Genomic DNA, 138,047 nt, shown 5'->3' with positions numbered 1-138,047 from the left:
TGAGCAGACACTGCTCCAAGCTCCCACCTGCATTTCCTCCTCTTACTAGACGGCAGAGAGAGGCCTGGTCTCCATGTTGGGCTAACCCAGCCAGGGGTTGGTTGGTGGTAAAGCTGCAGTCACATGACCCTCGTGGACACTGGCTGGCAGCCTAGTCTGTGGGCCTGTTGCTACTGGTGAGATCTGGAGGCCAACCCACTCTGGTTCTCAAGAGCTGGGGAATGGTGACTCTGGACCAGAAGCAAGAGGGGAATCCTGGCTGCACACAGGCACTCAGGAGGCACACAAAACCATGTCCCTTACCTACAAGTACATTGAATCAAGACACACACACACACACACACAGAAACACAGATATAACTTATTCTTGACACCCGGTGCAGTGTGTACAGGGAGGGGATTCAAGGAGGGAGACCTCGATGCCTGTAATCCAGTGCCTCGGGAGGCTGAGGCAGGAGAGTTGCAAGTTTAAAGTCAGCCTCAGTAACTTAGCTAGGCCCTAAGCATCTTAGCAAGACCCTGTTTCAAAAAAATATATAGAATAGGACTGGGGCTGGGCATGGTGGTGCCTGCCTGTAATCCCAGCAACTCAGGAGGCTGAAGCAGGAGGATCATACATTCAAGGCCAGCCTCAGCAATTTCGTGAGGCCATAAGCAACTCAAGGAGACCCTGTCTCAAAGTAGAAAATAAAGCGGGCTGGGGATATGGCTCAGTGGTTGAGGGCCCTTGGGTTCCATCCCTGGTACCAAAAAAAGGGGGATGGCTGGGAATGTGGCTCAGAGGTTAAGCACCCCTGACTTCCATCCCTAGTCCTGGGAAAACAAAAATAAAAACAAAAAAATACTTACCCTCATACCAGCCACCCTCAACCGCCTGCCTTACACGGAAAAAGTACATCCTCACACAGATGCAGGGGGAGAGGAGGTGGGGGTGTCTGTGCTCATGGAGGTGCTGGAGCAGGACTCCCAGCCCTACTTTGCCCTCTGCCTACTGCTGACACTCAGAGGCACCCCCGAAAGGGGCCACCCAGGCCTGGGGTGGGTGTTGGGCCGTCAGGACAGGCGCTACTGCCTCAGCCCTCCTGCTCCTCACTCCTTGCGGTGGGGTGGGGGAGCTGGCTGCAGGTGCACCCCTTGTCCTGTGGAGTCAGAAGCGCATCTCTGACACTGTGGTGGGGAGTCGCTGCCTTCCTTTGGTGTTTGTGGTCTCCCATCTGGCTCTCCTCCTCACTGGGTCTTCCTCCCTCCCCTACGGTGCCCATGTCCCTCTGCCCTGTTTATGCTCTAGAATAAAGATGACATTTTCAATTACCCCTAGATAACACGGGCTGTTCCTGGAGACTCCGACCAGAGTGGGACTGTGTGCGTTTGTGTGACTGTGCGCAAGTGGACACTTGTTTGTGCGTGCGCCCAGGGGTGGGGGCGGGGCTCACCCCCCTCCCAATGCCCTTTGTTTGTGGTTTCTCTTCTGGAGCCTTCATTTCTTCCCGGGAGATTAGAAGTACGTATCCCTTCAGGGGAGGAAGGGAGACAAAAGAGAGAAATAAAAAACTGTCATCGCTGTCTTGTAAACACAGTGTGCAGTGCAGAGCAGGCTCGGCAGGAGAGAGGGACCGAGGGAAGCAGGGGCGGTGGGGGGGCCGCGAGACAGCGGGTGGGAATCAGAGAGCACTGGGTGGGGGAGAAAGGTGAGCAGGAGCCACTATCACAAGGCCCAGGCTGCCCAGGGAGGGAGGAGACCCTGATGCGGAGTGTGAGAGTAAGATAGACGCGTCTCTGCTCTCGTGGAGTGTCGCATCTACCAGAACAAAGCGGTGGCTCCCTGCGTTCAGCACTTGCCATATACCACGCACAGGCACGAGGGTGGTGACCTGCCGGATAACAAAGCCAGAGGGCGGGACCCCGGGTTTTAGCCCAGGTCTGTCTGAGTGGAGCTCTCCTTTCACACAGCCTCTGCTATGGACTCAGGGACTGGGAAAGAGACCTGGGGGCTTGGCTCCCACACCAGTTTTTGTGACCTCGTACAAGTCCTCCCTTCTCTGGGCCGTCACTTTCCCCATTTGAAAAGGGGGAAAATGTGAGCTGCTCTTCAGGGCTGCGGGGAAGATCAAATGTCTTAATGTGACAGTCCCTCAGCTCCGGTTTTCTGGAGAGCTGGGGGAAGGCTGGTGAGGCATAGACCACCCAGGGCTGAAGGAGGGACTGACCAGGAGGGCAGCAGCGGCCTCAGCGGTTGGAAGGAGGCGGGGCCTCAGCGGTTGAAAGGAGGCGGAGCTCCAGCTTCACTCCCTGCTGCCGCCCAGTGGCAAGCATTGGAACTTCAGGGGATGGATCTGGACGGGCTTTCTGGAAGGGGTCTTCTAGGAATTGTTGTCTGGTCCTCCCTGGTCCTATCTCACAAATGGACAGAGAGGGGAGGGACTTGTCCCCAGGTCATCCAGGGCAGAAGCTTGGGCTTCTCTTTGGCCCCATGTCACTCAAGAAGCCCCCAAGTGACCTTGAAGCAAGAAAGGTGGAGTTCCACATCTCTGCTTCAAGCCACCTCCTTCAGGAAAGCCCTCTGTACTTCCTCTGGTAGAAAGTGGCCTCATTCCTGCTCTGTAGCCCCACAGATGACCTCTCACTTGCTCCTCTTGCTCTACCTGCCTGAACTGTCCCTTCTCCAGCAAAGCAGGCAGCAGACCTCAGAGTATCAGGAGTGATCAAGGGCCTTCTTCACCACTTGGTGGTGGTGCAGCACATACCAGGCCCAGCTCCATCCTGGGACTTTACCTGGCTTATCCCACTTGAATCTCATATCAGCCTCGGGAGGTTGAGATTGATTTGAACCCCATTTTCCTGGCGAGGAAACAGGTACAAGAAGGTTGTGACTTTTAGCTACAGAGTGGTAGAACAGAGAGTCAAACCCTGGCCCATCTATTCTCTGGAGAGGAACCCTCATGTGGAGACAAAAACTACCCCCCTGGCCATGTGACAATCATCTGTGGCGAGACACTGAAATTACTGGTTTGAGGGTCTTGTGGGCTCAGGGCTCAGTCTCATCGCTCTGTTGCCGTGTGGCTCGGGGCAGGTCCATTCTCTGGATCTTGGCTCCTCATCTGTGAAATGGGTGTGTGCTCTGGACGACCTCAGACTCATTCTGGCTCCGTCTCGGCAGGTCTTGGGGGCCTGGGCCCTGGGGTGGGTCAGTTTCGAAGGGCAGGTCTGGGGGGCAGAGCATTGAGCACTGCTTGTGTGTCAATGTATGGGGCTGGGGGGGGACTTGGGGAGGCGAGGACCGTGAGAGCAGGAGGAGTGGGATCTGGGACAGGAGGGGGTGATGCGTAGGCCCTTGGGCCTGGGAGCCTTTCCCTCTGCTGCCTACCATAGAGGGGAGTTTTTCTTGGCAGAAAACAGCCTCATCAATCAGTGGCAATGGGGGGCTGACAGGTGGCCACTCCCTGCCGGCCCAGGCTGGAGGCAGACTCATAAATCCCACTCCAGGCTAGGCTGTAAATTCCCGTGATTCACACCCGGCCTCTTGGAGGACAGAGACATTTGGGGCTGTGGGACAGGTTGTTCTCTCCTGGGTTGAATAGGGAGTACCCTGGAGGGGCCTATTCAGGGAATCGGGGTCTCAAATAGCCCCTTCCCTAGGAGATGTGGTGCCGAGACCCCAGGAGGTCTCAGCCCCGCCTGAGCCACCTCTGCCCAGATCCAGCCTACCTGTGCTCTCAGTTGGGCCACTCAATGCTCTGATCTGAATCACCCAATCGTGGGGGGGCCCATGGCCAAGAGGGGTGTCCCTACCTACCCCTTGCCACCTGCCCCTGCCAGTCCACACCACATTCCAGCTCGGTGGTTATAAAGTCCAGGTTTGTGCATTTCTCATTCCTGGGGGCTAGGGTCCTGAATTCACTGCCCTAAAGTAGAGAAGGACCTCAGAGACCCTCTGGCCAATGACTGCAATCACCTGTCAACCTCTTAGGACTTTGGTTACACTCAGGTGCTCAATGAATTCTTATTTACTTAACATTTTTCTGCAATTGGCTTACTTTTAAAATTTAAATTTGTCTTTTAGTCTTATCTTAAGCAATATTTGTAAAATTCAGGGTCTGATATACTAGTTAAAATCAAACACACACACACACACACACACACACACACACACACACACACATACACACAAGAAAATATGTACGGTCAACCCTCCCCAGTTCTGCATCTACAGATTGAACCAACCCCAGATGGAAGATATATATATATTTTTTTTAAATGCATTGGTACTAAACATAGACAGACTTTTTTGTCATTATTCCCTAAATAATACAAAACAACTGTGTACCTACCATTTATATTTCATTAGGTATTATAAATAATCTGGAGAGAATTTAAAGTATATGGGAAGAGTTACATTGGTTGTATGCAAATTTTGTATAAAGGATCTGAGCATCCTTGGATTTTGGTATCCACAGGGGGTCCTGGAATCAATTTTCCGAAAATATCAAGGGGCAACCATACATGAAATATATACATGAAAATAAATGCAGAGTTAAATAGCAGATGCTCACCCTGTGTGTTATCTGAAACTTTAGTGTCTCAGTCATGATGCATGCACACACTGTCTTTGAGAAGAGTGACTCTAGTCTTCCCCCATTCTACAGACCAGGAAACCAAGGCCCAGAGAGGTGTAGAGACTTGCCCAAAGTCACACAGTGCTAGGAATAGTGACCAGTCCATCTGATTGCTGGTCCAGTGCTCCTTTTACAGAAGCAGGCTCCTGGTTTGCTTAGGTGTGTGGGTTTCCTTCCCCCAGAGCACATTTGGATTCAGAGAGGCCTTTGGGAGACTCTGACCCATTGCAGAGGAACACCTTGAAAAGCGGGCCCCTCCTCCCCCCGGCAGCAGACTGACAGGCAGGTGTGTCAGCCTCCTGTGTCTCCCTGTGCTCCTGATGCGCCTGCCCTTTTTGTGGTGTCCATGGCTCCTGCAGCACCTCAGGACTGGGAGGAAGTGGAACCACGGGGCCTCCCGGGAGGGGAGAGCAGGGCTCTGCGGCAGCCTTCCCCCAGGGAGCTGCTTACTGAGGCAATAATTAGTGGCACCAGCTTTCAGGCTGGCAAGGAAGGTGGCCTCATTAGCGAGCGCCTTCCCCTGCACCACTCCTCCTGCCACCGCCACCACCACCCCAGAGATGAGGAGCGGTGCCGTTCTCATTGGGGACGAAGGTCCCAGCTCTAGGGAGCCAGGAAGGAGTTGTGTATGCAGGGCAGCCAGGGGCGCGTGGACGCTGCCCACACAGCCGGTGCCACCCAGACACAGGCAGGTAGATACACATGTCACGCAGGCTGTGTTGCTAGATGTGCACACAGAGGTGTATGCAAAACACAGAAGCTTACGCAGGAATACACGTATTCCCCAGACACACTGCACAGGCACATGATTCAACATGGAGTCGTGTACACGCAGAGGAGGACCCAGCGTGAAGCCCGACAGAGCACTGAGACCCACCTGGAGAGCAGACACGTGTGCATGCCAAGACACATGTGGGCCTCATACAGCCTCCCAGACCTGCCTCCAGGCTCAGGAGTGCACAGACTGTCCACAGCATGTGCAGACCAGACCTGCAGAGCCGTGCAGAAGCCCGTGGCATGCCCCAGGGCTCTGAAGCACACCTTTGTGTTAGGGACCCCTGCACGCACACATACGTGCACACAGAACACACGCGTCATATTTTTCTTGGAATCTAACAAGGCCCAAGGGGCAGGGACTGGTTAGTTCCCTGGGGGAAGCGAGGAGACGGGAGATGAGGACACATTTAATTAATTCTTATCATTCTTGGCAGCGGGAGGAAGGGAGGTGAGGAGAGAGAGAGGAATGGAAGAGAGGAGGGACATAGGGGCAGCTGAAGGTGTGAACGGGAAGTGGGTGGGAGCAGAGAAGAGGCTGGGGTACCCGCAGGCCTGCCTCTGTTCTGTGACTTTGTTGGCTTAGGGGCCATGGGAGACAAAGAGGGCCCTCCTGGACTGTAGGACATCATCTCACCCTGCCCTCAGCTAAACCCAAAGACAAAGTCAGGGAGTTGGGTCCATGGGACAGGGACTCTGAGGGAGGGAGGGGATGTGAGGTGGGGTGGGGGTGGGACAGATACAGAAACCAGAGATGAGAGAGATGAAGTAACACTGACAAAGGAATAGAGAAAGTTGAGACAGACACTGAGCCTGGGAATCAGGCAGACCCAGAGATACGGGGAGGAACCACACTCAGAGGTGGAAGGAGACAATCTAGGGCAGAGTGAAGACATGTGAAGGAAGATCTAGAGATCGGGAGAGAGAGCCAGGCTCTGCCATTTTCTCTGATCAAGAGGACAGGAGGAAGAATCCTGACTGGGAGAGGGTGCTGTGTGGTCCCACCTAGGCTATCCAACTTGTCTGAGCCTAAACTGCTGGTCCTGCCTCTTAGTGACTCCGAGGGAGGCTGGCTGGGTCGAATGAGCCTGCAAATGGGGTGGGTATCTCAGCAAGGGCTTGGGAGACCCAGGCCTGCCTTGGAGCCCCTTGAGTTTGTAAACCAGGTGGAAGAGGGAAGTCTCTGCGGGGCTGCTGTAATGTGCTGCAGCCACGCAGCTCTGAGTGATGGAGCGTTTGCCCTGAATATTGAAAATGCATAAATATCCATTTTCAGGCACCAAGGTGGATATAAATACAGCGGAGGGGGTGCTACTCTCAGTAGTAATTTACCGGTTCTGCTCCCCACGGTGGCACGGGCACTTACACTTGGCCATCAGGAGGCTTTTCGACATGGCTTTATGACTGCCAACTGCCACCTGAGTCCCTTCTCCTGGAGAAGTGGCTCCCTCGGGATCAGCTGCCTGGGGAAGGGATGGGGCAAGGCCCGGGGTGGTCATTCCTGGGCCTGCTCTGTCCCAGGCCTTCGGGGCCTCTCCCACTTTCACCTCCTGCAGCATCTCCTTGCTGGGGAGGGAAAACCATGCTGGGTCAGGTTTGGCATGTGCCTGCTCTGGTGCACCTGGGCAGAGTCAGGGGAGCGCCAATTCTGCCTGTAGGAACTTCCTTGACTGGGAAACAGAGATGCCATCATAAGTTCTAGCCTGGGGAGTTCATATGAAACTGAGGGCCAGAGAAGAGAATCGCGTGGCCAATGCACCCTGCCTCACTGGCACGTTCGTAGCCCTCTGCCTGAGGGGTAAAGCAGGGACTAGCAGGTGGAGGCCACGACTTGCTGGCAGGCAGCTCTCTGGTATCCTCTGGAGAGAACAAGGTTATCTAGATTCTCCCGCCAGCCTGAGGAATGTGTCCATTCTTCGGGACAGAAAAGTTGAGGCCCTAAAGCAACTTCTGGTGTCTGCCCCCCAGAGGTGGAGCTGGAACGTGGACTTGTAACTTCCACACACTTACGGGACCTTCTCCTTTGGGCGGGGACAGTGTTCCCCAGCACAAAGACTCACCCTTCGGAGGGCACAGAGAGTTCTCTGGCCCTTCCAGGGTCTCTGAGCCTCCTTTACCCAGGAGGGTGAAGTGGGCTTCCCTTCCCTGAGTGGGAGCCCACCCTGTGAGGAAGCAGGTCAGCCAAGGCACAGGGGGAACCTGTATGTGGGGAGGCAGGCATTGAATGAGACATATGCCAGGCAGAGCGGCCCAGAGCCTGGGCACAGAGCAGGCCTAGGGGAAGGGGCAGGTGGGGTGGGTGGGTGGCAGAGGATCTGGAGGGAGGGCCAAGGCTGAGCCTGGATGGCAGAACAGTTCCTTCTATTCCTTGTGTCCTCCTCTTCTTTTTTAATCATTGTCAACCACGCCCTCTCCAAGGCTGTCATAATCACGCAGGGCCCAGACCCATCCCTCCAGGTTCATCCTTCCAGAAACATCCACAGACCTGGCTGATGTTAACCGTGGCTGGCTACTCTCCTACTGATGCAGAAAGGGAGAAGTGCAGCTGTGCTGGTGGCGCACCCCTGCCTGTCATCCCAGCTACTCAGGAGGCTGAAACAGGAGGATTATAAGGTCAAGGCTGGCCTGGGCAATTTCGGGAGAGCCCGTATTAAAAAGAGTTAAACCACAAGAAGAAAGAAGGGAGAAATGCTGAAAAGACCAGTCTCTACTGTCACCAAGCGCTCTCTCTCTCTCTCTTTTTTTTCACTTTTAAAAACCAGAACATTTGTTGGGTGGCTAGCTGTTGGAATTCTCAAGATGAACTGGAGGCTGCAACAGCTGCCCTCTTGGGTTTAGGAGTTGTTCCTTCACGGAATCCATGCCTGAATCTGTGGTATACAATTTTGAGGTGCCTCCTTCGACCAGACCCGGTGGTATTTCGTCTTTTAGCTGTGGCACTCCAGTTATACTTTCTCTTGCACTTAGCAGGGTGGCCACATTGGCCACAGTCGACTTCTGAAGATGGTAGACCTTAGAGCCACAGCGGCGGCACAATTACAATGCTTTCCAAATGATGTTCCCTTCGTCATCTGCCTTCTGCCACAGAGACCAAAGGGGCCGGAAGTACCAAGCTCTCTTGTCTGTCCAAGTTCATGCTTTGAGCACAGGGCACCAACCAGCGCAGACTCTCTCGGTTTGTTTCTGGGAGGTTTCTCTGTTGGCTCTTAGCCCACACTCGCCCTTCTCTGTGCTGTTCTGTGCCACCAGGATGGAAGCCTGCAGAACACACTCTCTGTGTTGCCTTGCTTGCTGGCTCTCATGCCAGGTTTCCTAACAGGAGGTGCTGGCAGGTTCCCGTACCTGTGTGACAGGAGCCACATGGTGGTTCCAGCATCAACCACAGTGAGTGCAGGTTTGCAGGATCCATCTCTTCAAGTCTCCTCTCTGGATCTACCTCCTCTTCATAGCTCTTCCTACCACCTTGGACAACCTGATTGTGCCCAGGCTCTGGGACTCCACTGCCTTTGTTTCTCACTTCCTCCAGGACAAGAGCCCCACCTTGGCCCTTGAAGGCAGGCAAATGCTCTTGCCTCTAACTGGAGGGGAGATCTTGCCTTGCCCATTGCCTGGGATGGTCTCCCCTGCATCCGATGCTTCTGGGTAACGTGGAGACAGCCCAGCCTCCAGCGCCAGCTGCCACAGAGGCTGCAGCAGATCTCCAATGCTTCCTCTATTCTCTCCTCCCTTCTCAAGGACTTCCTCAGTTTCTTTGCGGTTCTACTCCCCAGCAACCCCTGGCCCCGCTGTGGCCCCTACTCTGGAGGCGGGCTCTTTGATCCTGCCTCTGGGTGAGCTAACGACATTTCTCTTTGGGTTTGTTTCTGGGAGGTCCTGGTTCAAGTCCCTAGTGGGTCGGTCTGGCCTGAGTCATGTTCCACCTGGCTAGAGACTGGTGAAGGGTACATGGCTTGGTCTTGGAGGTCCGGCATGCATACCTGCTCCAGGGCAGCCTGAAAGGAGCCATGGGTCTGAGATGGGGCAGTCTCCCTTAGAACAGGGTCACAACCACAGGGCAAATTAGTGACTGAGCTGGGATTGGCAGCCCTGTCCCTCTCAGGGGTCCTACTTACTCCTGCTCCCCCATACTCCCTGAACCCCAGCAGTGCCTACTGAATGCCCAGGAGCACCATGCTGGGCTTCCAGGGAAACAGCCAAACAAGATGCAGCCCTTGCTCTGGAGAAGCTTAGTGTCTCATGTGGAAGATGGCGAATCCACAAACAACCAAATACAAGGAAGAAGAAAAGTTTTGAATTTGTATTGTTTCATCCCATATACAAAACTTTTTTCCCTACAAATAGATTTTTGTTTTGTTTGTTTTGTTTGCATTGGGGAGTGTAAAGGAAAGCAGAATGTTTTATGAGTTTTGCTTCAGTGACTTTAAGACAAATTAAAAGTCCTAAACTCTGAAAAAAAAATAAATAAAAAGGAATAGGAATTGTGCACAGGAAAGAGAGAATTTAAATGGCACATCTGTAATCCCAGCAGCTTCGGAGGCTAAGGCAGGAGGATTGCAAGTTCAAATCCAGCCTCAGCAACTTAGTGAGGCCCTAAGTAACTTAGCAAGACCCTGTCGCTAAATAAAATACAAAAAAGGGCTGGGGATGTGGTTCAGTGACTTAGCACCCCTGAGTTCAATTCCCAGTATCAAAATAAAAAAAAGAAAAAGAAAAGAAAAGTGAGGGGCTGGGGTTGTGGCTCAGCGGTAGAGCACTTGCCTAGCATGTGTGAGGCACTGAGTTTGATCCTCAGCACCACGTAAAAATAAATAAGTAAAATAAAAGTATTGTGTCCATCTACAACTAAAAAAACATATTAAATTTTTTTTTAAAAAAAGAGAATTTAGTTCTGTCTGCGGAGTGGGTCAGGGGTGGTGCCTCACAGAGAGCGATATTCGATCTGTACCACAGGGTGGGATGGTAACGTTGGTTGGTTCCATTCTGAGTAGAACAGTTGGTATAAAATGAACAATGGCTTGGTAGGCAGTGTGGTTAGTGAAGGAACCCAGCATGGTGGGAATTAACCAAAACACAGGCAGGGGCAGCTCCTGGAGGGCCTTGAGGGCCCTCGGCCTGGGGGTGCGGCTGCTCTTTGGTGGCAGTGGGAGCCCTGAAAGGTGCTGGGCAGGAAGCAGGGACCCAAAGGGAGGCGAGGGTGGGGTGTCAGAGAGACTGTGGGCTGAGAGGCTCTGCTTGTCTGGGGTGGGGACAGTTATCCATCTGGGCCTCCTGCTGGGCTCCCAGGGTCTGCATTTATCCCTGGGCAGCCACACAGTCCTCTCCAGCCCAACACCTGGGCTGCAGCCTGATGTCAGGGCTAAAATTAGTCTTGAGAATGTGGGGGCAGCAGGAGAGACAGTCATGGGAATCGCCCCCACATTTCCTCTCAGAAGTAGTGACAAGGACTGCCGGACACAGGCTTGGAACCAGAGTGGTTTTGGGGTTCACTGTGACAGAGAGAACCTAGACCCTCAAGTGACCTAGCTCTGGGAGGGTAGAGGTAGGAGGGAGCTGCCTCTCGCTCTTGGCCACCCACTCCTTGTACACTGCCATATTCCCAGTGGACCGGGGCCAGATTGGGAGCACTGGTAAGGCCAGAAGGGCCCTTCCCCTGACCCACTTCTCTGCCTCTGCTTGCCCAGGTGCTTGGCTGCTTCTCTCCCTTGGTTGCCATGGGAACCCCAGGTGGTTGAAGTTTGTGCAAGTGGGCTACCTAAGGAGAAGGGCTGTGGGTCAGGAGACAGAGGGGACTGATCCCCGCCTAGGCTCTGAGCCCTGCCCTCTCCCTGGGCCCAGGCCTCTGTCTGGGCTCTGCCCGCTTAGCCCACAAATGGTCTTCTACCTCTCCCTCCTCCTACTCCCCACAGCCTGGCAATCCTCAGGTCCTGACTGGTTGTTTCACTTGCAGGATGTCTCGGAGATCCATCCCGTGGGCACCAGATTCCCCACCACAGCCCTGCTCAGTCTCCCACCTCTTGCTAGATGACTGCGATAACCTCCTAACTGGTCTCCCTCCTTCAGTCTGCCCACCTGGCGGTCATGTCTAGCCTTCAGTCCACCATGTCCCTCCTGGCCTACCTCCCTTCAGTGGCTCCTCCTGTCTTCAGGACAAAGGGTTTTTCCTGACCAGCACCAGCCAGTCAGGCTCCTCCTTCACCCTACTCCTGGGCTCCTGCCACCCTTGGGTGGTTGGGTCTGTGAAATGGGTGGTGTGCTGAAACCCACTTCCAGAGCCACAGTCCATGGAACTGTAGTGTTTTTCTCAAGTTAATGGGTTATGCCCTGAATATGGGCTCCTTGTGGAACATGTTTGAGAAGCACTGGTATGTCTCCACCTTCTGGTGTTCTGTTACAATTTGGGGGCACCAAGAGGTCCTGCAGTAAGGAAATCTTTTTTTCTATATTTAATCCAGAGATTGCCAGGGGGCGGGGGTGTGGGCCTAAAAAAGGAATGTCTAAGATTCTCTGGACCTCCCTTGAGAACCTGATGGATGGTGTCCTGTGTTTTGGGATCTGGGGGGTCCTGAAATCAGCTCTCCCTCGTCTGGCGTTGGGGGTTGGTAGCTCCTGTGGGGTATATTTTGGTAAGGGGCAGAAGAGGTACTAGAAAAGTAGGCCCCACCATTATTGCCTGTCTTCAGCCTCCTGGCGCATAGTGTGGTTCCCGGATGTGTTTTGTCTAAACTACACAACGTTCTTTTAAAACTTGACCTGGTTGCCAACATTTAAAACCTGGGAGATTTCACACAAATTCTGAATTTTAAACTTCTCTTAAAACAGGAGAAGACCTATCAACACAGTGTGGAATATTCCTCTGTGGAATTGAAGAATGGCATGAACCATTTACATGCAAAGCATCAGATCTGCAAGCAGTTCAGTTTGTTCCTGGGGCCTGCTGAGCCCCCTGAAAACATTTGAGCTTCTGACCCCTGTCAAGGGGAGTGTGGGGCTCTTCTCAAGGAAATCTGCTTTATTGGGGTGACTTATGCCTGGCCCACCCTTCTCCAGGGGTCCTTCTGCAAAGTGCTTAGGCAGGTGGGGCTTTGTTGGCTCTGGGAATGTTCCTTACCTTCTCTGAAGCACCAGGTACATTATGCAGATCAAGTCAATGAGTGAGGTCCACTGGTCTACCCCCGCCTCTAACCCTGGTTCTTGAGATGGGCACAGAGTGGCCAGCAGGCGGCAGGGCTGTGAGAGGTGGAGGGAGAGCCCGCCTGCAGCTTTCTCTCCTGTCATCTGCCTTGGGCTCAGCCGAGGAGGAGACTGGCGGCAGCTGCTCAGGTCACCCTGGTAATCGGAGCGTGCTGGGTGCGAGAATCATTCCCTGCAAGAGCTAAAAGCCAAAAACAGTGTGGGACCAACCACGCTGGCACTTCTGAGCCAGCTTGCTGCTGCAGAAAGCCCTCTAAAAATAGCCTGCTCAGGGCTGATGGCTGCTATCCACTGGAACCCAGGAAAATCCGCTTCAGAAGGGGTGGCCTGGCGGCCTTTTCTGTGTCCTGCTGCTTACTGACCCAGAGACAGGTTGGGGACTGGTGAGAATGGAGAACTGTGGAGAGAGAGCCCTGACTTGAGGCCAGCCTGAGCTGGGAGAAGCCAAGGAATTCTGCCCGTCACTGAGTCCTGGCACCGGGGTGTGGTTCTGCCTTGGTTGGGCCACTGGAGGCTGATGGTGAATTCTTGGCTTAGCTGGGCATTCAAAGTCTCAGGGTTCTGTCCCAAAGCTCCCTACAGAGACCCCTGGCAGGAGGTCTGACTCCAGACATCTGCTTTACCAGACTCATCCTGTCCCCGGCCCCTCCCCTTCTCAGCCTACCCAACCCTCCTGAGCTCAGAAGTGTCTAGCTTCTTCCAGGAGGACCCTCTGGTGGCTCAGAGCATCGGCCCTTCTCGGAGTTCCAGCCTGCCCTGGGACCCCCTCCTGCAGCCATCGGGAGCTCAGCTTTCCTCCCCAGTGCGATGCCAGATGCTGTGGCGTCTCGAGCAAGTCTGTCCCTGTCTGGGCATCCGTGGGATCAAGGCCCAGACATCCGGCTCGGAGGCCCATCTGGTTGAAGCCTGTTCTCACACCCGGTTGTGATGTTCTGTAACTGTCACCACACTCCATATGCAGTCCTGGATAGAAGAATCTGAGACTTGGGCGTGATCACCAATCCAGCCCCCTCTCAAGAGTCTGGGGGTCCAGTTTCTGCTCACATGCCTCTTGGGATGGGGTGCTCACCACTCCCAAGGCAGCCAGCCTCTTCCTCCTCTCTGGGATCCTGCCTCTGCCCACAGTTCACTGGAAGTGGGCTCCACCCTGGCTAAGGGGTTCACACATTCCTGAAAGGAGGACCTGGCATCGTAGGACAAATCTCACCATAACAGGGACTAATGCTTGCTGGGACAGGACTACACGAAGAAGAAACATGTACACTTGGGCCAGAGTCGCTGGGCCCCACCCAACGCCACCAACTGCCTGCATTTTCTCAACCTGATGGAGCTGAGGGTAGAGGCCTGGAGGAGAGCCCAGTGGGGCAATAGGGCTTGATTACTGAGGACAGTAACCAAGGGGGGTCAGCCAGGCTGGGGTGGACCACTCCAAGTAGTACTTGGAGTGCTGGTGGATGGGAACTCTCCCCTCTTCCACACTTGGCTCCTGACATGTCCCTAGCACAAAACCACCTTCCATGCTATGGGCAGGCAGGAGGGTGAGGGAGCAGGATTTCCTATTGCTCTTGAAATTAGGGGCCCAACAAGGGCTTGGAGCACAAGTCCGGACTGGCCAGCACTCTGCTGGACCTGGGGTGGAACCTGCTATGTCTTGGGCTTCAAACATCTACCTGGGCAAGTTCAGTTATTAGAACAGATCGGGCCCCTGGAGTGGTAGTGGTTGAGACTATGCACTTAAATCTCACTAACTGAGCAGGTTTCAGCAAGCTGCTCAAACTCCCTGTCTCAGTTCCTATGCTGTAAACTAGGATGACAATACAATGTCCCTGAAGCATAGCCTTATATAAATGTTAACTATTATCATTGTTACCTGGTTATAGACCCTTTTGAGTTTTTTTTTTGTTTTTTTTTTTTTTTTTTTGGTCCCTGGGATTGAACCCAGGAACACTTAACCACTGAGCCACATCTGCAGCCCTTTTAAAATTTTATTTAGAGACAGGGTCTCACTGAGTTGCTTAGGGCCTCACTAAATTGCAGAGTCTGGCTTTGAAATCGAGATCCTCCTGCCTCAGCCTCCTGAGCTCCTGGGATTACAGGCATGTGCCACCATACCTGGTCCCTTTTGAGATTTCAATAAAATATATAGATCGCTGTTCAGGAAAACCTGCATGTACATGCCCAACTTGTTATACAGATTTTAGGGGTCATGAATTTCCCCTGAAGCTAACCTGTGCTGTGGTTAAGGACCAGTAACTAGGCATTCTGATTCTAATGTGCTCCTTAAAATTTTTTTTGTCAAATACATGCAAATGTTTTCAAAATCCCCAAGATGAAGAGCTATTTATTCCCTCCCACTCCCACCTCAGTGACCCTTACCACCTGCCCCATTTCCCCTGATGATCCCCCTGTTTCCCCTCTCCCACTCTGGCACCCCACCTTCCAATCTGGCTGCAGCTTTAGCTATGCTCCGTGATGTCTGGTATCCAGGTAGCAAGGCTGCTTCTATTTCCTCTCAGTAACTGTTGAGGACCATCTTTGCCCCTGTGACTCACCAGCCAAGCTCTGTGACTCCACCTTCTGAGATATGCTTCTCCTTAATCCAGAGGTCCTTTCCCTCTTGCCTTGGGGGTCTCCCTGCCTCCACCCTTGTCTCTCAGAGGCAGCTGGAGTGAATTTTTGCATTGCAAATTGCACCACATCCTCTTTGGCTTAAAACTCCTCAATGGTTCCCCAGTGAGCACAATGATTTTAGCATTAAGATTGAAGGAGAAAAAGTTGTGTAAGACTCATGATGCTCAGAGTACAGAAAACGCAAAATTCTTCCTGAGAAATATGACATCATTAAAGGGAGCCTGGGATTGGTCCTGGAACCTGTGAGGTCACTGCACAGGAGCAGGGCCTGCAAGCACCCCTGGGGGTGGGGGTAGGGAGGAGGATGTGGCTGGGATGAAGGCTTCTCATGCAAATGAATTGAAATGAGGCTCTGTGTCAGGTTTGATAAGCTGCCAGGAACAAAGGCTCTGTGATCCTCTGCTCCTACCTCCCTAACCAGCTGGCTGGAGTGAGAGGTTCCCTGGGGGCCCAGAGGAGGGGCTGGGGGGAATGCAATCTCAGGCCTTGGACCACAGGGAATCAGGAGAGAAAACACACATCTGAGCTCATCCCTTGACCTCCCTGGCACCCTTTGGCCGCTGCCCATACCTATAAAGTGAGATGCATGCTCTTCTTGGGCAGGTCCAGCCATAGGGCTTCCAGGGGTTTCTGAGCAGCACTCTCTCTTCTTCCTCTTTTTCCAAAAATTTAAAATTCGGATACACAGAGTTGGGCTAATCACGCTCCTGGTTATGACGTACTCTCAATTATTACCCCATGCAGGGCCACTTGATTAATCTGTTTGCTTACACTAACATAATGAATGCCTTTAAACTGAGATCTCGACCCAAGAAGATCTAGAACCTTAATAATATTTGCACTTGCCTTTTTGTTCCTCCTCCATTTCATTTTAACCTCCCCCTCAGAGGTAACCATGAGGCTGAATTTTATGCTTATCATTCTCTTGGATTTTAAACTATAATTTTATTACTTTATCAGTCAGGATAAACTAGCTTGCGTGCTATAACAAATAACCCCCAGTTTCATTGGCTTAATCTGACAAAGATTTATTTCTCTACTGATGCAGATTGGCAGAAGGCTTGCTCATTGCAGACACTCAGGGATCAGGCATGTGGCAAAGCCACAATTTAATAATATTGCCATTTGCACTCTGAGCTTTGGGGTGTGTTTTGGCAGTGGAGGAGAATAAGAACTATGTAAGAGATGTACCATCTCTTACATGTTTCTGCAAAAGCAACACTGGGCTGGCAGTGTTGCTTTGGCTGACATTTCATTGGCCCCATCAGTTCCCAAGGCGTCCCCTAATTTCAACAGGGCCTGTATCTAGAATGAAGGAGGAACCAGAAGTCTTGTTGACCACAGGCAATGTTACCTAACCACAGATCTGTGGACATATTAACAATATGTAGTGCATTTTAGCTGTTCGTGAACTTTAATAAAAAGAGCATCATGCTATATATGATTGTCTGAGCTTTACTTTTTTATTCATTATATTAGGAATATAATACCATGGTTGGTAGCTATAGTTTTTAACATTTCATTGTCGTTCACTTTTCCCTCTTGTATTCATTTTCCTTTCAAAGTACATTTGGGTCATTCCAGGTTTAATGGACACTGCTTCTGTGAATAGTCTCTTTTGAAAACTTCACTTTGATTTCGTCATTCAAGCTGCAGATGTTGAGCTGAGTGCAAGTTTTGTGCAGCTCCTGCCTCAGGCCCCAGAATAGGAGGCCACCTCATCCTCCTGCCATCCTCCCTGGCCAGCAGACCAATGAGCAAGGACATAGCAGCTTTCCTTTGTGCAGCAACGTCTGCTCCTGGAAGCTCTCGCCTTTCAACAGGAGGCAGGGCCATAGTACAGTTGAGGACAGTTAAGGGTCAGGTGTTAAATTTGTAATGAATACATACTTGCCGGGTACTGGAGACACAGAGAATCACTCATTTATTTGCAAAGCAGACATTTATTTATTTCCTTTTATGGGTCTAATAATATTAGACCCAGACCCAAAGATAAAGGACCTGCCCTCAAGGAGCATAGTCTAACTGAGGAAACAGGGACATTAGCAGATTGACTAACACATAAATTATGCAGGTGTATAAGTCTCATTGTGATTTTATAAATCTGTTTGGTCATAATATTTCTAGAGCTCTCTCTCATATAATTTTATTTATGTGAATTCAGCACCTCTATACTGGGCTGTAACAGGAATCCAGATTTCGGTTGGTGGATTATCATTTTTATAGATCATAAAGTTCCTCTGTTTTTAAATTCTTCTAGTTGGGTCACTTTAAAATGTCCCTAGAGAGATGAGGTAGCTTTAGCTTTCAGCTGCTCTTTTGATTTTCCCCAAATCCTTATCTTCCTTTTTTTTTTTTTTTTTTCCTCTCAGTTGCTGGTGGACCAAAATAACACCGCTTTCTCTCAGGAAGTTAACCATTAAGCTTGACCCTAATGTTATAGCAAGACCTTTGCTGCTTGGCGCTGTGGCTTACATTAAAATCTAAAATGCTGGGGAAATAACCCAGATTTTACCTCCAATCAGCAATGGGAAGTGATTTGGAATCGTCACTGTGAAGTCTTGGGCTGCCTGGCCCAGCCCCACTTCAAGAGGGTGGGTGGCATCAGTGTGGAAACCCGTAAATTGGGTACCTCAATGCAGAAACCCAGGAGATGTGGGTGTTCAGAGGAGGGTGGCTCTTACTTGCTTGTGTAGGGCACAGAGGGGGTGGGACCTCAGCGTAGTCTTGAAGAACCAGCTGTTGTCAGCCAGGAAGAGAAGGGGAGTCTGAGTTTCAGGCCAAAGGGAGAGCATGTGCAAAGGCACAGAGACCTGACAGGACACAATAGGAGGCAGTGTTTTTCAGTGGCTAGGACAGAGGACCATTGCAGGGCATAAGATATGTGGTTGTTGGGTGTGAGAAATAGAAAGTCCGGTAGACCATTTTCAAAATACAGTATTCAGCTTTAATCGAGTTCAGTTGTAGTAGCCCTTCCCATTTTGCCTGCTCTAATTCTAAAATTAGCCAATCAACAGATTGTTCCCATGAGTCCTCAATTAGGGCAAAGGACTTGGGTATATAAGCAGGTGAACTGGTCACCAGGCAGCTTGCTAGCCAGTTCAGGTAGCACGCCTTTCAGAAGTGAAGGTTTGCCTTGCCCACCCTCTTTTGAGCATGCATTTGGTTTCTTGCGGCGCCTCGTTATTTCTAACACAGGAGGCATTACTCTTACCCAGCAAGACTTTTGTTTCTCCTATCATCCTAGGTGCATGCCTCCTGACAGTGGGATGTGACAGCAGGGGCCTTGGGTAGCATTTTTTTGGGTGGAGGTTACTGGGGATTCAACCCAGGGGTCCTTACTACTCAACTTCATCCCCAGCCCTTTTTTGTTTTTTTGAGACAGAGTCTCACTTATTTGCTGGTTTTGAACTTGTGATCCTCCTGCCTCAGCCTCCAGAGCCTCTGGGATTACAGGGGGTGCTACAGTGCCTGGCGCATATGATAGATTTTTTAAAAACTGTGGACATGTGTGTGTGCATGTCCTGGGCTGCCTGCAACAAGGAACCCACTATGGGTGCATACATTATGGGTGAGCCATCCTCTTGAAGTGGGGCTGGGCTGGGCAGTCCAAGACTTCATAATAAAGATTCTAAATCACTTCCTATAAGCATTCTTAATTAAAGTAGCAAAAAGCAAATTGCTGATCAGAGGGAGAATCAGTTATTTTCCCAGCATTTTGGATTTTAGTGTAATGATTTACCATTTTAATTATTTAAGAATGTACCATTCAGCCAGGCATGATGGCCCATGTCTGTAATCGGCAGTGACTCAGGAGGTTGAGGTAGGAGGATCCTGAGTTCAAAGCCAGCCTCAGTAACCTAGTGAGGCCCCAAGCAACTCAGTGAGACTCTGTCTCAAAAAAACCCACAAAACAACAACAACAAAAGAAACAGCTGGGGATGTGGATCAGTGGTAAAGTGCCCTTGGGTTCAATCTCCAGTACCCCCCCCCCAAAAAAAAAAGAAAGAAAAAAAGAAAGGAAGGAAGGAAGAATGTATAATTCAGTTGCCGTGGCATTAAGCAGATTCACAATGTTGGGTAGCCATCACCACTACCCATTTCCAGAACTTTTTCATCATCCTGAGCAGAAATCCTGTAACTTTGAACACTAACTCTCCACCACCAACCCTCTACAACCCCTGGTAACCTCTGTTTCACTTTCTGTCTCTATGAATCTGCTTATTATAGATCCTGAAATAAGTGGCACCGTACTATTTATCCTTTTGTGTCTGGTTCATTTATTTATTTTTAGTATAACGATTTCAAGTTTCATCCACATTGCAGCCATAGCAGAACTTCCTTTCTGTTTCTGGTTGAATATCGTTATTATGTGATATTTGACTTTTTCTTGGGAGTCTTGGGTTGCGGAGCAGGGTTATCCATTGGGAGGATGAGAGAGGCACCCTAAAGCGTGTTCTCCAATCCTGTGTGGGTATGCAGGGAACAAGGTGGGTCCTTCAGGGGGCTTTGGCAGCAGTTCGCAGAATCACAGCTGACCTTTTGAACCCTGGTATGGTCTCCCCTGCTCCTCCTTCCTGAAACCCCCAGGGCCCTTTCTGTCTTGTGCATATCAATAACTGAAAGGCATAATCTTGGCAAATGAGTTCTGTGCCCCAAGCACTCTGGGATTCCCAGGCCCTGGTTTCTCTCTCTGTCTGTCATGACACAGCCCAATGCATGGCTGAGGCCTCAGTAGACACTGGAGTTGGGGCGCGGGGAGAAGGTGGCCCTTTGTAGACGGCTGCAGCAGGCCCCGCCTGGAGGAGCGAGCATCTCCCACCCCTGCCTCTCCTGTCCCAGTCTTGTCACATCAGGCTGTACCCCACCAGTCAGTACCCTGCTCCATGATGCTCCCAGCAAGTTTCATCTGCGGAGCTGGGGCTGAAGGAGACAGAACAAGCCCCAGGGGTGTCGATAACAGGGTTATAATCCAGCGGGATGAGACTGAGCTCTCTGGAGTCTCATAGCATTTTTCCAGCCCCGGCCACTTTATTACCATATCGCTGAGTGATGGGGCTCGGGGGAGCTGTGGTTCCAGCAGCCGCGCCCGCTGCTGTGCTCCCTGCTTGCGATTGATCAAGCTACAATTGGGCAGAGCAAATCTGTGTCGCTTCCTGCCACCCTGCGCTCTGCTCTCTGTTCTCTGTTCTCTCCATTCTCTTCTGATCCTTAGGCTTCCCCTGCGGGCCAGGGAGGTGCGGTGCCCGTGGCCACGTGGGTTTCAGGCGTAAACGATGCGCAGCTGCTATTGACTCTGAAAGCTGTGGACTTGGGCTTTGGACTCAAGACTTCCCCATGTGTGACCTTGGGCAGGTGGCTCACCCTCTCTGGGCTTTGCTTTCCTTCCCGGAGGATTAGGGGGTTGGGCCAGTTGTACTCTGAGGCTCCTTGCAGTCCTGACTACTCTGGGTCATTAAGACTTCAAAATGAACTGTACAGTGTTTTCTCCCAAGATGGAGACAGTGTGAAGGAATTGGGCAGAACAGAGGTGCCCACAATAGGCTGCTCCTGCCTTTCCTCCACTCCACAGGAGGAAGGCCATCATTCTTTCCCCTCCTGAGAAGCACTAGCTCCAGGCCTGTGGGTCAGTAACTCTTTGAAGCAGCCTTAGAGTTCAACCCACTGGGTCAGAGCTTGAAGGGGAATCAGAAGCCACCTTGGCTTAGTACACAGGGCACCATCCACCGAGGCACAGAGGTGGCAAAGCAAGCCTGCAGAAGACCCAGAACTGCTCCCCATTCCCTCCTCTAATGTGCTCCTGGCAGATCACAGGAAGTCTCTACTGACTGAGCTATCTCCCCAGCCCCAGAAGATTTTTCTTAACGAGAGCTTTTCTTCTGTCCACCTCGAACACTCATCTCTGGTCTTGTAACACAAACCTCCTGGTGTCCGTTTTGAGCTCCAGGTGAAGGAAGAGGAGCTCTGGCAATCACACAGCTCTACCTGGTTCTAAGATCTAGCAGACTTCACAAGGGAGAGAAAGGGAGTCTGGGCTGGTAGGCAGAGTCCCTGGGGGCACAGGCACAATGGGATCACATTCTTAAAATGGTCTCAAGAAGGAGTCTTCAAGGAAGATACTTTTTAGGCCTCCTGAAGGTGGTCTGGGGATATGTGGGAAACACTGGAGAGGTGGGTTCTGTTTTTAGCTGGCCCCACTATCGACAAAGTGCCCTGCTCTCCCTTCACTGGGCCTTGAGAGGATAACCACCAGGTAAGTAGTTTAGCAGAGATTTCTCCTCATGCCCTGGTCAAAACATTCATGCCTGTTTCTAAAGTCCATCATCAAACCTCCTGAGAAAAGATCAGCTGTGATGGAACTACCTAAGCAAGGTAGAACTTTTCAAAGATAAAATGTTAACTCTGCAGGGATTGTGAAAGTCGAATCACTTGATTTCTGTACCGCTCTGTTGTTTTTGTTTCCTATTATGAAAAAATATACTTTTTCTTCATTGTTTTCTTCCTTCTACTTTATTTGGGCCTATTTTGTTATTGTTGTTGCTCTTTTTCTTTCTTTCTGAGTCAAATAACACAATGTGTTTGATATTTTTTCCCTAGTTTATTATTATTATTTTTGGTATTGCAGATAGAATTCGGTGGCACTTACCACTGAGCGACATCCCCGTCCTCTTTATTTTTTAATTTTGATACAAGGTCCCGCTAAGTTGCTGAGACTGGTCTTGAACCTGCCATCCTCCTGCCTCGGTCTCTTGAGTCATTGGGATTACAGTTGTGCACCACCAAGCCTAGTGATTTTCTATAGTTTAGTAAATTCATTTACAGCTACATATTCACTTTCAAATATTGCTTTAGCTGCAACTCATAAGCTATACAATGTATTCACAATCATCAGTGGCTACTTTTTTTTTCCAAAAAATTTTATTGTGGTAAAATACACCTAACATAAAATTTACCATCTTTTTTTTTTTTTTTTTGGGTGCTGGGGATCGAACCCAGGGTCTTGTGCTTGCAAGGCAAGCACTCTACCAACTGAGCTATCTCCCCAGCCCCAAAATTTACCATCTTAACCATTTTAAATGTATATATTAGTGTACTAAATACATCCATAATGTACAACCACCACCACATTCCATCTCCATAATTCTTTTCATCTTGTAAAACTGAAAGTCTGAACTCATATAATGATTCCCCATTCTCCCTTCCCTGGCCATTGAAAACCGCCATTCTATCTCTATAGACTGAAAACCGCCTGTCTATCTCCATAGACTTGACTACTCTAAGGATCTCATATAAGTAGAACCATACAGTGTTTGTCTTTTTGACTGGCTTATTTTACTTAGCCTAATGTCCATAAGGTTCATCCATACTGTAGATTATTACCAGAATTAAATTCCTTTTTAAGGCTGGATAATTGTCTGTTGTATGTGTATGCCACATTTTGCTTATCCATTCATCGACACTTGGGTTACCTACATGTTTTTGCTATTTCCAATAATGTTACTATGAATGTAGGTATACAAATGTATCTTCAAGATCCTGCTTTCGATTCTTCTTTCTCCAGAAACAGAATTGTTGGATCTTATTGTCATTCTATTCTTTCTTTCTCTTTTTTCTTTTTTGGTACTTGGGATTGAACCCAGGGGCACTGAATCACTGAGCCACATCTCCAGCCCTTTTTACATTTTTTAAAATTTTGAGACAGGGTCTCGCTAAGGTGCTTAGGGCCAGCTGAGGCTGGCTTTGAATTTGTGATCCTCCTGTCTCAGCCTCCGGAGCTGCTGGGATTACAGGGATATGCCACGGTGCCTGGCCCAGTAATGTATTTTGCAGAAATGGAAAACCTTTTCCTAAAATTCCTATGGAATCTCAAGGAACTTTGCGTAGTCCAAGTGGTTTAGAAAAAGAAGGACAAAGCTGGAAGACTCACACTTCTTGGCTTCCATATTTTCTACAAAGTGCAGTAGTAAATTTAAACCATGTAAGACTGGCATAAAGAGACATACAGCTCAGTGGAATGGAATAGAAAGCCCAGTGTTGTTTTAGGGTAGAATGTTCTGTATATGTCTGTTAGATATATTGGATTCATTGTGTTGTCTTCTATTTTCTTATTTATCTTTTGTCTGGTCCTTCAGTTATTATTGAGGATGAATTACTGAAGGCATTTAAAATTTAATATACATATATCTATAAGTTCTTCTAAGTCCAAGGGTTATTCAGACTTTCCATTATACTTCTGGACAATAAAGAATTTAAAAAAATATTTCCTAGAATCTTAGTCCTACCTTTTTTCAAACACAATTATGGCAATTATCATTGTTATTTTATGGTCAATAGTTCAATTTATATATGTGTGTGTGTACATGTATATGTATATATGTATATATATATATATATATATATATATATATATACACACACACAATTTACCAAGTTTTGCACTCATTCTTTTCTTCTTTTTAAAATTTAGTGTGGTGATAATGAGGATGAAACCCAGGGCCTCACACATGCAAGGCAAGTGCTCTTCACTGAGCCACATCCCCAGTCCTTTTTATATTTTATTTTGAGACAGGGTCTCGCGAGATGCTTAGAGCCTCCCTAAGTTGCTGAGGCTGACTTTGAACTCATGATCCTCCTTCCTCAGCCTCCTGACTGCTGAGATTACAGGTGTGCGCCACTGTGACCGGCTTGACTTTATCTTTGATGTTCTTCAGTTGTACTACCGCGTGTCCAGGTGTGGTTTAGTTGTACTTATGATGCCAGGCACTCAGTGTTTGTGGATAATTTACTTCTCTTTAATTCTGGGAAATGCTCTGCTTTTCTCTCTTTGACTAGTACTCCTCTGCCATTCCTTTATTGTCTTCTCTTAGAATTTCCATTAGGTGTTTGTCAAAACCTCTTAATTTACCTTTTGTTCTTCTTAATGGATCTTACATATTTTTCATCTTTTTACTTTTATATGCTGTGTTCTATGCAAATTCCTTTGTACTCCTTTCTAATTTACTAAGTTTCTCTTTGACCATGTCTAATCTAGAATTTATACAATTATTGAATAATAAATATTTATACAATTATTTAATAATAAAAATTATTATTTTTATATCTAATATTTTAATTGGTTCTTTTACATAATTATCTAGTCTTGTTACATTTCTGTCTATTCTTGAATCATATTTCTTATTCCTTTTTACAGATGCTGTTTTTCCCCTCGGTTTTTCAAGTTTTCCAAATAGGCTTTTAATAAGTCATTTTAAGATCAATTATTTACTTTGTCTGTATTAAATATACCTTTGAATTGTTGGTTTTTCTTTAGCATCAATCTTTATGTGTTTTGAAATTTTGCTGTGTAAAAAATTTTCTCTTTCTGGCCCTGGAACTACTGGTTTTGCAGTTGTTTTCCTTAAGTCCTAAGGTAAAACCAGGTCTTAAATCTTTTTCTTGAGGACTAAAATTGTGGTTTCACCCCCTTCTTAATATGCTGTTGTCTTATTGGGCTGCTATAATGATACCACACACTGGGCAGCTTAAGGAATAGACATTACTTTCTCATGGTTCTGGAGACTGGGAGTCCAATATCAAGGAGTTGACAGATTCAGTGCCTGATAAGGGCCCACTTCCTGACTCGTGGACAGCTGCCTTCTCATTGTGTGCTCACGTGGCGGTTACCCTGCACATGTATGTGTGTGGAGAGAGAGATCTCTGACTTCCTCTGATAAGGGCACTAACCCCCTCCATGGGGGTTCTACCCTGTGACCTAATTTAAACCTAAACACTTTCAAAGGTCCCACCTCTTAATGCCATTACCCTGGGGGCTGGTGCTTCAGCTAATAAATCTATTAATACATAATTTTAAAGACATAGATGAATTTATGACTGCCCTGTATTCCACATTACCTCATGAACATGTTCTCATCATTACAAGATCTTTAATATCATTTCAGAGGTCCTTACTAGCAATGATTTAGTGTTGCCCTCAGTACTCTTTCTTTCTTTCTTTTGGTCCCAGGGATTGAACCCAGGGGTGCTTAACAACTGAGCCACATCCCTGCCCTTTTTATATTTTATTTTGAGACAGGGTCTTGCTAAGTTGCTGAGACTCTTGATTCTCCTGCCTAAACCTCCTGAGTCACTGGGATTATAGGCAGTTAATGAGTCTCCCTGGGCATGAGGCTTGTCCATACTTCAGATTATGTCCTTAGGAAAAAAGGGAATTGCAGGGTAAAATTGGAGTCCATGGCTATTGACATCTGTGGAGAGCGGACACCTCCATCCCCATGATACAGTCGTGAGCTCCTAGCAACACTAACCCCATCAGCAGCCCCAGAATGCTATGAGCAGGGGAGGTTTCCCAACAATGCTTCAGATGGAGTGACTTTATTTCCTCCAGTCAAGAGTTCCTTGATTACAAACTCTGGTTCCTTCAAAACCTCCTGCCTTGGTCCTAAATACAGAGAGCAAAGTGCTGGAGGGAGTGGGAAGGCCTGGGGCTCATTCAGTCAAGTTCCTGACATGCTACTGGACCTGACACCAGACAACACAATGGCTCAGGGTAATAACTAGTGAGCATTTGTTCAAGGTTCCTGCTCTACAGTTTGTCAAACTGTATTCTTGTATGACTTTATAATCCATACAAACTACGTTGCAAGGCAGATGTTATTATCCCCATTTTTCAGAGGAGATGACTGAGACTCAGGTGGACTAGGGTAATGTTTTTGAAAAAATAAACTGTGTGAGACTCCCAAGGGATCTTATTAAAACACGAACTTTGGTTCAGGTGATCTGGGTGTAAGACTGCACTCTCCACTGGGGGTGGGGTACCAGGGATTGAACTCAGGGGCACTTGACCACTGAGCCTCATCCTCAGTCCGATTTTGTATTTTGTTTAGAGACAGGGTCTCACTGAGTTACTTAGCACCTCGCTTTTGCTAAGGCTGGCTTTGAACTCACAATCCTCCTGCTTCATTCAGCCTCCTGAGCTGCTGGGATTACAGGTGTGCACCACCATGTCTGGCATAAGACTTTATTTCTAATAGGCTCCCCCTTGTGATGTGGCTGATGACCTCACTTGAATAGGGAGGTGCAAGGGAGCCACACAAGTCCTCTGTCCAGCTCCAAAGCCTGTGACCCACGTTTGCTCTCTACATTTAGAATCCTGCCATTCCACCACTGAGTTTACAGGTGAGGAAGGGGAGAACAGAGTCAAGGCTTTGTTCAGGGAGGGGGCTGCTCTCTCCAGGACCCTCTGCCCTGAGGCTTAAAGGGGAAGCGGGCACGGAGGAGGATTGTCTTCTGAGCCGTGAAATGCCATAGCCGGGCAGCCATCAGCTGGTCTGTAGGAAAATTAATTTTTTAATTAAAAACATCTTTTTTTCCCCTCTGCTTTCCCCTTTGCTTTAATGTCTCGGTCTGGAGTAATTATGAGTCGCTCTGGGGAGACTGAACCTTAGAAAAATTGTTGGTGCAACTGCCGAGGAATTTATCTGATTAACTTGGGCTCAGCCTTTGAAAAGAAGAAAAAGGGAAAAGAAGAGGGGAGGAGGAAAAGCTCCCCATTCTCCTTCTGGCACAAAACTTAATCACAGCATCTGGGAGGCCAGCTGGGCTCTGTGCCCTGAGGTCTTCTGCTGGGCCTGGGGACAAGGTGGGCTCGGAGGACCTGAACTCCCCTTCCTGGCCCATCCCTCTGTCCCCGAAAATCCCCTCCACCCCCTCCACCCCCAGCCCATCTCCAGGCCTTCTCCTGGCTTCTGGATGTGTCGCTGACTGGCCCAACATGGGAGGTGATGGCCTAGGTTGGGAAGCAGAGCCTGACAAGGAGATCTGAGTGCTCTCCAGGGACAAGTGGAGCAGACTAGGACAAAAGAGGCCGCTGGGCAGGGAGGTGGGCTGTACTGAAGTCTGGGCTCAGGCGGACCCCTCGGGGAGCCCTGGAGACTGACTGATTAGAACCACAGAGCTCCCAGGAGGCGAGGCCTGCGTCTGTCAGTCACTGGCTGTGGCTGCCCTGGGGAGTGTGTCACTCCACCCCAGGCATGGCTCCCATAAGCTTTGTGTCCCTTGGCTGAGAAAGACCCTTAGAGAAGGCTGCAGCTGTGAGTCCTTAACAGCCAACTCTCCCAGCAGTGGGGGATAAATGCCTCATCTGGACTAGAGCTCTGTGTGGGACACCGACAGCACCTACTGCAGATGAACAGGAGGGGGCGCCTGTGGGGCTGGAGCCCAGTGGTGGGAAAGATGATGGAGCATGCAGAGTGGACAGGATTTTGGGGGTGGTTGAGTTAGAGTGTGAGGGACAGCGAGGTGACAGGGGTCTCCCACGGTGCTGCTTGAGTGACTGGATGGCTGGGGTTGCCAGGTTCTGAGATCAGCACCCAGAGAAGCGTAGACCTGGGAGGGAGGGAGGATTTGCTTTCTGGTCTGGGGACCTCTGGTGGAAGTGCTGAGCTGCGGCTGGTTGTACCAGGTTGGAGTGGAGTTGTGGGTGTGTGCGGAGATGGGAGAGAGTGCGTGCGGAGGAGGGGAGAGGAGGAGAGCTGGCAGAGGATGGGGTGCCAAGGGCAGCTTGAGAAGGTACAACCAACTCAGCAGGAGGAAACCAGAGAGGGGCGCCTCTTCTCTGCCCTCCCAGATGTGCTGGCCTCAGTGATTACCTGTCCATTCTGTCAGTGGGTCTGTGGATGAAGGAACGATACAGCCATGAGGAACCTCAGAAGACTCTGATCCCTTGAGAGTGGGAACTGTGCCTGTCTTGATTAGCACTGTGGTCCCAGACCCTATCATGCTCCCTGGCACATAGTAGGTGCTCAATGAGTTTTTGCTGAAAAATACACTAGTTAACATTCATATGGCACTTACTGGACACCAGGCCCTGCATGTAAACTCATTTAACTCTAGGAAGGATCCAATACCTTCTGTTTGACCAGACACAGTGAGAGATTTTATGAATATTTTGGCCATTCAAGAGGCTTTTCCTGACACCTTTGCAAATCTTCTAACTGAAGCTATTATTATCCCCCTTGTACAGATGCTCACTCAGAGGCATGGAGAGATTAAGTTACTTGTCCAAGGTCACCCAGATGGTAAGTGGCAGAACTGGGACATGACCCTAAGGCAGCCTGATCCCCCAGGGCCCATGCTCTTAGCTCCTTTGTGGATAAGGGAAAATTGATGCCTGTCTGTTTGGAACCAGGGCATGTGACTGTTTCACGAAGTGCACTCAGAGTCACATGTACATGTGGCACACAGAAGACAGCTCTCATCTGGTGAGAGAAAGGAGAGCCTGCAGCTTTGAAAAGGGGATCATTACGGTACAACTCTCTTTTCACATGGCATTGGCCAAAGCTACTTTAGACAAAATTTATTGCTGCCTTCATTGACCCTGAGGACACAGGGTGACTGAGGTAGTAGGAGAGGGTGGGTAGAAAACTCTTGTGTCAGGTAGGACACCCTCCAGTCCCAGCTCTGCTATGACAGTGTGGCTTGAGCAAGTCTCTGAGCCTCTTTGAACCTTGATCTTCTCGTATGCAAAATGGGACTTATTATACTTCTTTTCCAGGACTTCTGTGAGAATTAGAAGTGATACATGGCCTGGGACACACAGTGGGTGCTCTTTCCATGGTGCCTCTGTATGAAACAGCCCTTTTGTCACATCAGCCACCTCTTTGCCTGACAAACACTGTCCTGCAGCAAATGGGCCTGTGGTGGTTCACTGATGCCTGGCTGCCAGCTGGGGTCCCGTTCAGTTAGATGGACGTGGCTGCCTCCAGCCTGACAGGGGTGAGGATTGAGAGTGGAGGCTGGGAGTGGGAGCGCCCAGTGCCTCCTGGGTAGTGGCATCTCAGCCAGCAGCCTGAAATCACTCCCACCCATGACCACCACTGGGGATAATGCAAAGGGGAGACGAAGGCTCCTGCTGGGGCCACCAGCAGCTTGGTTTCCCTGAATCCCCCAGGGCCACTGTGTTACAATGCTCCAGAGGCTCCGTTCACATTGCAGACTCTGGTGCCGGTGAGTACCACCCACATAGAGTACACCATGAGTGACACTCCCCAGGGCTGTGACGTTGAGGGGAGAGCTTACAACTGGCTGGGAAGATCTGGAGAAGCAACAGCTCCTGCCATGGACCTGCCTGGCTCCCAGGCCAGCGCAAGAGGCAGTCCTTTCCCTGACTAGAGCTACCCACTGGTATCCAGGTCTCTAATGACACTGAATATGCTCTGCCTGAAACTTACTTAACACATCTTTTGACCTGGCTCTGAACTGGGAGCTCTTGAGGGCAGGGCTGGGGCCATTGTCCTTCCCTGTCTTTCCTGCCAAGCACAGGTTGAACACAGAAAATGGGAGTCATGTTGGAGGCAAACTGTGAGATTAAAACACCGAAGTCTTTCATTTCTCTGTTGAAGAGACATTTACTTCCCAACCCCCAGCTGTGCCCTGGGTCCTGCCTTGATGGTGGACAAGTGAGGATGGAGCAGTTTGACCCTGTACTGGAGGGTCAGTAAACAGACAGTAAGAGTCTAGGGTGACCAGGGCTGTGCTAGATGGTTATAGGGGAGCACAGAGAAGGACAGATGGGGCTTGCCTGGTAGTGATGGAGGGAAAGGCACCCCAGGTGCATATGCAAAGGTATAGGGCAGGGAGAAGAGCCTCACCTGAGGCAGGATCTGCAGGTGTGCATGATGCAGAGGGAAGAGTGAGGAACAGCTGGGAGTTAATAGATCTGGGTCCCAATCTCAGGTCTGTGGCTTAGGACTTGAGTCTCAAGAACAAATCCCCCTTTCCTCAATTTCCTCATCTATGTAATGGGCACTAGGCTGCATCATCCCCAAAGCACCTCTCTAACTTGGAAGTTCTTGGCTTGTCTGAGATGTAGCCAGAACCCTTCCCACCTTCCAGGTACTTGCCTGGGGATGTGGGCACTGAACCCTCTGGGAATTGCTTTAAGCTTGTTCTGTAAACCAGTCTTAACCCTCTGAGTGTCAGAACCTAAGAGTGAGTGCCTGCCTTCTGGAAGTGTCAAGGCTGGGATCTGGTGGCCTTAGGGCTGAAAGTGGACCTTTGTGCTGGGAGTTCTCTCCCCTGGCTGACCTGGGCCTGGGGAGTGCTGAGCTGTGGACTGTCCTCCTTCCAGCCAACAGCTCTCCAAGGACGACCAAACCCTATCATATCCTTTTGCATGACTTGCTTCTTCGTGCCCACTAGCTTCTCCATTTTATAAGCAGTGCCAGCCAATCAGCTCAGGGTTTCCCTCCTGCGTGGAACTGACCAATCACACTTGGTCTGGCATCTCCGTTGCTAGGTGCTGGAGGCTGCCTCCTCACTGCTGAGGGGCTTGGGTTTTAAAAGTCCAATCCTGGATCTGGAGATGATCTGGGGGCTCCAGAAAGATGATTTAAAATGCCTTGAGCGAAATTTTCAGTAGATTCTGCCAACTGGCAGGGCTGCGGAACTCAGGAGGGAGAGAGCCCCTGCCTGGGGCAGTCCTGGAGGGCTTCCAGGAGCGCACGCGCTGGGAAGTGTTTTCCCCAGCCCTGTCTGGGTTGACCTTTTACCCTCACAGAGAGACCTCATCACACTCTTGCAGGCAGCCTCAGAACTCCCATCCTGGCCATTTCCAGACACCGTCCTGTCCCTCTGCCAGCCCCAGCACTGCCCTGGTTTCTGGGTTTGATCCGCTTTAGGACTTTCTCCCCCAGTCCAGGTAGATTCAGAAATCATGTAGGGGGTCAGGTGTCTGCATTAATTGCATGTCTGAATCTTGGTCCATATATCTCTCAGAGACCAGGGATTGAGAGGATCCAAGAAACTAAATGGGAATATTCAGAGTAAAAAGGAGGAGTGTGTGTGTGTGTGTGTGTGTGTGTGTGTATAAATACTGATGACAAAGGCTTGGAGTGTGTGTGAGAGTGTATGCGTGTAAATCTGTATATGTGTGTGTGTGTGCTGACTTTCCATGCACATGTGTTGGGTACACATGTGCTGTGTATAAGATACAGAGAAAGGAGGCTGGGGAGATAGCTCAGTTGGTAGAGTGCTTGCCTTGCAAGCACAAGGCCCTGGGTTCAATCCCCAGCACCGCAAAAAAAAAAAAAAAAAAAAAAAAAAAAAAAAAAAAAAAAGAAAAAGGATGTCAGTGCTTCCCTAACATGGACTTGTGGACTTCTTGACTCTCCCCTGAGGTGTCTTGAGTCCTGACCCCAGCTCTTCCCTGTGAGTCTGGGCCCCTGAACCCCCCACCCATCCACCCCTTCTAATAGAGCAATTTCTTGGAGCAATTTCTTGATGGAAAATATCAATGAACCTGGAAACTGTAGAGTCAGCACCACCTCCAAATGCAGAAAATCTGACCCAATTCATCTTCCATTCCCACTACCCAGGCCACAGCAGCCTTCCTACCCCCCTGGTGTTTTCTGGAATTCAGGGGTCTCAAGTGCCTGGACAGAATGTCAATCATTAGAGCCCACCGATGATGAAGTGGTGGTTAAAACTGGGGCTTCTCCTGGTCCCTTGCTCCTTGCAGCAGCCTGGTGTCCTCATCTGTGCTCAGGTCAGTCCTGTTGGGTATAGCCCAGGCTTCCTCTCATCCGAGGGTCTGCCTGTGTTTCCTGAGTTGCAAGGAAGGTGGCTCCCCTGGCCCAATACAGCAGGAGGAGCTTGGGCAGGGGTCAGGCCACCTGCTGAGAATTCTGCTCCCTCTGAGCCCTAGTTTCCATATCTGTACAAAGGGATTCCTGAGGCTCGGATGAGGGGCTCTGTGATCCAGGAAGTGTTGAGCCTACACTGTGCTGGTCCACTGGGACCTTGGTCAGTCAGAGAATCTAAGGGTGGAAGTCAGAGGTGGCAAACAGCTGGCTTACAAGGCACTTTAAAAAGACTGAATTAGTGGCCAAGATTTTAGAAATGGGACGTTTCTGAGCAAAGTCTGGATTTGGGCTTCCTTTGAAGAATGAGAAGGCCTGGCAGCCTGGGACCATGTGCCCACGTGAGGTGAATGGAGCAGGCCCTGTGCTCCCCTGATCCCTCCTCAGCAGGCCCACTTCCCTGCTACCTGCCCAACTCCTGAGTAGGTGGCATTTGTCGCCCTTTCAGACCATCCTGGCACTTCAGAAGGGGTCTTTCTTAGTGGCCCAGTAAGCTGCCTCTCGATCCTCTCAGGACACACCTTCTGTTCCCCACCCTGGCAGTTCTCCCTGGCAGGGAGCAAGGCGGGACTTGTGCCTTGGGTGTGATTGCTTTTTCCTTTTCAGGAAAATTGAGCACCTTGATCATTGTCCACATGGCACGTCCTTCCAAAGCCCAGGGGACCAGCGGTGTGGGTTCTTCCCAAAGCAAGTGTAAGCAGTGCTAGGTCAAAGTGGGGTAAGTGGGAGAATGTGGGGTGGGGTTGAGGACACAGACCTTTTCCCCTGAGCTGAACCCTTTCTTAATTGGGGAGGACCCCTGTCTTCCACAACAACTAGAATCTGGCCGCCTGGTTTCCCCTGGAATGAGGCAGTGGAGGCTCCGAGGAGCAGGGGTGGAGGGAACAGATGGTCTCATAACCAGTTTGTCCTAGAGCCACGTCATGAATCTGCCCCATCAGGATTTGTGAATGGAGACCCTCTCAGATCTTTACCCAGTTTTAACTTGAAAGTATGGGAGGGAAAAGGAGATTCCAGGTCTTTAGGAGAGAGGGGGTCTGAGCAGCCTCTGGAAGGAGGCCCCCTTTCCCCTTCTGCTGAAACACTGCCATCTGGTCATCTTTCAAATGCAGTAATGATCACTGCCTTCTCTGTGGATGGGCTTTCTGGAGTCACAAGCTGAGGATTGACATCTGGGTATGGTTGCTGTCCCAGAGGAATGATGGCAGCTATTGACATGCAGTGACATCTGAGCTCAACACCTCCTGCTGCACTCACCCCAGTTTTGGAACTGCAGACCGCCCATCTCATGGAGGCACATCCTTTGCAAGAAAGTTCCGGGGAGAATGGCCTTACCCACAGGGCAGAGCGAGAGAGGTGCATTCCTTCCCTTAAGACCTTCACAGAGTGGGGTAACCCCATGGGGGTTTAGGGTGATAGCACATGTTCAAAATGTTGATCTGTCTGTCTGGTTTTAAAGAATGTGTCTGTGGGCTGGGGATATAGCTCTGTGGGTAGAGTGCTTGCCTTGCAAGCAGTCAAGGCCCCGGGTTCAATCCTCAGCACCGCAAAAAAAAAAAAAAAAAAAAAAAAAAAAAAGAATGTCTGGAGAACCAGGTGGCCTTTGTGGTCTTCAGACTCCCTGCCCACACCAGGGGAGGTATTTCAGGACTCTGGAGAGCGCCTCAGGCTCCCAGGAGGAGGTGGATTTTTAGAATGTGGCTGGTCTGGAGAAATGATCTTATGGATGAAAACTAGGGCCTGGTCCTTAGAGGAACATGACTTGCCCTACAGGTCCGTGGCTTCATGTTTCTATGTGGCCTGGGTTGTGTCTCCCGGAACAGAGGTAAATATAGGGGCAGCCCATCTTGCCTGTATATGCAGAGTCTGCTAAGACACAGGCATCTCACTTTCTGCACTCTAAAAAGCATGTGCATATAGGAGTGCTGTACCTTGGATCCTATCTTCAATACCATCCTGCATGGCTCTGGCCCTAGGGGCAGCACGATTTGATAGGCAGGATGGTGAATGGTTCAGTCATGACCTCTGCAACTTCTCTGCATGACATTGATTCTGGACTCTGCTACTTTCAGGATGTACAATGCTGGATGCATTATTTAACCACTCTATGCCTCAATTTCTTATTCTGCAAATGGGAATGTTAAAGCACTTACTTCATAGACTGTAAGAATTAAGCATAATATATGTAAAGCAGTTAGAATGGTATAATATTATTATTATTTTTTAATCCTCAACATTCCTATCCCAGCTCTGATGCACAGCCTAGTTCTTTCCATGGTATTCCTGGTCTTGCTCCAAGGGCAAAGGCTGGGAAGGAGCAATGATTCCTGGGCTTGTAAACCACTGAAGCATCAGCACTGCCATCTGAGGAAGCACTGGCTTGGGAGCTGACAGGCCCCACTACCCTAGGCTGGGGCTCTGGGACCTTGAGGAGAGGCTTGACCCTGACACTAGCTTCCCATCTCGTCCTTCTTTTACATAGTGGTTCTAAGCTTGGTCTTTAGATTCAGAAAGATCCAGATTCAAACCTTGGCTTACAAGCAACAACCTTGGACAATCCATTAGTAGCCTCTTGGAGTCTCATCTGTGATGGGCATAACTATATCCTCGACGTGGTTCTTTGGAGGATTGAAATGAGAAGACAGAGGCCAAGGCAGGCTGTAAGTACTTGTAGTGGTAGGTCGTATGGCTGTTTCCTCTGTCTCACTTGGGGTTCTCACCACTTCCCTCTCCCTCGTGGGGGTGAGCCTCTTTCTCCTCCTTGATTTCCAGACTTGATCAACCAGGGGACATGAGAACTTTGGGGCTGTCCCCCAGCCCCAGTCATAAACCTTTGAGAGAAGCTTTTAACCAAGAGCAGGACCTGGTCTCTGATGGCTCGTTTCAGTACCCTCACCTCTTCTCTCTGCCTTGACTCAGCATCATCTCTGAATTTCTAGACAACTCCTTTGTCCCTTGGCCCTCCCACTCATCTCCACCCACAGCTCAGCCCCATTCCAGAAGCAAAAAGGAAAGCATTGACCTTATTCACAGTTTGAATTTGTCAAGCATAAACAGAGTGGTTCCTGGGCCTTATCACTTGAGTTATCTCATTTATAATTAGCATTTAATTAGCATCTACTTTGTTTCTGGTATAATATAGGAAGCACTTTACATACCTTTTCTTATTTAATTACTAGAGAATCTCTAGAAGTGGTTATTATTACTAATTTTATTTTATAGACCCAGAGGGGTTGGGTGATACCAGGCCACATGGAGGGAACTTGGAGCCACAGGGAGGAAGAATTGAACTCAAATTTTTGTGAAGCACTTAGCATGGTGCCCAGCCTGGGGGGAGTGCTCAATAAAAGGCAACTAAGCCCTGGGTTCCCCCCTAGAAATCCCAGCTAGGATGATTCATTTTCATCCTGTCCCCTACCTCCCCTTCACTCTTCCAGTGGTCAGGGAATGCAATAAGTTCCATCAAATACATCCTTTGCATTTGAGCAAGTTGCAATTGTAGCATTTCAGGCGCTGTGGTGTATACAGAGAATGGCTGCTGGCTCCAATCCTGGCTGGCCAAGGTCCCTCCTGTGGCCCTATCCGAGTGAGAGTTACAGAGGCCAGGGCGTTTTCCTCAGCTCTCACTAGTGGAATATTCCTTCTGCCCAGTCCCTCACTCACCTGCAACCTCTCTGGGTCAGGGACATGGGGAGAGGGGTACTGGGGAGAAGGGTACTAGAGTTCCCTTCTTGCCACTCTCACAGGCCCTGGCCCAAGATACCCACTGGGCCCCAGAGGAGGTCTGGCTTCTCCATCTAGTGCCACTCATCATGGGACCCAGGGCAATATCTGCCCCTCTTTGGGTTTCACTGCCATCTGTAGAGTAGAAGGGTAGGACTGGCTGTCCCTGAGTGCTCTCCCGGAACTGTGGTACAATGGAGTCAATGCCAAAGAGCATCCCTCTTCCCACCTCTGCCCACCCCATCGGAGGGTAGGCAGCCGAGGGTGGGGACAGAGGGTCTGGAGAGACCCTGGTCATAAGGCAGAGGGAGGAGTCTTGAACAGCTCCTAACTTCCGGGCTTGAGTTACTGGTGGATTGGGGCTGTTGTCTACTGAGATGAGGAAGAAAAAAGCGCAAGAGTGGCTTTGGGCTGGGGAGTGCGATTTTGGTTTTGTTGGATTATGCTCAAGAGATGGGCCTACTCAGCCAGTGTGGAGCAGAGCTGGGACTTGATCCAGGGACGTGTGCCTCAAATGCCCTGTTCTCTCCAGCACATCCCGTGCAGAATGTGCAGTGCACACAGTCAGGCTACTGAAGGCCAAAGGGGGTCAGAGAGGATAAGTGTTCAGGGCATCCAGTAGTAGGAGAAAAGAGGGCTCATCAGGAAGGGCTTCCTGGAAGAGGCATCGTGAGCTTTGTGTCCTATAGATACTGAGAAAAGGCAAGTCCTGGAGGGGAAAAGGAGAGAAGCACAGTTTGAAGGGTGAGTGAATGCTCAGCAAAATTGTCACTTACCCAAGGTCATAAGGGCAATAAGTGGCAGAGCCAGGATTCCCACCAGGCCGGCCTCACTCCAGGACCCTGGTTCTCAATTTCATGATATTGTTCTCAAAGCCTGGGGCTGGTCAGGGAGAGGAAAGGGCCAGGAGCCTCAGAGTAGGCATAGTCTCTCCCAGTCCAGGCCAGCCTTCCCCATTTGGCACATGGCCAAATTCCAAATAAAGAAATGATGGAGCTCGGGGTCTTGAAGCTGCTGGACACAGGAGTCGAGACTGTTCCAGTTTGTATGGGATTGTCTTTGAAGGCAGATGGATTGGGGAATCAGTTAGCACCTGTGAGCTGGGTGCACTCAGGATCTCTCTTGCCCTTCAAATTGGCCTGTAACCATGTCTGGAAGTCCATTAGTACACCCTGACTTTGGAGCGGACACTGTCTGATTGGGCTCCTCCCCTTCCATTTCACACAGAAGGGACTTTATAGTTATGTGTTCCTGGGCAGAAGAGGTGGAGGGCTCTGATGGGGGACCCTTTGCAGGAGGGCTAACTTTGGAGAAGGTCATGCTATGTGGGGGGACTAGCTCACCTGATGGAAGGGCAGAGAGCTGCTGGCCACACCAGGCTGCAGCGGTGGCAGCGACGGTGAATGCCCGCCACTCGCAGTGAGTATGCAGTGTCAAATGGGGTGCGTTTCTCTCCCTACAAATTAAAAATTAAAATTAATCAAACACTCAAATTGATTTCCTTCCTGTTTGCTCTGCTGTGCCAGTCAGATGTCTGCCTGCCCACTGGGCCCAGGGCATCCCAGCCACTTGCCAGGGCTGGACAGCTCAGGATGCCGCAGGGGTCTATGGGAGGGGGTGGTGGGAGGGGATTGCAGACACCTCACTCCAGCCTTGAGAAATTGGGTAAGTGTCAGCCCAGACAGGAACCTGATCCTGAGACTGTGTGCCAGGCTCTGGAAGGGGGACCTGCAGGAAGAGAAACCTGGTCTGAAGAAAGCTCTTACACTGAGATAGGAGGCAGAATTCAGGAATATTCCTGTGGCCAACAGTAGCAGACACCATGAGCCTGGGCAAGTCTTGTCAAAGGGACCTCAGTTTTTCTGTCTGGGGAATAGGAAGAGAGGGGCAGATGGAAGAAGTCCCTTGCTGGCTCCAGTGCTGGCCTGTGGTCTGAGCTGGCCTCCTGTAGGGACTGACTTCCTTCAGACAGTCAGGGCCCTTATCTCCTTCCCCAGCCAGGCCTTCACTTGCCACTTAGCTGTGCAACCATGACTGAGTCACTTAGCATCTCTGAGCCTCACTTCCCTTATGGGGAATAAGCAGTGGGTGGCAGGCAGGCTCCCTAGATGGACTCTCGGAAGGAGATTAACATGTGGGAGGTTTACTGGGATCAACACCCATGGGTGGGGGTGAGGGAAGCAGCATGGGGCGGAGGGTGGAGGTGGGCTGAAATGCAGTCACTGTCCCTGTAGGGTTGGCCTCTGTTGGGCAAGAGGGTTGCTCGAGCAGTAGTTGGACCCAGCTGCCCGGCAATGACAAGACCCCGCACAAGGAGGCCGAGTCTGGTCAAAAGAGGGGACTCATCTGTACCTGAGCCCTGGCTCTCCCAGTAGCTAGGGATGAGCACTTCAGCCTGAGGGGTCATCTAGGTCGTGCCTCATGGTGTCCCCTGCACACTTGTGTGCGGGGTCCCTGGAAAAGGCTGTGAAGCCTGGTGGCAGTCAGCGCAGGGCAAGAGCAGTTACTTTCTGAAGAAGTCTCGGGGGTCCCCCCTGCCCACGCCACGTGCCAAGTCCCACCCCTTCTGTTCTTACAGGTCTGCCCCCTTCTCTCTCACTGCACCACCCCCAGAGCCCCTCCCCACGCTCACCCCTTCATCCCTCTGAGAGTCACAGGCAGTGCTTAAATTCAGATCTGACCTATGTCCCCTCTGCTTAAGACCTTTCCGAGCTCATTCACTGGTCCCGTGCCCTGCCACACCCCAGCACAGACCCTGCCTGCTGCTCACCTCCCCCAGCGGGGTCGCCTCCTTCTTTCTTTTCTTCCTTCCTCACTTCGTCCTCTTTTTTGCTTGCTTTGCAGTGCTGGGGATGGAACTCTGGGCCTCCTGTGTGCTCTCCCTCTGAGCTAAACTCCCAACCTCTTTTTGCATTTTTGAATTCCCACGGCACCGCCACGGTCAGCGCATACTCCCTGAAGCCCAGCAGGCCTTGGCGGGTGGGTGCTGAGACTCAGTTGTGCCTCCCACCCCACTCGCCAACCCCAGGTCCTTCTCCCTCCTGGTGCCCAGGCCGCTCCTCTCCTGTCCTCAGGACCAGGCTACATGGGATCCCAACTCTCAGCTCTGGGACTCTGCCTGCCTCCAGTGCCCTGTGACCATCGGATCCTGTGCCCAGTGTGAAACTTGGAGTCTTGTCCTTCTGTGGGACACCACTGTCCATGTGTGAATCTGCCCACAGCCTGAGAGTCCTCCAGCAGACAGGCCCCGGGACTCGGACAGAATCTACCCTCAGCAAGTGGGAACCAAGTGGCAAGTCTGTTCCCCACGCTGTGCCCACTCCCAGTCACCAAACCGCCCAGCCCCACTGGCTTCTCTGAGTGCAACTTCAAACATACTACTCAGCAGTAGGCTGGGTCCCCTCTGTCCAGGTCTCTGACATCTACCATTCCTGTGGCCCTGCTGCCCCCGGCCCCACCCTTTCCTGAGTCCATCGTGTGGCTGTGCTGGCCTGCAGGCCCGCATTTTCCATGCCAGCCAATCTCTGCCTCAGTCTCTGTGAATGGAGGACCCCCTGCTTCTCCTTGCCTGGGTGGCAGGGAGCAGGGCCAAGCGACAGGCTTGTAGACAGCAGAGCACTTACTTACTCCCGCATAGTGCGGGTGGGTGTGATTAGTACAGAAAAGCTGCCACCAGAGCCATGGAGTGACCTGGACCTTCCAGCAAGCTGGCCTGGCCCCTGCTCCATGAACTCAAGGTCCCCCTGCTGACCTAGGTCGGCTCCTGTAGAGGCATTCCAGGCACCTTAGGAAGGGCCCTTAAAAAAGACAGGGCCAAGCCAGTCATCAGTCCAGCGTGAGGCTGACACGGTGCAGTGCGGCTGGGACAGAGACCTGCGCAGGACACTGGGGTAGGGGAGATGGCACTCCACAGGGCCACTCCCCGGACAGTTTGGGATGAAATGAGGTAGGTCGGTTTGGTGTGGTGACCTTGGCCAGTTCCTTCTCTCTGACGCCTCAGTTTCCCATCTTTACATGGGGTCCATATGTCTGCCTTCCCATGGGCCCTTGAGGGTCACGCAGTGTTAGTGGGAGATGCAGCTGGCTGAGGTTTCAGGCCATGTTTCATTAGATCAGCTGAAGCATCTGTTGTTGCCTCTGGTGCAGACTTCGGGGTCCCAGGAGGATGCTTGATAGTGAGCAGCACTCCCAATACAGCAGCTGGGGGTTATGACAAGAATTCCAGAGCCCCCTTCATCCTCTCTCCTGTCCAGGGAGACAGCAGGCAGGAGTACAGGATGATACCCTTCACCTGACAAAACTGAAAGTCCAAGGACCCAAAGCAGCTCTTATAGGCCAACAGAGACTCCCAGGCTCTGATGCCATTGCCCAGCTGGTGGGGCAGGAGTGGATGAGGGTGCAGGGGAGGCTCGGCCTGGGGAGAGGAATCGAAAGGAAGAAGTGGAATGCTGGGAAGGGCTGGGAAGGGCAGCTTGAGTGGAGGAGGTACAGGAAGGCATAGGCCACCGGCAGCCCCTCTGCGGGCTCCAGGCCCTGGAATCCCACTCTGGTGGGGTCATTTGGACCCTTGTATCTTCCCCATTCCCTTGTTCTATGGCCCAGGATCGACCAGATATGGCAGATGATCACTCCAAACTTTAGGGGTATGGGGGCCAGGGAGGATCCGGTGAATGCCTTATTTCTTTGAGCCAAACTCTTCTGCTCCCCTTACTGCTGCCACCTTGGCCATCAAGCCTCAGTCTTCAGTATGCCCTTGTGCCAGGGCCTGGGCATCAGAAGTTGTCCCTAGATGCCACATCTGAGCAGTGGGCTGGGAAGTAGTTAAGGAGAAGTGGGGGTACCATTCTCTGCTTTGAACCTCCAGGGTCAACCCAGAGCCTCCGGGTTTAAAACACAACTTTCTGGAGGGGCCACTAGACCTGCGGTCCAGGCCACATGTTACCTATGGTCCTGTTTCCATCTCCCTCTCCTTGTGCTCTGGTCATGTGGACGCTCTCTCCTTCTTCTCACCACAGGACCTTTGCAGGTGTTATATCCTCTCTCGAGTCCCACTTCTCCGAGTTAATGTCTATTCCACCTTTTGATGCGAGATCAAAGGTGCCCTGCAGCAGGAGGTCTCTCCTGACTCCCCAAGCCAGGCCTGGCCCCACAGACCTCTTCGCAGTGCTTGTCCCAGTCGTAATCTTATATTTCTTTGCATGATGGTCTGATTTCTGTCTCCTTCCTCCCCAGCTCAAGGTCTCTGCTGTGTGTACCCCATGCCTGGCACAGTGCCTGGCATGGAGTCAGCCCTCAATACATGTTCACAGAAAGAGTGGAGAACACCGAATCTCAGTTCAAATCTTGGAAACCCAAACCAAGCCTTGCTGTATTTCTTCTCTGAAATGGGAATAACAGATTTAGTGTAAGGATCCATTAGCTGAAAGAACAGCTCCCTTTATATAGTGTGCCAAGAGGAGAGAGGAGAGGGAGACTGGGGTGGGAAGGGGTGGAGGAGGAAGGTTGCTTGGGGAGGGAAGGAGTTAACAGGTGGCAGAGCAGGTAGGAAACCTGGAGACATAGTCTGGTTGGGGGGGACATTTGTTTGAACACTGGTGATCCATTTTTCAGCCTGGCCCAAGAAACCAGGAGAAAGTGGGTGGGAAATGCCCGCTGCCTCCTAGGATTCCACGTAGGCTGCTCTCTTAGCCCCGGCTGGCCCTGGCTTGATGACTGGGTTTGGGATGCTGCCACATTTTCCCCGACTGACCCATGGAGACAGCTGGGAAGAGCAGAGGGGCCCCAGGAGGACATCTGCAGGTATGCTGCTGCAGGTACCAGCCCTCCCTCTGAGGAGGGAGCCAGGGGCTGTCCACATTGGCCTGGCCTCTAGCCCTCAGCTGCTGCTGCTCTGACCATGGAGAGTGGGTCCTGGGAGGCAGAGGTGGCAATAGCCCCTGGCCATCAGCACAGGGGGTCCCAGAGAGGCCTTGGTACCTGCCCCTTGTGCAGAACTCCTGCATGAAGGGCATCAGCTTGGATCTGTTGAGGAAGAAAAAGTAAACTAGACTTAGGTTCATCACCACTGTGGGGCAGACCAGCTGCCCCCATTATTAAGGGAGGAAGATGAGGCTCAGAGAAGGTGCACTAACTCTCTGAGACTGCATCAAAAAAAGCTGGGGGCAATAATTCCCAAGCTTAGACACCAAGGCCACGTGGCTCCCAGGACAAGAAAAGTGAGTGGGAGAATGGATGGAGGTACAGAATGGAACGGTAGCTCTGCTTGGAGCTGGGACTCTGGGGAAAGGCTGTTTGTCTCTGTTTGGCTTCCCTGGGGCCCACCTGGAAGCCCTGGAAGGCTCTTCAGGAGGTGTGTTGAGCCAGAGCAGGCAACGGCCGTGAGCTCATCTCCCCCGAGGGCCCCAGGAAGTCTGGGAGGAAGGCAGAAGGAAAATGGCCGGGAAGTAGGGAAAGGGGATACAATAGGGGACTTTGGGATGGGCCACAAAGCCAAGCTTAGGTATGAGGAAAGAAAAGGACTTTGCCGCAAGCCTACAGGGTCTGGAGCCACTCCTGGGCCAGGAATGAATAGTTCTCCACTCTCAGGAATTCTCCACTGCTCACCTGGCTGGCCAAGTATTCTCATCCCCATTCTACAGAGGACTGAGGCTGGAGTGGCACCGAGTCTGCCTGACGCCAAAGGCCAGGGTCTTTGTGGGCAACTCTGTGATGGGTGCGTGTGGAGCCTGGCCCTTCCTGGACTCACATCACGGCCACTCACAGCCCTGTGCTTCTCCTGCTTCCAGCTCCGGTCAGCAGGGGGAGGCTGTGCTGCATCTGGTTGCAGATGTGGGAACCAAGGTTGGGACTGGGCTGAGGAGAGGAGGAGACAGGGAGGCATCCTGCCAAAGCTGCTGTGTCCGGAGCTTTAGCCTTGTGCATCTGTGTTGGTTGAAAGAGGAGGACAGGGACTTCTCCTTAGAATGGCCAAGTGGCAGCCCTGCTGCTGCCCTGGAACCAAATTGGAACTCAACTCAAGGTTTCCCCAAAACACACCAATCATTCCCTATTTCCTACTTCCAGGTCTCTGCATATGCTCTCCATTCACATGGGATGTCCATTCTCTTCCTTTTTGCTTGGCTAACTCCTATTCATCCTTTAATGCATGGCTTAATGCCACCTCCTCCAGGAAGCTTTCCTGGACTACTCCCAACAGCTCTCATACCTCCTGCTTTTCTCATTTGCTGATGGCAGGAGTCAATCTAAATCACCTGTGTGTTCCCAGTATCTCACACAGGATGTGGTACACAACATATGCTTGTAAACAAATGGGCAAAATGCACCCCTCCATGGGGGTTGGAAGTAAGAGGTTGGGGAGCCATGAATATGAAATGCTCACATGCCAGGCCTGTCCAGGATCAGGCTGACCAGGAGCCTAGGGGGTGTACTTTACTTCCTAGAGTGTCATGAGGGTCCAGGGAGATCTTGGACTTGAAGGAGCTCTGCATACTGTAGAGTGCTGTACTCAGTTGGTTCCTGTACTGCTCAACTTTGCCTCCTTTCTTGGTCTTCTAATGAGGTGGGAGAAGAAAGGTCACAGAACAAGAAAGGGAGCAGATCAGGCCTGAAGTTGGGTGGTGGTGGCAAGAATGCAGCCTGGGTGGTGTTCCAGTTTTCACAGGCAAGGAGGAGGTGGGACTCTGGGTGTTGAGGGTCTGCCTTGGGACTCCAACCTCAAGGCAGACTCTCTGTCTCTAGAATAGCTAATACTGTATCAGAGTTGGGCATGGCCCCAGAGATGTGGAAATCAATGTTCTTCCAAAGAAGGGTAAACTGAGGTGCAGAGAGGTGTGGGCATTTGTCCAAGGTCACATGGTAGGAGGGGTAGGTCACCCTTTGAGTCCTCTCCTCCCAGCAAGACAGGTGTTATCATTTGGGGTTTGGATTCCCGGGAGACAGTTACTTCTCTGATATCCCCTAGCTTCACAGTCCTGGACACCCAGCATACACTGCCCCACACCCCAGCCTGCCTCCAGGTTTGGCCGCCAACAAGCGCTGAGCGCCCCCTGGATGGCGTTGTCTGGACAGTTCTCTACTGTCCCTCTCCTTGACTCACCTCCAGCCCCGGAGGACCGGGCTCAAGCGCCGCGGACAGGGCGCTGCCGGCACGGCTCCGGCTGCGCCACCGCCCCGGCCAGTTCCCGCGCTGCGAGGCTGTCCTCCCTGGCGCCTTCGGGTGGGGCAGGTTCAGCCGGGTGCGCTATGCCTTTAAGCCCGGGCGAGATGAGAGCTGTCAGCAGCAGCCGAGCCTAGCGCGGGACATCGCCACCCGCCAGGCCCGAGCGAGGAGCCGCGGAGCCAGCGGAGAGCGGAGGGGGCGGCGGGGCTGGGGCACGGCGGGTCCCCTTGCCGCCCACTGCGCGCTCAAACCCCGGGCCCCGCGAGCACAGGGCGGCAACGGGTGTAAAGCGGGGAATGTGAGCGGCAGTGCAGGGCTGGAGCAGGAGGGGGAGCGGGAAAGGGCGGTGGCAAGACAGACGGAGAGGCAGCGGGAGAGACCGAGGAAGGGGTCGGGGGCAGGTGGGAGAAAGGAGAGGCGACATAGGAGAGGTAGTGACAGAAAAGGGGGAAAGCTTTGAAGGAGTGAGAGAGCACGCGGCTGCGGGCGGCGGCGCAGGGAGGAGGGGGAGGAGGAGGGAGCGGGAGCCTTTGGGCAGGAGCGCCGGAAGCCGGGGTCCCGGCACCGCGGCCGCGGTTCGGGCTTGGAGCGCGACCACGGCCGGCGGGGCATGGTGGAGGAGCGAGGACGCCCGCGGGGTCCCCTCTGGGAACGGCGGGGGACCTGAGGAGGAATTGGCCCAGGAGAAGATGCAGGGCCGCGCGGCTGGAGCTCGGACCGGCCGGGGTAGTGGGGGCCCTTTGTGAGCGCCCCAGGAGGGTGAGAGTCGGGAGTGCGGAGCCGGGTGTGCGGCGGCGGGGGTGTGTGCGCGCCCAGTGTGCGCGTGTGTGCGCGAGTGTGAGCGGCCAGGCGGGTGTGAGCGCGCGTTAGGGATTCTGCTGGCATCGCAGCGTGGAGAGCAGGAGGCAGGAGCCGGGCGCGCAGGGGAGCGCGGGACCCTCCCGCGCACACGCCGCGCGCTCTCTCACACACACGCATACACACACACGCCCTTCCTGCTTCGCTCCTTGCTGCTGTCACCACCATCTCCGAGCCGAGCCCTGCGGAGCGGGAACCCGAGTCGGAGCAGGGACCGGAACAGAACCGAGGCAGGGGATGCGGGCCCAGAGCGGAGCCGCGCGCGCACCGCGCGCCCAGGACGGTGAGTGTGGCCAGGTCGGGACGCTGCGGCGGGGACGGGGCCGCAGGGGCGCAGGCGGGGTAGCCGGGGTGCCTGCCCGCCGGCAGCGCCGCGTGCGCGGCCTCTGATTGGGCGGGAACCTCGGGGGCAGCGGTGGGGGTGGGGTGTTGAGTGCGCGTCCGTGAAGGCGTGCACGCGCGGAGCTGGAGGGGGAGGTGCGCGCTCGGCACCCCTCGCAGTGGCCGCGCTCGGGTTTGCTGCTCCGCTCCGCCTAACCCTCACCTGCCGCCGGAATCGCAGAGACTTGGAGCAACTTTGTGGAGGCCACCGGGCAGGGCGGGACGAGGGAGGGATGGAGGTGGAGTCGCATTAATGGTGGAACTACGGCCTTTCTTTCCAAAAGGGAGAACGGGAGAGGGAAGTGGGGCGGGGGCGAAGTCTGGGCCTCCTGGTGGACCGAGGGGTCTTCCTTTGCTACCCTGTCAGCGCAGCCGCCGGCTGTCCCCGACACCCCTACCCCAACTTCAGTCCCGAGGTACAGCGCTGGAGCCGCTCCAGGCGCCAGACTCCTGTAACCCCACTAGGGTCTGGTGGGACCGTGCAGCGACTGTCTCCAGTTCCCAGAACCCCAGTTCCGAGGGTATCTATGCTCAAGACACGCGGTTTGAGGTGGAAGAGTGGGTAAACCTGCGGGTGTGTCTCCGCACCTTCTGCGCTGTGGGCCGGACAGCAGGAAGAAGGGAACTACCGGCAAGATGTGCCCCATCAGACTTCTATGCTTAGGAGCTCCGTGAGGTCTCTCCAGGCCCACTGGCCTAGTGTCCCTATCCCTGCTTGTAGCTATGTCCTTGCCTGCTTTACTCTGTGTGCTGAGGTGGTGGCACATTTTGTACCTACCCCCTATGAATCTCCAACCGCTCACCTTAGGGTCCTACCTTGACTGTTCCAAGGACCCCACCCACCCATGTCCCCCAAGTGCCAACCCAACCAGTGCAGTAGAATTTAGGGTGGGGAAATGTGGTCCAGTATGGTGACCCTGGGAGGGAGCAAACCTTTTGTCTCCAGATATGTGAGGCTCAAGAAAGGGTCAGAGATCAGACCCCTCCTGAGGTCTGCCCCCTACCAAAGCCTCCTTGCTTCCAGAGCAGGGTCTTTCTCCTCTAGGAAGCCTCCTCTGACTGCTGCTTGCTCCCCAACCTTTCCAGATTGGGCTTCCTTGGGGATAAGAGTTCACCTGCTCTCTTCCCTGGCATTCAGGACATGAGCCTGTGGTGTCAGAAGCCTTGAACTCATCCTGAATGCTGCCTGGAGGGGTGTGGTGACTGGACCAGTTATGATCTACTTGGGTCTCTGGGGGATGGTGGTATCTGTGTGTGACCAGCTTTTAGTCTTAAACTTGCTTCCAAATCCATTATCTCTCTGGAGTCTCTCAGCCACCTTGGGAGGAGGCAGGATCCATGGGCATGCTTCATGTCCATTTCACAGAGGAGGATGCTGAGGCAAAGGTGGAGCTAGAACACCCATCTCCTAAGTCTCAGGGAAGCCCTTTGGCACTGTGAAGGTCTCTTCCAATCTTGGTCTTTGGTAAGGGTGGGCAGGGGACAGGACCTTCTTTATTGACTTGGCAGCAGGCTTTGGTAACCTGCTGCTGGAGTCACCCCAGAGCAGCTCTCTGACTGTCTGGTACAAACATCTTTCTCAGATGGGGCAGCCAATTCAGCCTGAAGTAAGTCAAGGTGCTTTATTCCCCTGACTTGATCTGTGGGACTTTCTGATCCCAGCCTGGTTGAACTTGCGCTTCCCAGATTTGGGAGCCAGAGAATCTGTGCTCTGCTTGATGGTTTGCAAACCTGGTTCCTGTAATCCTCAACATAGCTCTGGCATGTCAGTATTAACCCACGGATCAGAAGGGTCTTCTCCAAACATCCCCTGCTCCGAACACCCTGGCACTGTAGATCCTGGCATTGTCCTGTTTGGGCCCTGTAGGTGCAAGAGCTTTCCCTTAGGTAAATGGGTTTGCGTGGAGATCTAAATATGCACTGGGGGAGAGGAGCAGGAGAGTCTGGTGGCTGCTGAGTCCACTTCTCTCCAGCCTACCTGAGGCACAGGAGGCCCCCTCAGTCCTGCTGGCAGCCTGGACTCATTCTCAGAGCTACGCAGGCCTTTGGAAGCTTTTTGTGGGGGTGAGTGGCCATCTCCTTCAGGTGTGGGGCTGAGCCTGCTGTTAGCTGCTGTGCCTTTCGAGGCCTTTTTGCTGGCTTCGCTCTCTCAAACAGCTTCTCCTCCCTCTCTCGCGGCTCTGGCTGACTCAGTCTTTCTTAGCCATGGGTTTTGTCTTCTCTCAACTCTGCCCTCTCTTCTCTTGTGGCTCCCTAAGCCTGGACTTTGGTCTCCTAGGTGTTAACCAATGCCCTGATTGACACCCTGGTGGCTGGAGCATGACCAAACCCCTTTCTTGGCCCAAGCCCACCATCCAGGTCTGCTTGCACTCCTGTCCTGGTTCTGCCTGGAAGTGGGTGCCCTGTTCTCCCATCACCTCGGTCCAGCAGGACATGCTCTTTAATTGGGGCCTTGAGCCAGGGGGAGAGGGAAATCTATGCTGCAGGTGCCCAGCCAGGTGCTTCCAGTTCCCACTGACTGCCCTCTACTGACTGGCAAGGGGTAGTACCCAGGGTGGTCCCTTAGTTGCCCTCCCCAGCTGGGACCTGACCCTGCCATTTTGTTTTAACTTCTAAAATTATTACATTCTAACAAACTCAGTGATAGCAAGGTGCCCCTGACCACTCAGGTCTCCTTTGGAGGAACTTGAGGCTTCTCTGGTCAATCTGGGTCTCTTCTGTGGGTTCTGGGGAGCAGACATCTGTTCCCAGGAATTACATCTTGATCTTTTCTTGCTCCCCACTGCCAGGAATCCTACACTTGGGCCTCACACCACATTTGGGGGCATCTCCTGGTTTGAAGCCTGAGCTGCATGACAATGCTGGGCCCTTCCCCGTCAGGCTTGGGCCTGCAGAGTAGGCTGGGCTGCTGCAGAGTCACAATGGGGAGCAGCGAGGGTGGGTTCAGCTGGACTGGAAGAGTTGGTGGGATTCTGACCTGCCAAGAGGTTTATGGCATTTTGTGGATGCTCAATAAATCTTTGTTTAATCAATGAATGAGTGGAGATTGTGCATGTGAGGGCTTTACTGGCCGATGGGCCCGCGTAAGCAAGGGCAGGGAGGTGGGAAGCACAGGGCACGGACGAAACGTGTTTGCTATGGAGCAGCTCATGCAGGGGCACAGCAGGCACTAAGCAGTTGGCACAAGACACAGGAGGGTCTGAGTGCCCGAGTGAGTGTGGACTGATTCCTGTTCAGGGCTTGGGAGGCTGAAATTCCAGAGGGACATAATCAGATTTGTGATTTAAGCCGCTCCCTCTGGTGGTGGTGGGAGGGGTTGGCCAGAGAGCCAGAGGCAGCTAGGTGTCCTGAGGCTGCTGTGGGAATCCAGCTGACGAGGAGGGGGACAGCCGTGGGGAAAGGCACCCGCCCGCCTACCAAGTGTGGTTCTCTGACCAGTGGGGGAGGGAGAGATTCCATCTGGGGGGCTGATCTAGGTCATCAGAGTTGGGTGGCAGCACAGGTATCATCAGTCACGCCATGTGGGCATGCAGAGGTGGTGTATGTCTTGGAGTCCTAGGTGCAGATTTCAGTACTGTGTGCACTTATGCACTTGACCAAGCCCCTCAGTTTCCCCCACTTTTTTTCCCCTTTGGCTACTGGGGATCGAACCCAGGGATGCTTTACCAATGTGCTAAATGCCCAGATCCCCTCTCCTTTTAAATATTTTTTAAAAATATGTTTTAGTTGTCAATGGACCTTTAATTAATTAATTAATTAATTAATTAATTTATATGTGGTGCTGAGGATTGAACCCAGGGTCTCACACACATCAGGCAAGTGCTCTATCTACCACTGAGCCACGACCCCAGCCCTCCTTTTAAATTTTGAGACATAGTCTCACTAAGTTGCCCAGACTGACCTGGAACTCGTGATCCTTCTGCCTCAGTCTCCTGAATCACTGGGATTACAGGTGTGTGCTACCACACCCAGCTAGGCCTCAGTTTCTTTATCTGTAAAATGGACAAATTTGCTTGTCTTCCTGGATAAGGAGTGAATTTGGGTGGAAGTTTTTGTAACCTTGGAAGTAGGATACAAAGGGAAGGGATTGAGATTGGGGGTAAGGAGAAAATAGCACAGCTGTTTGAGAAAGAACTGGAGGTCCAGAGAGGGTACCTGATGTGTACAGGGCTTATGATTTGTTTTATAAGAAGCTCTCCAGTCTGGGGTTTTCCTGGCAGTTCTAGTGGTCTCTGGGCAGGGGTACACGGGGTGACCAGGCCTCGAGCCTTTGCAGAGGACGTCCTCAGGCAGTTGCTTCTGCAGTCCAGCTGTCAGGGAGCATATGGGGCCATATGGCCACATAAGGGGAGGCGCTGGCTGCTGGAGGAGGGATAGCGGCTGCCACTGTGGCCTTCTGGATCCATGTGGTCATGCCAGCCACCAGGGTCAGGGTGGGAGGAGGCCAGAATGGAACCTTGGTGTTCAGGTTGGTTTGGACATGGAGGTTGGGTCTTGGCAGGTGGCCCAGTTCCAGCACCCATCTGCCAGGGCAGCTGGACAGGCAACTCCATGCCCAGGACTGATCCAATTAGCTCAAGGCCAGCTGTGCCAGCCACCCTCCTTCTCGAATACCCCACCCAGCTCTGATAGCCCTCCTGGTCCATGAGTCATGGGGTGGAAGGGTTCCTCTGATACCAGGTGCTCAGGCCTCAGTGAAGTGTGTGTGCGCACGTGTGTGTGTGTGTGTGTGTATGTGTGTGTATGATGTGCACACTCACCCTGAGTGCTGATTCTCTAGCTTCGAGATTTTGGAGTGTGGAAATGGGCTTCTTAAATCAGTCTGGTAGGATCAAAAGGGCCTGAAGTAGATGCCAGATGGAACTGAGTTTGAATCTTACTGAACTGCTGCTAAGCCAGGTGAGCTTGGGCTAGTCACTTCCCTTTCCTCATCTGTATCATGGGGAGAAAGAAACTAACCTACTGGAGCTGTCCTTTGCCTGCTTTGAAATAATTCTTTTGAAATAATTCTTGTGCTAATAATTTGGATTTATTTCTTTTTGAAAGAATTCTTGCCCATCTTCATCAACGTTAGCTCTTTTGTTTCCCGCTGAAATTTCAATGTTCAGACTGAAGGGAAACATTATTATTATTTTCCAGGACAAAATTTGCTTTTTATATACCTTTTGTATATAAAATAACATTTTTTTAATATACTCTGCTTGTTCAGTCCTAGTGGCAGTTCTAAATATGGGTGGAACATTGCACCATTTTATAGAGGATAAAACTGAGGCTGTGAGCAAGAAGTGATTCTGCAGAAGTGACCCAGTGAGTTGGGCTGGACCCTGTTTCTAGTCTCCTGGTCCCATCTTCTTGCTCCAGGGTTAGGCTTCCCAACTTCTGGGGTGGAGATTGGAAGAAATGACTTTGCTGTCTGTCTAGATCAAGCTTGGGGACTCCAGAGACTCCCTGCCCAGCCCTGTCTCCATTATATAGGTGCAGGAATGGGCTATCCTTGGTGACTGGCCCTCAGTCCCAGCAGGGTGGTATGAGGATGCTCAAGAGGCAGCACTGGCTGTACTTCTGCCCTCCCGAGCAGGAAGAGGGGCGAGTGGGCAGCATCCTGAGGGCAGGCGAGGCCAGGGAGGCCAGGGAAAAGTGAGGGGTAGGCCTTTGCCTCCCAGGCAGCCCTGGGCCGTGCCAAGGTAAGTAGGGCTCAGCTTGCTAGTGCAGGTTGGGAAGGCCCTGGGCTCCGGCCTTGACTATCTCTCTCGGAGCCTTAGCTTGCCCCTTTGTAAATTGGAGAGACTGATTCCCCAGCCTGCCTCACAGGGTGTTTTTGAGGCTCTAATAGAAAAATGTATTTTCATAGTGAGCAGGGCATAAAATCACCATATTCCACAACTCTGATTCCAGGAGTCCTGACCCTACAATTTGCCGATCCTACGATCATTCAGTGAATCATTCGTTTGGGCCCTTCCTTTGGGCCCAGCTGTGCTGGGTGCTGTGGGAACAGAGATGAGTAAGACCAGCCTTTGCCCTCTTGGGGTGTGCACATGCTGGCACTGGTGGTTTGTCTCCTGCTCTGCACCCGTCAGGGCTCCCTCTTGCCTCTAGCTGGCATCTGGACTCTAGCACCTCGCACAAAATGCCCCTCGGGCCGCAGCCTCCTTCCTCCCAGTAGCCTCTACGTTCCCTAGGCTCCAGCCAAACTCTGCTGATCTCCCCTTCACACAGGTCGTGGTTTCATTCCTCTCTGGTTTGACATGTGCTGTCCCCCAACTTAATGGTCCTGCCAGTGTCTCTGCCCAGGCAGATCCACCCACTTTCCAAGAGAGCTTAAATGCCACATTTAAAAAACCTTCTCCTGGCAGCCGGAAGCTGCCACTCCTTCCCCAGACCAAAGCAAGGTATTGCTTTACATTTCGGGAATGCTTCCTGATTTGCTGTGCACCTGCCTGTGAGGCCTGTGTGGTGGTGTGTCTTTCCTAGTGGCCTGGGAATGCCATGGCAGCAGGGACTGGGCTTATTCATCTTGGGTACTTGGCATACCCAGGGACCAGTTAGGCTGATCTGGGGCATGCAGTGCATCCCTCAGGGCCTCTGTGGCCACTGCCACTTCCTCCCTGAGCCGTCTCCTGGACGCAGGCTAGGCCCAGGATGCGGTCTAGGCCCAGGACATGTCTAGGAAGCTCCTGGGTTATGAGCTGCTTTTCTGTGGAGCTGCTCACCACAGACACAGCCCTCCCTGCCCCTGGAGGCTCCGCCAGGCCCGGGTGGGGGTGCCCAGTCACTGGCCACACATAACTCTCCCCGATGAATTGCATGGCATTCAGCAATTAGCAATTGATTATTTGGGGTGCTGATAACTCTTCATGATCGACCGGCGGACGCAGGCCTGGCCAGTGTTGGTGTGGGTCAGCTGGGCTAGGCTGGGAGATTGCAATCGTGGCCATTTATCCCTGACCAGGAAGTTCAGTAAACAGAATCTGGAGAAGGGAGGTGCATGCCCACCCCCCACTCTGCCATCTAGGCTGCCAGGGTTGGTGGAAGAGGGGGAAGTGGGTGAGAGGAGGACTTTGTGCTCCGTCCTACCTTCCATTCTCCACCTTCCTTATTTTTCTAACAGTCCCTGCTGGCTCTGAGGCTCATCTTTCCCATCTGCTAAATGGGGACTTCAAGTGCTTTGTGGGGAAATACTTGGCCTTTGAATGAAATGACCAGGCTGTTATTGACTTGTCATTATTTTTACCTAATGAGCCCCCCTCCGAGGGGGCATTTGGAGGTGGTCACATAAAGATGGAGCCAGTGTCGTGATGCCCAGCCCAGGGCTGCACTGCAGAGGGGACGGAGACTGGCTGGTGGAGGGCGGTGGTCACAGATAGCAGTTGCTTCAATAAAGCCCTGGGTCTGACTTATGCATGCGCTGAGGCTTCTAAATGTGGAGCTGGGGCTCAGTGGAATTTGTGCAGAAGCCATTTCTAGGGAAACAACATAAAGGAGATGGCAGGGGGGATGTTTAACCTACTTAAGAGACCCAGTTGCCTTTCAGGCAATGCCAGGAGCCCAGGGCATTGTTTGTGGGCCTTCTGGTCATGTGATCAGTGCTTTTCTCTTTTTTCCCTTTAACTTTGTTAGGAACATTTTCAGACACACAGAAAGACAGAGAGAATAGTATAGGGAACTCCCAGACACCCTCACCTAGATTTAACAATCGTTGACATTTGGCTACATTTTGCTTTATCTTTTTTTTTTTTCTTAAAGTATTTTGAAGTACTTTATAGACATCATGACATTTTGCTCCTAAATAGTTCAACATCCATCTCAAAAAAAATAAGAGAAAATATTTCCGTCTAACCTCAAGGGGTCACCTATTTCTTTTTATTTTATCCTTGAGAGATGAAGATGTTGACTGATGAGGAGACTGAGACCTCAGAGGTGGCCTGTCCTGTCCAAGGCCACATCTCAAAGAAGGAGAGGGGAATCTAGGAGGTTGCCCTGGGTGTCAATCCAGGCCTGGGATCCAGGAGGGAGTAGACTGGGGGTGGGGGTGGGAGGTGCTCTGGAGCTGGGCAGGTGGCTGGAGCAAGACCCCCTCCAAGCTGGCTCCCCAGGCAGTCTGGAGTCTCCGCCTGGAAACAGGAAGTGACCCTCCTTTAGGTTAATTGTCTCTCTTCCTTTTGTTTGCAGTGGGGATTAATCAGGAACTGCAGCGTCAGGAAAATCTTAAACAACTTGTTTATTGTTTAATTTAGGAGAATGTTATCAGGCTCTGGCCATGCAGGTCCAGAGGAGCCTCCGTTGGTACAGGAGGTAGGGCTGCCCCCAGCAGCCACCTTGGGGGCACAGGAGAAAGGCAGCAGGGTGGGTGGGGGGCTGGGGGGCTGGTGTGGCTGGCCTATCAGGAGGGGCTAGGATCTGAGTCTGCACAGCCAGGGAGAACTGGGTGTGTATGTCTGGGCCCAAGGTCTGGGCTGGGCTCAGAATAGAGATGGGAAGCCAGATGTATTGTCCATCCTCCTGCCCAAGTCTAGTACCTGCCTGGGGAGACTTGGGTAGGATGGTGTCCTCCGCTGGCCTAACTGCAGGTTTCCCTGGCCTTCCCTTTCTCCATGGGGGCTGGGCACCCACACATGCTGGGGACGGGGGTCACATGTATGGAATTAGAGAATGCTGGAAGTGGAAAGCAGCCTCAGAGATGATATCATTTCTCTTATAGATTTTAGATGGAGAAACTGAGACACAGGGAGTAGTCAGTTCTGCCTCAGGTCTCCCAGTGAAGCATTGCAGAGCCTTGGTCATAGGTGAATTGTTTGGCTTCACAGTTCCAGGATCCTCTGCTTCCAGGCCACATGGGCTGTGGTTCACATACCAGTGCTCCCACAGGACAGGATGCCGGCCCAGCTGTGCAAGGGCTGTCAACCATCCCTAGGGGTCGGCCCAGGGTTCCCCTCCTCTCTACCCCTCCCTCTCCTGCCCTGAGTGTGTGTGTATGCGTATCTGCACATGCGTGTGTGCAAATTTAGTAACTTGCTGGCAGGGAAATGGGTGCGTAGATCAAGAAAGAGGCCTCGATAGGATGTTCTGAGATTGGCCTCCTGTTCCCCTTCCCTGGCCCCATTAATAGGAGAGCCTTGATTAGTGCCAGGTTTGCTGGGGCAGAAACCCAGCAATTGGGTAGGAGTCGACCAAAGGGAAAGCAAAACAGGCAGATATCAAAACGCCTTTTGATCCGGGCCTGAGGCCTGTGGAGCTGCCAGACTTTACAGCAGGCCTCTGTATTTCCCTCCAGTGGGGGAGGAGAGAATAGGTGGCCCCTTGAGGGCTGAACCTGGGTCCATCAACAGCGCTCCTGGGCAGCTCTTCCCTCCCTGCTCTGAGAGCAACGTGGAGGGATCAGGTCGCAACTGTCTGCTGGCTGGTCCTTCAACACCTGCCTCTCTCTTGGGAAGGGGGTCATGAAGGGTCACAGGAAAGACTGCAGGTCCTGGTTGTCTCCCCACCTGCCAGGTTTTCCTTTGCTCTCCCAGGAGTGGGGAGAGAGCCCTGTGCCTACACCAGGGGGTGTGCCCCTTCACTGGCTATATGCTGGACCCCTGGCGGACCCTGGGAACATTACCCTCATTCATATGCATGAGTGTCCTGCAGGTGGACACTGTTGACTCCATTTTATAGATGAAGATACTGAGGCTCAGAGTGGTCACCTATTTGGTCAGTAGTGGGGCTGGGATTTGAGCCCAGGGCTGTCTGCATTGCTGGACCACACCACCTTCGAGGACTCTCTCCTGTTCTCTGCCTTATCACTGACCGCTGCTTCCTGGGTCTTGGTGTTTGCCTTTGCCTAGTGGGGCTGGGAGGGTGGCTGAGGGCTGAGCTGCAGGCCATAGGCTGGAGGGTGACCCCCCTCTTCGTCCCTCAGGGAGACTTAGCCTCTGTTCAGCTCCTCTATGTGGCCCCACAGATTCTAAGAGCTCAGGCTGAGGCTTACCACTGTTCTTGGAGGAATCCTTCCTAAGCTGAACAAAATGAGAGGATCCCTGGCCCCATACTCAGGCACTGGGTCTCCGTGTATATGCAAAACCCTCCAGAACTTTCTGCACCCTTTGCTCCCAGCTATCGGGTGCCTTCTGAGGATCATATTTGTTGGGTGACTCCCTGATGGCACGGGAGCCTGTGTGCATATATAGGGGCCGTCCTGAGGCCTGGAGAGGCAGCTGAGGGCTGAGCGTGAATTAAGCCAGAGTGAGTTTATTGAACACCTACTAAGAGTCAGGCACAGCGTCAGGGGCTTTGTATGATTACCTCATGATTCCTTACAACAATCCCACAGGACATGTACTGTTACTGTCCCCATTGACCAGACAGGAAACCAGGGCTCAGAGAGATTGAGGGACTTGCAGAGGCCACACAGCTAGCGAATGGAGTTCCTGGCATATGCCTAGGAATGTCTGCTTCTAAAGGAGGCTGTGTCTGCCAGACAGCTGGGGTCAGTGCTGCAGCTAGGCTGAGAGAGGTGAGGTTGCAGGAGGAGGAGGCCACTCTGGGTTTGGAGAGAGGGGTCAAGGGTCCAGTGCAGGTCCAGGGAGGGGTGGCCCAGTGGCAGAGGCCTGGTCGGGGCCTGGAGCTGTGTGACGTGGGCTCAGCGGCACCTCCCTCCGGCCTCACCTCGCTCTCAGGGGCTGGTGCATATTCCTGACGTGCTCATGTGGGGCGAGGCCTGGTGCTGAGTGCGGCCTGGCTGCTCAGGAGTCGGCCGGGCAGCCTGCCATATGGGAGCATCACAGATGAGGCTGGAGAGGGGCCCAGGCTGTGCAGGCCTCCAGCACCAGCCTGCTGCGGGGGGTGTTCCCTGGATTTTCAGCTTGGGAGAGTTGAGGCCAGGGTTGAGGTTTCCAGGGATGGGTCTCTGGAGGGCCAGGGGCTGTGAGTTGGAGAAAGGGTGAGAGCAGCTGGGGCTTCCCTTTTCCTGGGCCCAGGCCCCGTCTGTGCAGGCTCAGAGGATACCTGGCTCTTCCCTGTATCCCATCCTTTGCCTCCTGGAACCTGGGGTGGGAGTGGGGAGCAGGGGGTCTCTGGCCCCTGCAGGACCCTCCCTTGGAAGCTGTAAATATTTTATCTCCACCGTCTCTGGTGCTGAAAATTGCTGCTTTTAACGCCTTTTTTTTTTTCTTTTGCTTGATACAAACCAATGCTGGAAAAATTCCGTGCCGGGCGCTCGCTCTGTCGCTTCTGCTTGTGCCCAGAGTCCCCTCCAAAAACTCTAATTGCTTTTAAGCTGCGATAGTTGGCAAAAGCAATTTTCTTTACATTATGGAAAAAGAGGAAAAATTCACCATATTTTCTTCTTCCTTTTTTTCCCCTCCTTTTTAGACTCTAACCTTTCGTTTTGAATTCTCTCTGGCTGCTGCTATGGTGCTGGGAGGGAAATGGAGTAGAAGACATGTGGGCAGGGGGGCAGGAACACCCATGGACAGGACATTTTTCCTCTCTGGGCCTCAGTGTCCCCATTACGAAGTAGTCATATGTCCATGAACTCATTTAGCAGACATTCTCTGAGCACATTCATTGGAAGCAGCCAGATGGCAAGGGCGGATTCTCTCCAGTTGGCTGCTGCGTCACCAGCACCCAGCACAGAGCTAAGTAGGTGCTCAGCTAAGATTTGATTGACTGGTTGACTGCCCTACTGTGAGCAGGCAATTTACCAAGAACTGAGAATGCACAGGATGAATTAGATAAAGCCCCTTTTCACAAGAGCTCACTGATAAGAGAAGGAAACACCAAAAATGTAATGACAGTATTGCTGAGTGGTAATATAGGTGGGTACTGGGTACTGTGGGAGTCAAGAGCAGGGCACGCTCTGGGAATTGGGGAAAGTTGCATAAAGGAGACACACTTGGGCTGCCTCTAGGAGACGGGGGAGGAGTATGGCAGATGAACTGGGGCCAAGGAGGAGAGAATTCCGGACAGGAGATAGCAAATGCAGGGAAGGGTGACCTCTGAAGAGCCGGGCCTGAGCCACAGGAGAGGCCTTTGCATGGCGTTTGGGCCTGCTCTCGGGAGCTGGGTGGGGCTCTGAGCAGGGGACATGTTTTGGGGGGTCATGGGGGAAGAGGGATGCTGGCTGGAGGTCTGCTCCAGGAAAGCCTGTGGGGGTGGGTTGATGGCCTGTGAGTTCAAGTCAAGATGGGGAACTCCTCCTGTTGCCCTGTGTTGTGGTGCGGGGGGCTCCTGAATTCTGGGCGGGTGTCGCCTGGCACAGCAGGGGAGGCGGTGTCCAGTTCATAGACTCTGCTGCTCTTTTCAGTCTGGATTGCTTCACTCTGTCCTTCAAGGTAAAGCCCTTTACGGTTTATAAAGCCTACTCACCTCGGACCCCCAGCTGACCTGAAAACAGTCCTCTGAGGTTGGCAGAGCGGTGGCCAGTGCCGCACTGACAAGTCATACTTGGCCCAAGGTCCTGCAGGCAGGTGAGCTAGGGTAGGATCTGAACCCAGGTCTCAGGGGCCCAGCCTGCCCTGGGCACCACCTCGGCTAAGGCCCTCCTCTAGCCCCTGGCCCCCTCCTCTCCTCCCCGCCCCTCCTGAGCCCTGTGTGCCTTCCTTGTTTGCAGAGCGTGTGGGGCTTTTCAAAAGCATTAATGATAGAAAATAAATTGGAATCGGAGAGGAATCATCGCCGGGCATTCTCGAAGGGCCGCCTCTGCCCTCGTGTCTCTCAGCCATATTGAAGCCGGCAGCCAGACTGGAATGCGAATGAGTCTGGGCCGGCATTGCTCTTAATCTGTCGGGGAGCCCTCCCTGGCCGGCACTCACCGGCAGCAAGGCGGTTTGCATCGAGGTCTCAGCAGCCGCCGGGCATCGCTGGCCAGGACTGATTTCTCTGGAACAGAGTCGCAGGCAGTGGATGGCTACAGGGGAGAGGTGGAGGCAACCCTGGTTCAGGCCCTTTGCCCCCTCGAGCCCTCTGCTTTTACGGCTCTGAGGTTGACCCGAGGCGAGGAGACACCACGTGAGACTGCCCGGGGCTTCTGAGGCCTTCGAGGTTCCTCGTCTGGGTGTTCCAGTTCCCCTGTGTGAACTTGACCCTCTGGCCCTGTCTCCTCCGGGAAGCCTTCCTTGATCACTGCCCAGCTCACCCTGGCTTTCCATTTTCAAGCTTCATCTGGCCCTTGGGGCCTAGAGGGGTCAGGCAGGTAACGAGAGGAATGGGAAGGGTGTGATGTAGAGGGAGAGATGGAGGCTGCAAGGTGGAGGCACAGAGACCGCACCCGGCCTCCTCCAGGGCAGCAGAGGGAACGAGGTGGGGCAAGAGCTCTGCAAACAAGTGCTCAAGGGGAGGGAACCTTCTGGAACTGGGAGGCCTCGGGCTCCTTCTGGGTAGTTTTCTGTGGTTCTTTTGATCGACTCACAAGTGGAAGAGGCATTTCCTGACTGGCCTGGACTCTGGGGAAGGTCTGGAGCCTCTTCTCCCTCTCTGCTGGCCTGCTGGCTGCCTGCATGTCCCTACAGACACGAGGCTCCTCACTGACGAGAACCCCATGGACATGTGGACAGCCCCCCAGTGTCTTCATTGATGAGACAGCTGACACTTGATGTGCGCGCACACCCACTGGGTCTGCTGGGTTCCTCTCCCTCCATACACACACCCCTCTTTGCTGTCATCAGTGGGAGTGACAAGACACACCCACCCACCAACTGTAGACACAGACACACCTACATACCACTTGGAGCCCACACACCCTCCAAGTTCACCCCCGCGGAGACCCACATGTGCCCCCCTCTGCTGTGAACGTCACACCCCCGTACACACCTATCCCCTCTACCCGACCCCGAGCTTCCCGATTCTCTTGGTTCTTATAGAGAGAAACACCCCCTGCTCCCTCTTCCTCCTCCTCCCTCCCGTCAGCACAGGAGCCCTCAGCCCCCTCAGCCCCCTCCACTGGAGTTTCTGCTGAGGACCCCAAGGCCTGGGTGTCCTCTCCAGCCAGCCAGCCTACCACCTGTGGCAACCGTTGGCCTGTTGGCCTTGGTTTGGGGGAGTGCAGGCCTGAGCCCCGTGTACCCAGCCAAGGTTCTCACCCTGGTCCTGGAGCCCTGGTGTTGGGCGTGGCCTGGGAGTAGGTGGGTGGGGCTGGGCTGCGTGGGTGGGTCAATCCCCCCCACCCCATTCCAGCCAAAACAGGGCTGCCTATCTGCATTTTAGGGTCTGGTCTGGATTTTAAAAAGCCGTGAACTCTCTACTGATTTTGTTTTTCTGATTACAAAAGAAAATTCTCCAATTTCCACTAAGTGGAAAATGGAGGCCATGAAGGCCCCCATGTCAGGCCCGCCCTGACCGTCGGAAGTGATTCCTGTGTTATCTTCTGACCTTTTGGGTCATATACTGACAGACTGTTATTTCTAAGTAAGGCTCATTCTGAAGCTGTGTTTTGGAGCTTAATTTTTCCCCCTATTGTTATGCATAGATGTGCCTCAGTCTGTGGAGTGGCTGCAGAGCGTTCTGTAGTGTGGATGTACTATATTTTATTTGAATATTTCCTTATTGATAAACACTTAGGCCATTTCCAGTTTCTTTTTCACTCTTACCAGCAATACTGCTATGAGCATCCTTGAGTATTTATATGTGAGTGCTTGTGCCATTTTTTTTCTGTAGAAGAGGCTTCTAGAAGTGGGTTTACTAGGTTGTAGGGTGTGTGGGTTTAAAGTGTTAATCAATATTGCCAAATTACCCTTCTCACGGTTGAGCCAGTTTCCCCTCCCTCCAGTGGTCTATGAATGCTCATTTCCCCTCATCGTTGCCAGCACTGCTTGTTATAAATCATTTTAATTTTCCCCAATCTGATGGGCAAAAAATGGTATCGTGTCGTTTTCATTTGCATTTGCCTGATTGGTAGTGAGATAGAACATCTTTTTATACGTTTATTGGCCAATTTAGTTCTTCCTCTGCGGATTTCTAATTCACTGCCAATTTTTCTCTTTTGTCTTTTTTCTTATTGATTTGTAGGGGCTCTTTGCATATTAGTGATATTTTCTTCCAGTGTTTCACTTGCATTTTAACTTTGTTTATGGTGTCTTTTGTTGTACAGATGTTTTACATGTTTATGTAGTCGGATTTGTCAAATTTTCACTTTATGGCTTCTGGATTTAATGTCTGGCATACAAGGACTTCCCCTACTGCATAAGATTTCATTTCAAATGGGAGTTTCATTACTGCAAAATCTTCACAAAGCCTTGGTTTGCAGTCTCCTTCCCAGCTGCATGTCTGCCTCTCTCCGCAGCTGTAGAACTGACTCTGGGGGAGAAATGGCCCGTGGTCTGTCCATCTTCATTTCATTGCCTCTCCCTCTGTCCATCTGGCTTTGGGGTCTCTGCCACTCTGTCTCTCCTGGCCTCTGTCTCTTGATGTTTTGCTTCTCCTGTTTTCTGCCCCCTCCCCTGGTGGTTTCTGAACATGCACAATAACTAAGGATGTGAGCTGGCAGTTCTCAGTGGGTCAGAGGCAGGATGGCAGCCACCAGAGAACATGCTCCTCCCATTCCACCTGCTGACCTAGCCCAAAACAGTGGACTGCCAGGGCAGGCCCTGGCCCAGTTCTCCATCCCAGAAATTCCCCGCGAGAGCCCAGGGCAGGCCCTGAGCTGATCCTGGTCCCCTCTCCACCAGGAAGCCTTCTGAGACTTCTCACTGCTCTTCCATGGCCCCGGAATTGGCCCCTCCCTTCTAGCCTTGCTGACGTCCCTGACTCCTGCCTTCTCAGTTCTGAACTCTCCGGGGTCCACTTAGCCACCCCTCAGGATCTTGCTTTCCACCTGTGTAAAGTAGATGCTGGGAGGCCTCGCCCATGTGGGATAGTGTAGAGCTGGCGGGTCTTCCAAGTGATGGTCTGCAAGCGGTTCCCTCCCAACACACATACGCTTGTGTGTGTGCGCGCGCACACACACACACGCACAGAGTTGACATGCAGCAAAGAGGAGGGGACTTGAGTTCCGTCAGGGTAGCAGTCAGTTGGATTGACTTGTTTTCTAGCCCACTCGAGGTAAAGCATGATGCCTGGCAAATGGGAAGTGCCTCAGGAAAAAAGGATGAACAAGAATGAGCGTGAGCTGGGGTTGTGGCTCAGTGGTAGAGCGCTTGCCTTGCGTGCGTGAGGCGCTGGGTTCCGTCTGATCCTCAGCACTGCATATAAATAAAATAAAGGTATTGTGTCCATCTACAACTAAAAAAACCAAAAAAAAAAAAAACCAAAAAATTGAAAAAAACAAAAAGAAAAAAAGAAAGAATGACCGAACACCCTGGCAACATGCTGAGCCTGGCAGGAGGGAGGGAAGCTGGGTACCAACCTTTGAACTTCTCCTGTATAGCAAGGCACTTTCCTCATTGTCCCTTACTTCTGAGGATGGCAGGGGTATGTTAGTCAGCTTCTCATCACTATAACAAAACTACCTGAGAGAACCAACTTATAAAGAGAAAAGGTTCATTTTGACTCATAGTTTTGGGGGTTCTAGTCCATGATTGACCCTGTTGCTTTGGGCCTGAGGCTAGGCAGCACATCATGGTTGAGACACCTGGTGGAGCAAAACCACTTCACTCATGGCCAGGATGCAAAAGAGAAAGAAGAGACACTGGGGGTTCCATGGTCCCCTTTGAGGGCACGCCCCCAATGGCCTAAGGGTCTTCCATTAGGCTCCACCTCTTGAATGTTCCACCACCTCCCAATAGTACCTCTCTGGGGATTAAGCCTTTAACATATGGTTCTTTGGGGGACATTCCACTTATGAGCTGTAGCAAGTTGCTCATTGCAAATAATCCCCCATGACCTCCTGAGTCTCAGGTGGGCTCTATGGGGGTCTTGGGTTGAGGGAGCAGTTGAGAGATAATTCAGAAAAAAACAGGGTTCCCTTTGAATCTTGGCTCAGAATTGCATAGCCTAAAACCCTGAGGTAACCCTTCCTGGCTCCCTGGGCCCCTGGATTTCCATCCTGGCACGATCCCTGCAATCATGCTGGATCACCTCCTGCCTGTGCTCATATCCTCTCAGTCCTCTGCATCTCTCTTTCTCAGTCACCAGCGACACGGTAGGCATTTGACAAAACTTGAATAACTGAATGAACGATTAGGTGGACGAATGACCGAAAAGCTAGGGGCATTGATTAGGGGCTCAGGTCTGGGAAAGAGGAGACCAGGGTTCTGGTCTTGGCTTTTCAGTTGATTTGCTGGGTGACCTCAACCATCATTGGAGCTCATCTGTAGAATGGGCACAGGCTTCTCAAGCTCTTGATTCTGTACTGCGTGTCCCAGAGCAGGCACATGTCTACGTGGCATGCTCTTTGGTGGCAGTGTTCTCTGAGCGGCCACTGAATGCCAGCTCTCCTTCCCCCCAGTCCTGAACCCGCTTTGGCAGCATCCTTGAGAAGCTGATTCTGTAAAAGTCTCATTCTCCCATGTACGTGTTCTTCCTGTGAGCATACAGGCTTCAGATTCCCAGAGCTCCCTGTGCTCCACCAAGGGGGCAAGGAGCCAGGAGGGCAAGTTGGAAGCCCCGCTCTGCTGCGGCCCCTCCACCTACCGTGACTGGAGGCTGGCATCTGGGATTTCACAGCCTCCCCGTTACTCAGCACATGGGCAGACCTCGTGTCCAGGACAGCGCCTGGCTCCCACTGCGTCTCCTCCCCTGCCCCAAATCATTGTCATGCTCTGACTGTGGTCCCATTTCCATAGCAACTTCTCGTGATGCTTCAGGAAGGTTCTGGGGGGAGGGAGCTGGAGACCCATTCATTATCTGGGAGATGGCAGCTGGGGGCTTGGAGGGTGCAGTGGGGATGGCTTGCCCTGCTGGCTCGGGTGGAATGGGGCACAGGGAGGCCAGCCAGGTGGTCTGGAGGCCTTCCAGGGACAGGGCTGCCGTGTTGGCCTGGGCCCGACTGGCTTGTTCCTGTCTCCTAGGAGCCAGCTTGGGAGACCATTGGGAGCACCCCTACTTGGCTGGACCTGGCTTGGGGGGCCCAGGCCCAAGGTGTCATTCAGACCGTGGCACCACTGTGTCCTGCTCTGTCCTCTAGGTTCAACAGCTTTTGGGAGGCTCCCCCTGGGACTGACGGGCACGGGGCAGAGTTTGGGGCTGGAGAATCATGGGGCTGGGTGGACCCTCTCTTACTGGTCTCACTGCTTCGTGGCTCTATTATCAGGGCCCAGCTCAGTGCCTTTGTTTCTACCTCCATCTTGAAGCCCAAGTCTGTAGCTCAGGAAGCAGGAAAGCCCTTCCAGAGTCCCTCCATCTTCATCTACCACGTGGCCGCAAGTTCCCTTGGTGGAACGTCCGCTCTGGAAGGGACTCCAGGACCTTTGCCATCTTCTGCCCACATCTGCAACCTCCTTGGAGCCCTGTCCACCCATCCTTCTAGCCATCCCCGCCGGAAGGCCTTGTGAGCCCTCCTGGGGACCCAGGCCTGTGCCGGATGGTGCCACACAGGGAGCGGAGAGGGAAGGGCAGGCATGGGCACTCTGGCAGGCCCTGTGGCAGCCACCTCTGGCCCCCCTGCTCTCCCAGCTTCTTGGTCTTTGTCTCGCATCTGAAGGTGGATTACCACGCTCGTCCCAAAGTCACACAGCCATGAAATCACACCTGTGATGTGCCTGTCATGTTTTTTTCTCATTCACAGACAAATAAACCCTTACCTATGAAAATAAAAGTGCCTCAGCCCTATGCAGCCCGGAGGTGCATGTCTCAGGCTTTGAGAGGCGCACACCTGAGGGGAGCCCCTCGGCAACAGCTTTGACAGGCATCCAGGACTTTGTCTGAGAGGTGGAGGAAACTGAAGTAGAGAGAGGCGTTGCCCAGGGCCCACGGCCAGGAAGCGGGACAGCTGGGAGTCCACCGCCTCCCTCTTGCCTTCTGGTGCAGTTTGTCCTGTACCTTTGAGGCCTCAGGGTCTCTCCAGGGTGCCCAGACTCCCTGGTGTCCTCCCCACTCACTGGTCTGTTGGAGGGGCTTGGAGAGGCTGGGGGAGGGGGAGGTTAGCTGGGAGCTTCCGGGCTCCTTGGGGACCAGGAAGGTGAGGCTCAGGCCTCTGGTGCACTCCTGCCTCCCTCTCTGGGGGGCCAGCCCAGGGCTGGCTTCTGGGGCCTGACTGGAGAGGAAGGCTGGGAGTGGCCTTGCTGGACACCTGTTGCGCTGCGGGCGCGGGTCCCTCTTCTCCTTCATCCTCCCGCAGTCCTAGGATCTCTGTTCCACAGATGCAGAAAGCCAGGCTCAGAGACTCTCCCAACATGACAAGGGGACAGAAGCAGTCAGACCCCATCAGCCCAGGGCCAGACACTGCCAGTCTCCAGAGCCTGGGTGTCGCATGAGTGTGTCCAGGAGTGAGAGCGCGTGTGAGCGTGCAAGCGTGAGTGTGTCATCGTGAGTGTGTGGGCTGCGTAGTATTTGCGTGGATCAGACCCATTTGCATGTGTGGTCCCCAGAGCCCCTCAGAGCCCCCTGGGTCCTGCTGTGGTTCTAACCACTTCCTCTTTACCCCCACAGCCTTCTGCACCCAAAGGCCCTGAGATGATGGTGCCCACGGGCAAAGAGGGCAACTGACCCTGGCCCCGCTGCGCTCACTGGACCCGCTCAGCCTGAGGTGAGAGGCCACTCTGGGCCACTGGGCAGAGCGGGGTGGAGGAGCCTTCCAGGTGTGGGGGTCTCCAGGGGAGGCTCTCAGGACCTTCTTTCTGGAGGTTCCCCGTCTCTCCCGGCATGCAGTCAGGTCCAGGAGTTTGACACGAGGGTGCCGCCTGCCCCAGCCCTTGTGGTGCGAGGCTCAGCAGCCTGCTCAGAGGCCGGGCCGCTCTTCCCAGAGACATGGTTTCAGCAGCAGGCCTGCTTATAAGTTCCCAGGCAGCGCAGGAGGTCTCTAATGACAAGGGAAGGACTCCGTCCTTGGTCCTGTCACATCGTTGACCTAATGTGTGCTTGACTCTGGGTCCATCGGAAGTGGGGGTGTATGGAGGCTGGCATCAGCTCCGGTGCGTGCAGTGCAATGGGTCCAGTCAGTGGTGGCTCTAGATACCTTCAGGGCAGGATGATGCTCAGACTCTAGGTGTGTGTGTAATACGCACTGGCAGCCAGGTGACCCTGGCTTTGTGTGAACAGAGCAGATGACCTTTTTGTTTATATCATGAGGAGCAGGGCACCCAGAATGTGGGAGGTGACATGCTCTTGCTCTCCCACTCCATGTCCCATGTGAGGGGACATAAGGAACCTATCGTGTGTTGTTACGAGAGATAGGAGATGGGTAAGCAGGGGGTCTGGGCTGCCGCCAGGCTTGACCCCTGTTTTGCTTGTGACTTTAGACAAGTCACCTTAACCCTGTACCTGGGTTCCTGGATTTATGAGCCAGTTGTCGAGGGACTTTGTTAAGCCGAAGGAGTGGTGTGGGAGGCTTGGGCAGCAGGCTGGACTGCTGTTACCCTCAGGCTCAGAGGCTCAGTGGGGCAACCAGCCTGGGCTCCAGAGGGACGGGTGACAGTGTGTGGCGAGGCTCAGCCAGCCCCTCCCCCACCAGGGAGCTGGTGGGCATGGTGGGAGCAGATGCCCGCATCTCCTTCCTGGGCACCAGGCCTCACTCTGAGGTCTGCTTCTGTCCATCAAAATATTCCTGCTAATTAGTTGGTCCTGGGTAGGTTGAGCTGCTAATTGGTCCCTCCAGTTTAACCTGTAATTGCTGCTGGGAGGTGTCGAGAGCGTGTGGTCAGGGCTGTCTGAGGCGGCCAGGGTGCCTTGCCTTGGACTCTGCCGGCAGGCAGTGCGGGACCTACAGACGCTCCGGGCAGGGAGCCAGCCGGGGAACTGAGGCAGGGCAGAGGCGCCTCTCAGCAGGGGTGCTGGGAAGGCTTGTTAGAACAGGCGACACCTGGGCTCAGCCTTCAAGCCTGTAGTGTTCTTTTAAAACATTCTATTTTTCTGGGTATAAAATGTGTTCTCTATAGAAAAATGTGAGCACTTGGGTGTTTTGCCCGTCAGTCTTTTACAAAATATGTATTTATGACATATTTGGGATCAAGCTGCCCTTACTGTTTCCTAACCTGCCTTTTTCACTTAATTCTACACCAAGATCATTTTCCCATCATTAACTACTCTTCTATAATGTGATTTTTAATGGCAGCATAGTGTTCCAGCCCCGGTGAGCCATAGCAAATCAACAGCTTCTCCCTGGTGTATTTTGATGGTTTCCAGTGTTTTGTCGTTATAAATATTGCCTGGATGAACAGGGACTCACGGAGGGTATGACGGGCGGCCAAGCCTTGAGGTTGGGGTAGGGCCCAGTCTAGGCAAAGCCACAGAGGCGAAGGAGTTGTGTCTGGGGCAGGGCCTGGCAGGCGGGGGGCTCCTTGGAAGCTGTGCTGAGCTGGAGCTGAGTCCTGGCTTATCCAGGCTGTGGGGGAGGCCTGGATTTTCCCTGCCATTCCCTGCCTCCTATCCCCTCTGCCAGCGCTCCTGTGTTTGAGGGGGGCGCCAGGCTCGTGGGCAGGGGAGAGGCAGGCCAGGCTGGTGCTCTTACATGCGAGCTGGAGCAGTGGGGTCCACATCAAGGCCCTCTGCTCTCAGCCCAGCGCAGGTCTCTTTGCAGGAAGGGTGCACACACCGGTGTCACAGCTGATCACCTAGGCCTCTCCTTCATCCCCTCGGGTCAGGGAGGCCCATGATGGAGGTGCCTGGAGGCCAGCGGGGAAGACTGCGGCTGGCACGTTATCTTCTGCAGAATTCCCTGAATGGGGGCAGCTGGGGGCCCCACCCGGGCTGGGGTTGCCCTTGGTTGGACTGTGGGGCCCCCCAGGGCAGTGCGTCCTGAGTTGCTTCCTTGTCCCCTCATGGCATACACTGGGCGCTGCGCAAGTGCGCACTGAAGTCATCATTGGTGCTTGTGAACACCTGCTGCACATCAGGCCTTGTTCTGTGAGCCAGCATCCATCTGTGAGTGGCAAGTCAGAGCAGGTCGCTGCCCACAGAGCTGAAGTCCTAACAGAGCAGCAGGGAAACCCAGAGAAGTAAATTCATAAAGTAAGGCTAGGGAGTAATAAATGCCCCAGAGGAGAGGAGGGCTGGAAAAGGGAGCTTCCGCTGCAGGGTGGTCGGGACAGGCTGTGGAGGAGGCGCCTCTGAATAGAGGCAGAGGAGTGGGAGCGGGCTCTAGGGGTTCCGGGCAGGTGGGGCTTAGAGAGCGTGATGGCAGTGACTCATGGCTCCCAGGCTGCCACTTACTGCTTGGTGGGGAGAGGACGGGTGAGCCAGAGAAGCTGGTAGGCAGTCCAGAGACCCCGACCCTAGTCCAGACAGATGACGGGGGGACAGGGCCTGAGCGAGGGTCCTTTGAAGGCGCAGCTGAAGGATGGACTGTGGGCCCTGGTGGGCCTGGAGGGGAAAGCAGGGGTCCCATCTGCAAGTGTGAAGTGCTGGGGTCCACACGGGGAGGATGCACGGGTGCGTGTGTGTGTACGAGAGACAGACAGGCTGCAGCCGAGAGAAGAGCCTGGGCTGCCTGAGCAGGGCTGGGACTCGTCAGCCTCTGTGTGGCTTCAAGCCTCTGAGCCTGGGCAAGGTCAATAGAGGAGGAATCTGGGGCTCATGCTTAGGGCGATCCAGCGGTGGGGGCTCCCTGCCCATGGGTGGTGGGCCTGTTACTCCAGCCCTGCAGGTGAGCTTTCTGGATTTACTAGCCCTAAGAAACTGCTGCTAGCTCACCCTTCCAGCTGTTCCTTCTGGGGCCTAATGGTTGTCACAGTACTTCTGTGACATTTGTCAGGGCTCTGTGGTCAGGAAGTAGGCTGCCAATTCCTTCAGTCATGCTCCTTCTCAAGAACCTACCATGGCTCCTTATTGTCTAAGGATTGAATTCCAAACCCCTTATCCTGGTTATTTAAGGTTTTCCATGATCTGGCTCAAGTTCACTGTTTCCGCTCCCCTCTTTCCAACAGGTGGCTCCTCCCCCATGCTCCCCCCAGGCTCGGTCTCATCACCGCCATCTAGAATGCTTTCTTCTAGTCCCCCTTCCCTGACTCACCCACCTCCCTGGCCCCTTTGAGTGACTGTTGGCACCTTTGCTGGTCATTCCCAGGCCCCATGGCTTGTGGCCAGCTGCCCTGTCATGTCACTGCAGCTCATCAGTGTCATCCTCCTCAACTCGTCTGCATTTTTCCCTCCTCTTCCTCTTGTCCTTCACCTCTCCTGCCCTGTCCGGTCCCACCTGTTGATGTCAGGGCTCTTCCTAAATGGAATCCCGTTCAAACCAGGGAACTCTGGGGGTTGGGGTGCCTGAGCTCGGCTCTGCCTCAGGACCCCTAGGGATGTTATTAGGGACAGGGATCCTCTGGGGGCCGCCCAGACCTCCTGATCCAGAGTGTCAGCCCTGGCGGGAACCCAGGAATCTGAGTGATTAACAAGGCCCTTTGTGATGGTTGGAGAGGACTCCTTGGCCCCAACCAAATTATGGCAGGGGAGTGCAGGTGTCCCTGGGAGTGTGGCCCTCTGACCTTTACATGCAGGGACAGGGCCTCACTTTCCTCAGGGAAGCCTGTGCCCTGGAGACAGCTCTGCCTCGGCTCTTCCTTCTGCTGGCTGAGCCGAACCTGCCTCCCTGAAGTCCACAGAAGGATCTAGGCTCCCGGAGGCACGGGACACCTGGCATCTGGGAGCTTCCCTTTCCCACCCCGGGGCCCAGCAGCAGGAGGGGCTCAGGGCCAGGTCGGGTCCTTGTGATGGGCGCAGGCCTTGTCTCCCACCTCCTCCGCCTGCTGGGAGCCCCCTTGGTGTGTTTTGTTGCCTGTTCTTTCCTCGTTTTCCCATTAAAGATGTGACTTCAAGGGGCAGGGCAGGGCTGCAGGGACATAGTCCCTTATAAGGGACTTATAAGGGGCCTTATACGGCCCCTCTGTGTGTCTGTTGATCAGCCATCAACAGGCGGTGTGGAGGGCTTTAGTATTCTTGGAGCAGAACCCCTCCTTGATCTCCTCTTGTCCTTGTCACAGCCATGTGGCAGAGGGATGCCAGCATCTCTGTTCATCCTTCCAAGAGCATGTATGGAAAATCTACCATGTGCCAAGAAGTCTTCTGGGGATAATGTGAGCAAATCAAGGTTCAGAGAGGGGTGGTGGTTTGTCAAAGTCAACCGACTAGTGAAGGATGAGTCGGCCCCAGAGCCCAGGTCTGAGGTTGTTGGTTTGCGACAGCTGCCAGAACAAAGGACAACAACCTCAGTGCCTAAACAACAAAAAGTCATTGTCCCCCTGCTCTGCAGCTCTAAGTCTGAGCTCAAGGTGTCAGCAGGCAGGTTCCCTCTGAGGCTTTGAGGGGAGGTTCCGTCCCCCGCTTGGCTCTCCCTGGGTCACCTAGTGTCACATTGCCAAGTGGCTCTCGCACGATACCAGCTCAGACCGTCTCCACGTTTCTCACCAGTTGTATTGCATTAAGGGCCCTACCTTCTCCTGTGTGACCTCCTCCTGATTAGCTCATTACATCTGCCACGACTCAGTTTCCAAATAAGTTCACATTTTTGTGGTCCTGGGGGTCAGAACTGCAACATAAAAATTTTGAGGGAACACAACGAATCTGTAACGTGAAGTGGACCTATCATTTCCGATAACCCTGGTGGCTTTGGGAGTGGTGGGCACGTGGTGCCCGAGGTGTGCAAGTGGATCATCAAGACCACCCGGCGTCAGGCTGCCCGAGGGGATTGCTGCAGCAGGCCTGGAGCGGGGCTCCTTGGAGGTCTGTTTCAGCCCGGCTTCCTATTGGGGCTCAGGGACACAGGTTCACGGTTCCTTTTTCATATATATGTATACATATATACTTGTAGGTGGACACAGTGCCTTTATTCATTCATTCATTCATTCATTCATTCATTCATTCATTCATTATTCATTCAGGTGTGGTGCTGAGGAAGGAACCCAGCGCGTCGCCTGTGCTGGGTGAGCACTCTACCACTGAGCCACAATTCCAGCCTAGCTTCCTGGTTCTTAATCCAGTCCCAGGACGCTCGGGTGAAAGGCAGGTCTGGGATTCTCCTGGGCGGAAGTACTCCCGACTCTGCCATCTCCCTAACTGGGTGCCCTGGGCAGTGACTCCCACCTCTACCTCAGTCTCTGAGTGTGAATGAGGCCCCTTCCTGCTGGTCACTTTTCATCAGAGACCTGTGGCTGGGCTCAAAGGACAGGATGGCTAGGAAGGTGTTTTGTTCATCTTTCATCTGTTCCCTCTGCAAACATTTACTAAGTGCAGCTGTAGGCTAGGCTCTGTGCTGTCCCCAGGGACACAGGGAGGCCTTCCCACAGTCAGTGGGGGCCAGGGCCGTGCAGGTGTCTTGCCCCTGCCCCAGGGCAGCTCCCCTCCGGGAAGGGGTGTGAGCGGTGCTGAGTGCTTGGTGTGAGCCTTCAGGCGCAGGAGAGGAGCCGGTGGGGAAGCAAAATTAAAATTCCTCTTGGAGAAGTTAACAACTTCCCAATTAACGGACTTGCATTGGTGAGACGCCTTGGAGGCCTTCTCAGTCAAGAGGCTCTTCTGAATAATGAAGGGCTGCCTGAGCTCGAGTGGAGCCAGCTGCAGCCAGGAGGTGGGGTGCTGAGGAGGGCACCCCGGTCTCAGGGCTGAGGTCAGCGGCTGTGCGTGATGGGGTGGGGTGGGGAGATGGGCATGGGGAGGACAGAGAGGAGGGACTGTCCTCAGCTCTGCCCCTCCAGCCCCTTCCAGCCTGAGCCACACACACCCACCAGTGTCCTCCACGGCCTGCTCGGTCCTCCACCTTAGCCCATGTGGACCTTCCTGGCTCCTCCCTGCTGCTGGTTCTTTCTTTTCTTTTCTTTTTCTTTTTGGTACTAGGGGTTGAACCCGGGGACACTTAACCACTGAGCCACATCCCCAACCTTTTTTACATTTTATTTAGAGACAGGGTCTCACTGAGTTACTTAGGGCTTCTCTAAGTTGCTGAGGCTGGCTTTGAACTTGAGGTCCTCCTGCCTCAGCCTCCTGAGCCACTGGGATTATAGGCGTGTGCCACTGCCCTGGCACTGCCGGCTCTTTCTTGTCCCTGCTTGTCCATGCAATGCGGGGACCACTTCTGCACACCCTGTCTGAGCCGGATGGAAGCAGGGGTACCCTGCAGGGGAGGCCGGGAGGCCGGGTGTGTGTGGGAAGTGCCTCGGGTGTGCTAGTGATCATTTGCGGTGGTGACTGTGTACTAGACACTGCTCATGAGCAACCAGCCTGGCTGAGGGGCAGCATCCTCTTGGCTTCTGTGATCCCAGGTTCTCTGGTGCCCATGCCAGTCCTGTGGCATCATCCTGGCAGCCTTGGTGCTGCCCAGCTGGCTTCCTGGGAGACTTTTGGATCTGCCTGGTTTGGACTGAACGGCTGCTGGGTGTCCTGGGAGGTGCGGCCTCAGACCTGCCAGGGTTCCTCTGCGTGCACCAAGTGCCTGCAGGGTGCCTTCCCCGCTGGGCTCCTTCTGTCTTCACAGTGGCTGGGAGGCAGCTGGGATCACCCCATTCAGATGCAGAGGTGGGGCGACCCTCAGTGAGAGGGTTCTTACTAAAAGGGGCTTCTCCTCTCCTGTCCCCCGGGGCCCTCCAGGACCCTAGGTGAGGAGGAGGCTCTCCCCTCAGTGGGCAGGGCATGGGGACTGCCCCCAGCAGTTGTCAAGGTCATTTGAGGAGACGGTGTTCCGGTGGCTCCTCTGTCCGGGCGGGTGGCGTGGAGGGTGGCGGAAGTGTTTGCAGCCCACACTTGCCAGCCCCTCCTTCCCTGCGTGTCCTACTTTCTGGAGCCTTCACAGCTGAGGCCTCTGTAAACACGCAGGACTGAGAGGCCGGCACCTCCAAAAGGCCAGCCAGCCACGCAGGAACCCTGGGCTGGGGTGGTGATCAGGGGAGGGTGATGTGCTGGTTGCAGATAGGAAAGGCAGCCAGCAACCAGGGGAGGGTGGGTCCTGAAGACCTGGGGGTGATCAGCTGCTTTGACCAGGCTGGGTGCTGAGAAAATTTGGATTCAAGTCATCCCTGCCATATACTGTGTGGCCTTGAGCAAGTGACCCAGCCTCTCTGGACCTCTGTCGCCTCTTGAGTGACATAGATAACCTCCCTGAGGGGTGGTGAGGGTCAGATGGCATCGCATGTGTGGACGTGCTGGGCCCAGGGCTGGTGGGCCTTGTATGTGGGACGTGGACTTGTGGATAGCATCTAAGTGGTACTGTTTGGTGGGGCTGGTTCCCCCCCATGCTTGCACAAATGATTGAGTTCTTCAGCCTTGGTCTCCCTGTCTGCACAATGGGCATAGCGATCCCTACCTCACAGAGGTACTGCACTCTGTCAGTGGGAGTCCCCTGTCCCCTCCTCTGAACATTTAATGAACCCATTCTTTTTTGAGTGCCCAGTGGGCTTTGCCTGGGCTCAATGAGTAGGTGACATGGTCCCGGCCTCTGGTAGCAATGTAAGGAGATGGACCAAGAGAAATGATGTGAACCCCAGGAAAGGGAAAGGGGTAAGGACTGGAGAAGTCAGGGAGGGTTCCCTGGAGGAGCCTGGTCCTCAGGGGAGGATTTGGGGAAGCTGCGGCTGGAGGAGGAGTGGCAGAGAGCGTGCCTGGCTGGGAATAGCGTGAGCAAAGACCAGGCCAGAGGAGCAAGTTCAAGGTGGGGTGTGAGTTGCCTGGGAGAAGCTGGTGTCAGAGGGTTCCAGTCCTGCGGGAGTGGAGGATGAGGGCTTGGGGGTGGGACAGTAGTCCCTTGACATAGGGCAGGGGACAGCAAACATGCCCCAGCATAGATCTGACCGGGGCCCTGTGGGGCGAGGCAGGGGTTCAGCGAAGCTTCCATGGACAGACTCCAGGACCTCAGATGGGGGCTCTGAAGGCCTGGTGCAAGGTCTGGGAGGAGGCAGCTGCTGAGCTGGGCAAGCGGACGTGTCTGTGGAGATGGCCTGGGGCAGCCTTCTGCCAGAATGAGGGAACCAGGGGCTCTGCTGCTGTGGGAGGGGTCCGAAGTGGGCTGGGGGCCTGGACGCTTGCCCTCGGCGGTACCTTCAGGCTGGCCTGGAGTCAGGCTGCTCTGAACTCTGCGTGTTTGATTTGCAGGAGGGCCTGGAGAGGGGGGCACTCAGCCTCATTCTCAGGAGCTGGAGGTGAGGCTCAGTGGGCGGTGCCTGGCCTGTGCTGGGTCCTGTTTAAAATCTGAACTCCAAGCATCGTACTTTTTCAATGGACCCAGCTGCTCCCCTGGGGCTGTGGTGTTTAGAGGTGATGATGTCCCTGGGCAGACTCAGCAGGTGACACCAGGTGATATCCAGCCTACCTTCGCCTCCCAGGGAGTCTTGGGGAAGTTGAGGGGTGACCTGTGGCCACACAGCACTGGGGTCCGAGTCCCTGGTCCTTGGGGGGAAGGAATGTGCTGTGCACATCTCCACCCTGGAGTCTGGCGGCCCCACCATTTCCAACCAGGCCTGGGGCCCCCGGGGATCTGCTCAGCTACAAGTCTACCGTGCCCCAGAGCCACTGAGGAAGCCTTTAACATGTCTGCCCCATATTAAAACCTACGAGCTCCTCAAAACAATGAAAAATTTCCCTAATAAAAGAGGAGGCACACTCAGGCATGTCCTAAATGAATGGAGTGACTTCCGGGATTAATCCAGGATGTATGGGAAGCACCGAGCCGGGAACGCGCAGTGGATATTGTAACAAATTGTTTGCTTGGGAGAGGGATAATTCTTACTGTGCTTGTCGCAGTGCCTTGCCTCATCCGTGGGGCCCTGGCAGGGTCTCCGCTGGGGTGGCCTTACCTCTAGGCTCTGGTCCTTCAGTGACAACCTCTCCCAAGTGAGTTTGCGAGCGTGCATGGGTTTGGGGGGCCTGCTTCTGTCCCTAGAGCCCCCTCAGCCTTCTGAGCGCTGTTTCTTCTGCCTGCTGTGCCCAGACCTGGGACGGGGCTAGGGAATTGCTGATTCCTCCTCCTCTGCCACTTGGGCCACTTCTTCCTCTTGGGACCTCCTTAGACCAGACCTATCCATCCCCGCTTCAGATCACCAAGGAGAGTCCCAACCGACTGTCTCTGGGCACCTGGCTCCTCCCTCACTCGCTTGCGCCGGCCCCGGTGGGGAGCGGGCAGCTGTGTGCCTGTCTGGCCAGTTGTCCCCGCTGCCTAATGCGTGTGTGTAGAACCTGGAGGATCGGGAGGTGAAGTGGGCTCACACACAGGAGCAAGAATGAACCAACTAAGGAAGCTCCCTGCCTTCTACCTCCCACACCGGAGCCCTGGTTTCCGGCGGGTGGCCGCTCTGGGTTCTCGCTTCCCTACTGTCTGGCCGCGGAACCCTGGGCAACTCCCACGGCCTTTCCTTCCTGCGTCTTCTGGCGGGGATTCTCTTTGGCATCACCATCATCCTCTCATGCCTCTGAGAGCAGGATCTCCATTCATCCCAGAGGGTGAGTCCTATAATTGTCCTCAGACATAATTAAGTCAAGCTAGTGGCACAGAGTGGCTGGGCCAGGGCCCGGGCCTGGGCCTCTGCTTCCTTGTCACTGCCTCACCAAGCTGTTCAGAGATAAGAACCCAGAGAAGGAAGCCACCTTGCGCACCTCCTCCCCACCTGTTCCCTCTGCTGAGTGGAAAAGGCCCCAAAGACTCTGGGGACAGGGAGCCCCTTCTCCCCACTCCCTCTGGCTTGGAGCAGATCTGCCCTTTTGCTCACCCACTCCTCAAGGTTGATGAAGGCGCCGCTCTAGGTTCTGGGGACATTGCACCTAGAACATTTCAAAACTGCTCTGGCCCTCAGGGGGTGTCCTTTCATGTTGAAGGGACAACAAACCAAATGAGAAATATTTTGGATGACCTGGGACTGTGACAAGCTTGGAAGGGAAATAAATAGGGCTGTGGAATAGGGGGTGATGGGTGAGTGGCTCTGAGGAGGGCCCCGGCAGGCCTTTCTGAAGAGGTGACACCGAGGTGGGGGGGGCCAGGCAAAGGCCAGAGGGGGAGGGGGCTTGGAGTGTTTGGAGACTGGAGGAATCCATGGCGGGGTGCTGGGAGGGAGGGAGGGAGGGAGAGCCAGGAACGCACGGCAGGAACTGCCCTGGAGCGTGTGAAGCAGGAGATGGAAGGTTCTGATTTGTCTTCCAAAGTCTGCTCTGGCCTCTGTGTGAGACTCAAGCAGAGAAGTCGGGGAGGCTGCTGGGGAGGAGGGTGCAGGGTCCAAGCAAGGAGAGGGTGGGTGGGGTCAGGGCCAGGGGTGGCCTCTGAGGAATGGGCCCCATGCCAGAGGGTGGGTAGGTGCGAAGTCTGAGAGTGTGGGTTCGGTGAGGTCAGTCTGGCCTGGGTCAGGGTCCAGGCTGGCACCATCTTCTAGGCTGGGGACTCTGGGGTGGCTAGAAGTGTCGGGATCGGTTTGGACTTACTCTGTTTGAGGCTCCAGTGAACCATCCAAGTGGAGTACGTCCCTTTGGTTAGCATGTGGACCTACTGGGTGTCCGAGGACACTCTCAGAAGGACTCCTGGTGTCCGGTCACATTTCTTTAAGGTCAAAACTTTTGGCCTGTTGGGGCATCTCATTGCCAGTCCATTTTTCAGATGAGGAAACTTAGGGGATCACTGGGGTCCCCAGACTGTGTGTGACCTTCTTCTAGACCTCTGGTGTTGAGAGAGCAAAAAACCTGAGTGCAACTTGATAGGGAAGTGGCAGGAAGACCCAGGAGCCGGTGTTCCTCCTGCTGATGAGAGAGAAAGAGTGTGTGTGTGTGTGTGTACACGCTTGAGCATGCGCGTGTGGCAAGCCCATTAACAAACAGAGAAATAAATTAACAAGTATTCAACCCACCAAATGTTCCTTCTGTTCTGTATAATAGAGCGCGGGAACATAATTTTCCCCTGGAGCAAATTGCAACAGCTGAACCTGTTCCTCGTTTTCCTCCAAAAACTGCTTAAAATTCTGGAACGCTTGTTGATTTCGGGTCCTTTCCCTTTCTGGCTCCTGTCCCCAACCCCCAGGCTGCTTGCCTCCGCCTTCCCCATGCCAGGCCTTGGAGGAGCCAGATTGTCACAGTGCAAGGGCCTCTACCCTGTAGATGGGAGAAACCTGGGGAGTAGCAGCTCAGGCCGGGGCATCGAGAGTGTGGCATTTTGGGTGTGTTGAGCCATTTGGGTCAATAAAATGCTAAGACCTGGCAGAAAGGACCAGCAGCTTCTCATGGGAACTTCCATAGATAAGCTGTGTGACCTTGGGTCAATCATTTCCCCCTCTGGGCTTTAGTTTCCACCTGGCAAAATGGGGCTGATCCCACCTGCCATCCATGTGAACATGCTTGGTGGTATACCTGGTGCTGCGTAGACGTGACTTACCTACTGAGGATGTCACAGACGGTGGCTAGGGTGATCCCCCATGCCAGACCCTTCTGAAGAGCCCTTGGATTCAGGAACTCTTGCCCTGCTTCTGAAATCCTCTAGGGCACTTCTAATTTTCTTAAAGCAAATTAATTTCTATCTACTTTAATTAAACATGTCTCATAAAAATGTATATTTATTTATAGTCCTTCTTTCTCTGCAGATCCTGATCCTTTCTGTTGTTCAGAGCCTCGCCCGGTTCTGCTTCCCAGCAGCCCCCTCAGGGGTGGGAGCTGGGTATGGGGAGGCCTTGCATGTGGAGGCCCTGCTGGTTCCGGCCAGGCCAAGTTCCTTCTGATGGAGGCAGCAGGGGAAGCTGGAATCCAGTGCTCAGGAGCCAGAACATTCCCGCCTCTTCTCCCTGCCTCGAGGGATCTGGCTGGACTAGATGGAAGATAAAAAGTTCCATCATCTAGGGACTGTCTCTGTTCCACAGCAGAGAAAGTAAATCCCAAAGAAATGGTTGGATGAGGGCTGGGCCTTGGCGGGGCTTGCTGCGTGGCGGGAGGGTCCATCAGCCAGGGACTGTCTCCCCACCTGGGCCGCCCACCCTGGTCCCTCCTGACTCCACTGTCTGTCTCACTTGGGCTCCGCCGCAGACCGCAGCCCGAGGGCGGGACTCAAGGAGCAGACACTTACCCACAGCCCTAGGGGCGAAAACTGAGGTCAGGGTGTCAGCATGGCGGAGTTCTGGCGGGCCTCTCTTCCTGGCTTACAGATGACCACCAGGCACTCAGGGGCGCACGATTCCTTCCAGAGTGCCGTGCCTGCTCTCCTGTGCCCTGGCTACGCCTCGAAGCTGCACAGTCTGGCGCTGGTTCCACTTCACCCAGGTCTCCTCCCAACACAGGCTGGGCACGTGGGGCTCCACCACGACACCGGCTTGAGCTGCTTCCTGGCTGAGCCACACTTAGGGGGAATTTCCAGCCCCTTACCATGTGTGGGGCTGGGCTTCACCCTCTCCACACATCCAGGCCTCGTCCAGGCCTCCTAGGTGGGAGAGCTTCAGACTCACAGGCCTGCCACCTTCTCCTGTGGGTCGCCCACCATGGCCCCCAGAGAAGAGTTCAGCCCCCTGACCTGCTCCCGAGGCCCTTCGAACCTAGTCCCTGCCCAGTCCCACTAGCCTCACATCCTGGGCTCTCCCGTGTCTCAAGGACACATCGTGCTGCTTTATTCCTGGCTCTTCTACCTGTGGTTCCTCCTGCCAGGTGTGACGCTGTCGCCTCACCTGTTGGTGAACTCCTGCTTATCCTGTGAAGCCCTTCGCAGCATGGCCACCCCCTCTGAGCTCCCTGGCTCTCTGGGCTTCCGTGTCGTTGTACTTCCTCGTCAGGGGCTGTGTGTGGCTCACCGCTGGTCCCTGTACCTCCTCAGGCCTGGCCCACCTTGCTCGTGGGTGAGTGTAGGGTGAGCGGTTAGTGAGCATCTGGGTCCAGGAACAGTTTCAGGGTCTGGGAGGCTGTCACCATGGAACTTAGGAGAGACAGACAATCGACAAGACAGACAAGGCAAACCCATACACTATCAGACAGTGATAATGTCAGGAGAGAAAGAACACACTGGGGAAGGAAATGTCAGGTGGGCGAGGGTCTCAGGAGGCTGTGACTTTGCGATCAAGACCTGAAGGAGCCTAGGGATACCGGGGGAGAGCATTGGAGGCAGAGGCCACACACCCTGGCCCCAGGCGGGAGCAAACCTGGCCTGGATGAGGGACTGAGTTAGGGGACCCTGTGGCTGGAGGGATCTTTGTCAGGGAGCAGACATGGGCAGAAGGACTGACCCTGCAGTGTTGGGCTGGGGGCTGGGAAGACAGGCCACCTGTACCTGAGATGGGGTCTGCAGATGGGACTGGGGACCATGGGAAGCTCATTGTGCCTGTTTGTCCAGGAGGGCTGTCCAGGAGGTAGCTGGTAACCATGGAAAGCTGCATGATGGCTCCCAAGGATATCCAGGCCCTAATCCCTGGCACCCGTGACAGTGACCTTGTGTAGAAAAGGTCTTTGCATGTGTGAGTGAGCTCAGGCCCTTGAGATGGAGAGATTACGCTGGATTATCTGGGGGCCCTGGGTGCATTCGCCGGTGTTCATTGAAGAGGAGGCAGAGGGAGATGTGACTACAGAGGAGGAGGCCATGTGACCAGGGAGGAAGCGACATGGCCAGGAGCCAAGGAAGGCCAGCAGCCATCAGCAGCCACCAGAGCCACCAGAAGTCGGAAGAGGCCAGGAGCAGATACGGCCCTAGATCCTGTGGAGGAACCAGTCCTGCCAATACCTGGGTTTTGGCTCAGGGAAACTCATTTCGTACTTCTGGCCTCAGAACTCTGAGGAGTGAATTTCTGTTTGTTTTTAAAACTGTTTTAGTTGTAAAGGGACACAGTTTACTTATTTCTTTTTATGCGGTGCTGAGGGTGGAGCCCATTGCCTCACAGGTGCCAGGCCAGGGCTCTACCACGGAGCCACGGCCCCAGCCCCCTTTCTGTTGTTTCTAAACCACGGTGCTTGTGGTACTTTGCTACAGTAGCCCTGGGACGCTACTACAGTGTCACAGGCCCAGAGAGGGAACAAGGCGCCCTGAGAGGCCTGGGGCCTGGGAGTGCGTGTGCCTGCCCTGTGGTTTTGTCATCAGAAGGCCTCCATGAAGGGGTCAGAGGCACCGTGGTGACACCAACCTCCCTAACAAGGCCCCCACGTACTCACCCCCTCCTGATGGCGGACCAAATCACAAACATCCCATCATGCTTAAGGCTTGGGGCTGGGCAAGCGGGGTGAGTGCCTACGCTTTGGGGAAGCGAGGCACTTGGCTGCCACCATGTGAAGCTTGGCATGCCTGTTGGCTGTCCCCTTGTAAAGTATCCAGCAGTGTCAGCCGTTCCCCCTGCGGTCTTGGGGCTGGTGCTGGGGCTGGGGCGCTGCACTCCATGGATCTGACCTTGTCTCTGGCTCCCCACAGACCTTCATCCCCCTTGGGCAGAGGCTCCGTTTTCTCCAGCTCCCTGTGCTGGGAGGACTTGGTTGCTGATATGAAAAGGGCCTGTCATGCTGGGGGGCTCAGCAGGTCAGCTCCCTTCCCTCCTGCCAAAGGCCTGGACAGGTGACCTGCCCCCACTTTGAGCAGAGTCTGAATTAGGGCGGGAGGGGATGCACAGGTGGATGGCGGGACGGGGACTTTCCTGTGGCCCTGAGGTGGCAGGGGTGCTGACCTGGCACTTGGAGCAGGCCTTCTGTGCCCAGACAGCTGTGGTGTTCCAGCCACCTCTGGAACAGCAACGTGCTCAGGGCCCGTTAGAATCTGCGGGGAAGATGAGGTAATATTTACAGCCCAAACCTCTGTCCCCCTAAAGGGAGGGGGTCTGGGAGGGGCTGGACTTTCTGATAATGTCATAAATGGAGGCTGTTTCCCTAGAAACAACGGTGGCAGTGGCAGCCACAGGCTGACAGATGCGTACGCCGTAATATGGGTCCGCAGAGGCGGCAGCTAGGACATTGGGAAGGTGTGGGCTGTAACTCACCAGGCCTGGGGCTCAGGGGCAGCCAGCTGTGCTACTGAGGGTATGATGGGGATGCTGATGGAGCATCAGAGGCCTGGAATTTGGCATCTGGGCAGATAGTGGGGTGACTACCCACTGTTGGGGTTTTGGGGCCTCTGGTTTGGAGCCAACCTTGGGACTGGAAGGGAGATATTTTCAGAGTTAGGAAACCAACTCTTTAGCAATGGACAACAGGAGATCCACTTCCACAATGTTGGTGTGGGCCTAGAGAGACAGACATAGGAAAGAGTACTCGAGAGCCTCAGCACAGGTGTAGGAGGCTGCATTACAAGGAGCAATGAGTCCAAAATGAAGGAGGGGATTTCTGGAGTGGCTCAGTCAGGCCTGGCCGGGTGTGGTTGGCCCATGCTGCCAGAGCCATTGGGATCAGAGATTTACCTAAGTTGTCTCATTTCAGAGAGAGTAAGGGACTGGCTTTCAAGCTGCCAGACAGTGTCTGCTTGACATTGGACTCCACCTTGACCCAAAGGGACCCCAACAGGAGGTGGCAGGTAGGAAGGACTTTGACATAAAATCTGAAGAATGGAAGGCTCAGGGGTAGCACTTGCTGTCTAGAAATTTCTGAGGGGCTGGAACCCTTCCCCTGCTCTGCAATGGGCAGCCACTGCCCCAGGGCAGAGCCAAGACCAAGGTGGGGGCTCTCAATTAGAGCTGCAGGTGGACGGGTAGTCCTGGGTGGTACTGAGCTTGTTGTCATTGGAACTATGCAAACATGGTCCAGGAGACCAAAGAAAGACCTCCTGGTGGAGAGCAGGGCAGGATAAGGTCTTCCTTCTGTCCTTGGTTCTGGGAGGTGTGACAACCTGTGACATAAGCATCTGGCCTGGGCCCTCCTCTTTTCTGCTGGTTCCAGTCCCAGCTTGGCCCCTACTTGCTGTGTGATTTCAGCTGGAGCCCTTGGCTCTCTGGGGCAGGGTCCAGGGGTGCCGAGGCTGTGCAGGTGGAGGGTGGGGGGAGGAACCTCTGGCTCCTCTTGGGCACTTTCCTCCGCAGATGGACAGACCCTGAATCTAGAAGCACCTGCTGGTGGTAGAATTGGAGCTCATGTGGGGGTCGGGAAGCTTCCTCCTCTGCTGAGTGGCCATCAGCCCTGTGGTCTCACGAGCATGCTGCCCTTGTTACTGAGGGCACCCAGCTAAGCCGGGTGGGCTGGTGGGCCCTGCCTGGCGGGCAGGCTGCTCGCCAGGGCGCTCGCTCATCTCAGGGGTGGGCACTGCGGAGGGTGTGTGTGCGGAGTGTGGGAAGCCGCCCCGCCCTGTGCTGCGGGGGTGGGAGGCTCCCGCAGGCCCCGCCTCTGGCCCTGGGGAGTGTGTGCGTGGCCTGGGCGGGGCCCTCCATTCTGAGTGGAATCTAAATGAAAGGTGCTCAGGGGCCAGCGGGCCCTGGGTGAGGTGGGCAAGGAATGGAAGGGCTGTGGCAGAGTCTGGCTGGGGACAGTGGCGTCTGTCCGCCAGGTGAGGTCGGTGAGCTCTGGGATTCCAGAAAACATTCCAGGGAATCGAGGCACCCGCCCCGCTTGCTATCTCTGCCCCCTAGACTGGGACCCTGGAGGGGGCAGAGCAGGACTCGCCAGGCCGCAGGCCCATTGTCTCCAGAGGGCTTGGCAGGCCTGTGGTCCCAGAGCCTGAGCCCCGCTCTCTGAGCAGCGGGGTGTCTCCCGACTGCTGCCCCCTCCAGGAACTCCAGGTTCAGCAACCTCGTTAGGGCGGTGGAGCTGAGGGACGGAGGAGGGAGGTGTCGTGAGGACCCGCAGGAGCCCCAGGCATGTTCTCGGGACTCGAGGGGTCGGGAGGCCCAGAGACCCCTTCGCGGGCAGGACACAGATAGACAGCTGCTCCTTGGGACGACCCGAGTCGGAGGGCTTTGGAGGAGCAGCCTCAGCCTGGCCGGGGCTCTGGGGCCTGGCCGCACCATGCGACTTGGCAGGGCTGTGAAGGAAATGGAGCGAGCTCTTGCCCTGAAGGCACGCTCTCCCCGCTGTGACTCCGCGCTGATCTCTGTGCAGCGGGCACAGTCTCAGGGCCGCTGGTGCCCAGAGGTGCCCGCTGGAGAACCTTGTGTCAAGGGCTCTGGGGCTGGAGTCGGGCTGGGGTGGACGGGCTCCCAGGGTGGTGTGGGACGCGGGGCGGGGCTCAGTTTGGCCTGTTTCCATTCACATCTCACCTCCTAGCATGCCTCCGGCCTGCTCATTGGTAAAGTGATGAGTTGACTCAATTCACTAGTTAGGTTGGTCAAGTTGAGCACAGAGTAGGTGTTCATTAAATTGTTTTATTTATTTATTTACTGGCAGTACTGAGGACTGAACCCAGGGGTGCGTACCACTGGGCTACATCCCCAGCCCTTTTTACTTTTTTAAAAATTGGAGACAGGATAATCCCAGTGACTCAGGAGGCAGAGGCAGGAGGATCTCAAGTTCGAGGCCAGCCTCTACAAGTTATTTTGAAAATGGGTCTCAATAAATTACCCAGGCTAGCTTCTAGCTTGCAGTCCTCCTGCTTCATCCTCCCGAGTAACTGGAATCCTAGGTGTGCACCGCCTCGCCTGGCTGGTCACCTTGTTTTAGTATTGGAATTAAAAGTGCTCAGAGCTCTAGACAACCTCCTTCCTCCACAGCCTGCTGCTCCAGGCTGTGCTGTGCCCACGCCTCCCCGGGACCGAATCTCTGGGCCCCTGGGCTTCAGGGATGGGCTGCTGCAGGGACCTGGGCTCTAGGTCTCCCGGGCGGCAGCCCTTGCCCTGCCTCTCCACCCGCTCCTGTCTTCATGAGCCGCGCTCTGCAGCCACAGGGGACACCTCCTTAGCTCAGGTTTCACCTGAGAGCAAAGGCCCACAAACCAGGTGAGGCTGAGTGGGTGGAAGGTGGGGGGTGGCAGGAGGAAGGAGAGACTGAAGCCCCCTCCCCAGCCCCCGGTCCCCAGAGCCGAAGCTGGTTCCTGCTAATTAGCGCCTTAACGAACCGTGCCAAGGCCCTCTCCCCGAGCCTGCTCCCAGACAGATAATTACAATGATTTTTTTGGGCTGCTGGGGGGCTCTTTAGGGGGGCGCTTTTCTGGCTTTTTCAGTGTCCACAGGGATTTTCAAATCTACCCACTCTCGCCTCATTTGGAGAAAGGAAAAAAATGTGTTAATGGACCTTTTTCTGCAGCTGAGAAGGACAATTTATGATCGAGGTGACAAACTTCATTTTAATGAGAGGCAAATTTCACTTTATTTTAAATCACAGCTCCTCCCCCACCTCAAATCTGTGGATGTGGGACCCTGGGTGACCGCTTGACAGGACCCAGTTGGCCCGGCTGCGTGGGGAGGCACCTCTGAATTCCCATCCTCGGTGCCCCGGTTTCTGCCTGCTCACACGCACCCCTCTGTCCACACTCGAGGGGGTTTGGAGGGGAAGGCTGTGGCCTCTACTTACAGATAAGGAAATCGAGGCTACCGGACGTGAACAGACTTGCCCCGCATCTTTGGAACGGTAAGGGTTGGTGGGTGTGAACCTGCTGTCTGACACCGAACCCCGTCTTCTCACCCTTCATCTCACCTCCCTGCCTGACCCTGGGAGTGGACCCACTCCCCCCTCCCCAGGTCACTCAGGCGAGGAAGCCAGGTAGGGTTGGCTGGTGCTGCCAAACCAGGCTCCCGAGCACCCAGGCTGCGCTGACCAGCGAGGAGGCCCAGGGTTCCTTTTTCTGCACGAAGGGGAACCTTGAATGATGTTCACTCTGGGTTTGCAGGGGGTGCGCAGTAGAGACGAGTATTCCATCTCCCCCATAGCGCCTCAATGGGAGGGGTCCCTCTTAGGATCCTACCAGGCCTGGGAGTCTGGCTAGAGGCAGTGGGGGATGATCCAACTCATCAAGCCCAGAGGAGGCAGGCCAGAGAGAGGCCCCGCCATACCAGACTGGGAGCTCCAGCCTCCTATGTCCCTGGCCCTGGTTGGTCCAGGATTCCAGAAAGGCCTGCTGATTCCTTTTTTGTTGTTGTTGTTCCTTTAAGATACATATGACAGAAGAGTGTATTTTGATGTATTATACATATGTGGAGTATAACTTCCCGTTCTTGTGGTTGTACATGATGTGGAGTTACACTGGTCATGTATTTGTGCATTTGCAATGAATGTAGGAAAGTTATGTCTGATTTATTGCTATTCCCATCCCCCACCCTTCGCTTCATTCCTCTTTGTCTAATTCAATGAACATCTATTCTTCCCTCCCCCCCTTATTGTGTGTAACATTTGCATATCTGAATGACCATTTCACCTTTGGTTTTTGAGGGTTGGTTTATTTCACTTAGCATCATACTCTCCAGTTCCATCCATTTACTGGCAAATGCCATAATTTCATTCTTATTTATGGTTGAGTAATACTCCATTGTGCATATATGCCACATTTTCTTTATCCATTCTTCTGTTGAAGGACACCTAGCTTGGCTATTGTGAATTGAACTGCTATGAACATTGATGTGGCTGCATCACTGTAATATGCTGATTTTAAGTCCTTTGGGTATAAACCGAGGAGTGGGATAGTTGGGTCAAATGGTGGTTCCATTCCTAGTTTTCTGAGGAATCTCCATACTGCTTTCCTGAGTGGTTATACCAATTTTCAATCCCACCAGCAGTGTACGAGTGTACCTTTTCCCCCACATCCTCGCCAACATTTACTGTTACTTGTATTCTTGGTAATTGCCTTTCTGACTGGAGTGACATGGAATGTCAGTGTAGTTTTAATTTGCATTTCTCTAATTGCTAGAGATGTTGAACGTTTTTTCATATATTTGACGACCATTCGTATCTCTTCCTCTGTGAAGTGCCGGTTCAGTTGCTGATTCTTGAGGAATGGAGGAGGCTCCCTGGAACTGGGATTGGCTTGGACTTGAATCCAAGGACTGCCTGGACCAGAGCCAGGATGAGGGGCAGGAACCCTGCACTCAGGGACGTGGAGCTGAGCCCAGGGTCGTCCCTTCCCAAGTTACTGCATCAGTGACTTGAAGCAGAGCAGAGCACCCTGTCACATGCCGGCAGAGGGCTGGCTATGACTTCTGGGGTGTCCTGGCCCCAGCCCCTCTCGGGCCCTGCGCTGGCCTCCTGGCCCAGCCTCCAGGGGTTGCTCCTCCCCAGCGGTCTCCAGGAACACTGGGAGCTCCTGTCTGCAGTGTGTGGAAGGGGTCTTTGGAGACTGGGGCCCGAGTGGGACTTCCTTCCCATGATCTGAAAACTTCTGTGGAGAATTCTGGGACCGAGGGTTCCTTGGCTTTCAGACCCTTGGTTTTCTGGATCAGAGGATCTGTTGCAGCCTCAGCTCCCCTACCCCATGTGGGACGGTGTGGAGCATGGGGACTCTGGAACTGTGGGGTCAGTGCCCTGCAGCCCCAGTCTGCACACTCTCATCACTGGGGGCCTCAGGCACCTCCCTGCACCCTCACCAGAAAAATGGTTGGCAGTGCCACCTCCTGCCGGGGCAGTGAGGCTGTGGACAGGATGTCGTTGGATGCTACATCTGTAGTTGGTGCTTGAAAATGGTTGCAGATATAAAATCCTCAGAATCATGACATTTCAGAACTCAGACCTTTGGAGGCCCAGGGTCCTCGTGTGTCAAGAGGATTGGAAGGAACCTGCCGAGCCCCTGGCCCAGCCCCTGCCCTGGGAGGTGGCTGCTGCCCGCCAGGTGTGTGGTGCTGTCACCCTACCTATCACCCTGAGGTGATGGGTAAAGGGGACTGTGTCAGAGGATGGGAGTGGGGCTCAGCTTTCTGGGTGATTTGAATCCTGAGAAGGGCCACCGTCATTTCTTGGGGGCCTGAAGATGGGCCCAGCCCGTTCCTTCCAGACCCGTTGCCCTGACTGGCCAAGGCAGGAGGAAGGAAGGGGCGTGTGTCTGGGTGCTCTCTCTGGCCCTGGGAGGCACCCTGCCAGGCCAGCCTGAGAATTCCAGTGTCTTTGGCCCTGGCCTGTCCATGGATCCAGGAGGGTATGTTGATTCCTGAAAAATGGGGGCGGCTCCCTGGATCTAGGGTCAGTTTGGATTTGAATCCACTAGGTGAGGTGAGTTTGTGTGTGTGTGTGTGTGTGTGTGTGTGTGTGTGTGTGCTGGGATTGGAATTCAGGAGTGCTCTACCATTGAGCTACATCCCCAGCCCTTTTAAAATTTTATTCTGAGACAGGGTCTCACTAAATTGTCAAGGCTGACCTTGAACTTGAAGTCCTCCTGCCTCAGCCTTCAGTGTGTGCCACCACACTTGGCAAAGTTTTTTTCTTTTCTTTTTTGCAGTACCGGGGATGAACCCAGGGGAGGTTTACCACTGAGCCTCATCCCTAGCCCTTTTTATTGTTTTTATTTTGAAACAGGATCTCACTAAATTGCTGAGGCTGGCCTTGAATTTGTGATCCTCCTGCCTCAACCTCCAAGTAGCTGGGATCGCAGGCGTGCCTAACCACACCAGGCCCTGGGGGAGCTCTTAGCCTCTGAGAGCCTCTGTCCTTGTCTTTAGGTGGCAGCGATGCTTTGATTCTCTGGGCAGTGGCAAGGGTATTTGAATAGGTGGTGTTGGCAAAGCCTTGCCCAGCGCCCAGCTCGTAGCACTTCCCTCTGCAGAGAAGGCGTTGGCTCCTGGGCCTGCCTCTCAGGGTGATCCTGAGAACACCCGGGTCCCCTCTCCAGCTGAGAGCACCGAGGGTTATTTGCTTCCTGGGACTCAGGCCCCAGCTCTCATGTCCTTCCCTCCCAGGGACCCCTCTCAGGTGGCCGTGGGAGAGCCATGTTGCTGGAGCTGGCCTATTTGACCCTGAAGTCCCAGCCTCACTTATTGTGTGTGACTGTGGACCAGTTACTAAGCCTCTCTGAGTCTCAGTCTCCTCACCAGAACACAGGGCTGATGGGGCGCCAGAATGACTCAGTGCACTCACCAGGGGAGCACGCGAGGAACTGGGGTCCTGGGTGAGGGGCCCAGCAGGCAGGCGGTGCCTGTGGATGGTGACTCTCTCTCCCTCCCTGACTCTGCTCAGTATGTGGGGCGGGGGACACAAGGCAGGCAGAGACAGCTGCCCAGTGCTGTCAGGGAGGTCACTGCAGGGTGGGCGGGTGGCTGCTGTGCTTGGCTCTCCCGGCTCTCCACAGCACCCCCGCCTCCATCCTTGGCTCCATCCTGTGGGGCAACTGGACCCTGGTAGCTCCTCCCACGGGAACGGTCCTTCTTCACTCCTGGGCTGACCCTGGCCACTCTGTCTGGCTCTCCCAGAGCACGTGAGGGGGAGGCAGGTCAGGGGGACTTGAAGTTGGTCACCATGAGCAGGAGAAGGGAGGACCCTCAAGGTGGGTGGCCCAGCAGGGGCAAAGGCCCGGAGCCCATGTGGGGTCTGCTTCTTTTCCTTGAGTTCCTTGAGTTCCACTCCTTCCAGGCTCATTTCCGTGAAGCCCCTCTGGAGGCCTTTGTTGCACGGTCACCGGCCCTCAGTTTGGCTCTGTGGCCCTGAGCCTGGTTGGACCGTGGCGGCAGCCGGGGCCTGGGGCAGTGAGGCCTGAATACCATGGCCCATAAGTTGTCCCTGCGAGCAGTGGAGGCCTGGATGACTGCAGGGTTTGAGGTGGGGGGACAGGGCAGGAAGGTCCCTGCAGTGACAGGCCTGAGCAGGCCCACAGGAATCCCAGACAGAGGAAGGCCGCCCCCTGCCGTCCCCCCCCCCAGGGCTGCAGTGCCTCCTCCGACTCGAGTGAGGAATGAGTCGCAGGTGTAGATCACCCGGCCAGTGGGCATCGATTTCCATTAACAGGCTGGGTCATGAATTGCTCTCCCAGCTGTCCTCTGACAAGCCTGGCCTGGGCCGCCACCGCGACGGGGGGGCGGGGGGGGACAGGAGGGGAGGCCGGGGAGGCTCGCCTGGTCTATTCCCTCATCTAGCCCCTTCTCCCTCCTCCGAGCCCCGACGCTCAGTTTGCCGTCACTATCCCTGCCTGCCTGCCTCTGGGTCCCCGTGGATGAACCGGCCCTCTTGGCACAGGCCTGGTTCTCTTCCTTCATGGCTCCTCTCTCCATTTGTATTTATGACTTTATTTGGTTAATGTGAGGCCGGAGGCTGTGGCTGCCTTGTTCACAGCCTTTTCCCCAGTGCCTGGGACAGAGGAGGGGCTCAATAAATATTTGTTCCATGAAAGAAAGAAAAACTCAGTAGGCTTCTGGTGTGGGCAGACCCCCACCCACAGGAAGCTCCCAGCCAGGGAGCCAAGGCTGAGGGTGCCCTGTCTGCCCAGGGGACCTGCTGCTGCCCACTTAGTGGGAGGGGAGGGGCCGTGTTCTCCTGGTACGGGGCAGGGGTGGAGGTAGGCGCTGCCAGCCGGCTAGGGGGTCGTGGTGGCTGGGGTGCGTGCACAGTGTGCACAGGGGAGAGGAGTGCTCAGGAGCCAGAGGTGGCCCCAGTGAGAGGAGGGAGGCCTCTTGGGTTACTTGGTCACAAATCCCAGAGTCCTCTGTCCTTCCCTGCTACTCTCCTGCAGTGACCTCTTGAAACTCGTTTTTGGACTGTTTGTGGGTTTACTCCCTGGCTTCTGAACAATGGCTTCTATTGCTGCTCTATGATTTTCCAGTTTCAGGCATTAACTATCGACTTTGCCCATGTAAGCAGAGGATTTGGCTTTCCTTGGCCTGCCCTCCATTCCCACCCCTCTCACCCACATTTTGGGTTGTCCGAGCCTCCCAGTTGAGCGAGGGAGTACACGCTGATGACTTTCCCCTTCTTGGTAACTGTTTCCCTGGGGTTAGTGATTGTGGTTTTTTTTTTTTTTGAGGGGGGCTTTTGTTTTTTTTCAGTTATCATTAGTGCGATTGTCAACTTTGCTGAGCTGGGTAAAGCTCCTGTCAACATAACTAAACACGAGAAGTCCTTCATAAATCTCATCATCTTGAAGAAACCTCTCCCTGAGTGTCAGGACCAGCTCCAGTTTGGTTTCTGGGTAGACATTTGCTGGCGTTGGCCAGCTCCACTATGCTGGGCTCCCTCCCGCCTCTCTGGCATGAGATCTCTTGCTTCCTGGACTCCACATCTTCCTCTTTTTCATAGCTTCCAGAAAAGGTGCATGGAAGGTGCATTTGTGAGACCTTGCCTGTCTGACATTCTTCATTGTGTCCTGAATCTCCACTGCTAGTCTAACTGGGTATAGAATTCTAAAAGAGACCTCTGCCCCGAATCTTCAAGGGACTCTTCTTTTAATGTCATTGCTTTGGAGCTGGTGTGGAGAAATCACTGTTGTTCCAAGATCTGATTCTTTGTGTGAGGGTTTTCTTTCTGGGAACTCAGAGAATGAACTCTTCCTCCATGTTCTGGTAACCCACCACTAGCTGTCCTTAGTGGCTTTGACTTTGCAAATTGGAGATTCACGTTCCTTTGAAGTATTTCTTTAATGATTTTCTGACCTCGGTTTCTTTGTTCTCTTTCTGGAACACTTGTTAACCAGGTGTCATGCTTTCTGGAGGGCCCTGACTTCTTTCTTCCCTTCCTTTGTTGCATCTCTTGATCTTTCTGCTCCTCTTTCTAGATCTGCTTGATTTTGTCATTCTGTCCTTCTCGTAGAGGTTTAAAAAAATGTTTCTGCCTCATAAATATTAAATTTCAAACATTTCTTATTTGCTGAATATTTTCTTCAAAATATATTCTACTCATTTCTTGTTTATAGATACTGTTTTGTTTTGCTGCAAAATAATGAGGGTTTTTTTTTATTTATTTGTTTTGAAGTTTCCTTCCTATCTGCATCTTCTGTTCTCTTCAAGTTGCTGTTTTTCCCCATTTGCTTCCTGTGTGGGGCTCTGCTTCATATGAAAGATTTCCTTAATTGATCCACTGGGCTGATTTTGCTGGGTGTCTGCCCCAATCTCTAGCTCTGAACAACACGGTGGTCGGAAGTTGCTGAGCTGGTGGAGTTGATATCCCAGCGTCTGGTGATGTTCCGTGGGTTGCTTCTAGGTAAGAGGAAAGTGGGGCACCAAAAACATGGGTGAGCTTGTCAGCGGAAACTTTCCTGAGTCTGGTCTGCCTGCCTGGCCTGGTTCACAGGGACCCCCAATGACAGTGTCTCCTGAAAGGCCTCTGAGTCTCTGGGGACTGAGTGGGAGGGGAAGGCTGGGGTCCTGACCTGAAAGACAGGGTACAAATTTTCACCTACTCCCTTAGATGTCTTCATCTTGTCTCTAGCCTCGGGTCTTCTGGAGACCCTCAGCTTGATCTTTCCAGGGGGAGAAATAGCCACAGTCTTGATCGGAGCAGAGGCTGGAGCTCCTTGAGGTCCATCTGTTTCTTCCACAGCCTCCCCTTCCTCCAACCGGGTACCTGGGGCTGCCAGTTCCTAGACCTGCCTTCTGCTAGGTAATAGGACAGGGACTTAGGACTCGGCTTCCTGAGCTCTGCCAAATCAATTACCACTCACCCATCTGCTCTTCAACTTCCAAAATGATGTTGCTGTTTCCTCTTCTTCCATTCCTGGTCCTTGTGGATTTATGTACAAGAAGGATCCTTTCTTGTAATGGGGTTTTGCAGAGGAGTGGAGGTAAACACAGCACGTGTGTAATCTGCCGTGGTTAAGCTGTGCTGGTGGACGTTTACAGAGTCCCTCTCCGCTCTCAGAGACAAGGCTCCTGTGAGCATGTGAGGCCCTCTTAGAGGGGAGCGGCCTGGTGGGAGGCCACATGCATCTTCAGCTTCACATGTTTCCCCAGATGGTTGGAGCAACTTCTGCTCCCCGGCAGTGTGTGCCTGGTCTTGGTGCGCCAGGGACCCTTGGCACTGCTGACTTTGGGTGTCCGCCCACGGAAGGGGTGCAGAACCGGGCCTCGTGCCTTCCTCGGCATCCCTCAGAACTCCGCTGAGCTTCGGCAGGTCTCGGCGTGTGTTTGTTGGTCTTTTGGTTCTCCTCATCTGACAATTGCCTGTTCTTATTCTTTACCTTTAAAAAATATGGGTGATTTGTCTTTTTTTCTTTTTTTTTAATTATTGGTTTGCAGAATTCTTTATATAGCTTGGAAACAGATTTTCTTTTTCTTTGTTATTTCTGGTGTGTTGCAGGTATATTCTTCTGGTCTGTCTGTGGCTTGTCTTTCCCTTTGTGATGTCTTTTGTTGAATAGATGATTTAAATTGTAATGAAGTTAAATTTCTCACCTTTATGGCTCATGCTTTTTATAGCTTGTTGGGAATGAGCATTTTTAAGGCTCTTGATGTATATTGCTAAATTACCACTGAGAAAAGTTGTCCTGATTTGCCCTTGGAATGGGCAGAGGGGTGACAGGCATCCATGGTGCACAAATGGAGGGCGTGAACACGAGGAAGTGGGGGTTCAGGAGTGAGGTAATTAATGCATACATGCGTGAGGCCTTTAAGTGCTTTCACTTAATCTTTAACACTGTCCTAAAAGGCCCCTTTCTTTGTTCTCCTTTGGAGAACTGGGGCCTTCCCACATGGGCCAGTCACAGGTGACTTTGATTCATGCTCAGCTCCAACAGTAGTGGCTGGGTTGGGAGCCTAGGAGACTCCAGGGAGGTGGTTAATTAGTCCAGGGGAAGGTGAGAAGAAACAGCTCTCTTTTTCCCATGGCGGAGAGCATGTTGCTGGCTGTGGAGTGTTTGTGTTTCTGAAGTCCTGCCTGAGGAAAGGGAGGGGTTGGATTCTACCTCTCTGGCTCTGTGACCTTGGGCAGGCTCTGAACCTCTCTGATCCTATCTCTGCAGGGTAGACTGGGAAGGATGCTGAGGCAGCCCTCAGGAAGCTGCAGGGCCCAGTGAGATTAAGTGGGTCAAAGCTCCTGCAGCTACAGATGTGCTCTCAGCTGGAAGATCTGTCCCAAGGACACAGTGGGAGAAGAGTGGGCTGCACAGGGAGACACCTAGGGACCATTGGTGGGGGGTGGGATCAGTGTCCCTTATTTCCTTGTGAAAGGGACTTCTTCCTCTTTTTTTAAATATATACTCTATTTGTTCTTTCTTTTATTTATTTACTTTTATATGGAGCTGAGGATAAAATCCAGTGCCTCACATGTGCTAGGCAAGTGCTCTACCACTGAACCACACCCCCAGCCCCTAAAAGGGCCTTCCTTCTTTAGAAGCTGGCCTTGACCCAGTGACTGGGGAGACAGGGGACTTATGAGATGGGGCTGAGGGAGGTGTTAGGTCTGGGGTGGGTGAGACCCATCTGTCCCCAGCCTGTGCTGACTAGTCACCTGTCCCTACTTTGCAGACCAGGCTGGTCTTCTACTTCTGGGCCCTCTGGCACCCGAGGGGTTAATTTTGACGTGCCCGAGTGAGCTTGGCGTGGCGGTATGCAAATCCATACACTTTCATAAACTGCTTAATTAGGCGAATGTTAATGAGACGTTAATTACTGTTGTGCCCGCGGATCCCACGGAAACGGGGATTATGTTTCTCTTCAAACATCCCGTCTTAATTATAACTTGTGCTTAATTCTGCAGCTTTCGCCAGCCGGGCGAGGGTGGTGCGGGCACCTCCCCTTCTGGGTGGTTCTCCCAGAGCGTCTTACCTTCAGTCCTTCATTCATTCCTAGACATCTGCAAAACACCTACTCTGTGCCAGGCACCATCCTGGATCTGGTGCTGGGGTAACAGAGAGCAATCCCTGTCCCTCGGGAGCGCCTGACCCTGTGGGAGGCCAGTTTATGGTCCACTTTACAGTGTAGTCTTCTGCCCACCCCTCGGCCCACCCTGCCTTCATCCAGCAGAAGCTGCCTAGTGCCATCACAGCCCTCTGCTTCAGGGCTGTGAGGGGAGCCTCTTCCTCCCCTGGAAGCCTCAGGCTGCTCTGGCTGGAGCCAAACCTGCCAGGGTGAATTCAGGGATGCCTCGTTAAGCTGTAGTACTTGAAGGACCTGAGAGGGCACGAAGCCCCATTTATAGATGGAGACGTGAGCCTAGAGAGGCAGGGCCTGACTGAGGACCACGCAGCCATGAGGCCTACCACGTGTGTCTCAGGCGCCTTGAAGCCTTTTCTTAGGAGAACTCTGCTGCACGTCAGGCCCCCTCCAGCACTCAGGTCCACTTTACGGATGGGACAGATGAGGCTCCAAGAGGCCAGGTGCCAGGCTGGAGGCCCCAGAGGCTGGGTCTGCGGCAGGGCCTTGGTGGCTCCTCTGGGTCATCTCTGACACCACTCTCTTGGGGGAAACCCTGGGCAAGAGGGCTACAGGCAGAGTAAGTGGACTCCCTCCCCTCCAGACCCCTGAAGCCGGGAAACTGCTGGACTCCCGAGTCCATGGTGCCTTTCCCTCTGAAAACTGTTGAACTCTCTCCTTCAAGCACTTAATTACAGTGCAAGATTATTTACCTGGAATGCGCTGTACCTGACCTGGACCAGATTGATGGCATTTCTAGAGTCTAGACATCTTAACTTGAAAGAGCGCAATCATGGCAGGAAAAGCTTTTAGCCCATTATGTGTATTTGCACAATTACACGGCAGCCCTTGAAACCGGTTACTACCTCCCAGGTATGAAAACAGAGAGCAGCCATCCCAGCTCCCGCGTGTCAGCGAGGCCGCTGGAACAGCCTCTGACTGCAGGTGGCCCTCTGCCTGCGGCCGGGTCCTTCACAGTTTGGCGGCAGGTCCCTGCGGTGTTCCACCCTTTGCACTGGAGCAAAATTGTGGCTTCCTAGAATGGTGTGAATTAAAAAATGGATGTTTGTTAACAGCAAAATAAAACCTTTTACAAAACTTCCTTCACTGGATGTTTCTAGTTGTGTTCCCAGTTCGGGCCTTTGCTGTGAGTCTGGTCGTCCCCACCCCTCTTTCTCCCCCAGGATGAACTCACTTCCTCTTCTTCCCATGTCTGCTTTAGAGATCTGGAACCTCAGAACTGGAGGCTCTCAGTGAGCCTCTGGCCCAGGGGTCTCAAATCCCAATTGCAGAGGTCCAGCAGTGGGTGGGAATGAGCAAAGCAGAAGGGACTGAAGGAACTGGAAAGCCACCCGTCAGCCTGATGATCATCACGACGTGGAAACAGGCCCATTATGGCCAGATCAGATATTCCCAGGAGAAATCAAAAACCCAGAGTTCTCTGTGAATTTTAAAAGTTGGCAACTGGATCTAATCTTCTCGAAACCCCTGCGTCTGGGTCCAGCCTGCTTCTACACACAGCACTGAAGCCCAGGGGGCTGGACATGGCACATGGCCGCCAGTGGGGGCTTGAGGACACCCTTAGAGGCCAGGTCCCCACTGCTGTGACCCTCCATACCCAGCCTGGCTGTCAGGCACTCCCCTTCCCTCCCTACGGAGGAGGGAGCCATCAGGTGTGCCTAATGACAACCAGAAACAGGCTGCTGGGAAAACAGGCGTTGAGTCACCGCGCACGCCCTTTTATGGAGGAAAACGAAGCTGCCTCCTTTGAATTGTCACTCAGGCTCACTCTGAGAGGGGGCCTCTAGACCAGGCAGCTACTTTCTGGGGCATGTCCCCCTCTGGGATGGGCTTTGGCTGGCAACCTGTGAGCGGTGGGGCTCTGGCTTCCCCGGCTGTGTGCTGGGCACAAGGCTCAGCATGTTTGTTCAGTTATGACTTTAAAAATAATACAGGAATTCTTTTATTAAAACAACCGTGTTGCCAATTGACGTGTTTTAATAGGACACTCAATTAGAGCAAGATTTAGAGGTGCAGATTCCCCACCTAAGCAGGCATCTCCCCGGTCGCTGGCTCCAGGCTGTTGTGTCAGGCATGGTCTCCTGTTCCTCGCCAGGCACAAGACCAGAGCTTCCTTCAGCTCCCTGCACCTCTGGAATTAGGGGATGGGTCCTGAGAAGTGGACACTTGCTGGGGCCTGCTGCATGCTGGGCACTGGGCTGGTACTTTAGTATATGGCCTTGCTCTGTATGACCACCTGGGAGGTTGGTAAAACTGGCTTCCTTTGTAAGTCTCGAAGAGTCACTTGCCCATGGCCCCTTGCCCCACGCCCACCTCTTCAGAGAAGGCTCTGGTTTCACTTCTTACTCATGAAGGTTGGGGCCCTTTGCTCAGCCTGGGGCCTGGAGAAACCTTGCTGCCCGGGTCAGGGGCCTGGTGAGCTCCCCGTGGACTGAGCGGAACACCTCAGACCATGCAGGCGGGACACTTTCAGTCTCCCTTCGTCTTTACCTTCCTCCTGTGGAAGAAAAAATTGTGAGGGGGGGGAGGGGCGAGCGGTTGACTTAAATGTTTAAATTAGCCTCACTTTGCTGAAAGCTGGGTGTCAGGATAAATCCATTTCTACAGCGTCATATATCTTTTCCTGATTGGAAAGTTGGTGAATAAATGAATGTTCTTCATATATTATTATGGCCTGACACAGCCAAGGCAGGGAGAGGCAGCCAGTGGTGATTAATGAGCAGGTCTTGGCTAACGAGCTGGAGGTTGGGCTCCTTACTGGGACCTGGGGACTGGAGCCTGGGCCAGGGCGAGGGACTGAGCTCCTGGCTCTGGGGAGTTCCAGTCAGCTCCAGCCTGGGCTAGGTCCATGGCTTCTGGCCTTCTCCTCCTCTTCCTTCTGTCTCTTAGAGCAACCCCCACCCCTTGCTGTCTCTTTACCCTGCTCCATACCCTATTCTCTCTTCTCTGGGACCTGAGGTGACAACTCTGCGACTCAGGGTCCATGGAGGGATAGAACTCAGCAGGAAAAACAAGCAAACCATGAGACCCTTACACCCATCTGGCATTTTTAGATTGGAGACACTAACCACATTAGAGACTAGGGCTCTACAATATCCCCACTGACTGTCGAAGAAACCGAGGCACAGAGTGGAAACATACTCACTGCCAGGCCTGCGGGCCCGGCCACCCTCTGTGAGGCGCTCTCACCACCACCTCAGTTTTGCTCTGGCTGATTGGATCTCCTCACCCCAGGGTGCTGTGTCCCTGGGTCAGTGTCAGTGAGTGACCTGTCCTGGTCTCTCTTGTCTGGGGCTTGGACATCCTGTTTTGTCAGCCCATAGCCAGGACCCCTGAGAAAGACCACCTAAGAAGACCCTTCTCAAAGACCCAGTGCCAAACATCCCCACCAAGGAGGTTCCTGAGGAGCCAGGGGGCCTCCCGGAGGACAGAACCCTGATTATTAAGGAGGTGAGGTGGCTTGGCCGACGACAGGTGGCAGGGCTACCGAGCATCTCACCTTCCTAAGAACTGTGGGAAACCCTCCCAAGCTTGGGTTTCTTGTCCTATGGCTCCTACCCCTGTCACACCGGCTGCAGGGATTGGGGGTCTGTATGGATGGGGCGGCCTGCACAGCAGAGGGGGTGGCTGAGCATGTGGCATGGCTGTTGGTGTGACAGTGAGCACACTGGGCAGTGGCATAGTGGGGTGTGTACACATGTGGAGGTGTCCAGTGCCCCCAGGGAGGAGGGGCAGGGGTCTGGGAGAGGGGAGGGCTATTCCCCTGAGGGTGCTGTCCTTAAGAGTTGCCTTTGTGATTGTGATTGACACAGGGCTCTTAAGTCTGCGATGAATGTGCTGAAGGGGTAGGTGAAAGCCAGGCAGGGCAGTGAGATGCTCAGAGGGAGCGAAATGTCTGTGTGTTCCCTTTCCCACAAACCAGGGCTGCTGACCCCGAGTCCCCTCCTCTGGCTGGGCCTTCTCTTGATGGTCTCTGTGTGTGTGTGTGTGTGTGTGTGTGTGTGTGTGTGTGTGAGAGAGAGAGAGAGATTGAGAGAGAGAGAGAGAGAGAGAGAGAGAGAGAGAGAGTTCATGTTTGCATGCAGGGGTGTGTGGGGGTTGTGTGTCATTGTGTGTTGGCATATGCATTGTGGAGCTGTGTGTGAGCACGTGTCCACAAGTGTCACTGTGTCTTTATTTATTTGGCAGTACTGGGGATTGAACGCAGGGCCGGGCATGTACTAGGCAAGTGCTCCACCACTGAGCTACATCTGCATTCCTTTTTATTTTATTTTGAGACAGGATCTCACTAAATGGCCCAGGCTGCCCTTGAATTTGTGATCCTTCAACCTCAGCCTCCAGAGTAGCTAGGATCAGAGGTGTGCCCCACCACACCCAAGTTCTACTGTGTATTTTATTGTAAATATGTCTATGAGAATTCATGCCTGATTGTGTCGTCCTGTGTCAGCACCTTGTGTGGGTGTGACCATAACATGGGTGTCAGTGTCTCAGCTCTGTGACCCTGTGTTCCTTATGGATCTAATGAGGCTACAGGCCCCATAACTGTAAAGGGTTGTCCACTCATGAAGGGCTGTTTGTTACCCTCACGTGAAGGGGGATGCAGGGATGGGACCCTTCAGGGAATAAAGCAGGTCAGGGGAGAAGGGTCTAACCTGCGGGGTGGTGTCTAGCCTGGGGCCTGCTCTGTTCCTTTTGCATGTACAAGGACCTGCATGTTCTTGTAGCTGAGGTTTTGCTCCCCAGCTCTGTCCTAGACTAGCTCAGAACCCTTCTAGCGAACCTTTGCTCCAGGCTGTCATTACAGGATGGCGAGGTGACCTGGTCCTAATTCTGGAGGAGACTCCCCAGTTCCAACCTGGCATCAGGATGAGGAACTGGGAAGCAGTCAAGTGTCAAGTCACACTGGAGCCATTAGAGAAGGCTTCTGGGAAGAGGAGCACTGGAGCAGGCCTTGGAAGACTGAAAGGGAATCGAGCTTTATAGAGGGACTATGGAGGGCCACCTAAGTGGAGGAACCAGAGAGGGCAGATGCATGGCGCCAGCAAGGAGAGCATGGAAGAGATGTGGAGGAAGCCAACCAGCAGGTACAGAAAGTCCTTACGGGGGAGAGGCTCTGGAGAGGTGGCCACAGAACGCCCGGTGCATAACAGATGCTCAGTAAATATTTGTGAGATGAAACCAGTTAGGGAATTTTTCACATTACCTTTGGGAAACTATTGAATAGAAAGTGTAGCTGTAACATAATGATAGCAGTTCCATTTGCTGATCCCCGACAGTGTAGGCAGCACTGTACTGACATTTTGCACATACCCAAGGGGATTATTATATTTTTTATGGATGAAGAAATGGAGGCTGAGGCACAGGTTGACCTGCTCTAGGTGACAGTACAAATAAGTGGTGGTACTAGGGCTGGATTCCAGGCCTGCCTTCAAAGCTTCCCCTGCCTGCCTCAGTTTCCCCATCTTTACCATGGTGAAGATGAGTTTGGATTTGGTTCTCTCTGCAAATTTTGGGGTTAGAGCCTGCTGATTCAAATTCCCTCTTCTGAATGAGATTCTGAGCCTGGGCTTCTGGAGGATTCCTCCTTCCCCATAGGATCCCTGGGACCTCTTCCCCCTTCCTCTGGGCCAGTGTGGGACCCAATGAGGGTTGGCATTAGGGGCAGGACTGAGACCCCTAATCAGGAGCACCTCCATGCTCTTGAAGGGGACTGAGTGGGGACCTGGCTTTGCCCATGTCTGGTCCTAGAAGGAAGGGGTTGGCCTTAAGTGAGGAGAATTTGAACAGCTGCATGCGACCTGGCCTCTTTCCCCCCGGCCCAGCTGGTAGAGGGAGAATCCACACCTTTCTTGTGCACAGCCCTGGCCAGGGCTAATGGCGTCCCATTCACCTTGTCTGCTTCGAGCTTCACAACCACCGTGGGAGCTGGAGACCCCGAGGCCCCACTTACAGGTGAAGAGACTGTTTCATGGAAGCTTGTGAGTTTCCTAAGGTTCCCAGGGGCTGAAAGTGGAGCTGGGCTAGACCATCTTCTGCCCCACTGACTAGCCTTGGCCTGGGCAGGGTAGGGTGGCTGCCCTGTGGGGCACAGAGACTGCAGCCCTGACTTCTAAGGGGGCAGCCAGAGGCAAGGTCTGGGGCCAGGAGGTGGCAAGGGGACTGGATTCCGGTCTGGCTCTGCAGACTCTTCTTTTTTGGAGTGCCTCCCCGCAGGACACTCAGCATGGTCCCATACCAGCACCAGCCTGCTTCATACCCCATAACCAGTTGTGCTATGCTGGACAGCGTCTTGTTGCCCTGTCCCAAGGAGGCGGGTGTACCTAATGAATTAATTAACGTTAGTCAAGCACTTGGAGATCTGGGGCTGAAAGGTGCCCGGTACATGCAAATCAGAGTGATTGTTATTACTCATAATTATGGAGTTGCTGCTGGAGAAACGATTCCGAGCAGACTATGGCTGGGCCAGTGCAGAGCCCTGCAGGATCTGCCTCAGTAGCAGTGGCACTTCCTCCTTCCTCCCTCCCCACTTCCTCCCTTTTCCTTCTTCCCTTCCTCTTTCCTCTCTCCCTTCTTTCTTCTTCTCTTTTCTCCTTCTTCCCTCTCCCAGTGGCTCTCTCAGCTCTGGGCCTGTCGCCTGCTTCTCCATAACAGTCTGATCTCACATATAGACGGGCACCTGGCACAGTCTGGAGACCAGGATTGGGCAGTAGCCTTTCACGTGTTGAAGGGGAGGAGCATCTGAGAATGGAGTTTCACTTTTCCCCTCTGTTAAATGGGTCCATTGGGATGCCCCGTGCCTCGGTTATGGGGAGACTCAAGTGTGGTAATGTCCCCTCTGGGTTGGCAAGCTCTGTACCTGTGAGGCTTGGCCACCTGTTGTTTACACAAACATTGTGAGTGTGTTTGTGTGTGCACACGTGATGCGTTCACGCTTCCAGACCCCTCCTCCATCCACTGTGTTCTCAGTGTGACTCTGGGCTGTTGTTTCCTAATGGCTGAGGCTGAACCTCCTCCACCAGACTGAGTGGCCCCCATGCCAACAGTTCCTGGCATTGCCCAGAACCAGATGCAAGTAAATTGTCTTCCTCAGCTGCCTCCCCCCGCCCAGCCCCCAGCCCTCTGTCTCCATGCTATGTTCATCTTTTGTGCCCACCAGCCCAGGGAGGGCCACCCCTGGTTTCAGCACCACAAACAGCGCCTAGCTCAGCTTGTGCCTGCAGCATCTCCCAGTGCACAGGGCACTACACACAGCGTCACATGGCATCAGAGTTCATTCTGACCCAAGCCCTGCTTCCACAGATGAGGACACTAAGGCCAGGAGAATGCTAGTGACATCCAGGGGCACCCAGAATCTCTACTTTAGAGCTGAACTACGACGCTGGTCTCCGAATCCCCATTGCAGCACATGGAAGATTTAGAAAGACTTCCCAGTGTTGAGCCAACCTACGAAGCAAGTGCCTCCCGTGTGCCCGTTTCTGTACCCAGCTCGCTGATGGAGGAGATGTGGAGGCGTCAGAGCTCTGTTCTCTCCCGCACATGGGACCCACAAAACAACGTCACAGCCCCAAGCCCGATGAGAGCAGGGCGCGGCAAACGCCGCAGTGCTGTGGCTTGGTGCCGTGAGACCTGAGGCAGAGCAGGCTCCTGTGGGGTGGACACTCAGGAGGTCCCCTCGGAGGAGGTGGCACCAAGCCCGGAGGGGAAACACATGGTCACCAGAGAGGAGGCTGGAGTGAGGCTGGCCTGTGTGTGGGTGAGGCGAGCCTGGGTGGGCGGAGGGCAGCTGGTGCCATTGAGTACAGGAAGGTAGGCAGCACCCTGCTGAGGGCAGATCCCTGCTCCGTGGGCACATGGCTGATCAGCACGTGGACGCCATGGGACTCTCCAGTCCAGCTCTCTGGTGCTGCAACCTGGCCTGGTGCCAGAATCCCCCCGGGCCTCCCCTCCTCCCCTTACCTGGGGTCAGTGGATTCCATCTGAAGTGACAATGGCCATGGCTGTCCATGGGGCCTTTGTGCCTTATCGCTCAGCCTGTAATCTTTCCCATTCCACACAGCCTCCTTTCTCTTCTCCAGCATTTGTCAAAAAGATGGGACAGCCCCAGAGCCCCGTGGGGAGACTGGGCCAGAGCAGGCCTCTTGCTGCCCATCGATTTGTGTTGCTTTTGCTGCCTCCTGAACCCGTTTGCTGGACACCATGGGGCTGTGTTTGGCTTTGGATAATGAAATAATGTCCTCACTGAGGAAACGATAGAGCCTCTGCTAATTAGCTCAGCTGCTGACTTTTAGGATGAATCTTTGCTGTTGGGCTCCTGGTGCTGACTGAGTGACAGGGCCCTGTGGGGAGCCAGGGGGTTGGGGAACCCACCTTGTGGGTGACAGTAGGAGACAAGAGGGACAAGGCTGGTGCTTTCCAGGGACACTATCTCCTTGGTCCTCTGCCCCCAGCAGGGTCTTCCTGGAAAGTCCTTGGAATCACATAGCTCTGTGTTCCATTCCTGGTCTTGCCACTTGCAGCCATTGTGACCTTGGGCAAGACACAACCCAGCTCTCTGGGTCTCAGGCCACTTCCTCTGAAGAATGAGGCATGGTCACCTCCATGTGTACAAAGGTAGCAGTTGGGCTCAGGGAGATGATAGAGCAGTGGCTCGGCACACAGTGGGGACCTGTTGGTGGCCTCGGGTTTGCTGGTTGGGATCGCACCCTTACCTTGTCATTGTCTTAGATCTTGTTCATCTTGGGCACATGCACCCGCCTCTCCAGCCATGAGACCTGTAGGAGGGTGGCATCTTCCTCCAGCTCTGCCAGAGCCGAGGGCACAGTGGGGCTGGTTGAATGGCTCAACTCAAAGGCCAGAGTGTTTAACACGCCCCTTCCCTACAGGTAGGCTCTGGGGCTGGAGTCACCCATGACCCCATGGGAAGGGGGTGAGGATCAGGCCAAGTGATCAGAGAGGGGGCCAGATGGAGACTTCAAGTCCTGGCCTCTCCTCCAGGAAGCACTTTGGGGACCTGTCGGGGTGCTCTCCCTCCCTGTCCGACTCGCCAGAGCCTCTCACCTGGCTCCTTCCAGGGCATCCCACCACAGTTGCAGACCTTGTCATCTTTCCCATTTCTGCCGCTGTACAGTGCTCCGGGTTCTCTCTGTGACCAGGCTCTGCAGGCGAGGTGGGTCTCAGCAGAGCAGTGGCCAATACGGTAATAATAATGAAAGCAACTCACCGTACTGAGTGCTTGCTAGGTACCAGGCACAACTCAGAGCACTCACGAGTGCTAACCCCCTGGCTTTAGGTAGACAGGGTTAGATTTACACCCATTTTACAGAAAGGAAATTGAGGCCTGATAGGAGAAAGGTCCTCTTGAAGGTGTAGCATGGGTAATGCAGAGACTCACACCTGGGCCCAGAGCTGGCTCAGGTCACCTGAGGCTGATGAACACAAATAACGTGCCCACTCTGCACCCTGCCCTGGACACAGAGAGAGATGGGACATGTTCAGGCCCTCAAAGAGCTCAAGCAGTCAGCAGAATCCCCACTCCAGCCCATATCCCTCCAGGCTTCCTCTGACCTGCCTGACCTCCTCTCTGACCCAGCTCAGCCGTGGCAGTGTGTTCCTTGGACTAGTCCCGTCACTGACTCAGGGTGAGTTCTGCAGGAGCAGAGCAGAGGTTTGGATCTTGTTGGCCAAAGTATTTCTAGCACTTGCCAAGCCCTGGCATGTAGTAGGTGCTCAACTAGTAATGGTTTAATGGAGGAAGGAATGTCATTGTGTGGATTAAATGATACCATGTATATTAAGTACTTGGCACTCAACCAAGTATTTATTGAGTAGGAAAAAAAAGTCTTTGAGTAGAATAAAGGAGGTGATGGGTGTCAAGTGTTTGGCTCAGCACATGGAAACAGCAGTAGTAGTAATTGTTGGCATTCGTTCTTTTGGAAAGGGCTGGGTGGATGGACCGGAAGTAAAGCCAGGGAGCGGGGAGAGACAGGGAGTGAGGCAGACACCGGAACTCCAAGGAAGAGGTGTCAGGGAGGAGGTTGGGTAGCAGCTGGGGGCCCTGACACCCACTCTGTGTGGAGCTGGGGATGGGAGCTCGTGCGTGTGTGCACACATGTGGGCGGGTGTGTGTGTGTAAAACAAATAACTGGAAAATGAATTTAATTATAAGGCACTTTTAATAGCTATTTATATTTAATCCTGCTAATTCTGTGTCTTGTGTAGCCAAACTGTAATTCTATTCTTCTTACTCATTTGCTGGCGAGAGTGGGAGCGGGGGAGAGGGAGGCAGCCCCGCAGGAAGGCAGCAGGAGCCCCGCCTCTGGGTCAGCCCCAGCCGGCTGCTGACCCTGAGGGAGGCGAGGGAAGGTCCGTGTTCAGGTCTGGGCCATGAGGCCAGGGGCCTCTGGGACACTGTGCCCAGCTCTGACTCCAGGGATGTTCATCTGCTCATATTTACTGAGCACTCGGGGAGCGGATGGGGGAGCAAAAGACAGCCCAGCATCCGAGTCAGGCAGTCAGGTCCAAGGCCACAGGCCTGGACCTCAGAGAGGCTCACTTTGTCCATCTGTGAAGTGGGCATGGTGCAGCCCTCCCCAGGGCTGTTGGAGGATCGCCTGGAGAGGGTGGCCTGCCCCACGGCAGGTTCTCAGGATTTGCTCATTCCTGTGCCCTCAAGCCGCCCGCCAGTCTGGGTTCCCACTGCTCTGGCGCCCTGAGCTCAGGGGCAGAGAAGATGGCTGATAGGGTTCTGCTCCTCTTTTCAGGATGTGCCCTTGGTGACGGCTGGAGGTTCTGGCGTGGAGTAGATTGGAGGGTGGTCTGGTTGCAGGACCCCGGAGAGGCACAGGAGCAACCTCCCTGGGCAGCGGAGAGGAGGTTTCCATGGCACCGTGGGAGAGGCGCAAGGGACCACAGGCCTGGCCCACAGAGGTGCATCCTAAATGGTAGCTTCGGGGGGACGAGTTCAGGAATTCAAGGCTCCTGTTCCAGGCCCTGCTCAGCTGGGGGACTCGGCAGGCTGGCAGCCCTCGCCCAGCCTCCCTCTGAGTTCTGGTCTCGGCCATGAGGCCAGGCTGTGGAGACCGTGTGGGAGAAGCAGGGAGGAGCTCCAGCAAGGTGGAAGCGGGGCGTGGGCCATGGGGCTGGGTGGGCCCTCCCAGCAGCCCTGGCATCCGGCAGGCAGGTGATGCCGGGCCAGACTTCCTTCCAGGGCCCCCGGGGGGCAGGAGGCTCTCACCTTTCCTGGAGCAGGGCCGGGGGCAGGACAGGAAGGGACCAGGCCTTCCTCTGCCATTGCTTCTTCCCTTACTTTCCTGATCCTGCCCACTGTCCTGACCCCTCCTCCTGTGGCAGCCATCTCGGAGTTCCAGGGCCCTCTTGAGGGCTGAGCTCTGCAGGTGGTCGAGGGGCTGGCCACATCCAGAGGCAGAGGGTCCCCCGAGCCTGGCTCCGCCCCAGGCGTCTCCTAGTCTTCTCTCACGGGGTCTCTGTAGGGCGGGCGTCCTGGCCCCGTGTTACAGGTGGGGAAACGGCCCCTAGCGTTCCAGGGAATGTTAGATCCAAAGACAGTCCCTTTGCCCTCTGGCCCTCTCTGGTGGCCCTGGACAGTGGGAGGGTGGCTTATTCAGAGGGTGGCCTAGTGTGAGAAACTTGGCCTCCGAGGGACTGTTTCCAGAGCCAGGAGCCAGGGATGGTTTCCAGATCTGGTGTTTGATCCCCAGCGGCCCAGCAAGGCTGACCCTGAGGCCCTGCAGCGCTTTGGTGGTGGCCAGTGGCCCGTCCTCACGGAGGCGCAGGGACGTGCCACAGCCCACCCGGAGTCCTGTGAACAGAGCTCGACTTTGGGCCCCGCGGTACCTGGGTTCAAATCCTGGTTCCACCACTCACTGGCCACGTGAGCTTTGGCCAGCCTCTTGTCCCTGAGCCTCAGCATCGCCACCGCCACCTGAGAGCGCTGGTGTCACCACCTTCCTCCTCCCCCACCCACTTTCTCTGCTGACGTGTGGAGGTGGGTAATGACTGAGGGTACGATTTCTCTCTAGGATAGTCTCACTTTAATAAGAGACTTTAATGCTCCCGAACCCCGACGGAACGATGTTTCCCTTTAATGGTGACATTTCAGGCATGGTGACAGCGCGGGGAGATGGTGGGCGGGGGCCTGCCTGGCTCTGAGTGGTGTGCAGCCTGGTTCTCTGGCCCCTCTCCGCTGCCCTCTCGCAGGGCTTCCGCTGCTGTACTGGGGGCAGGTCGGTGTCTCGTTAATTTGATTGAGGGATTTGTTCCGAGCGCATTGGCTCCGGCTCAGCCCAGCCTGGGAGCGGCCGGCATTGTGCAGGCAGGACCGGCGCGACCCCTCTTCCTCCAGGCGGTGAGGGTAAAGAGTAGCCAACAGGCTCACGGGGGAGTGATTGCCCTGCGTGGGGGACCCTGGAGCTTGGCTGGTCCCAGGGCAGGCGAGCTGAGTCCTCCTCTGGTCCTAACAGAGCCCTGAAGACCTGCCTACACTTTCAGTAACTCTGCTCGCTCCACTGGTTTGTGCGGTCCCACCAGGTGACCCTGAGGCCTGAGTGTCTGTGGCGGCTTGGTTGTGTTGTCACAAGTGGTAGTGGGGGATGTGGCCCATGCTAGGTCCGGTGAGAGAGGAGAGGGATGCAGGGATCTAAGATTGGTGCTCTGGAGAAGTCCTGGGGACAAGGTGACCAGGTCTCTTCCCAGAGGACTCAGAGCTAAAGGCAAGAAGGATTTGGAAAGGTACTGAAGGAGAGGCCACTGGGACTGGGGCTGGAGAACTGGGCTCTTCCGCTTCTGCAGGTCATTTTCAGTGTGACTTTGGGTCAGTGTCTGACCTTTCTGGGCCTCAGTTTTGCCATCTGTACAATGGGGATTTGGGTCTGGATCAGCTAATCACTGGACCTCTTCAGCACCCTCTGTCCTTGATTTTAAGAAAGCCTGGGAAAGAGCTTAGCCTGGGGGTGGGGTGGGGTCACCCCTGGAGTCCAGGGAGCTGGGGAGAGTGGGAGGCAGATGTATGTGCTGCCGTCTGCTGCGGCCAGCACATTCATTAGGCATCTCTAAGATGGATACACCCCCCCAGTTCACCTGGCACACGAGTCTCGGGATTTATTTCTTCCTGAATGGTGCCATCCATCACGTTAGCTATGCTGCCAGCGGGCGCAGCTAGCTCCTGCCCGAGCCTCCTGCAGGGTAGGGTGTCTTGTTATTCTGCAGGCAGGGCTCCCCTCCCCTGCAGGCATCGTCCTGCACCTGCCCGCCCCTTACGCCAGGTGGCACGGGGGCAATTCTGCTTTTCATGTCCGCTCTAGCAAAACCACAGTCAGGCTTCTCTGAGGGGTGTCAGGGCAAGCAGAGTGGGCTTCCTAGAGGCGGCGGCAGTACTTGCTTTGGACCTAAAAACATAGGTAGGAATTAGGTGGAAAGAAGAGGAGGCGCTTCCATCATGGACTTTCGGGGATGGACAGCACTGATGGGTCAAAGCAGAGGAGGTCCCTCTCTCACACGTGCTTACGGAGGGTGCCCAGGCAGTGTGTACTGACCAGCCGAGAGAGACTGTCCCTGTTCTGTGAACCCTGTCCAGGCCAGGTGCTCTCTACCCGTCTCAAGTGCTCAGAAACCACCCAGTGAGCCTGCTCTGGCCCCTACGCCCAGCCCTGGCAGAGGCATTTGGCATAGGGTAAATTCTGCCCCCACCATCTGAGTGAACTGAGAAGCACTTCATCTTTTGAGCCTCAGTTTCCCCTTCTGTGAGGTGAAGAGGGTCAATCCTGCCCTGTGTGGTGAAGAAGATGGGCAATTGAGGTGGTCACTATGGGGTCTGGGTCACAGCAGGGTCCCAGTGCATGTGGCTCTGCCTCCTCCTTAATCCTGAAGGCCTACTGGCCTTGCTGCAGAGAGGGCATCAGAGGTGGCCGCCAGACAGTGACCAGGAGCATGGTGTCAGAGGAGGGTACAGTGGTGGTGGCTCTGGATTTGTAGGGGATGCCGGGAATTGCAGAGATGGCTTCTTGACCTCGGTGCAGTGGTTGAGAGGAAAGGCTCAGGAGCGGGGGTCCAGCTGTGGAGCCTGACCACGGCACCCATGTGCATGACCCTGGGCCATGCACGGGACCTCCCTGTGCCTTGATTTCCCCCCTGGAAAGGGATCCCCGTAGTGCCTACCTCACTTGTTGTACTGATGAAACGAGTTTATACCTGTAAAGTTCTAGAACAGTGCCGACTACTGCATAGTAACTGTAATTAAGAAGTGAGCTGCTCTGGTCATTGTTACTGAAATTCGGGGAGCCCAGGGGCCTGGTGCGTGGCTGGGGACTAGCTTGTGAGGAAGGTTCAGGGTCCAGGCTGATGCCTGCGGCATTCCAGGGCTCTGTTCCTTCCTCCACTCCAGGCTGTCCCAGGCTCTGCCAGAGGCACCTGATGTCCACCCAGTGTCAAAGACTTCCTTAGGGAGGAGTCGGGCTAGACGTTGCTGGTGACAAATTCTCTTCCGAGGTTCTTTGAGGGCAGGGCGTTGTGTGTCTCCCACCTGTGGATCCACGGAGGACCTGGCGCTTGTTAGAAACTCGAGAAACACTCGCTGGCTGGCTGGCTCCCTGAGGCCAGGGGGTGGGCTCCCAGGGGCTCCCAGGGCTCCCAGCTCACTGTGAGCCATCGCACTCACGTCTTCTGTGCCGGGTGGGGAGGACCCCACCCCCAGCAGCACCCCAGCCCTGCGATGCCCACCCGGCTGTCCGCTTCGAGGCTCCTCTCCCCAGGAGCAGGCGATTCCCCCCACTCTGCATGCCCCTCCGCAGCCCTGCGGCCCCCCTCCTGCGGGCGTCCCGCTGTCCTGGCTCGCTCGTGAAGAGGAGTGTAGCTCCCTGACCTCCTGGACTGGATGTCTGCGCCTCGGCTTCTATAGTGACCCGTACCTGGACTGTGTAAAGGTTCTTGGAGGAGAGAGAAGAGCAAAATCACCCCCAGTCCGTGCCCAGAGCAGATTCCGTCTTCAGAGGGGATGGGGCAAACTCTTCCGGTCCACTCTAGATTGGGACTCTTTGGGGCCACCTGTTCCTCTAGAAGGGCTCGAATCTGAAGCCAGGAAGCCTGGACTCTGACACCCTCCACCCCAGGAATCTGGGCCCCTCTCATCCCCTGACTCTGTCTGATGGGGGATAGGAGTCGTGCTGTGTTCCCGAGGGCATGGTGGGCCCTGGTGCCCTCGGCCCCTCTGGCCCACCCCTGGGGAATGCTGGGTGCTTGTGCCTAGCACAGGTGGGCACAGGGTGAAGGTGGACTGGAGGTGGAATGGATGGAAGGAGGGTGAAGGGAAGGAGCCCAGAGAGCAGAAGGGGGCTGCCCACACCTCTTCTGGGGGTCCCCAGGGGTGGCTGAGAGAGTCGGGAGGCCCAGGGAGCTGTGCTCCACGTGGCCCTGTCCTGTGGGTCTCTCCCGCCTCCCCCACCAGGATCTGTCTCTTAGGAGAGGTTGGGGTGGGGGTGGGGTCTGCTCTGCACCACTGAAGGGCTTCCTCTGTTTTCCCACCATGCCTTGGGCTTTCTCCTGAGCCCTGTGGGAGCTGTGGGAATGAGGGGGCCATGAGGGTGGCCCCCTGGCCTGGGTCCCCAGGCAGGCTCTCTCCTTTTTACCATTGGGAGGGTCTCTTTCCTCCAAGCCCTGTCAGAGGTGAAGCCTTCCCATATCCTCTCCTCTGTCGGTTTATCGCTCATTGCAATTTGGTTCCCTTGTGACCTCAGCTCTCTGGTGGGCTGAATGTAAGTTAGGATTTTGCCGCTTATCCGTCTGGGAGCCGTGTTCCCTGCGGTTTCTATGCCCTAGTCGGGGATGCCTCTGGCTCGGCTCCAGTGATCAACAGCTCTGGATTCACCCAGCCTGTGCTACATGTGTGTCTTGGGCAAGTTACCCCAACCCCAAGCCCTGGCCTCCCCTCAGTTGCTGGGTGGGGCACAAGCCTGGCACCTGGAAGTGCTTGTCACTGGTGCTCTGCAAGGCTGTCTGCTGTGGGGACAAGGGAGTGACAATGGGGTACTTGTGGCTGGGCCGGCCCAGGGTCAGCCTGGGCCTCCTCCTCTTTCAGAGGACCGCAAAAGAAGAGCCTCCCCCACACCCCTGTAGCATCTCTGGCCGGGCCTGAGCTGGGTGTCGGGGCTACCCTGCCCCTCTGCCCCTCCCCCTCTTTCCAGCAAGTGACTGGAGGTCCCTCTCCTCTGCTTGGACCTGCCCCCGGAGCTGCAGGACAGAGGCTGACACCAACGCCATCTTCCCTTGCAGGCCTTGCCCACCACAGGTGGCCCGAGCCCTTCTCTGCCCCTTCCTTGCCGGGTTCCCTCTCCTCCCATCAAACCCCACCTGCCTCCAGGCCCTCTCCCCTTCGAAGCCTGGGTTTCCCCATCACAGGCGAGCCTTCCCAGCTCTGCGCGGAGACCCCAGCTCCGGCTCCCAGCATCGGGCAGGGCTGGTACTCTAGGCTTCCTGTATCTCCAGCCGTACCTGATGCCCACAGAGCCCGCAGCCCCAGGGGGCGGCCTGGGGAAGCTTGGGTGGGAAGCTACTTGCCTGCACGACCACAAGGTCAGGCTCTTTCGTTTCTTGCTGGCAGCCGTGGGCCCTGGGGAGAGCGACTGGCCACAGCACCCCTCCTGGCGGCCAGGTGGTTTCCCGTGATGTTCTTGGTGATGCTGAGGCCTAGGCTGAAGATCTCTGGGAAGGGCAGTCAGGGCCCTTCCTGGGGCCAGAGCTTAGAGTCTCCACTGCATCTTTGACCCGAGGGGGCTGGAGTGGGGTTAGTCCTCAGGATCCAAAGGTGGAGGATGGAAAACCAGAGATTGGCTATGGAAACTTCCAGGAGCTTTCAGACGGCCTCTCAGGATGATGCAGTGTGGCTGGGACAGGGGTTGGTTCGCTGAAGGCCCAGGCTTGGGTGCACTGACCCATGTTCCCAGGAGCTCAGCCAGGCCACAAGCCAGGAGGGCAAAGTAGCAAATCCAGAGGGCAGACTTCTGGGGCTTTCCCCAGGCTGTCCCCCTGCTCGCCCTTCCTAGGCGAGCAAACGTCTCTTCCTTGGAGAACGAATTCCAGTGTCCCCTGCCTCTCTAGCCCAGGCTGGGCTCCTCCTCCCGCCCCAGCTCCCTCCACAGGCCACGTAGAATGGTAGCTGACTGCCTCCGGTTTGTGAGCTCTTCTGGGGGCGTAGGGGCCACCAAGAGTGCCTGAGCCCCAGGAAGTGGGCGGGAGTGGACAGGGATTGCTGAGGGCAGGTGGGAGTCTGCTGCTGCCTCTGGACGCGTTCCCTCTGCCGCTGCTGCCTGGCTTGTGGCTGAGGAGCGTTGCCTTCTCTGAGCCTCGATTTACTCCTCTCCTGCTTGACCTCTGTGGCCTTTCCTGAGCCTTTGTCCCTCCTTCCCTGGACTCCCCACTCTTGGTCTGAATCCTTGTTTATCAAAGCTGACCCACCTCTCCAGAGGGTCTCCCTGCTGGTCCGCCCTGGCTGACCTGAGTGAACCTTCCCGTGGGTCCCCAGTTGCTTTCTTCTCTGTGGTACAACCCTGGGCTGCTCGCAGGGCACAGGAGCGCAGAGACCTCACAGGAACCGTGCGGGCAGGTGGGCCTGTAAGGTCCAGTCCAGCGAAGGCCAGGGCAGTCCCTGGGGGTGGGGAGGAGCACAGTGTTGTGGGCCCAGAGGGAGCAACGGTTCCTCTCTGGGGCCACTGAAGCAACATTTGAGCTGTACCTGGAAGCGGGAGGCTGGGGCTAAGGGGGTCTTGGAGCAGAGTTCAGGCTAGGAAAGGTCTTAAGTGGCAAGGAAGCCATTGGGATCTGGTTTCCCTCTACAGGCAGAGGGCGCCAGGCCAGGGGCCTGACTGGCTGGTATGCTCCTGAAAGCAGACCCTCCCCAGGATGTCTGGCGCCCTCGCCCTGTCCACCACCTCTGCCTGGTTGTCCTTCAGATCTTGCTCCATGGACACTTTCTCCAGGAAGCCCTCCTTGATGTCTGTCCAAACTCTCAGGGCTCCCTGGCCTTTTATGGGCCTTGGGGATTGAATCCAGAGACCCTGAATTATAGCCCAAGCCATTTTTTAATTTTTATTTTGAGATAGGGTTTTGCTAAGTTGCTGAGGCTGGCCTCAAATTTGTGATCCTCCTGCCTCAGCCTTCTGAGTTGCTGAGATTACAAACATGTACCTCTGCACCCTAGCCTTTCCTGTAAAGTTGTCATCCTAGTGTGTCCTTCACCTAAACGTGACCATTAATGACTTCCTTGGCCACCAGGCTTTAAAGCCACCAAAGTCAAGAATTAGAGGTTTGTTGATTTCCTGGGTTGCTGACTCCCAGCCCAGTGCCTGGCACAGAGTAGGTGCTCAATAAATAACCATAGGAATTCATTCAGACACCAGGCTGGAGGGACTGTGGGCTGGAGGGACCCCCGTGAGGTGGGCATTCCTGTGTCTTGGACTGAACTGTGCACCCTTTTTGTGTTGTTAGGCTTTACCTGAAAAAGCTTTTTGCAGGAACAAAAACCCTCTCTGGCAGCACCTCAGTGGGTGGGTGGCTTTGCTGCTCCCCTTAGGAAATGCTTCCTGAACAGGTGGTCTGAGCCACCTTGGCACCCCAAGGCTGGCTCGTGCTTCTGGAGGATGGTGGCGCCACAGGGCTGGGGACCACTGGAGGTAGGGCTTTTAGTGGGCCCAGCCCTGACCTCACCAAAATTATTTTTAAAAGCTGCAAGAGAAAGGGGGCATTTTAAACCTTTGTTCCATCAAGGCATCCGGAGGGAAACGAGAGGGAAGGAGGCAGAGGGAGACTCGGGAGAGGGGCACTAGAGCAGGGCTGGGGCTTCCAAGAGAAGTGCCCCCAAGATTCCCGAGTGCAGCCTTTTTATTTGTCCCCAGTCCTTTTAAATTTTTTAAAAGCTCCAAACAGCACGGGGGACAGTGGAGTTCATTATATCGAGTTATCTCCTCCGTTTCAGGCAAAGATCAATCTTCCGAGTCTTGCCGCTTGGAGGGGGGAAGGGAAGAGAGAGAAAATGGGAGGCGAAGGAAAAAAACTCCCTGGACCAATTTCCGCTGGCTAACACGATTACGCGGCTGCCTGGCAGCAGCGCCAGCTGTTGGCAGGCGTCCTGGCCCCCCGCCAGTTGCGCTCAGCTGCCAGCTGCCCCCAAGGCTCCCTCTTGAATGGGCTGGGTTGGCAGGTGAGGGCTGCGGGCGGCTGGGCGTTGCCCCCGGGGAGACTCAGGCCCACAGTGTCCAGCGCGCACTCACTGCTGCGGCTGGCCGGGTCAGCCTGTGCTGAGGCTCCCTGCCCTCAGCTCCTCTCGGCTTGGCATGGGAGGCAGCTCCTGCAGGGGTGAGAGCACAGGCTTTGGAGCCAGGTGGAGCTGGCTCTGTCTGTCCATCCGTCCATCCGTCCATCCATCCATCCATTCAGCAAGTGTTCCCTGAGCATCCACTGCGCCTCCAGCACTGCACACCGCAGAGGCGGACGGGAGGACACAGTCCCTCCCTGCCTGATGGGGTCCGTGTTAAGATGAGGAGACAGACACAGGACGAGGACGTGTGCATAGCCCAAATACTGTCCAGTGGGGGTAGACACTACAGAAAGTGGGGGAGGGGGCATGTGACTTAGGGGCCTCCGGGAGGTCAGGGAGGTCCCATTCAAATGAGTGCCAGCCAGCTCTGGTGGAGAAGAACATTCTGACACCAGGAGACACCTGCGCAGTCCCTGAGGCTGGCCAGGGTGGGGGCGACTGGCGCGGGAGCCGCTCTGAGAGACTGGCAGGGCCGGGCAGCTTTGAAAGGAGCTTGCTCTTGGTCGGCGAGTGACAGGCCCAATTTGTCCCATCATCACGCTGCTGTGCTCATTTGGCCCGGGAGCAGCGGCAGGAGCGGGGCTGGACCGTAGGCTGTGAGATGACCCAGGCCTGAGCCACGGGTGCGGGCGGGGCGCCGGGAGCCGGCAGGCTCTGGATGTGCTTGGGGCCCAGCTGACCGCGCTGGTGGACGGCTCGGGTGTCGGGTGAGGGAGGGAGAAGTCGAGGCCGAGCGAGATGTAATTCGGGGAATAAAAACAAAGTTCTGTGTTGGACAGGTCAGTTAGAGGAGCCCGTGGAGGTGACAAATAGGCCTCTGGATACAGGAGCTGGCACTCGGGAGGGAGCCCAAACTGCTGCCTGTGAGCTGGGGGCATAACTGGGATTTAAAGCCATGGACCAGTGAGACCAGCCAAGGAAACACGTGGATAGGAAAGAGGAGAGAGCCCGGGGAGCCCTGTGCATGGACTGTTTGGAGGGAGCTGAGGTGAGGGGGAGGAAGGTGTGGGAGGACAACCAGGGGACGAGAGTCCAGGAGTCCAGAGATGTTTCCTGTGGAGGAGGCAATCAGCACGGCAGCACCTGCCGAGAGCTCGGGGGACAGGGGCACAGAGAATGACTGTTGGAGGAGCAGAACTGAGGTTTCTGGGGATCTTGATAAGAGCAGTCCATGGAGCTGTGAGGATGGAAGCCCCTCTAAAAGGCAGTGAGGGAGGACAGGAGGTGAGGGCCAGAGTCTGTGAGACAGGTATTTTGTGGTGCTGCGGATTGAACCCAGGGGTGCTTAACCCCTGAGCCACATCCCCAGCCCTTTTTTAAATTTTGAGACAGGGTCTCGCTAAATTGCTTAGGGTCTTGTTAAGTTGCTGAGGCTGGCCTTGGGCTTTCCATCCTCCTGTCTCAGCCTCCTATGTCACTGAGATTACAAGTGGGTGTTGCTGTACCCCGCAGTAGAGACAGATTTTGAGTTTCACTATTAAAGGGGAACAGAAAGATGGAAGGGCATGTGGGGTCAAGGAATTTCTCTCCGTCCCTCCCTTCCTTCCTCCTTCTGTGTTCATGATATTGTGGCAGATAGTAATGCTCTGTGACCTTAAGTAATTTAACCTCTCTGAGGCTGTTTTCTCTTCTGGAAAATGGAGATAATGACATAGATGTTACTGGATCTGGTGCATAATAGGTGCTCAGTAAATGGGAACTGTTCCTAAGTTGAAGCTCTCACTGGAACACAGACAATGGCACCTCAGTACAGATGTTTCTGGAAGGCATTTCGGCAGCAAGTGACAACAGCTTACGTGTGCGGCTCTTTGACCTATCCTTTAGGAATGTTCCCAGAGAAATATTTGCACATGTTTGACAAGTGACAAGATTATTTTTTCAAGCAAGGTTTGAAATAAAAGATGGGGAACACCAGGGTACCTCTCCTTGGAGGCCCTGTCGAGCGGAGAGGGTGCGCCCCCCTGTGGAGGAGCTCGGCGAGGCACCGTGCATGCTCTCCTGTGCTCCGCTGGAGTGGACTGGAGCTCCACTGCCTGGGACCAAGCCCAGACTCGGCCACTCACTGACACCACTCGGCTTGTCCATTTTCTCCTCTAGAAAATTAGGCTCAGAATAGCCCTAACCTATCTTAGGGGTTTGTTCCGATTTTCAGATAGGTTCACAGATAAAGTGCTTAACCTAGTAGCCCACACATAGTAGGTGCTCAGTGAGTACAAGCCATGACCGTGGCTCTGGGCAGACATGGGAAGGTCTTGAGATCATTGCTACATGAGGAGCTCAATTGCACAGCAGCACGGAAGCTGTTTGTGCCCCCCGTGTGTGTGTACTTCTCTGTACCAATGTACAGTGAGGGTTCACCCCCAAAGGGAGCAGTCTGTGCCTCCGGAGAGGCAACCGGGGGCAAGAGAGTATTGACTCTACAGTTCCGTGTTTGAAGCTTTAAAGAGAACACTAGCCAGACACAGTGGTGTACTCCTGTAATCCCAGCGACTTGGGAGGCTGAGGCAAGAGGATTGCAAGTTTGAGACCAGCCTCAGCCACTTAGCAAGACCCTGTCTCAAATTAGAAAATCAAAAGGACTGGGGATATGGCTGAGTGGTAAAGTGCCCTGGGTTCAATCCCCAGTACCAGAAGAATTAAAAAAAAATTTTCATGTTACTGTACATACATATTAAGTCAATAATATGTAAAAATGGTAATTTAAGTCTTCACCTCCTGGAAACCTCACCCGATTGCACCAACCTGCAGTGCACCTATCAGGTCTCCTTAGTGTTTAGGAGCCATGTTTCTTGCTGTGACCACTTTGAGTCAGATGTGTGTGCATGCACCTTTGTGGATGTGCATTTTTGTCCCCAGTTATCTGTAAACTCCTTGAGGGGTGGGCTGTGTCCTTTGGAGGCTGGCTACATCTTCAAGGCCCGAGCGGCTTGTTTAGGTACTGGGGATGGAGCCCGGGGCCCTGTGCATGCTAGTCCAGTGCTCTACCACTGAGCTGCATCTCCAGGCCAAAGCCTGTTGTCCTCTCTCTCCCCCCCCCTTATAAAATATATTTTAGTTGTAGATGGACATAATTATTATTTTTTTATGTGGTGCTGAGGATGGAACCCAGTGCCTCACAAGTGGTCTGCCATGGAGCCACAACCCCAGCCCCCAGCGGTTCCTAAAGCAGCATCACCCGGGAGCTTGCTGGAAATACAGATTCTCGGGCTTCACCTTGGGCCTGCTAACCAGAAGCCCTTGGCAGGGGCAGCTGTGTTTGCACAGGCCTCCCATCTGCTCTCAGGCACCTGCCAGTACTGATGGGGAAATCAAGGCACAGCGAGGGTGAGCCTGTGACAAAGCTGAGATTGGCCCAGGTCAAGGTACCAGACAGAGGTGGGACAGAGGGCGTGGGACAGAGGGCCTGGGACAGAGGGCCTGGGACCTCCCTTTCTGCTGGCTCCTTGGGACCATGAGCCACATTTGGTCCCGGGAGGGAGGACTTGAGGTCCAGCCCTCTGGGTCTGTTCTTTCTGCTGCGGGCAGGCCTGGGGCATGCTGCTCCCTGGTCTGATCTGCATGTCCCTCAAGGCCCGTGTGGGGCTCTAGGCTGCTGCAGGGAGCCTCTCAGATCCCAGCCGCTTGAGGTCCTGGCACTGACTTTATAGAAAGTGCAGTCCTGACTCTGGAATGAGTCTGGCATCTTCGGGCTGCCTAGGAGCTGTCGGAGGGCAGGATCCGGGTCTCCTGCTCCATATGTCCCAGGGTACCAGGCTGGAGTGGGGTTGATTACAGGATGGTCAGCAGAGCCCAGGTTGTCCTCTCACCTCTCCTCTGCTGTCTCCCTATAGGTGTCCCGCTGAAGAGCCCCCGGAGCCCGGAGCCCTGCTGAGAGAGGTGAGTAGCCACTATCTGTTGGTGAGTGAGGTGGGGCCCAAGGAGGCACCTAGGACGGTTTCCAGGAGCTTCCTTTTCCTCCACCCATACCCCTGCACCCCTTTCTGCTCTCTATCCCACCTTTCCTGAGGGCGCTGTTGAGTCATGGAGAAGAGAGACTGAGGTTTGGGGATCAGCTTTGGTGTGAGGGAGGAAGATGGCCCCTTGGCCTGAGAGGGTCTGGGTTTTGGGTGTTGGGGTGCTGTTGGGAATTTTGCTATGTGGGTACCTGGTTCAGGTACCAGCCAGAAGTAAGCCCCCCCCATCAAGAAGAGGGCCAAGCTATCCCCAGGCCAGCTGGGCCTACCTGTTGGGGGCAGGCCAGGGCGTCCTTCGGAGCTGGGATTCTCTGCAGAGGGTGGTTGGGTCATGGCCTTGGGGTCCTTGTACCCCAAGATAAGTAAGCATTTGGGGGCTGCTGTGTGGCAAGGGGTCAAGGTAGACCACATCAGTTCTCTGGGCAGACACGCCATCCTCTGCCCAGTTTCCCTCCCCCCAGCTTTGAGGGTGTCCCCTGACTTTAGTTCCAAGGGGACTTAGCATCAGGGTGAGTCCTGTGAGGGCTTTGGGTCTTAGTTTTCCATCAGGGGCTCACGTGTACTGAGCCAGCTGGCCTCCAGGGAAAGGAGGGAGCTGGGCGCCTGCAGAGCGGGAGATGGCTCGCCTCCCCTGAGCCTGCACCGCAGACGGGCAGCCTGGGGGAAGGGGTCGGGGCTCCCCTCCTCCCCCTTCCTCCCACACAGGCAGGGGTAACTGAGATCCTGAGTTAGCCATGGCTTCACCCCTATCTCTGTGACCTGTCCCCTCAAATTTTGTCATCTGTCAAAGGGGCTCTTCTCCTGGGTGTTGTGCTATATGTAGAAGGCCAAGTAGACAGTTGGTGCTCAATAATTGTAAAGCACTTATCAGTTACTTAGCAGCAGAGCCTTGGGAGGAGTAGCTGGAGTCAGCTACAGCCTTCCTGCCATTCTGGGGCCGAGAAACCAGTTCAGTGGACCCCATTCAGGTAGTGTGTCCCCTTCTTAGAGATGGGGAAACTGAGGGTGACAGGTGGGGACACCTGGTGGTGAGGTGGGGTTTGGCCTGGGTCCCACTCCAGTTCTGCCGTCTACCCACCCCTCTCCTCTACCCTGCAGATTGGACCCCCGAGGGAGGGACACGGTTGGGGGCCTCCGTGTCCTCTGGCCAGGCCCCCAGGAGCCCTGAGGGTGGGAGCTGGAGGCCACCTCAGGTCAGTGGAGATACCAGTGTGGACCAGGAGGCCACAGCCAGCGGAAATGTGAGCAGGACCACTTGACCTAGTCTCTCGAGGTCCCTCTCTGGGGTAACTTTGTCCCTCCTGGGACACAACCCACTTTTCTTACCTCTACACTTGGGGGCCCTTATAGCCCCCTGTGCTCAGAGCATCCTCCTCTGAAAAGCCACCGCACAGGGACTGTCCTTGGCAGCCATTCCTTGGGCAGCTGAGTGGGCCCAGCCCCACTTGGTTCCGTGAGAATAGGTTACAGGCCTTGTCCCAGGCAGGCTGGGGAGGCAGGGAGGCGGGCACACCAGGGAGGAGGGTGAGCAGGTGTGGTGGGGTGTCCCACAGACAGATGGCCGCAGTATTCAGGGGCAGGGATGCTGCTGAAGGGCCGAGAGAGGAAGGGCAGGTGCAGGTCTGTGCGGTGGCCCGGGCTGGTAGGGAGGGATGCCCAGCGACGCGTCCTGGAGACAGCGGCTGAGCGTGTTGGGTCATTCATGACTTGCGGGGTGGCCTCGTAAAGCCTTTGGAACTGAAGCAACCTGTGCGCGGGGGTCAGAGCCTGCATGCATGCGGGGCCTGGGGAGCCTCATCACAACAGCAGCATCTGTCAGAGGCAGGACGAGGAGCCGTGGTCGCCTAGGGCATGCCGCTCCCTCTGTAGTCAAGGCCAGGATCCGGCTGTGGTCAGCCTTAACGGGATGCTGTGCCTTCGTGAGTACCAAGGGGTGGACACCTGTCTGATGGGACCAGAAGTGTGAGGGCTGCTCTAGAAGGGCCTGGGTCCACCCGGCCTGGCCCAGGAGGCCTGGGGAGAGGGCCTTGGTGGGGCCAGTGGATTTTCTGAGCATCCACTGCCACCTCATCGTCACTGCCTGAGTTTATGGTCTGACTGTCCTTGAGGGCCTGGGATGTTGACCCGAGCCACAGCTCCCCTCACTTGTATTTATTTTTATTTTAATTTGTTCTTTTTAGTTATACATGACAGTAGAGTGTATTTTGACGTATATACACACTTGGAGTATGACTTCCCATTCTTGGGGTTGAACGTGTTGTGGCGTTACGCTGGTCCTGTATTCATGTATGAGCACAGGAAAGTTATGTCCCATTCATTCTACTGCCCTTCCTGTTCGCACTCCTCCTCCCTTCCCTTCATTCCCCTTTGTCTAATCCAGTGAACTTCTATCCCCCCAACCCGCCCTTATTGTGAATTAGCATCCACATATCAGAGAGAACATTCGGCCTTTGGCTTATTTCTTTAGTATGATATTCTCCAGCTCCACCCATTTACCAGCAGATGCCATCATTTCATTCTTCTTTATGGCTGAGTAGTATTCCATTGTGTTACCCTCACTTCTAAAACAGGGGAATGGGACGACAGGATGGGTTTTAAGCCAGCACCCTACATTTTTAGCCTTAAAAGCTCAGGATGCGTCTGTTTCAAATGCCTGTTCTGTTGGTTTTCACCTCAGTTAGCTCCACCCAGAGGGAGACCCCATTGCCCTCTCCCTCTCCCATATGGGCACCTGGGGCAGTTCCACAGCAGAACCTGGTGCCTGGGCCCAGCTTGTTCTCCGCAGGTGCCTCCCTGGGTCTCCACAGCCCCACCCACCCCACCTGCCTGCCGGGAAGAACTGGCACCCAGTGGGTGGCTCTGAGATATCCTAGGATAATAAGAATGATTAGTGACTGAGACATTGTATGTCAAGCATGGTTTGTGGTCATTCGTTATCTCCATTCTGCAGGGGAGGATAGTGGAGTCAGAGGGGTGGAGTGACCTCAGGGTCACACGGTAACGCAGTTGTTGGGCAGGGTTCTGACCTGGGTGGTGGGGATGGGTCTTCTGGGACCCAGCTCTGGTTTTGCACAGTGGGCAGTCTCAGGACAGCCCCTCAAGGCCCTGAGGACTCAGGACCCTGTCCAACCCCTGCTGTGCTCTGGCCTGAGGTCGATATTGGACATGCATCACCCCAGCTGAGCCTGCGAGCAGGCCTTTACTGTGTTACAGGTGTGGAAGCAGAGGCCTGGAGAGTCCCCAGCCCCTCTGATGCCAAAGTCAAGTACTTACCCACCGCCCCGCTACTGCAGAATGTCTGGTGACCCTCTTTGCCTGCCTGCGCCCCGCATTGCTGCTTGTGGAGTAGACGGTCTGGTCCATCTCAGGCCTGATGCCTGCTTATACAGCTGGGGGAAGGGGAGGGTCAGGGCCAGCCTAAGTACCATGGCCAGGGCAGGAACTGGGCTCTCTCAGTCACAGGCCTGGGACGTCATGTGGAACCCCTGCGTCCCAGCGAGATGTCCTTTCTTGTGCCCGAATCCCCAGCCAGCATGGGTGTCTGTTAAGAACCTGATTTGTGGCGGGAGACCACATGGTGTGAAGCGACTTCAGTACTTCCCAGTGTGTGTAGGCGGCCTGCCTCCCTTTCCCCTTATGTGACAGAAGAATAATAGTAGAACCCACCTCTCAGGGCTGTTAGAGGGTTGTCTTGGGCCATTTAGTGATGTTTCAATGGAATACCAGAGACTAGGTGGTATATAAAGAAAAGAAGTCTATTTCTCACAGTTCTGGAGGCTGGAAGGTCAAAGATCAAGGAAGTGTCATCTGGCATTAGTGACCCGCTCCTGCTATATCAGGAGTCCATGCAGGAGAGTCCAGCCCTCACGGCCAGAGCACTTCTTGAGGTCCCAGCTCTCAGCCTGGTTGCATTGGGGTTTAAGTTTCTAACACATGAATTCCGGGGACACTCCCTGATTCCCAAAGCTCATGTCCTTCTCACATGCAAAATATATTCATTCCATTCCACTAGAGCTTAAAGTCTTAACTTGTTCCAGCACCGACTCAAAAATACAAAACCCAGGGTCCCATCTAAGTCAGATGGGCTGGGACTGAAAGCACCATTCACCCTGAGGCACATCCCCCTCAAGCTGGGGTCTGTGACTCAAGCAGGTCATCTCCTTCCAGAATACCACGGCGTGACAGGTTTAGGAGAGACGTTTCCAGGCCAAAAGGGAGAGATGGGCAAGAAGAAGAGGTGACTCTTCCCAAGTGAGTCCAAAGGCAATGGAAGAATTGATATTAAGTCTTTTTTTTTTTTTTTTTTTTTTTTTACTTGTTGATGGACACAGTACCTTTATTTTATTTATTTATTTGTATGTGGTGCTGAGGATTGAACCCAGTGCCTCACAAGTGCCAGGCAAGTGCTCTGCGATGAGCCACAACCCCAGCTCCACCTTATGTCTTACAGCTGAGCAATCTCCTCTGGCTCTGTGTCTCCCATCCAGGACACGCTGGGGCGGGGGTGAGGCTCCCAAGGCCTCAAACATCCCTGCTCAGATGACTTGCTGCGCTCAGTCCCCCCAGCAACTGTCATAGGTTGGAGCCTGGTGCCTGCACACTGGTAGTCCTGCAGTTCTGGGGTCTCAAGGGCTGCCCCATCCCCACAGGCCGAGTAGGCACTCCCCTCATGGGGGCGTTCTCTGTGGTGGCTCCACTGGTGGGACAAATCTTGCCTGGGCTTCCAGGCTGCCTGTGACATCCTTTGAAATCTAGGTGGAGGCTACCATGGCCCCAGAGCTTTTATATGCTGCACGCCTGCAGAATTAGCCTGCAGCAGATACTGCCAAAGTTTATGGCTTATACCACCTGGACTCGCCCGAGCCACAGCAGGGGCCGCTAAGGGTCCTGCACTAGAATTTGGAGCGCAAAGGCCTGAGGTGGTGCAGGGCAGCGGATGCTGAGGTCCTGTTAGCGTTTTTTTCTGGAAACCTTGCCCCGCTGGTCCTGGCTGGCCTCCTCCATCTCTGAAATGCCTCTGGTGTGGTTCTCCCTTTGTCTTGAGGAATAGAATCTTCCATCCATAACAATCTCTCCTGCAAACAGGCGCTTGGCCACACCCTTAGCGCTCTCTCCCAGCCGTGCTTTTTCATCTTTACATTCCAGGCTGAAAATTTTAAAAAAATTCTGCTTCCCCTTTAATTATAAATCCATCTTTAAGCCATCTCTCTCTTCTCGAATTTTACTGTAAGCAGCCTAAGGAAGCCAGGCAGCACACTGAACGCTTTGCTGCTCAGAAATTTCTTCCAGCAGATAGCCTAGTTCTTTGTTCTTAGGTCTGGCCTTCCACAAAGTCCCAGGACACAGACACAGTACTGCCAAGTTCTTTGCCGCTGCAGGACGAGGATGGCCTTTCCTCCAGTTTCCAGGACCTTGCTCCTCCTTTTCCTCTGAGATCTCATCACAGTGGCCTTTAGCAGTCACATTTCTGTCAGCCTTGTGGTCCTGACCACTTAAGCAGTCTCTGAGAAGCGTCGTGCTTTCCCTGGAGCCGCTCTTCCTCTTGCGAGTCCTCACCAGAATCGCCCTCCATTCTCCGTTCTTAGCAAGGCACTCCTTTTCTGGCCTGCTCCTCAAACGTGGCCAGCCTCTGCCCATTACCCACTTCTGAAGCCACTTCCACATTTCCAGTGTTTGTTAGAGCAACACCCTGCCTGTCTTAGTTTGTTTAGTGACACTATAACAGAGTACCAGAGACGAGCTAATTTATAAAGAAAGAGAATTTATATCTTATGGTTTGGAGATTGGAAAACGCAAGGGGGAGGGGCACATCTGGGGAGGGCATTCTTGCAGTGTCACGTCCTCGTGGAAGGCAGAAAAACAAGAGCGCGTGCGTGTGCACATGTGCAAGAGAGGGGTGGTGGGGGGCTTGAACTCACTTTTATAGCATACTCACTCTTGAGAAAATGAGCCCACTCCCGAGATAATGAACCCAGCCTGGGGTAATAGCATGCACCTGTTCATGAGGCAGGGCCCTTGTGGCCCATCATTTCTTAAAGGTCCCCACCTCTCGACATTGTTGCACTGGGAACTGTTTCCAACATGGAGCTTGTTTTGGGGGGGCACATTCACACCATAACAAGTATTAATGACATATTTATGGATTGTCCTAGGAGCAATGACTGGCTTGAGACGGGCACTCAATAAATTCTGGTCAGAGTTGTCAGTGTTGTTACTAGCAGGCTGTAGAGTGTTCTTGGGTGAGAGCTGGGACCCTCCCAGCTCCTACTTGCAACTTGACCCCAGAGCCAAGAGGGACAGGGATGCGGCCTGCCAGCTTCCTCCCATCGACCCCAACACTCCCGCCCCAGACCTTGGCCCTCAGTTTTCCAGGGATGGGGGTTGCCATTTTATATGTTGGTATTTTTATATGTATTCCTGCCTATGCCATCAAATACAGGGCTTCAAAGCATATGAGCGATACTAAGACATAATCCAAGGCAGGCAAGAATAGAATGTATTAGAAGAACAGGCTTGGTGAGCATTAGAACATGGACATATAGGGTCACATGTTGGGCTGAATATTTGGCCCTGTGCTTCTTCTGATCACTTTTTCATATAATTCAATATTTTTGAAGTATAGGACATTGAATAGGTGTGAAGTTTTTTTTTTTTTTTTTTTTTTTTTTTTTTTTTTTTGGTGGTGCTGGGGATTGAACCCAGGGCCTTGTGCATGTGAAGCAAGCACTCTACCAGCTGAGCTATATCCCTAGCCCTGACCCTGTGCTTCTTGGTAGTCAGAGCGAAAAGGGAAACAGGAGTTTGAGATTCATACTGCCCACAGGAGCTAAGCAGCAGAGTCCCTGAGGAGTAGGAAGAGACATAGTAGGCCACTGCCGAGCCACTGCCGAGCCACTGCCTTCGTGACCACCCACCCCTGGCAGCCTGGCCCATGGAGACCAGAGGTTCACATTGCAGCCTGGGTTGGCTACAGGGAACCTGGAGTCCTTGGTTGGAGGTGATCAAGAACCCTGCAAGTGGGTGCTGTCACCGGCTCAGGGGGAGGCAAGTCTTGGCGAGCAGTGGCAAGGCAGGCACACAAGACGGGGTGTGATCCTGCTGGGACCACCTCCCATCCTCAGTGCGGGGCTGGCCTGCCTTGGAGGCATGGTGGGAGGTGAAAGGTCTTGAGAGACCATCCCTTTCAGCCCTTTCATTTTGCAGCTGGGACAACTGAGGCCCAGAGGGGAGTTTTGAGTACCAACTGTGTGAAGGTGACTTAAGGCATTCACTTCCTTCTTTCTGGTTTTTGGTACCTGAGATTGAACCCTGGGGTGCTTAGCCACTGAGTCACATCCCTAGCCCCTTGTGTATTTTATTTAGAAACAGGGTCTCACTGAGTTGCTTAGCACCTCGCTAAGTTGCTGAGCCTGGCTTTGAACTCATGATCCTCCTGCCTCAGCCTCCTGAGCCACTGGGATTACAGGTGTGCACCACCACCCCCAGCCTGGTTCCTTCTTAACAGCACCCTATGGAGTGCATGATCCTTCCTACTGTATGGATGAGGAAACCAGAGCTCAAGGAGGGTGGCAGGGCCACACGGGAGGGGGTCTGCAGAGCCAGTCTTGAGCCCAGGCTTGTCTGGCCTCCAGAGATGGGAGGAGACTTGTGATGCTGTCGAGGTCTGAACAGCTGGGACCAGACTGTGTCTGACCAACCATCCCTGCAGTCCGTGGCAGCTCAGCATTTGGAGAATGGAGATCAGATGCCTGAGCTAGTTCAGGGCTCTGACGTGCTCTGGGCAGCAGAACCCTTTTCCTGCACAGGATGATCCTGGGGCCTAGGGCAAACATCTGGCAAGAAGGTGTGGGGGGCAATGGGCCACAGACCCTGGTGCTCTCCCCCCCCCCCCCACCGACTCCCCAGCCTTCCCTGCTCTGGCTTCTGTCCAGCTGGGCTTGCACATTTGTAAGGCCGGGCCTGAAGCCAGCTCTGTCTACCCTGCTCCCTCCTCAGGAGCCCTCGGTACCTCCTCAGTGCCTGGGCGTTGGCTCCAGCTCCCTGTGCCTGACTTCTGGCTCCTAGTTCTGAGCCTGCCTGGGTCCTTGAGGCGCCCATGCAGCCCCTCCAACACGGCGGGGACTGCTGATCTGGGTGAGCCAGTCTCACCTCCCCACTGGCCTCTGAGTCCCCAAAGGCAGGGTGGAGTCTTCCCTGCCTCCCTTCTAGTGCCACCTGGGCTCTTGGAGGAGCTGGCGGGGGCGGTGGGGGTGCTGTGGTGCTCTGTAAGGCCTTTCAGGGAGGGAGGGGTGAAGGGAATGGATGTTGGGCTTTGTGGGTGGGTTTTCCAGTTTTCAGAATGTCTTACGTGTACTTGGCTGAATCCAGACCTCGGAACAGCCCTGTGAAATAGGACAGCAGTGACATACTGACGGTAATAACTGCTCAGTCTTTCACGGTGCCCGCTGTGTGCCAGGTGCTGTTCTGAGCATTTTGCAGATATTTATTTATTTAATCCTCACCACAACACAGAAGTTGTTTTTACAAAAGCAACTGAAGTACAGAGGGGCTAAAGAACTTGCCCAAAGTCACAGTCAGTGAGAGGCAGAGTGGGGATTTGAACCCAGGCAGTCTAGATTCACTAGAAAAAGCAGGGACACTTCCATTAGTCTCCCTGCCTTCTCCTCGTGATACCCACGAGGGTCAGGGGTCCAGAGATAACGAAGCCTGTCAAGGTCACACGGCTGGGAGGGAGTGGAAATGGAGGGGTTCCCACTTGCTCCATGGATCCCAAAGCTGTGGCTGGAGCTACCCTCAGGCCCTCCCTGGAGAGTGGGAGCGGGTCAGGGGTGAGGCGGGAGGGCTGCAGCTAGCCCTTCTCTGGGTGTACCCATCCCTCAGTGGCCAAGATGAGGCTTTGGTCTCCAGCCTGGCTGGGAGCTGGGTGGGCTCTAGAGCCAGGGCTTGGGCAGGCCCTGCGGCAGCTCACCAGCCCTGGACTGCCAGGAACATGAACTGGTGTGATGGATGGTTTCTCTCAGGCTGAGGAATGGTCACACTGCTGGGGCAGTGGGAGAGGCCCGGGCAGGACCCGTCACCACCAGACCTGGATGGACTAAGAGGCAGCCTGGCCATCTGCAGCAGGCAGGCAGTCAGAGTGGAGCCATGCCTGAGTGAAGCACAGCCCTGACCTGGGGTCCTCCCTGAAGAGGCCTAGTTAGTGGAGCCTCCTTCTTTCCTTCCAGGGACAGCCCCCTTTGTTTGTTGCAAACCTCCTTTTAAGATACGTGATAAGACTTGCCTTCTCTAAAAGCCCTTGTTGAGTGCCCATGTGTTAGCTGTGGAGATTTCCGCAGAGGTATGTGCAATGGTCTCAGGAGCTAGACTAAATGGCCGTGACCTACCAGCTGTGTGACTTTGGGGAAGTTATTTCACATCTCTTGAGTGCTGATTTCCTCATCTATAGGATGGGGATGAAGATCATTTTTTCTTTCTTTTTTTGATTGTACTCAAAAATATATAACATAAAATTTACCATCTTAGCAATCTTAAGTGCATAATGCACTTTATTGTACAGTTGATCTCTAGAACTTTGTCATCTTGCGTGAGTGAATCTCTGTACCCACTGGACAGCAGCTGCCTGTTCACCCCTCTCCAGCCCCTGGCAACCGCCCCTCAACTTTCTGTTTCTAATAATCTGGACACCTGAGATTCCTCATCTATGTAGACTCGTGGTTTATTTCACTTAGCATAATGTCCCCAAGGTTCAGCCATGTTATGGCATGTGGCAATACTTTCTTTTTTAAAAATACTTTTTAAAAGTTGTTGATGGATCTTTATTTTATTCATTTATTTATCTGCTGTGCAGAGAATGGAACCCAGTGCTTCACCCATGCTAGGCAGGCGCTCTACCACTGAGCCACACCCCCAGCCCCTTCCTTTGCTTTTAAGGCCAAATAATTTTCCATTATTTGCATATGCCTTATTTATTAATCTGTTCATCTGTTGATAGATATTTGGGTTGCTTCCACCTCTTGGTTGTTGGGAATAATACTGCAATAATACTGCAATACTGATATGGAAATATCTCTTTGACATCCTGTTTTCCATTCTTTGGCTATATACCCAGAAGTGCGATTGCTGAATCACATGGTAATTCTATTTTCAATTTTTTGAGGAACCCTCATCCTGTTTTTCCAAGTGGCTACATCACTTTGCATTTCCACCAGTAGTTTACAAGTCTTCAAATTTCTCCATGTCTTCATTAACACTTGCTGTTAAAATATATACATATATATGTATAATATATTTAGTTGTAGATGGACACAAAACCTTTATTTTATTTGTTTATTTTTATGTGTGCTGAGGATCAAACCCAGTGCCTCATACATGCTAGGCAAGCGCTCTACCACTGAGCCACAACCCCAGGCCCAACACTTGCTATTTTCTGTTTTTTTTTTTTTTTTTTTTTTTAATAGTGACCACCTTAATGGTTGTGAAGTGATATTTCATTGTGGTTTTGATGTGCATTTCCCTCATGATTAGGAGCTTCAAGAATCTTTTCAGGTACTTCTCGAGCATTTGTTTATCTTCTTTGGAAAAAATGTCATTCTGTTGTCATTCACTGATTGTTTTTCAGTCTTTGGAATATTTTTGTTGAGTTGTACAAGTTGTTTTTATTGTTGTTGTTGTTTTGGTTTTTTGTACCAGGGATTGAACCTAGGGACACTCAACCACTGATTCACATCCCCAGCCTTTTTATCTTTTATTTAGAGACAGGGCCTCACTGAGTTGCTTAGGGCCTTGCTAAGTTGCTGAGGCAGGCTTTGAACTTTCAATCCTCCTGCCTCAGCCTCCTGAGTCACTGGGATTACAGGCATGTGTCACCGTGCCTGGCATGTTGTAGGAGTTCCATATATATATATATATATATATATATATATATATATTTTTTTTTTTTTTTTTTTTTTTTTTTTGCAGTACTGGGGATCGAACTCAGGGCCTTGTGCTTGCAAGGCAAGCACTCTACCAGCTGAGCTATCTCCCCAGCCCTCCTTATATATTCTTTATGTTAACCTCTTTGAGATGTATTCTGAATATATTCTTCCATTCCTTAGGTTCCCTATCGGTTGTTTCCTTTGCTGAGCAGAAGTTTTCAAGTTTGATATAACCCCATTTGTCTGTTTTTGCTGTTGCCCGATTCAGTGTCATGCATTTTCTCCCATTTTCTTCTAGGAGTTTTATGATTTCAGGCCTTACGTTTAGGTCTCTCACCATTTGGAGTTATTTTTGTATATGGTGTGAGGTAAGGGTCCAACTTCATTCTTTTGCATATAGCAACTCAGAAGCCAGATAGCAGCTACAAGCACGAGCTTGTTCTTTCTTGTATGGTGTCTGCATAGCTGGGTGCCTCCCTGAGATCAGGGCCCGTGTCCCTTCCTCCTGGGTGTTGGCTGTTGCTCTGGCCCTGAGTCCTTGCTTTTCCCCACGTCAGGCAGGACTGGGCTGGTTGAGAGACAGAGGCAGACATCCACACTTCAGGGAGCCAGGCTTCCCCCCGCCATTGTCACCGTTATGGGGGCCTCTGAGTGGGGTCATGAGCTCTGTGACAGGACAGAAATTTGGCAGAACTTGTGCAGTGGACAACAGTCCTTCTGAACACCGAGCACTGGTCTGTGGGAGGAAGGCCTAAGGGGGCACTTTGGGCTCTGGCATCCTCCTGCCCTGCACTTCCAGCAAGTCGGGGGGGGGGGGGGGGCAGAGTGCCATTTCTGTCACCCAGAGGTGACTCTCACCTTGCGATCGGCTGAAGGGAAGCCCCGCCCAACTGGAACTTCACAGCTGGAAAGATGAAGTTATGCACTTGGGCTCCAAAACTCGAGGGCCAGAGGAGGGGTGCAGGAGTGGGGTGAGAGTGGCTCACGTGTACTGAGTCCCACTCAGACCAGCTCTCTCAAGCCACTGGAACACGTTCAGGATTTTTCAAGCCAGTCCTTGACACAGGAGTCCACCCTCCAGCTCCTGTCCTGGCCTTCCCAGGTCTGGCAGACACAGGCTCTGCCTTCGATGGGGGATGGGGGCGGGGGAGGGTGAACTTTGTCCTCCTGGGGTCCTGACGTGGGAGGCTGGTGGAGCTCATCAGATCTGCTTCTGGCCTGGCCATACCCAAACCAGCTGTAGACACTGAGGGGGTGCCCCACTACCTGGAGAGGTGGGTATGGGGTTTAAATCCTTCACTCTGATCCTTCTTCACAGCCAGTGTGACCAGCGAGGAAGCTGGGCCTTCATCTCAGGCTCTCCAGGGGTGGGTGGTGACAGGGTCCCCTGGCCATCAGGAAGAAATCACTGATCCCATATGGGTTGGGTATGAGGGATCTGGTTGTGGGGGTGGGGACCAGGCCCCAACCATAAGGTTGGAGCCCTGGCTCTGACCAGGGGAGGTCGTAGACACCTTGGGAACTTGTAGCTGTCTTCCTAGTTGTGGAAGCCACCATCAATGACTTCAGGCGCTCACCTCATCTCATCCTCACAACAGCCCATGAAGTAGGCACTGACCTTAACCTCACCTGACAGATGAGGAAACCGAGCTCAGAGATGGGAGGTCAAAGCTAGCAAGTGGCTATACCAGAGATTGGCTGCTGACCTCTGGCCAGTCCCAGCCCAGTTTTCCCATCTCAGATGCATTGGAGGAAACATGCTTGATGTGATCGATGCCTTCCACTAAAGTTAAAGGGCCAGAGTGCGCAGAGACCAGCAGAGGCCCAGGTCCAGGGACCAGCTGATTGGGGCCAAGCACTTCACACCCACTGGTGTTTGGCAGCTGCCTCCTTGCCTACCTCACCTGCATGTCGCACATGGAAGTCAGGCTCCGCCTCACTACCACCTTCAAGGCAGTGGTTTACCTATCCCCCATTTATAGTTGAGGAAACTGAGGCTCAGAGAGCAGATATGGAGGCAGGTTAGAGCAGAGTCAGTCAGGCAGGGAAAAACCCTGCCCCTGCCTGACCCTCCCAGAGAAGCCAGTGGCACACAGTGCCATTGCCAGAGCCTGTGGCCCCACTGAAGGTCTCAAGCCCTCTCCAGGTCTCAGTTTATCCACCTGTGAAATGGGGGCAGAAGAGTGCCCAAGCCGGTGGGCACCAGGGCAATGTGGTGGTTGGGGAGCGCAGAGATCCTAATGGTTCCAAATGGAGCCCAGGCGGCTGGGGGTTGAGTCGGGGCGCGGAGGCGGAGGCGAGAGAACGAGACAGAGCTCTTGGGTGCGGTCGGCGTTGTGATATTTTTCCCGGTTATATTTTTAGATGGACTACTTTCTCTCCCCTCCCCCTGCCTCAGTAGGAGGAAGAACACAGAAATAGCCGTGTGTGCGTGTCTGAGCCGGCTATATATAGTGGCCACCAACCCAGTCACCCCGGGCTCCTCCCACTCGCTGCCCTGAAGCAGGAGCAGAGGGCCAGCGGAGGCCCTGCCGACTGTCCACTTGCCACAGGGTCTGCTGGGCCCTGCCGGGCTTCCTCCGACCCCCCAGTGCACGCCCCGCATGCACGTGGCCGATGCCTCCTGGGTCTCAGAGGCCTTGGGGAGGGCCCAGGGAGGGTAGGCAGTGAGGTCAACCTGCAGGCCTGGCACATGAAAAGCCCGCAGGAAGTCGACCACTGTTCCCGTCATTATCATTACCCTCCTCTTTCATCCTAGCCACAAAAAAGTTCCCCTGGGAACTTCTGGAAGACAGGATGGATCTGATCAGGTCTGAGCCTGGTCCCAGGAAGAGGTCAGCTACCCACCACTGCATTCAGTAGGTGACAATGGTCATATTTACACTTGATAGGAAGGCAGGGGAGTCTCAGGTTGATTAAGCATCTGCCTCAGGCCAGGTTTGCTGCTAAGTGGCTGCATTAGTTTTCCTACATAATCCCCTTACTGAGGCTCAGAGAGGGAAAGCAATGGTCCCTGGGTCACACAGCTGAGATAGTGGAATCTGGACCTGAACCAGAGAGGCTGCCTGACTCCTCTGTGCCCCCAGAGGTGGTGGCAAGGGCCCTCCCCCATGTCTCCCTGTCTGTGGATGTAGGAGCCTCTGGGGGCTTCTCGAAGGCCCAGCCCCCAGAAGGCCCGGCCCCCATAAGGACCCTTCCCGGTGTTGGTGCCGGTCTCTGACCCTGGCCCTGGGAGGAGCTGGAGGCTTCCAAGGCAGGAGAGCACATCCCCAGGTTTATTGAGTGCCCCCGAAGCGCCTGTGTGATGGTTTGATGTGAAATCCTCAACCTGCAGGTCGGTGGAGGGACAGTCCATTGAGCCCCGTGTCCCCACCAGCAAGTGTCAGTCGTGACCAGACTTGCTGCCTCTGTCCCCGCTCACTGTCCTCTACTGCTAGGCTATTGTGACATTATCGAATTCTAGTCATCAATATTTCAGTGTAATCTCTAAAGGAGAAGGACCGTTTAAAAACATAACCTTTACACCGTTACCACACCTGGCACTTGGCATCTATTACCTGATTCATACTTCAAAATAGCCTTGGGGTAGGAGTTAACATTGCCACTTAATAAATGAGGACACTTGAGGCCCAGAGAGGTTTGGTCACTGGCCTGAGGTCACACTACCAGTAAGTGGCCAAAGAAGGAACTGAACCTGGGTCACGTGACTACAAAGCCGGGGATTATTCCTGTTTCCTCTGCCAGCATGGCCCGAGCTTGCCTCCTGCCACCTCCACAGGGTTGACAAGCCCGTGTCCCTGGGAGGTCTCTGGGCATGTGTTTGTGGGGGAGAGTCTGTTCCTGGGCCTCCTGACACTCCCGGGTCAGCCCGGGGCTCAGCTGGCTGCGAGTGTGTCCAGGCTGTCCAAGTGAGCTGTCTCCTCTGGCCAGCGTGCTGAGCTTTACAGGGGCATTAACAAGCCATTTAAAAAGCGCTGACAACACACTTCGCAGGCTCCCGTTTAAGATGTACTAAAAAATAAGCACCTTTCCAGGGAGGAAACTGCAGCGTGTTGGCTGAAATACGTCTGTGGTGTCACCTACGCACGCGTCACCTGCAGATGCTGGGGGTGGTGCTGGGAGCAGCGAGCACCCGGCCTCACCCTTCCTGGGTGGCCTCGGGGGGTGGCAGGTACTTGGTGAGCAGGTGGATTTTTCTGCAAGGGGAGGAGGAGGGAAGTCTGCAGCTTCGGCGCGGCTGTTCCATGTCGGGGTCGGGGACAGAGAATGTCGCCTGCTTCAAGCCTCCCATTTCCCAGATGGAGAGCTGAGGCCCAGAAGGGGGATGAAGGGTCCCGAGAGCCGTCCCAGCCCAGCCTCCAAGCCCAAGGGGGTCACAGTACGGGTGGTTGGGACTCCTGCGTTCTCTTTCCCTTCTCATCCTAATTCAAAACACATTCTCGAAACTAGACAGGTGCGGACTTAGCTCAAACCAAGTGCTGGGGATACTACAGCGAACAGAATGCCATCAAATGATCAAACAAACCACAAAGAGAAATGGTCTCTGGCTGCTTCACAGAGCTTACAGTTGAATGGATGGTACTAAGGTAAACAAAGTCACAGCAGTGTTATAAGACTGTTGTGTCCCAACTACCAAGGGACAGAAGGGAGAGGATTTAAGAGCAAATTGACCAGGTCCAGGAGGTAGGGGAGGGCTTCCCGGGGAGCTTCAACTGAGTTCTGCAGCTGAATGTGTTCATTGAGGGTGGGAGGCCATGGCTGGAGGAATGGGTGCCATAGGCAGCAGAAATGGCACATGCAAAGGCCCTGTGGCCAGAGTTTGAGGGGAATCTGTGAGGCCAGTGTGGTTGGAGTGGATCAGGTGTGGGGAGGTGTAGTGGGAGATATGGCTGAAGGGGGCTAGGGTCAGGTCTCCGGGAGGCCCAGGAAGGAAGGGAGAATTATATACTTAGATTTGTGGTGTGGATAGATTTCTGAGTGTTATGTGGGGAAATGGCCTAGATTTGAGTCAAGGGTGGTCTGGATGGCTGGTTAGGGGTGAATGTGGACATCCCTGTGGGAGGGGCGGGAGTCTGGTCCAGGGTGATGGTCCAGGTGCCCGCTGGCTTCCTGCTCTCTCATTCTCCCCTCTGGCCCCTGGTGACCCAGGAAAGTCCCTTCAGGTGTCCAGGGGGAATGAGGGTGAGGTAGCTGTGTTCCTTTTCCAAGAGGCAGGGAGGCCAGGCTGCAGCTGGCCCTGGCCCTGGGAGCGGGAATGGTGTGGGGCCGAGGCCTGGTTGCAGGGGAGGGGCACTGCTCTTTCTGGAATGCAGCTGAGGATGCAGCTGGGGGTGAGAGGGCGGCAGGGGAGGGCGTCACATCTGCTGTGTCTCCCCTCAGATCTATAACCCAAGGAGGAGCCGGTGCCCAAGAGGGGAAAAGAGCGGGGGGGGGGGTGAATATCTCGCTTTACTTAATTATGACTGATTGTGACAGCTTGCATCTTTAGTCTGAAAAGTATCTATGGGATAAGGACTGCTTTTCTCAATCGGGATAATTATGTTAATTAAAATGCTTTCTTTATAGCAGTTCTGATTAATAAAAACAGTTCCACTGCTCTCTTTAAACACTCTAACCTTCTGTTGCACAGGGAAGGAGGCCCTTTCTCAGCAATTTATGGTTCTTCACACAGATTCCAAGAGGAAGACCTGCTGCCGGGGTGGCCTGGTGGCGGGCACTTGGCTCCACACATGTGGGGATGGATGCGGGCAGAGGGGATGGGCAAGGGGATCCAGCAGGCAGCTGGGCAGGTCATCAGGAAGGACAGGCTGGGGCGGGTGGGCTGGGCACCGATGCTAAGTCTGCTGGAGAATGAAAATACCACTTATTTCTCTAATTGCTGTTTATTTCCTCTGGAAAGCATAGGGATAATTAACGAGCTCCCAATTAAGAAAAATTATACTTGGGGGAACAAGGTGCCTGGGCCTAGAGTGCTTCTGGAGTGGAGGGCTTGGATGGAGCTGGGGACAGGTGGGGGCAGGGTACCAGGGCTGGAGCTGGGGCTGGTGGTTAGAAGCAGTGGTCCGTAATAAAGGGAGGTGGTGATTGATGTGTGTGTGTTAGTCAGCTTTCTGCTCCTATGACAAAATACCTGAGAAAATCAAACTAAAGGAGGAAAAATGTATTTTTAGTTCATGGTTCCAGAGGTCTCAGTCCATGGTGAATGTGGTGGGGAGCATGTGGTAGAGCAGAGCTTGCCCCGAGAGGGAGAGGGGAGCTGGGGACAAAATATAACTTTCAAAGACATGCCTCCAGGGACCTTCTTCCTCCAACTAGGTCCCACCCTGTAACTTTCTGCCACCTCCAGTAGTTCATTGAATTGTGAATCTATCAATGAATTAGTCCATTGATGAGGTCAGAGCTGTCATGAGCCAGGCACCTTCCAAAGACCCCACGTCTGGACTCTGCTGCAGCACATGGGTTTCTCCGGGGGAATCCAGATCACAGCAGTAACAACAGGCAGTTGAAGAGAGGTGGAGCCGGGGAGGACAGCGGGGGGCAGGCAGATGGGGAGGGTTGGGGAAGGAGCCCCCTAGACCCATCCGGGAAGCTGAGCCGGGAGGGAGCCCGAGCGTGGGCTCCGAGGCGGAGAGCAGGGCCTGGGCCGGCGCCTTCACCGCCGGCTCACTCTGCCTTGGTTGCTTATCCGGCCTGGTGGGTGGTCAGATGGGTGGCTCAGGCAGACTGCCCCATAGACGTATGTGACTGTGCGTGTGCGTATGTGTGGGGGTGTCCATGTGGGCGCATGTGTGTTTGTGTGTGTATGTGAAGAGGGTGTTGTGTGTGCATTGATGTGTGTTTTTGTATAAGTCACAGATCTGGCTGTGTGTGCGATTGAGTGTGAACGGGTGAGAGTGTTGTGTGTCAGTGTAAGCATGCATGTCCACGTACGTGCGTGTGTGTGTGTGTGTGTGTGTGTGTGTGTGTGTATGCTCTAGCCACAGAATGTGGCAAAATTCTCAGCCCACAGGGCTGTTTGAGAGGTTTTCCATCAAAATCAACTTGTATAGTCTCGTGAAGGTCAGAGGCCCTGGTGGCCTATGACCCCAAAGAGTGGTCAGGCATGCTGAGTGGGGCCCTTCCTGTCCACCTCTTCATTACCCAGGAGGCCCTTGCTGTTTCCAGCCCTGGCCTCAGAGGGCCCTCGCAGCTCTGGCACCTTGTGGGGGTTGAGGAAGGAGTTGTCTTGCACGGAAAAGAAGGTGGGCACCTCCGTGACTCACTGTCCTTCTGAAGGAACTGAGTGGAGATGGCTCCCAGAGGCCCCAGGGGAAGTGTCCCTGGTGCTGGCAGGAGACCATGACGTTCCCTACCACATCCATGCCCAACCATCCTGGTCCCACGGAGATCTTGGTCCTCTGAGGGGCTCAGACTCAGCTGGGCATGCTGCTCTTGAGGAGGCAGCAGGAGAGCCCTGGCATGGAGGCCCATGTGCCAGGTCCCCCTCTTTGCAGATGCCTCTCCCCAGGTCCTTGTGCTGCCCCCTCCTGGCCAGGCTCCCGTTAATTCAGGACTTGGCCCAGGTTTAACTCATGCCAGGCCACACCCTGTTCTCAGGGACTACAGCTCTGCCCACCTCCCTGGGCCCCCTCTGCCCCTGCCCTGCCCCCACCTCTCTTGTTGCTAGAAATGAGGACACAGGGTCGGGTCCCCCTCAGTCTTGCTGTCCGGCTAGGAAGAGGCTGTCACAGTCAGGGACGCCTCTGCAGCCCAGAGTGCATGGCCAGAGGGGCAGGGACTTATCCAGGTCATACATTCCCAAACCAGGGCCTGGGAAAGACGCAGAGCCCAGGCCTCCTGACCTCAGGGGATCATGGGGGCGCCAAGGGCAAGGGACTGAGTCTGAGGGGTCCCCACTGCTAGAGGAAGTGATGCTAGACCCTTGCCCCTCTCTCATGAGGGGACTGCAGACAGGCTCCTGGCTTGCGTCCTTGGGGCCTGCTGTTGGGGTCCAGGGTTTTGCCTGTGTCTACGTGTGCGGGTGTGCACCTGAGTGGCATGTCCATACATGCCTGTGTGCTGTACACACATGCACACCTGTGCCCGTACACACATGCACACCTGTGCCCGTCCGTGTGTGCAAGCATTAGCACACGTGCATTTGTGCACGTGACGTGGTTCTGCGTACACCCGTGCCTGTAGACTCTTGTGTGCCTGTGTGGTTTAACATGTGCTTGGTGCTGTATTTCTCCAGTTCTGACCCTACCTGTTCACACGTGTGTCTTCAGCTGAGGGGCATGAGAGGCCCTTCCCTGGGCCTGGAAGAGGAGGGTGGGTGGGGACAAGTGGAGGTGTGAGCCCTGGCCTGGGCTGGGATCCCCTTCTCGAGGACAGTGCCATTCCTCTAGCAGGTGAGAGGATCCTCCTGGGTGCCAGCTTCTGGGCAGGCCTTGGCCCTGCTCCCAGCTCAGCGGGCCCCCGCTCTGGGAACGTTCTGCCTGTGCAGAGGGAGCAGGGGCTTCGTGGCCTGCCTGTCACTCCACTGCCAGGAGTGCTGATAACAGTAGGTACCTTCTGTCCATCCCCCCGAGGCCCAGCTTGCTGGGGCTGCCCCTTGCCCACCACAGCGTGCCCACCCTGCTGGTCTGTGGGGTTGGGCCCTGTCCACCGGGCCATGGCATGGTAGGGCTGCCTGCCCGGGGCCCCCAGGGCTGTCCTTCCCCAACCCAGTGGCTGAGTGGGAGCCGGCAAGCCCTCCTCCTGACTGCCTCCCCTCCCCATGCCTCCCCCCATTGCCCGACAGGCTGGGGCTGAGCTTCTGACCCTTGACCGGAAGGGAGCCATGTTTCCAGACAGGGTCAATCTGATCCTAAGATGAGGTGTGCTCCTGGCGGGTTTCAGGCACTGTGCTCCATGCTGGGCGCCATTTCCAGGCAGGAACATCCCCTCAACTCCGGGGACGCAGTTGGCTCCTACATACATGTAGCAACCTGGTAGCCATGGGGACCCCTGCCCCCCTCAGCCTGCCGGGGGGGCTGCCCCCCCATCTGCACTGTATTTACGTGTCTATTTTATGATTTCAATTTTTAATGCCTCTGCTCTTTGAAGACGCTTAATGCTTTCGAGTGGAACATTTCCTTCCAGGACCTGAGCGCAGATTGAGGACAGAGCAATAAATCAACTAATAACTGGAACCTCATTTTCTGCTCCATGGCGGAGAGTTAACCCCCGCCTTACTGTGGTGCTCTCAAGGCGGCCGCGGGCAGTGCCTGAGCCAGGCACCCACGGCTCAGGGTGCCACCTTGCCCTCCTGCTCACCTCGCCTCTCTTCTGTCCCCCTTCTTTCCTAACCTGCTCAAAGCAAGAAGGAATAGGGGAAATGTCTGGAATTGAGGATTCTCAAGGGGACCTTGGGATGGTGTGAGAAAACACTTGTTAGGAGCTCCCCAGGTCTGGGTGTTGGTCCAGTTTTGCCCTCACTTGCTGTGTGACCTAAGGGGAGTGTTCAGCCTTCTCTGAGCATCGAAGTCATCACCCGTGCAAAGAGATCTTGCCATGTGGTGGACGAGGCTTTGAATTTAACATCTGTGACAGACCGGACATCATGTGCACCGTGGCTTGGGGTGGGGAGAGGTGAGAGACTCAGGCATGGAGCTGGTGACAGATGACCCTTCACTCAAGTTGTGTGCATAGGTCTGCATGTGTTCACCAGTGCTACAAGGGTATGTGCTCATATTTTGACCTCCAGGGTCACGGAGTACCACCACCGACAACCCTGGATGATTCCTAAACCTCTGCAGGACTTGCGAAAGGCCTAAAGTGAGGTGCAGCATCTGAGTGTGCAGAGTCACGGTTAGGGGCGGAGACTCTGGAGATATGCTGCCTGAGTTCAAAGCTGACTTTAGCATTCATTACTATGTGATTTTTGGACAAGCCACTTAACCTCTCTGTTCTTCAGTTGTTCTATCTATAAAAAATAAAGATAAGAATAGTTCCTCCCTCATAACTCTGCTGTGCAGATTGAATGAGTTACCTGGAAGTGCCTAACACGTGGCAAATGCAGCATCAGATACTTGTGGTCATTGTTGTAGGACACACACACTCGGTACATTCCATCCCCTAACCACAGCACCAGGCGACTCCAGGGACCTGCTAGGTGCACCTGTTCAGGCCCACCAGCCTCACCCCTGGTGTGTACACTGCTGCAAATGAGGAGGAGCTGGGCACCAGTCAGAGCAGCCTGGGGGGCTTCCTGGAGGTGCTGGCGTAATTCCTGGCCTCTGATGGATGGGAAGGGGATGGACCTGGTCATCTGCTGGGGACAGGTAGGGAGGACATCTGAGAGCACCAAGGCCCAACTGGAGGTGTATACATTGACTCAGAAGGAAGCAGGGAGCCATTACAAGCCCGTGCGCAGAGAGGGCATGGGTGTTTAGTAGGTACCAACTGCATGCAGATATCTTACCTGTGTTATTTCTTTGTGGAGATAAGGAAACTGCTTCTGAGCGTGGTTACGTGACTTGTCCAGGGCTACCCAGGCTGCTAGTGGAAGAGGTAGGATTTGAACTGGTGTCTGCCTGACTCTGAAGCCCCACCCCACTTATGGCTCATGTCCCAGCATTGCAGCACTGGAGAGGGCAGCCAGTCCAAACCGTCTCCCTCTGGTGCCCTGCTCTGCCTGGACACCTTTGGTGGCAGGGAGTTCACTGTCTCTCAGAACCGTTCAGGGCCTGTCCCAGGATTGCAGTCCTTCTGACAGGGATGCAGGCTGAGCCAACTCCGGGGGCCCAGCTCACCCCTGAGCCTGCCCTGCCTAGTCCTGATGCTGCCTGATGGGCCCAGAGCCGCACATTTCCTTCCAGTACCTGCTGACCCAAAGAAGGGAGGGTCAGTGCCCCATCCTGACCACCTGCTGTGTGCCACACACGAGGCACGGCTTCGTCACATCCCGTGGGACCGTAGGCACCTGTAGAGTAGGCTGAGCCCTGCTCCAGCAGGTCCAGTCCCAGGAGCTCCGTGTTCCAGGCAGCCAGGACAGTGGGGAGTAGCCCTCAGCCCTAGTGGATTTGGTTTCTGGGGTATTTAAACAGAGGGCTCCACTGGGTGATCATTTTAGCATGTCACGGCTCATGTTTTCCTGGGGCCATCAAACAGCCAGGAAGCAGTTCCCAGCCAAGACATGGGCAAATTATCATGTCGTCGAGTCATCTGGGTATCAGTTATTGTTTGGGGGAGAGCGGAGCGTGTGGGTGTTAGAGATGTGCGCACCCTCCCTGCGCTCGCTGGCAGCCTCGTCCGGGGAGGGAGTGCGGGGGAGAGCTGGTCCACTCAGCGAGCATGACAGGCACCTACTATGTACCAAGTGCTGACTGTGCAGGCTG

General features: G+C 54.0%; 1 long non-coding RNA gene and 1 pseudogene across 1 annotated transcript; one reads left to right on the top strand and one right to left on the bottom strand.

Moving 5' to 3' along the window:
- Positions 1 to 8,149: 8,149 nt before the first annotated feature.
- On the bottom strand, positions 8,150 to 8,458 carry LOC124978233 (60S ribosomal protein L37-like; annotated as a pseudogene).
- A 35,228-nt stretch (positions 8,459 to 43,686) lies between these two features.
- On the top strand, positions 43,687 to 115,695 carry LOC124977923 (uncharacterized). The gene is made up of 3 exons (XR_007107288.1): positions 43,687 to 44,868; positions 64,467 to 64,563; positions 115,649 to 115,695. It is a non-coding gene; the product is annotated as an uncharacterized LOC124977923 (long non-coding RNA).
- The last annotated feature ends 22,352 nt before the right edge of the window (positions 115,696 to 138,047 follow it).

The sequence above is a fragment of the Sciurus carolinensis genome, chromosome 2 (genome assembly GCF_902686445.1).
Source record: "Sciurus carolinensis chromosome 2, mSciCar1.2, whole genome shotgun sequence".
Taxonomy (NCBI): domain Eukaryota; kingdom Metazoa; phylum Chordata; class Mammalia; order Rodentia; family Sciuridae; genus Sciurus; species Sciurus carolinensis.
The sequence above is the reverse complement of the archived record's forward strand: the minus strand, read 5'-3'. Positions and strand labels throughout refer to the sequence as shown.